This window comes from Sorex araneus, chromosome 1 (genome assembly GCF_027595985.1).
Source record: "Sorex araneus isolate mSorAra2 chromosome 1, mSorAra2.pri, whole genome shotgun sequence".
Lineage (NCBI taxonomy): Eukaryota > Metazoa > Chordata > Mammalia > Eulipotyphla > Soricidae > Sorex > Sorex araneus.
Window position 1 is genome coordinate 34,782,114 of NC_073302.1, and position 135,274 is coordinate 34,917,387.

Here is a 135,274-nt window from a genome sequence, read left to right on the forward strand (position 1 = left end):
TGGTGGGAGGGAACAGCCTGCTCGGTACTCCCAGCCCAAGCACTAACTCCCGCACCCAGGATGAAGTTTTTCCACAGAATGTTCAAAAATAATGCTGTGAGGGGCCCCAGCCCTCAAACCACTCCTGTTCCCCTGGGATCCTCCTGCCCTCACGAAAGTGTTTGGGAGCAGCAGAAAGGCTACCCTGGGGATAGGAACCTTTACCGAGGGGCAGGGGAAAAACAAGGGAAGTCTCTCCCTCATGGTGGAGACTCACTCAGCAGCAACTCCAGCTTTGGATAGCCCAGGCTGGCTCCTGACCCCTGAGTTTCCCAGTTGATTTCCCCCTGTTCGTAAATAAAACAACAAAATGAAAGAAAAAAAAAATACTACAGTTGGACTGGAGCGATAACACAACGGGTAGCGAAATTGCCTTGCACGCAGCCGACCCAGGTTCAATTCCTCTGTCCCTTTCAGAGAGCCCGGCAAGCTACCGAGAGTATCCCGCCCGCACGGCAGAGCCTGGCAAGCTACCTGTGGTGTTTTTGATATGCCAAAAACAGTAACAACGGGGCAATAACACATCGGGTAGGGTGTTTGCCTTGCATGTGGGTGACCCGGGTTCGATTCCCAGCATTCCATATGGTCCCCTGAGAACCACCAGGAGTAATTCCTGAGTGCAGAGCCAGGAGTAACCCTGTGTATCGTCAGGTATGACCCAAAACGCAAGAAAAAAAAAAGAAAACAGTGACAACAAGTCTCACAACAGAAATGTTACTGGTGCCCACTCAAGCAAATCGGGACAGTTGGTACAACAGTTGAACAACTGCTACAGTGCTACAGTTGGGAACATAGAATATGGGTCACTGAAATGAATGGGTCAGGACTCTGCCAGTAGTCATTCTTCTCGTGTGCCATGCATGGTAGAAGCCTGGCAGACGGCTCATTTCATCCCGCTGGAGGAGGTGCAGGCAGCCCACTTTATGCATGAACCCTCGTGCTAGGAGTTTACACATCACAGAGCCCAGAGGGATGGGCACCGTCATTCCAACGCCCAGCGTCTTCACCACTCTCGGAGTCTGCCCCTGTTCTTCCTACAACCCTCCTGAGACATGCTCCTCCCCGGAACTCCCTCTGAGCACTGTTCTTGCTGCAGAGAAAGGCTTTGCGGGCTGTGAAATATCTCAGCAGGGGAGAGCCCAGGTCAAAGGGGCATGACTTTAAGTGACAGCCCTAAGAGGTGACCTCCCAGTGCAGCAAGCTCCTGTACCTGTAAAGGGTGAGGGTGGGGGGTGGGGTGGGGGGCAGGACAGAGCTCAGTGGAATAAAGCATTGGTCTTGGTCTTGAGGTCAAGAGTAGGATCCCCAAGGGCAGTTCTGAGGTCTCTGCTGTCTGGGACCCCAAGGTTGCCACAGAACTTGCAGTGATTTGCAAACCACCCCCCGCACCCCCCCCTGCACACACACACACACACACACACACACACACACACAGAGGCATGCACCAGTACTGGAATCCAGACTCACATAGCACCTCGGAGCTGGGGAAAGGAGCCAAGAGACTGAGATGGAGGACGCGGTCCCAGAAGGTAGCTAGCTGACTGGGCAGAGAGAGCAGGCACCTCTCCAGGATGCAGAACTGGGATCCCTTCAACACTTAGATAGGCCGGCCCTTCTCAAATGCTTACATGAAGATCTAGCTGGTATAAGAGTCTGACAACAAAGATATGCAGTTGTTAACATTTAATGTTCTGATTTATAGAAGTCTGCCTGGCTTGGTAGTTAAGATTCCCAGACCAGACCTGACTTCCTTTTTTGATTACACTTGAAGAATCATATATGCCCATATTTTAATTTTGAATATTTGAGTATTTTTCTACTAAGATGAAAAACCTGGATTTGGGTTTTTTTTTTTCTTTAAATCAAAGAGGATTGGCCTGATATGCTATTGAGGGTGCTTTTACAGTATCTTTAGATCAATTTATAAATATCCTTTCTACTTTCCCTTTTTGTTTCTAATAAAGAAAGTCTTGCTTTCCTTTCTTTTTTATGCTTTTAATATGCATGGATTCTTTTTTGACATCTTTTCCACCTTTGTTACTTGTTACAATTGTTTAGACTAATTTCTATTCACTCATTGAGAACCTATTACCTTCCAGAAGTCCTAATAGGTGATCCTTGTAGTCTCCTTTAAAGTCACCATCTGGTGTGGAGAGAGGAGGGTAGAGTGATGGTACAATAGGTAGGGCACTTACCCTGCATGCAGCCAACCTGGGTTCCATCCCTGGTATCCCATACAGTCCCCTGAGCCCCACCAGGAGTGATCCCTAAGTGATCCCTAAGATTAAGTCCTGACATAGAAAGATTGCACTCATCTGTGGAATATAAAATAACAGAGTAGGAGACTAACACCCAAGAATAGTATAAATAAGGACCAGGAGGTTTGTTCCATGGCTTGGAAGCCGACCTCACATGCTGGGGGAAAAGGCAGCTCAGAGAGAGAAGGGACCACCAAGTAAAGTGTGGTTGGAGGACCCGCTTGGGATGGGAGAGGTGTGCTGAAAGTAGACTATAGACTGAACACTATGGCCACTCAATACCCCTATTGCAAACCACAACACCCAAAAGGAGAGAGAGAACAGAAGAGAATGCCCTGCCACAGAGGCGAGGTGCGGGGATGGGATTGGAGGGTGGGAGAGATACTGGGATCATCAGTGGTGGAGAATGGGCACTGGTGGAGGGATGAGTTATCGAGCATTGTATGACCAAAACACAAGCACGAAAATATGTAAATCTGTAACTGTACCTTCACAGTGATTCACTAATAAAAAAAAATAATTAAATAAAATAAAATATGGTGCTCAAAAAAAAAGAGTAAGTCCTGAGTACCACTAGGTGTGATCCCCAAAATCAAATAACTAAAGCCTCCTCCCTTTCATGTTCAAAGCATCTTTCTAAATACCAGTTTTTCAGAGAGAACATATGTATTGGCATAATTAATGTCCATCATTATCCTCACATCTAACTGGCTTGATTGTATATGAAATTCTTGAATCACAGGCTTCCTCTCAGTGCTGTATAATTGTTGTGTAATCTTGAGAACAGTTTTTCCTATTCCAATTCCAGAGGAAATAAACTGAAAAATTGGCTTCAGGACAAAGGGTTCAGAGGCCTATAGGAAGGAACTGATCCATAACATCAGTAATGCACAAGATCAAGGAGTACAGTAAAGGCTTTAGAAAGGCTGAGGTAGTGAAAATAACTATTGCTGAACCCGGGTGGTCACACGTGTGTGCGGCCCCTCTGCTGCTGACCGACCATGATCCGGAGGCCATCTAGACTACTTTTGGTACCAGCAGCTCCTTGCAGAAATGTCTCTACACTGTGAACTAAGCCATAGCCCCACGCCAGCCGAGGAGGGGAAAGGTCTTTCTCTCTCAGCTTTTTTTCCCTTTTGGGGGAAAGACAGCTTGGCGTCCGCCATCTTATAAGGACCATTAAGGAGGTACGAACTTGGAGGCACAGGAAGGAAAAAAAAAGGTATGAACTTGAAGCAGCAGGACTAGCGGTTGATCTCGGGATGGGAGCAATACCAGCGAGCTCTCCACTGAGATGCAACCCAGGTGGTCGCACGTGTGTGCGGCCACTCTGCGCTGACCGACCATGATCAGGAGGCCAGTTAGGCTACTTTTGGTACCAGCAGCTCCTTGCAGAAATGTCTCTAGACTGTGAACTAAGCCAGAGCCCCATGCTGCCCGAGGAAGGGAAATGATGCAATTTCTGACATAAAACTCCCTGGAATTAGTTACTAAAATACTAAAATACAGAAATCCCAAATGCTATTGCGGCCGCATGACTTCATATCTCTTCATTCTCAGCAATGGAAAACTAATTATCAAATGCTTCCTTTTCAGCAGGGCTGTTTTTGGGGGGAAAGTCCAACAATAATAGTGAGTTTTATGTTGAAATATGGAATGTAATCAAGGTAAAGAGAAAGTGAAGTCAAATTTATCAGCTACGCAGGTGGGGTGGGGGAGTTAGGGGGTGGGAAGTATACTGGGGTTTTTGGTGGTGGAATATGTGCACTGGTGAAGGGATGGGTGTTTGAGCATTGTATAACTGAGACATAAGCCTGAAAGCTTTGTAACTCTCCATATGGTGATTCAATAAAATAAATAAATTTTAAAAAATAAGAAAATAACTACTGCCAGTATATCCAAGTTGTACGATCTCAGTAATATTGAAAATGATGACCCATATCATGAATAGTTAACATTTGTTTTTTTATTTGATTTTTAATTTTTTAAAAAAATTTTTATTAGTGAATCACCATGAGGTAGTTACAGACTTACAACTTTTCATGCTTGTGTTTCAGTCATACAATGCTCGAGTACCCATCCCTCCACCAGTGCCCATTCTTCACCACTGATGATCCCAGTATCCCTCCCACCCCCACATCCCATCCCCCCACCCCACCTCTGTGGCAGGGAATTCCCTTTTGTTCTCTCTCTCCTTTTGGGTGTTGTGGTTTGCAACAGAGGTATTAAGTGGCCATCGTGTTTGATCTATAGTCTACTTTCAGCGTGCATCTCTCATCCCCAGCAGATCCTCAAACCACACTTTACCTGGTGTTTCCTTCTCTATCTGAGCTGCCTTTTCCTCCAGCACTTGAGACCGGCTTCCAAGCCATGGAGCCAATCTCTTGGTACTTATCTCTACTATTTTGGGTGCTAGTCTCCCATTCTGTTACTTTATATTCCACAGGTAAGTGCAATCTTTCTATGTCTGTCTCTCTCTTTTTGACTCAGTTCACTTAACATGATACTTTCCATGTTGATAAACTTATATGCAAAGGTCATGACTTCATCTTTTCTAACAGCTGCATAGTATTCCATTATGTAGATGTACCAGTTTCTTTAACCAGTCATCTGTTCTCGGGCACTCGGGTTTTTTCCAGATTCTGGCTATTGTAAACAGTGCTACAATGAACATTCTAGTGCAGATGTCATTTCAACTATACTTTTTTTTTTGTCTCTCTGGGGTATATTCCCAGGAGTGGTATTGCTGGGTCAAATGGGAGCAATAGTTAACATTTGTAAAGCACTTACCATGAGCCAGCCACAGATCTAGGACTTTATCCAGGTCTCTCAACTGACTAGATCTTCTCAACAGCACACACGGTTGACAGGCTCTTTCAACCCATTGCAATAGATGTGAAAACTGAGGTGCAGATCCTTTTAAAGATCGGTTGGAGAGTTCAAACCCCAGCAGACAGCAAGCTCCATTTTTCTTTAGACAGAAAAGCGCACCCCAAAAAGGCAGCAACCGTCTTTCCCCCAGTCTAAAAAACAAATCCCATCTGCCCCAAAAGGGAAGGAAACTTTCTACCAGTCTCTCTAACAGAATTTGCCATAGAACCTCAGCAGACATGCTTTGCTGGGTAACCTAATTACCCTCTGTGAGTGCTCAACTCTGCAGTTGGCCAGCTGCCAGGACCCATCACTGAATACTCATCACCTCATCAATTCAGCCTCCTCGACTGATGGGCAAAACAACATCCAAATATTCATTGCACATCTGTGCTAGGCAGATTATATATTAGCAATTCAAAGCCGGCCAGTGTACTGGCCCTTCCTGCAAATGCATCTGTTTGGGTGAGATGCCTTGTTGTCTGGGATGGATAATAAGGCAACTCCGTCTAATCTTGAAGAACAATCAACCCATCTTTCGAAGGTGACTGGCTGTTGTGTGTTCTTGCCCTGGCAGCCTTGGAACAATGGCCCCAGAATGCACCCGCCTCAGCTGGCAATGAAGTCCCATCCTGATTAGTAGCTGTGGCTGGTGTCAATCTCTGCCGGGGACACCATTGTCCTCTGGGCCCCAACACGGTTTATTTACAGGAAAACAAAGGCTTTGGGGAGCTATGGTGGCTTCGCAGAGATTGCAAAATAGATTGAGCTGTCAAATATACAAAGTAGATGAAGATTAATGAGTTGCGCGGACAATAAATATGAAGAGATGACCATGAATATGCTAATGGGCATTATCCACATATACCGTAATTGCTACCAAAATTAAAAGGTGGCATGAAGAAGCTGGGTCACAAGGTGACAGGGAGATAATCTTGGATGCTTGAGACGCTCACCCCAGATAAGACCCTCTACAGGTTTCCCTTCCCCACTAAGCCGTCCCAAGGCATCATTGTTTGCAAGCTGTCTGCAAAAGTTACTTTAGAGAAAGGTGTAATTAGAATAAGAAAGGTGCTTATCAAAGGCGAGAAGTGATCAGCTGTCAGGCTCCCGAGCATCCTCAGGGACAGGACTGATGAAGGATGTCGCTTCAAACTTCCGACTTCCAACCTCAGAATCCGAGGGATGATGACAACTTTGAAGATGTTATTTAACTCACCTTTCAGGGAGAAGCAAATGATTTTTTTTCAAGGTCTTCGCAATTTTCTTGAGTAAACAGAGACATTTGAGGAATATAATGTTTAAAAGCAAGTCTTTTCGATGAGGACAGAAGGGTAGAAGAGAGGGCAGGAGATGGAGAGAAAGAAGGGTCCCAGAGTCCATCTAAGGCTCACACTACATGGTCTGAAAATTCTGCCAAAGATGGGAAATTAAGAGTTGTGTCTAAATACAAAACAACCTGGGGCTGGAGCAATAGCACAGTGGGTAGGGCGTTTGCCTTGCACTTGGCCGACCCGGGTTCGATTCCCAGCATCCCATATGGTCCCCTGAGCACCTCCAGGGGTAATTCCTGAGTACAGAGCTTGGAGTGACCCCTGTGCATCATCAGGTGTGATCCAAAAAGCTAAAAAGAAACCATAAATACAAAACAACCTGACTGGGAGGGATTGGAGAGAAAAGGGGGTGCCACAAGTAACTTTGAAAATGATTGATGTTTATCAAAGGGGAAGAAGTGCCCCCCTAGGGCCTGGGTTCGAGTTGACAAAACTGTCTCTCATGGTAGAAAGATGAATGGTGGTGAAAACATTCCAGAAGCCCACTGGAATCCAGCAGTAAAGCACAGGACAGCTGTGTGGGAGCTGGATGGATGGTTACCAGAGTCCAAGTTCACGCACAGTAGGGAAAGGGACAGCAAAAGAGGATCAAGGGGGTGAAGGGTTGGAGTCGGGGAAGTCAGTGGAAAGTCAGACTGAACCCTGTAATGGGCTCTCTGTAAACCCATTTGCAGTTATGTGTACGTACACATGTTAGCACACATACAGATAGCTCCTGGCACTCCCACTTGGGAGGGACCAGAGGTGGCAACAGCACCCCAGTAGTCTCACTTGGAACCCAAATCTGGATTCTGAACACCAGTATGCTTAGAGAAATGGTTGCTCCCAAGAGGACGGTGAAGAGAATAAATATATAAGATGAGCCCAGAGCCTCTTGTGATGCCAGAAAGAAAGTTATATGCTCCAGAAATAAAACATCCAGTCATATTAAGGGGGAGGGGAGCAGGGAAGGTCAATGGGACATAGGCACAATAAAGATTAATCAAGTCCTGCCAGATTATAACCCCAAATACAAATAAAGACCCAGGAGTCCCTTCAATAGAAATAAAAGATGAAACAAGTAGTGAAGCAGAGGAGAATAGAGTAAGCAACTTTCCTCATGCAGAATGCCAAGGAATTTGTGTACATTTCTTAGCCTCAAGGAAGTGGGACCTCATGACTCTCTAGCTGCTGATTTGGGGGCGGTGCTCAGTCACTTCCTCCTGAAGAGTCCAGGTTGGGGAGTGGGGGGAAAAGGCACCAGAGAGAGGAATCTGACAGACATGACCTCGGCCAGCAGGTCCAGAACAACCCCCAGCCATCAGAGCTTTTTTGGCAGGAAGTGCCCATGTGTGATGCCATGAGAACAGCAATTGACCTCAGGGGTCTACCTCCCTCCAGTCCACAGCACCAGCCTGAACCTGAAGGAAATATCCCAAATCTCAATAGAATAACCTGGGCTGTAGTCCTTAAAGTACGAGTCATCAAACACAAGGAAAGTCACAGTCAAGAGGAAGTGAAGGGGGGGCTGAAGCGATAGCACAGCGGGTAGGGCATTTGCCTTGCATGAGGTCAATCCGGGTTCGATTCCCAGCATCCCATATGGACCCCCAAGCACTACCAGGAATAATTCCTGAGTGCACATCCAGGAGTAACCCCTGAGCCTCTCGGGTGTGACCCAGAAAGCAAAAAAAAAAAAAAAAAGAAAAAAGAAAAAGGAAGTGAAGGGGACAAGATGACCTTAGAATCCCCAGCACCACAGATGGTCCATTATCACTGCCAGGAGTCAGAAATAGCCCCTGAGCACTGCAAGCTATTGCCCACCCACCCTGACTCGCCCCTCAAAAACAAACAAAAAAGTAAACAAAACCTTAAAAGATCTGAACACAGTTTGGGCATCAATTTAAAATGAAGCAGTAATAACTAACTGAAAACTGTACTCTACAGATATATTTATAATAAAGGAAACAGGCTGTGCAGTTTATATAAATTCTCTGTTGAGTATATAAGTGTTCTCTATCCTTGCCACTTTTCCATTTGTCTATAATTATCCTAAAATAAAAAATTCATTTAGAAGAGGTATACTGTAATTCTTGGTGGTGGAATATGTGCACTGGTAAAGGGATGGGTGTTCAAGCATTGTATAACTGAGACTTAAACCTGAAAGCTTTGTAACGTTCCACAAAATGGTGATTCAATAAAAAAAATAAATTTTAAAAAATTCATTTGAGAAAAAGGAAGTTTGCAGAAAGTTTTGTGTTCAGTATGTTATGGGTAACTTTTCCTTTTCAGCCATGGATTATACCTTCATGTCCTTTCAGATATAGGGCAGATGTCATCAAGGGCACTTGGCTGTGAGTGGCAGGAACCATCTCCACTGTGTCCCTTATTATCAGGGAAATGCAAATCAAATTAACAATGAGTTATCACCTCCCACCAATGACACTGACACACAACACAAAACACAAAAGCAGTCAACAAGGATGTGGGGGGAAAGGGACCCTCTTTCACTGTTGGTGGGAATGTCATCTGATCCGGCCCTTTTGGAAAACAGTATAGACACTTCCCAGAAAACTAGGAACTGAGCTTTCATATGATCTAGCTACTCCATTTATTGCCATCTACCCCAAAGGCCCAAAATATCTATTCAGAAACGATGTTTGTCCTGCTATGTTCATTCAAGCATCATTCACTATAACCAGGATCTGGAAACAACCTAAATGCCCAAGAACAAATGAGTGGATAAAGAAACTATAGTGCTTACACACAATGAAATACTACTTGGCTATGAGGAAAAAATGAAATCATGCAATTTGCTGCTCCATGGGTGGATCTGGAGAGCATCATGCCAAGGGAAGTTAGGAGAAAGAACAGATATGAATGACCTCTCTCATATGTGGGATAGAAAGAAACATAGTAAAGAGATAACAAGTGGTTATAGGCAATAGGACCTGAGATCTGGCCTACAGAACTGCAGGGGAACTGGATGAAAGGGGACAGGTAGGTGTGTGTATGTGTGTGTGTGTGTGTGTGTGTGTGTGTGTGTGTGTGTGTGTGTGTGCATGTATGGGGGGGGGAATCAACACTCTGGTGTGGCACTGGAATGTTGTCTTCATGAAATCCTACAGAATTATAACCCACAGCACCTCAGACAGAGTTCACAAATGAAAGGAACCCACTCTGCCTCACACACAGCCCAGGCCGCTGGTGCAGGATCCTGTCTACACAGAGAGGAAGAGAGCGGCTATATGCATGTCTGGAAGCCAGATAGCAGGGACAACGTTAGACACCGCACTTCAGAAATGGTCGGGTAGTGACCCAGCTGCCACCTCCGGGGGCCTCATGCCATGTCTACAAGGCCAGACTGTGACACTCACATCAGATGCAGCCACAGAGCTGTCACCTTGGGAAAGCACTTTGCCTCCAGGACTAGGGGTTGTGCTGTGCTGGTTTCTGGAGGCGACAGAGGGAGTTCCCCTTCTCTGCTACAATAGCTTATAGCTCAAGTCAGGGGCAACAAGTCTAGCTGGCTGGGCCCAGGTGATGGTCCTACTCAGTGCAGAGGGAAGCAGTGAGCAACTGGCATTTCCCATCTCTATGGTGGTGCCGAGAGGTGAAGCTTCCAGGAGGAAGTGAGGACAGTGCAGGATTCTTCTCCCCGGGGTAAGAAATAAGCATTTCCTTTCATTGACTTCACCCATAAAGCTAAGTGGGGCGTTCAGGAAACTCAGACAAGGAGCAAGAATAATCTTCAGATGGGGGGGAGGGGGTAAAGGGATAGGGAGTATTGAGCCAGGAATGTAATTCAGCAGTAGAACATTTGTCTTGCATGTGAGAAGCCCTAGATTTGACCCCTGGTATCACTTGTCATCCCGTTGATCTTCGATTTGCCCAACATCTCCATTTGTCCCTGCCGTGTGCTAGTGTATCCCAATGGTATCTGCTCACTCCAGGAACATGAAGAGCCTCAAACCGTTTGTTCAGGGTTTTGACGAGCAAGTCTGACCATCTCATAAGTAGGCTGCCATGCGGTTTTTTGACGTCCCATGGAATCCAGTCAGATCCCTGGTACCACAAAAAATTAATTAATCAATAAATATCTAGAATGTGGGTAGTCCAGATGACCTCCTAACTCTGCTAAGGCCAACTTGGGTGGGAGCAAAGTGTTTGATCTGTTTTCTTACTAAAAATACTTAACAGGAGCTATGGGCTGAATGGCTGAATTTTGTTCCCTCCAAATCCATATGCTGACGCCCTAACCCTCTGTGAGCTAAATTTGTAGATGGTATCTTAAGAGATAGTTAAGGTTAAAGGAGGTTCTCAATTAAATAGGACTGTTTTTTGGATAAAGAGAGAGATGTGGAAGGCCAGAGATCTAGTACAGCGGGTAGGGAGCTTGCCTTGCAAGTGTCAATGCAGGTTCCCTGGCAACCCATCTAGTCCCCTGAGCCCACAAGGAGTGATCTCTGAGTGTAGAACCAAGAGTAAGCCCAAAAGTGAGAGAGAGTGAGAGAGAGTGAGAGAGAGTGAGAGTGAGAGAGAGTGAGAGAGAGTGAGAGAGAGTGAGAGAGTGAGTGAGAGAGTGAGAGAGTGAGTGAGAGAGTGAGTGAGAGAGAGAGTGAAAGAGAGAGTGAGAGAGAGAGTGAGAGAGAGTGAGAGAGAGAGTGAGAGAGAGTGAGAGAGAGAGAGTGAGAGAGAGAAATGGAGACAGAGACAGTACAGGGATTAAGTCACTTACCTTGCATTCAGCTGATCCTGATTCAATCCCCAACATCACATCACATATGATCCCCTGAACACCACCAATAGACACTCCTGAGAACAAAGCCAGGAATAAATAGACTCTGGGTACAACTGAATGTGACCAAAAACACCCCCCTATGCACGCACACACACATACACACAGAGACTAGGCCATTATCATTCTCTGAATCCCTGATATTCATTCCCAGGCGGGAAACCAATGAGCATTCAGACTTGGATAAACTATGTTTGGATAAACTATGTACACAGGAGGATGGTGACTTAAAGCATAAGGATGCCTTGAGTGATCTCAGTCAGTAAGAATGGCTCATTGAAAACCTTTCACAAACCTGAAGTCAGAGATGTGGGTTCCAAAATCCTCCTCAAATCCTGGTGAGCAGGGACTAACCAGGCACTGATGGGTGAGAAAACTAACCATGCTCAGTGTCAGTTTTCTTCTATAGAAGGTACCAAATATGAGGCAGACAATGTCCATTACATGGTGGCCCAAAGGACATGTTCAACTCCCTTCTTACCAGTGCAGAGACCAAGAAAGCAGACTCCCTTTCCCAGGCTGTCTTGAGGAAATGGTACCCACTTAACTCCTTTGAGGCCAGTAGTTCAGAGGGTAAGTTTTCAGGGGAGCTTATGCTTATGCTCCTCTTTGGGAATGAAGACATTCTCAAAGAGGAGCACCAGGAAAGAAGGGCTCTCCTCTTGAACTTGTGTCCTGCCTTTGTATGCAGATGGCAGACCAAAGGTCAGCTTCCAGCCCTGAAGAAATAAGTATGCCCATGGAAGAATGACAGGGTCAAGGCTGAAGTCCTTGAAGTCGCCATCAGGCAGTGAGCTAAGAAATGCCCTCTGACAGACATCCAAGGAAAGCCAAAGCGTGCAGATGCAAACCCCAGTAAGCACTACATCCAGAAAGTACACAAGTGCCACAACTAAAGCACACGTGCAAGTATCACCTTGTAAGAAGAGCAGCCCTCATTACGCCACTTGGCTATGTGTGCAAGCATTAAAATCTGCTGTGCAAAATCCTCTTTGAGCACCACAACCTAAAGCGGGAGCATCATGGTGTGTGAAGTGTGAGAGGCTCCTGCTCACCACAGCAGCAACAGCAAAGGGAAGGGAGTGGGGGAGAAAGCAAGAAGCACCAAGACCCTTGGTCAATCCAGCACGGCAAGGCAGGGAAAGACACTCCCTATTTCTGGGCCAGGGAGGTAGCCCCCAAAGGACCAGAGCACATACAGGTTTTTGTTTTGTTTTGTTTGCTTTTTGGGTCACACCCAGCCATGCACAGGGGTTACTCTTGGCTCTGCACTCAGGAATCACCCCTGGTGGTGCTCAGGGAACCATATGGGGTGCTGGGAATCGAACCAGGGTCAGCCCCGTGCAAGGCAAACACCCTACCTGCTGTACTATCACTCCAGCCCCACGAGTCCCAGGTTTGACTCTGGGCATCACATGCTCCCCTGATTACTGCTACATATGGTTTCAACAATCACTGGGTGTGACCCCCCCAAATATCACTGTATCACTGGTATTCCGTTGCTCAGTGATTTGCTCGAGCGGGCACCAGCAGCATCTGCATTGTGAGACTTGTTGTTAACGGTTTTTGGCATATCAAATACACCAAGGGGAGCTTGCCAGGCTCTGCCATGCGGGCGGGATACTCTCGGTGGCTTGCCAGGCTCTCCCAGAGGGACGGAGGAATTGAACCTGGGTGGGCTGCATGCAAGGAAAACGCCCTACCTGCTGTGCTATCGCTCCAGTCCAAATAAATATTTATATATTCATATATTTATATGTTTGCCTTGCACGCGGCCAAACCAGGTTTGATTTCCTCCGCCCCTCTCAGAGATCCTGGCAAGCTACCGAGAGTATCTTGCCCACACAGCAGAGCCTGGCAAGCCACCCGTGGCGTATTTGATATGCCAAAAACAGTAACAAGTCTCACAATGAAGACGTTATTGGTGCCCGCTCGAGCAAATCGATGAACAACGGGATGACAGTGATACAGTGATTTGTATGTGCATATCACTTTATCACTGTATCACTGTCATCCTGTTGTTCATCGATTTGCTTGAGCGGGCACCAGTAATGTCTCCATTAGTTCCTGTCATGTGCTAGTGTAGCCCAGTGGCATGCTGGGGACTCTTTCAGGGTCAGGGGAATGAGGACCATCATTGTTACTGTTTTTGCATATCAAGTATGCCATGGGTAGCTTGCCAGGCTCTGCCAAATAACACTGTCATCCCATTGCTCATCAATTTGTTCGAGTGGGCACCAGTAACGTCTCTCATTGAGAGACTTATTGTTACTGTTTTTGGCATATCCAATACACATGGGTAGCTTGCCAGGCTCTATCATGCGGGTTCCATACTCTCGGTAGCTTGCCGGGCTCTCCGAGAGGGGCGGAGGAATTGAACATGGGTCGGCTGCATGAAAGGTGAATGCCCAACCACTGTGCTATCACTCCAGCCCAAGGGTTTATATATATATATATATATATATATATATATATATATATAAAGTTTACATATATCTAAACACATACACACACACACACACACACACATATATATATATATATATATATATATATATATATATATATATTCTGGGTACTACAGGTCACAAGGCAAGACATGCTCAAGGGTTCTAGAAAATGAGAAGATGGAGAAAACACCCATGAACTTGATCATCTTCCCATGAGCTCTGAGACTTATTAAGCGATAAGAGAAATATCATGCTGGTTTTGTTTTATCTGTGGTTGGTTTTGTTTGTTCTGTTTTGTTTGGAGTGTATGCTTGTTTGGTTGGCTTTGTTGTTGTTTGGTTTGGGGACTATGTCAAGTGGTGTTCCAGGCTTACTCATGGCTCTTGTGCTATTTAAAAAAAATTTTTTTTTAATCAGTGCTCAGCAAATGGCTCAAAAAGATATAGTGGGCAGATGTCAGGGGCAAAGTGAACACCTGTACCGAGTCTCCAAAGCCCAGTGTGACGGGACAGAGCCGGGGAGAGGGGCCGAGTCAGCTCCCTGAGGTCTGCATAAGGGGCTGCTGGCTTTGTTCTAGAGGCCTTGAGTATCTGCGACAGGTTAACAGGACAAGGCCATGATCACAGGGTGATCATGCAGGGAGGCAAAGTGGGTCCTTCATCCTCCCACGAGGATCCCCCACCCTACTTTCAGTCATGGGAGACTCCAAAAGCCAACCCCACTTTCTCTGCCCCTTCCTGGGTAAATTCCCAGTCTCTGTTGTACTTAATTTTAGGGGGTGGTGAGGAATGTTCAAACAGCACACAAATTTATGATCAGAAAATATTAGCCCCTTAACACTGCATCCCTCCCCCTCTCCACTCCCCTACTTTAGCCCACCCTATCATCCCTTTAAATTCAGATTGTTTTCCCAGCCCATCATTGGCAGCCCAGGTTTCCATCCTGGACAGATTTTTTTACAGGTCAGACCTAGCCAGGGAATTTATTTGTGCCCATAAACAAAACACGGATATTAATCGCCAACTATTTCTGATTCTCTGTTAACATTCTTAAACATCTTGTGTCTCGGGGGACTCTTTGCCCCGTCATATGAAGATGATGTTTCAGGATTTATATTCCCCCAAAGAAGCGAGAAGATCATAAAACCTAATGTATTCCGTGGTTTGGAATGATAATTTCGCCAAGAGGTGGAGGGACTGTTTCACTGCGGTTCCTTACAACATCCCTGTAAGTTGTTAATATCCGACTTCCCTTTGCATATTCATCCTGCTCCTGTTTATGGGACAGCTCCTGTGTCCTGACCGTGGGCTCTGGACATGACGTGGGTTGGGGCTCGGGGACTCTGAGGACAAAGCTGTGGAGGAAGGAGGGTAGAGGCTGGGGGAGGAAGCTGAGTGCACACAGGAACCATCATGAGCCGCATGCGAGAGACCAAGAGGGTCTTTGACAAGGGGAGGGAGGCAACAGGGACCCCTTCATGCCACAAGCATCCCTTGATGCCACAGGGATCACAAGGGACACTTGCCTGGCTGGGCAGAGGCAACAGCCAGTCCCAGTGCAGAGGAGACAAAGAAGAGGGCAGGGAAAAGATGGATGTAATCAGATGAGCGACCAAAGGTCCGGATTCCAGGTAACCAGCCCTGGAGGTCCCTGCCCAAGGGTGCTTCACTACAGGGACAGAGCACAAAGGCACACAGCAGGGCAGTTTGCAAAGAGGACCCTGATGGAAACCTGGAGGTCAGAGGCCACCTGCCATGGTCTCTATCCTCTGAGTTCCACAAGAACCTTATCCAAAGGACAAAGCGTGTGGCTCAGAGAAAGCAGGGTTCAAATCCCAGCATCTCCCCTGCCTCACCTTGGGCCTGAACCCCCTTTCAGTGCCTCAATTCTCTGATCACTCATACAAGCCCATTTGTCTATCTCTAATCACATCACTATCACTGTATCACTCGAGCGGGTGCCAGTAACTTTTCCATTCATCCCTGTCGCATTCAGGGTCAGAGGAATGAGGCCCATTGTTGTTATTGTTTTTGGCATATTGAATACGCCACAGGTAGCTTGCTAGGCTCTGCCATGCCGTAGTCTAATACCATAGCAATTCAAGTGCTTAAATTAAAAAAAAATTGTTTAAAGGCCAGTCTTCCAGTTTGGCTATTAGTCCAAGCGGAGGAAGTGAGGTTGACCTAAAGGCTCTCTCCAAAGATGAAGGAGCCACTTCCTCTTTTAGGCAAGTGGGGGAGGGAATCAGGCTTCATTTAGGAGGGAGGAGGGTTTGGTGGGTGTCCCAGCTATGGGACAGGAAGGCAGGACTGAAGTCTGCTCCAAGCACAGCAGCAGAGGAAGAAGGGCAGCTGCCTGAAACAAAAAAAAAGACGGAGGTGGTCGAAAAGGAGAACTTGGGGGCTGGGAGCTGGGTGTTGTCCTGAGTGATGGAAGGAGTGAAAGTGGCCCGAGCTGCCAGCATTGCAATTTCACAATGTTGCTCTTTGGTGAAATCACTATTTCCCAAGCTGCTCATTTAATAGTGGAAGCATCTATACATGTTTAAGGAAGGATAATCAGAAACGCCTACACTCTCTTGCTTTAGCCCCCCTCACTGGAGTGAGAGATTTGAAATGCAGTTTGGCTATCTGTTAGCTCACCCATCCACCTGTCTACCCATCCTTTATTTTATCTGTCATTCACCCATCCATTCATCAATTGATCCATCCTCTATCCATCCATCTGCCCATCCTCTATTCACCATCTGCCCATCCACCCATCCATACTGTGTTCTCTAGTTCCCTGGCCATCCCAAGCACTAAGCAAATATTTGCCGAACAAGTGGAGAAGTGAGTGAATGCCAAGAAACGTGTTGAAGTTAACAAAATTGTGGCCATGCAATATCAAAGAGGAATCTTATTTTGGTTTACTTTAGCATATAATTTCAGGAATAAGTCCTCACGGTTTTCACTCCTAGTCAAATCCAACCAAGAGGTCATGTGGGTAGGTCGCAGGCTCGGACACCTTATACATAATGGCAGGGAGTTCATGTGCACCATCTACAGATGGTAGGGATGGTGTCTCAGACAGCACAAAAGCACATCCCAGTAACCTGAGGTCATCTGGTCGACCAGTAGGAGAAGACTCTCTGTGTTAAGAGAGGAGGACATCTCCATGGCACCCCGTCCCTAGTCTCATTCCTCAGCAGAAACCACTTTTGGCGCCCTTGTTTCTTGTTCACTGGGACTTATCTTCAAACTATACATCAATCCATCTAGTTTTTGGGTTCAACAATTTTCTGTCAATTGATCGATCTCCTGTTCCAACCTCTGAGAATTTCTTAAGCTTCCAGCACTGTCTCCCTTCTTTGAAGAGAGTCACAGCACATGCTAGTCAGGACGCCATGGGGCAACGCTGCCATAATTAAACAACCACAATATCTGTGGATTCCATCCGGAAACGTGGACTCCTCACTGACGTGACACATCGACGGCAAACTTGGGCAGCAAAGAGAGTCAGAATCTCTAAGTGTCTAATTATTCAAAGACTAGGGGAAATCGTCATCATCACTGCCTCTATCCAGAAGAGTGGTCACACCAGACAGGAAACACTCCCTTAGAAAAGAAAGGGAGTGAAGGGTAATTGAATCCTGATTCAATTACCAGAAGAGTCCCCTGGTCCCATCCAACCTTTAGGGGCCCAGCACCAGGGGAACTGAGAAATACCCCATGAGAAAGCCAGCACAGTTCCCTGTGCAACTCACCAGAGAAGAATTCCATCTCTTGAGCCAGTGAGAGACCACAGGGGCTAAGGCTTTTGCCCTGTATCCTGCAAGCCCCAGCTTGATGTCTGGCACTGCATATGGTCCCCCCACCTCAGCACCACCAAGAGTGTGACCCCTGAGAACAGAGCCAGGAGTCTGCTCTGAGCACTGGACAAAGGGTGAGATTCTCAAAGTGTCATACAGTGTGTGTGTGCGTGTATGTGTGTGTGTGTGTCTGTCTGTCTGTCTATCTGTAGCAGGGTCCTGGGAGCCAGGACCACCCCTCTCCCTGCTACTCACTTCTGCCTCTCCTTTGAGGGCTCAGGTATAGGGGCTCTGCTCTGTACCACCCACCCCACCCCAGAAGGTGCAAACCCAGCTCGGCTCTGTGGCTGGGAGGCGCCTGGCAGCAAACAGCAGAGCTCGGCATGGTCTCCTGTCTTCCAACACCATGCCTGCCTTTTCTCCTACATGTTCTTTGTTCTAATGGAAACCTCACAGCCATTCAGTGAGATAGGGGAAGCTCGCTGGGTCACATTCCAGACGTGAGGCAAAACCCATCACCCCGGAAACAGACCTGATTCCCTGACCAAGTCTGCGGGGAGCTCAGGAGCCACACGGCTGCTCCCTGAGCTTGGATCCGACACTGGAAAGGTTTTGAGGGGCAGGGATGTAATGTGAGGGATACAATTCCGGCCTTGCCTGTGCAAGACCTGGATTTGGTCCCCGCCACCCTCTGCCTCACTCCTCAGCACCGTAGGGAGTTGATCCTCCCCTCTCGATACACCCGAAACAAAGGCCTTCAAAGCTCTGGTGGCTGTGAGCCCCATCATCTTCCCTTAACAGAGGCATCTCAGCATCCCTGAGGCAGAAGCTGGCGGGGCTCCTCCGCCACAGCCCTTGTGCGGGCGACCATCGCCCTCTGCTGGCGGATGCACAAAGTGCTGGTGAGACGGAGCTGCGAGAACAAAGACCCTACCTCCCTGCCTTCCTCACCAACCCAGGCCGTCCTGCCTTACTGTTTTATTCTAGGGACCATGGCCTTCCCCGTGGGGACTCCATTCCTTGATGAGATCCCCATAAGCTCAGGAAGGAGCTGCTTGGGTGAAACTTTCATTTGGTCGTTGGCTTTGACAAGCAACGGTCTGAGAAACCACCCAGCCCCACCGCTGCTCCAGGGCTCCTGGGAGCAGTTCTCTCCCCAGCACACCTGTCCCTGCCACTGAAGTCCAATGTCCTGACCCAATTCTCCGGTGGCAAGGACGGCTGAATGCCCATCTGCCATGGCGTCCACATTTCCGTTTCCACCTCTGACAGGTATCAGTGCGAGCCAGGACTGGAGCTGCTGTCTGTCCCACTTACTGACTTCCGTAGGCAGGGGTGGTCTTGTAAAGCTCCAGTGAGAAGCGGGAATAGCGGGGCAGAAGGGAGAGGGTAAGTGAATGAATGAGTGAGTGCAGGAATGGGTGCGTGAGTGAATGGGCAGGAGAGTGAATGCACAGGTGAGTGGGTAGGTGGGTGAGCAAATGGGCCCATGAGGGGATGGGCAGGTGTGTGGATGGGTGGGTGGGTGGGTGTGTGAATGGGCAGGTGAGTGGGTGGATGAGTGAGTGACTGAGCATGTGAGTGGACAGACGGTGGTTATTAAATAGATAGGTGAGGGAATTGGCAGATGAATGAATGAGTGGGTGAGTGAAACATGTAGGGGAATGAGTAGGTGAGCTAAAGGGTAAATGAGTGGGCGGGTGGGTGAATGGATGGAGGGGTGAGTGGATGGGTAGGTGGGTGGGTGGGTAAGCGGGTGGGTGGGTGGATGGGTGGATAAGCGGATGTGTGAGTGAGTGGATGGGTGGGTGGGTAGGTGGATGAGTGGATAGGTGTGCAACTGGATAAGTGGGTGAGCGGATGTGTGGCCGAGTGTCTGGATGGGTAAGGGAAGGGGTGGGTGAGTGAACATGTAGGTGAGTGAACATGTAGTGAGTGGGTGGATTTGCGGAAGAAGAGAGCAGTTCTGCCATGCCACCCTCATCGCCCAGGCCTGCAGGGAGAGAACAGGAGAATGAAGCAGTTCCAGAAAGGTGGGCTTTCTGCAGATGCTGGACCTGGCAGGGCTTTGCTGCAGCTCTGAGAAGGAACCACTAAAACATTATCTGGGCAGCAAGGGCTGGGCTAAACCTCTGGCCTGCCATGAGCATTTCCTCACTGACTTCACGTCCTTCCTTCACTTCTCGAGTGGTATCAGGGTGGCTTGTTCAGAGAGCAGTGAGTTCACGGGAAGGAAAATTGGCTCGGGGGGCAAGGGGGGGTACTGGGTACCTTGTCTTTCCTACACAAGAGGAGCAAACCTATACATATCTGCACTGTAGACAGGAGGAGTAAAAAAAGATAGACCAAAAGCAGGTTCAGGCATCAAATGAGACAATTCGTAGAGACCCATGAGCCCAGTGGCCAGGCTTTCTAGGGATTTCTGGGTTCTGAGCACTGGGTGGGCCTGTCCTATCCAATGATTTGTTCTGTCACCCCCATAACAATATGGACAAGTGGCCCAGGGTCTGCTCACTAAAGTGGCTGCTCAAGTCTGAATTTTTGCTCTGACATCTCCTAGCTCTGCCACCGTATGCCCGGATCTCATCTCGGAAAGCCTGTCCAGAAGGGGCAGTGACAGTGATGCTGCCCTCTTAGGACTTTCCTGAGCATTACACGCATGAAAGTGGACCCAGAAACAAGAGCTATGATTGGCACTAAGGAAAGACTCGGCGCTGTCATGTATATTGGCTGTGTGATGTTTGTTCAGCCCCGAAGGGTGAATGTCAAAAGATGAAGCAAAGTGGCTCCTTACACAAGAATAGATTTTCTAATGTGACTCTCCCTATGAGGCGCATCTCCCCATGGTCCACCTACGGTAGGATAGGAACCACATAGCATGTCTTAAAGATACAGTAGGGTGCTCTAAAGTTGAATTGGTGAATTAAGAAGTCATTTTTCCTCCACATGAATTTGCTCTGCATGCATAGATTTGTAAACAAGGAAGCAATAACCCTCAACTGACATGCCGCCCAGACGCCCCCGCCTGGGACTGCACCGTGCGGAGGCCTGGGGCAGACACTGTGGCTATGCATCTCTTTCCAGAGACCCCCCGAAGACCTTCATGCCAACCCGGGACCATTTAATATTTTCATTAATGACTTGAAGGATGGAATCGAGTCCCGGCTAATCACATTTCTGGATGATAAGAAGCTGGAAGGGATCTCAGCTACTTTGGAGGACAAGATTAAAATACAATCCAAGCTTGACGAATTGCAGAGAGGGGCCTAAATCAATAAAGAGCACGGCAATAAAGATAAATGCAAGCTGCTTTGAACAGAGCTGAGAAAATTATCCAGGTACCAAATGGGGATGAGAATAATGAGTTTTGAGGGGGGAGGGGTCAGGAGGAGCCACCTGGATGGAAATTCATCAAGGCACAATATCAGTAAAGGGCAGGTTGGGACCTGGCTTGGAGCAGATCCCAAACTCCAGCTCGTGGGGAAAATGCACATTTCCTTTTCCCTGGCTCGAGATTTCCATTGAGTGGGTCCGGGATGGAACGAAGATGATTCTGAAGTTGGTGGTCCCTGGTGGTATTATGAGCCAGCGGCTAAGGAAGCAGCCAGTGGCTGTATTTCCAAAAATTTTATTCTGGAGTATAGGTGCTCCCATGGTACTCAACAGGAAGTGACTTCCTGGAGACCTCAGAAAAGCTCAGTGGCAAAGAACTGTCCTGCAAAAATGTGAACTTCTTCCAACAGCCCCACTTGTGCCAAGGGGGATCTGTGATTTCCCAGCATCACCACGGAGCACACAATTTCCAATGCACCACAACCAAGTGTGAGCAGCGCCCGAGAGTGTGCCACCCCACCCCTCAGTTAAGCATGTGTGCAAGATGGTGTGAGGCCTCTAGTGGGAATTACAGCCAAGTGTGTGAACACGCAATCACGTGTATACAACTTCCGGTCATCACAACAATAAAAGAAGCAAAGAGGAATCATTTTTTTTCCTCCAGTCTTAAATAACTTTCATGGTCAAATAAGCTTGGCGACACTTCCTTTTTCAATGAGGGTGGCAGAGTGGGGTGGCGGTGGAGGAAGTGATAGAACCAATGACTCCAACTGGCCTATGGATGACCCCCAAACTTTCTGCAGTGAAATAAACAGTTGAACTTGGCCTGATCCAGTATTGCCCAAATCTTTTGACCAAAGTACCATTTCTTCAAGTCACAAGCGCAATTTGTGGAACAAACTAGGAGAACAAATTCTCCTAGGTCCGTTCACAGTTTGGTGTGGAAAGCTACTAGGGCTTGAGGGACAGCTCTTAGAATCAGCTCTCTGGGGTAGAGAGAGTTGTTCTGAGAGCTGAAGGGCTGAGCACAGGCTTTGCATGTGGGAGGCCTGGGTTCCATCCCCACTACCACATGGTCCCCAGAGCCCCACCAGGGGCTAATATCAAACAATGAACCAGAAGTAGCCCCTGAGCGCCATGGGATATGACCCAAAAAAATGATCAAAGAGAAGAAAAATATGCCACTTTCCTGGACTTCCCTGGCTCTGGGCCTCCCTCTAGCACTGGGAGAGAGCATGAAAAGTGGCCACTGCCTAACGGTGCGCCCCAGATTGGAAAGGAAAGGGCAGAGATTTTTTTCCTTTGTTCTTGTCTTTCTTTGGCACACACATGCTAAGATAGTTTTGTTTTAAAATCTTGGCTCACTTGGTTCCAGGAAGATGGCACAGATGGTAAGACACTTGACTTGCATGTGGTCGACCCCAGTGAGATCCCAGATCACATATGCTCTCCCGAGCGCCTCAGGAGTAATCCCCAAGCACAGAGCCAGAAGTAAGTCCTGAGCACTGTTGTATGTGTCCCCCCCACCCCTCCAAAAGATATATCATAATCCTCCCCCAAACTTCTGATATTTCTTTTATTCCCTTTTTTTTTGGAGCCACACCCAGTGGTGCTCAGGGCTGACTCCTGGCTCTGTGCTCAGGGGCTCTGTGGTGCTGTGAATGGGATTCTGTTGGCAAAGCAAGCACCTTAACTGCTATACTGGATCCCTGGCTCCTGATATTTTCTAAAATTAAAAAAATATGTATTTCTTGAGAACTTGGAAGTCTTTGCAATACTGGGCCACAACCTGGGGACACGGCCAGGGACTGAGCGGCTGCCTCCTTTGGATTAACCCTGTCTTCACGCCTCCTGACCCAGCCTCTAGGTTTTATGCTGACCCTGGGCTATATAAGAGCAACCCATCCCAACTCTCCCAGGAACAAGGGCATCTGTGACCTTTCAAGTACTTCCTGGGACAGATAGTCTAGAGGATAGGGCACTTACCTTGCATGCAGCTGTGGCTACAAAAATGGTTCCGATCCCAGAGCCCCCCAATGCCCAATAGTCCCTGCTTAAAAATGTACCCTATAGTTCCAGGACCTCCCGTTGATTGATAAAAATGAGTATTTTAAATGAACAAATAATAAATGCGGACTAAACAGTGAGCAAATATCTATGCACCTACACAAACTGTGTTGTGCCCACAATTTCAAGGTAAAAGGGGGTACTCGGGCACAATTTCCCGATGCTCAAAACAAAGAGGGCCCCATTCGTTGCCAGATGTATCTTCCCCTGTTAAATCAGACCATCCCTTTGAAAGACACAAAGACGCCTCGTGAAGTAAAAGAGATAGGTGCCTCTAAAATGTCAAGTCATTTTTTCAATATACTCACCGGGCTGCTTGGGGCTGCCTCGAGCATCACCTTCCCAGTCCTTTGGCCAAATAAACCAGTCAGTGCTCAATCCTCCAATTGACTGCGTGGCTCAGGGAACAAACCCTCAAATCTGATTACAGGAAAATTCATTACTTTAAGTCCTCCCTTTGGGTTCAGAGCTCATAAAAGCAGCCTCCAGAGGGCCCCCGCTCCGGGAAGAGAGGCCCTAGCTCGGCTCAGCTCCACATCAGCAATAATTAACCTGAACTAATTATGGTCCAGCCCCGGGTCAGTCTCCCCAGCCTCCTGACAGCCACATTGTCCAGAGCAAGAACTTCTCCCTCAAACACACAAAAAGGAACACTCCTCAGATTTTAATATACAAGAGCATTTCCCAAGCAGGGTGAATCTCTGCCCTGCGAAAATGAGGCATTGGAGGCTCTGTGAAGGGGAATGAGAGAGACCCACTGGAGCAGGCACACCGAAACACTTCTCAGGTTCTCCGGACCTGCCCACAAGGATGGAAGGACTTTTTTTTTTTTTTTGGCTTTTTGGGTCACACCCAGCGATGCTCAGGGATGACTCCTGGTTCTGCACTCAGGAATCACTCCTGGCGGTGCTTGGGAGACCATATGGAATGCTGGGAATCGAACCCGGGTCGGCCGCATACAAGGCAAACGGGTCGGCTGCATGCAAGGCAAACGCCCTACCCACTATACTATCACTCCAGTCCCAAGGGTGGAAGGACTTTGAAGACAAAAGTCTACACCAGAATCATCATTGACTGACAGACTGCAGTCTAGAAAAGATACACAAGCTTTATTTCATCTATTAAAAGATCACATGGAAAAGAGGGATATGGGGAAGAATGGAAAAGGGAAAACTAGTAAATAACAAACAAGGTGTGAGTTTGCCTCAGAAACATCATTGACACAGCAATGTGGATTTTCACAAGTTCAGGCTCATTTGGCTAAGAAAAATAATAATAATAATAATAAATCGGGATGGCAAGAAATCTTCGGGCCACAGCTGGCAGTTCTCAGAGCTGACTCCTGACTCTGCTTTCAGGAATCACTCCTAGTGGGGTTCGGGGAACCATATGGGATGTGGGGAATTTAACCTAGGTTGGTAGCATGCATGGAAAGCACCCTACCCGCTGTACTATCTCTCTGGTACCCCAAATTAATTTTTTTAATCAAGAAATTAAAAACTATGGGCCAAAGCTGTAGTATAGTGCGTAAGGCTTGCGTGTGGCAAATCTGGGTTTGATCCCCAGCACCCCATATGGTTCCCTGAGCACCACCAAGAGTGATCCCAGAGCAAACAGCCAGGAACAAGCCCTGAGCACTACAAGGTAGGACCTAAAAACCAAAAATAAAGGAAAAGAAAAAACTGAGTTTAATTAGCACCAGTGTCTCCAAGGGCTGAGCAAGATTCAGGCCACATCTATCCAGGGCCTCCCCCGGGCTAGGCAAGGTCTGCACAGTTGCTGGGGAGGGGATCGAGAGAGTTACACAGACCAAAGTGACATAGTACGCAAATATCATCATCATCCCATTGATCGTCAAATTTCTCAAGCGGTCTCAATAACGTCTCCATTCGCCTAGCTCTGAGATTTTAGAAGCCTCTCTCTACTCGTCCTTCCCAATGATGCCACATTGGAGGCACTTTCAGGGCCAGGGGAATGAGACCCAGCTTGTTACTGGCTTTGGCATATGAATACACCATGGGGACTTTGCAAGGCTCTTCCATGTGGGCAGGAAACTCTCGGTAGTTTGCCAGGTTCTCCCAGAGAGAGAAGTGGGCTATAAGATATCCGGGCGCTTGCTTTTAAGTCTCTGGATGCTGGCTGTGGATGGGATTACACAGCGCCAGGGGCAGTCCTTGAGTGTGACCGCCTAGCTACTAGGAAATGAGAAATCTGGCCGGAGGGGGCTCAGTCCCGATCCGAGCAGGCTTAGAGGTCTCAGCCCAGGTCCCACACACCTGGGTTCCTCTTTATGTATGTACACAAACATATCGGGGTGATTTCATGCATAGATTTGGTAAAAGCAGGGCTGGGAGTCAGGCTGAGAGGCGGGGTGAGCAAGAAAGGGAAGACCAGAACCTCCCTTCACAGGAATCAGGCCACCCCTCCTTGGAAAGGGTCCACGCCTCATCAACCAGGTAAGGAATCGGCTTCCCGACTTAAACACTGTCACCTGCCATGCCACCTCATTTTCCCTTGGTGGAAGTTTAAAACCATTTAATGTTACTTGAATTTAACTCTATGTCATTTCTCTTCTAATGGGACTAAGTGGAACCTGGTGCTGTCCTGTCCAACGATGTGATCACATTGATGCCCAGCATCCTGGCCGGGTTCTTTCCCAGCAAAGCCAAGCCCTCAAGGATCTGGACCGAAGAAGCTGTACTCCCGAAGGTCACCGGGGCAGCAGGAACTGCACCAGGGACAGGGTCAGACCCCTCCCCATCAAGTCACATCCGGGACATGAGGCCAGTTGTTGCTTCCTCTCTTGGTGGAAATCAACCAAGGCAACCATTGCTGTGAAATGAAATACAACGAAAGCCCCAAGAAAGGAAATGATTATCACTCGGAGCTATGAAACTCAAATAAAAAACAGAGGGAAGGAGGTGAGTGAGGTGAGTAAGGTTGAGAGATTTCAAACTCCTGGAGAACCAGTAAATTCTGAGAATGAGAGACGCACCCCCCCCCCAACCTGTGCCGTAGAAGTACCTTTACAGTTAAGAGAAAGGTAAGGGGGACTGGGACGAAGCAAGGAAGCTTTCTCATGAGGTGAGTTTTATTGTTGTTGAGGGGAGGGGAGTGGGAACCTGCTCTCCCCCCACAGTACTCAGGACTGACTCCTGGCTTTGAGCTCAGGGGACCACAAGTGGTGATGGAGGCTGAACTCGGGTCAGCTCTGTGCAAGGCAAGAACTTTGTTCGCTGTCCTATATCTCCAGCCCCTTGTGTCATTTTTTTTTTGTTTTGTTTTGTTTGCTTTTTGGGTCACACCCAACGATGCTCAGGGGTTACTCCTGGCTTTGCACTCAGGAATTACTCCTGGCAGTGCTTGGGGGACCATATGGGATGCCGGGGATCGAACCCGGGTCGGCCGCGTGCAAGACAAACGCCCTACCCGCTGTGCTATTGCTCCGGCCCCTTGTATCGTTTTTAAGAAGCTGGCCAAGTGGGCTCAAGGAGAGAGTGCCCACATTTACCTAACGTGCAGGAAGCCCGCTCAGGTCTTGTCCGGGCCACGGAGGAGAAGCATGAATGTGCATGGCAGGAGCCAGCCCTGCTCCCCTCAAAAATAAAAGTGATGACAAATACAACCAGCTCTGTAAGATAGACCGGATCAGGGAAGGCCACCCAAACCAATGTACAACACCTCATACTATTGTTATAATTTTAAAACATTCTTAAATATTTTTAAAAATGTCTTAAGAACTGGGAAGATATAGCAATAGTGAAGCAATCAAACCAGCTTCCTGCCTTCCCATCATCCCCAACGTTAGAGCCAGAAGTTAAATCATTCCACAAATGGCACACATTCTGTGTGATAGGGGAGAGGTTGGCCTTTTGAGGCGGAACAGCCCAGAATCTAGCCCTGAGTCCCTCCTGAAAGCTCTGGAAAGCTCTTTGCTCAAGGGGCAATTGGGGGGCATAGCTCAGTGTTGCTGTGGGGTTTAACCAAAGGAGATGCCAGTAAAGAGGCTCAGCGCTGGGGCTGGAGCAATAGCACAGCGGGTAGGGCGTTTGCCTTGCACGCGGCCAACCCGGGTTCGAATCCCAGCATCCCATATGGTCCCCTGAGCACCGCCAGGGGTAATTCCTGAGTGCAGAGCCAGGAGTAACCCCTGTGCATCGCCGGGTGTGACCCAAAAAGCAAAAAAAAAAAAAAGAGGCTCAGCGTTGGTGCCCAGCCCTCAGAGGTGAATGCTACTCTTCTTAGTACAATGGTATTCGCATTCAAAATGGCAAAAGGCTGCAAAACTTGTAGGAACTTCTCCCAGGGAGGCAGGTGGCGGAGTGTCTCTAGGGAAGTGCTCAGGGCCCTCCTAAAAGAGCACTCGTCTGCAGGACTTGACAAGAATCTCAGGATGATTTGGAATTCCACCAGTGCCAGGAGCCAGAAGACCCCTGCTGACATCTGAGCCCCATTCTGAAGCCCGGGACCCCACCCCCCACCCCCGCCCCGCCCCTATCTGCTGCTCATCAGAGGTGCAAGCAGACGGCATGGCAGGAGCTAATGAAATGTTTACTGAAAAGATTAGCTTGTCAATGGAGCCGACAGACAGCTATTGATGCAGAGGCTCATGGGTCCTCCCAAGCCACGAGCGGCCCCGGGGTGGGTGGGGTGTTCTGGCCAGGAGGAGCACTGGAGCAGTGTGGTACCGCACACAGCCCCAGACGGGTGGTCTTGGTGCCCACAAATGCCCCCACTTCTGCTCCCTGGCATGGTGGTGCTCAGGAACCCTGGAAAGGGCACAGGAAAGGTCCGGCCCTCAGATCTGGCCCTGACTGTTATGTGACAGCTGAGGACTGTCACCGTGAAACAGAGGGATGGCAGCACTGCTAGGTTTGTCACAAAACCGTTTTCAAGGTCTTGCTAAAGGGAGGTTGGTTTGGTTTGGGAGGGAAAGGGTGCCGCCGGGGATGGAACCCGGATGGGCCAGGTCGTGTGCAAGGCAAATGCTTTAACCCCTGTACTAGCTATCCAGCACGCCCCTCCCAGGAAAAGTTGACCCTCTTGATCATCTAGCTGCTGGGGATTCAAAAGGACCCCAAAGCCCCCCACCCACCTGCAGGCAGTCAGCTGCCCTCTGGCCGTGACGCTGGGGTCCCCATCCTTTTCCTCAGCCTCAGTTTCCCCCATCCAGACAACAGTCCAATTGTTTCTGGGGTGTCTCCAAGTCTCAGACTGTTCCCCTGGAGCACTTCACTTAGGATATTTGGGGCGGGAACACAGCCCAGCTCAGCCGCGCAAACAAGCGGTCCAGGGCCGGCCTCTAAACAAGATCTGAACGCGCACGTTCCCGTTAATTAATGGCTTCTTTGGAGGTTATTAAGTTAGACTGGGTAGGTGTGTGGCCTTTCTTTCGACTGCCCTTCCAATTAACAGGCACTTTGCTTGGTAAATGTTAATTTAGAGTAATTGGGCGAGCAGACGAGGGAAGTGCGCCGAGAACAAAGCCCCTCCGCGGGGGGTTAATTGCGGGGAAGTGTTGCTCCCGCCGCCCCGGGTCCCCGATGATTAATGGGCTTGGCGTCCGGGCTGAACCCCTGAAGGTCCGCAGAGGCTGCGACAGGTTTAACCCCTTGGTGGCTGAGTAGAAGGCAGAGAAAGAAAAAAAAAATCCCAGTGGTTCGTGGTGGATTTCAGAGCAAGACGGTAGAGACAAACCTGGGGTTAGGGTTGGGGGTTCTGCTCCCCCTCAACCTGGGTATGTAATGAGAATCAAGTATCCATCAGGATATTGGTGGCAAAAAGAAGCTCTATTGAACTGGTAATCACCCTGAGTCAGTAGCTTCCGGTAAGTTCTGCTGGTTTTGAAAACCTCCAACCCCAGCGCAAAGCACCTATTCTTAGAGTTAAGTCCCCTGCAATGTGCTGGGGCAGGCAGGTAAGTGGCAAGGTCTTTGCTAGTCCCCAAGATGTGATCTAAAAAGGCTTCATGGTCACCCGCCCCAAAGCAGCTCCAGAACTTGAAGGCTAGATGGCTCAGGAGATGGACAAAAGGCCACGACAAGAATGAACGAAGAGGGGCTGGAACAGTAGCACAGCGGGTAGGGCGTTTGACCCGGGTTCAATTCCCAGCATCTCATATGGTCCCCTGAGCACCGCCAGGAGTAATTCCTGAGTGCAGAGCCAGGAGTAACCCCTGTGCATCATCAGGTGTGACCCAAAAAGAAAAAAAAAAGAATGAACGAAGACCACCAGAAGGTCAAAGTCCTTTCCCCGTGCCAGCACCCTAGGCAAAGAACTCAACTACCGAGAGAGCCTCAAGTTGGCAGTTTAGGGAAATCCTTTACAACCAACATTGCAGGAACTGGAGGGACGGGACAGCAGGCGGGACGCTGGCCTTGCACACGGCTGACATGGGTTTGATCCGTGGCATCCTGAACTCACCTGGAATGACCCCTGAGCACAGAGCTGGGAGTAAGACCTGAGCACCACTGGGCGTGGCCTAAAAACAAGAAACAAAAACTAAAATGCATGACAGTAGATCAAGCAATGGAATAAATTCCTTTCTTATGAAAAAGGAAATGTATACATGACTGTTATAGTTTGTTTAAAAATGTCCAGGTCATGAAGAGAAAGAAGGAAAGCAGAGCAATGAAATATTCTCTAAAATCCCGGGCAATTTATGAAAGAAGGGATTCTAAAACGGGTGCCGAACTCCAGAGGGAAGCAGAGTAGAACTTAAACTCTCTCGACTCTTGTCACCACAGACACCCCCGACGGAGAGGCTGTTGTTCTGCCCAAGAGGAAAGCAGAGCAAAGTGCTCTGGTCAATGATTTAAACCCTCTCCTTCCAGGGCCAAGGTGGGCATCTCAGCTGCATACTGGACACAACTCTGCTCACAGTACAACCCAGCCAGGAAGAGCCTAACCAGGAACGACGTCAGACCAGCCTTCACTCCAAAACCTAAGACCAGCTCCTTACTTTGGGGATCCAGACTTACCCGTTACCCAGACAGATGAAAGTGTTGCCTCATTTTCATGAGGGGCTGGACAGCTGTGCTTCACCAAACACTTGAGGAGAGCCAGCAGCACAAAAGAGCAAAATCAAAGTGAATAAACCTGATAAAGGGCGCCATCTTAGAAAAATGGCGTAAGGAATGTTCAAGACGAAAACCTAGCATGTTTGGAGAGATTGGAGAGAAGTTTAAACTGCTTAAAAATAAATAACAAAAGGTAGTTGTGACTGAAAAGGAGAAATTATTTCTGGAAAATTTAAGCGACTGTCAAAATTTAAATTACCAGCAAGCAGAAGAAATAATAAGATGGCCAAGAGTGAAAAGCAGATTGTTTTGTTTTGGGGTTTTAGGTCACACCCAGCAGTGCTCGGGGTTAGTCCTTTCTCTGCACCCAGGAATCACTCGTGGCATTTGGGGGAATGATACAGGATGACAGGGATTGAACCCAGGTTGGAGTTACCTGCTGTACTAACTCCCCGACCCCCAGTAAAAAATAGAGAAGGGAACACCAAGTAGAAGATGTCGGGAGGACCCATTCAGTTTGGTATTTTTTTTTTTTTGCTTTTTGGGTCACACCTGGTAATGCACAGGGGTTACTCCTGGCTTTGCACTCAGGAATTACTCCTGGCGGTGCTTGGGGGACCATATGGGATGCCGGGGATCGAACCCGGGTCGGCCGAGTGCAAGGCAAACGCCCTACCCGCTGTGCTATCGCTCCGGCCCATGACCCATTCAGTTTGGAAGATGCGAGCTGAAAGTAGACTATAGACCGAACACGATGGCCACTCAATACCTCTATTGCAAACTACAACACCCAAAAGGAGAGAAGAAAGGGGAATGCCCTGCCACAGAGGCAGGGTGGGGTGGTGGGGGATGGGGTCGGGGTGGTGAGAGGGATAGTGGGATCATTGGTGGAGGTGAATGGGCACTGGTGGAGGGATGGGTAAACAATCACTGTATGAGTAAAATGCAAACACAAAAGTTCATAAGTTTGTAACTATACATCACAGTGATTCTCTAATAAATTTTTTTTAAAAAAAAAAGTAGATTGGAGGAGCTGGGGAGATGTCTCACAGGACTGGGCGCAGACTTGGCATGCTGGAGCCCCAGGTTCAAGCCCTGGCCCTGAGTACCTCCCAGGGGTGACCCCTGAGCACTGGATCTGGAGTAGCCCCTGAGTCCCACCCGCTGTGACCCCAAACCCAACAACAACAACAACACAAAACTGAGTTGGTGATCATAAAGTCAATGACATCTCCAATAACAAAGGAAAAGCACAAAGCTGCGAAAAATTTAAAAAGTCCAAAGACTGGGGCTGGAGCGATAGCACAGTGAGTAGGGCGTTTGCCTTGCACGCGGCTGACCCGGGTTCGATTCCCAGCATTCCATATGGTCCCCCAAGCACCGCCAGGAGTAATTCCTAAGTGCAGAGCCAGGAGTTAGCCCTGAGCATCGCCGGGTGTGACCCCAAAACAAAACAACAAAAAGTCCAAAGACAGGAGAGATCCAGGAGGGCAACATCTCACTCAAGAGGAGTTGAAGAAAGAAACAATGACAACAACAAAACGGGCTCAGAGAATCAGAGCAGAGTGATAATAGATGATAGAGCAGCCGGGACAAAGAGGAAAATATCTTGCACTAGGACAAAATACAACCCCCCAGAATGAAAGGTTGCAAGAGCAGGATAAATATAAATAAGATCCACACCCAGAAACTTGTAGAAATTTCATATCGCCAGGAATCATGATAAAGTCTTACAGGGCAAGACTCTGTACAAAGGAATGACACTCTAATATGAGATTCCCCATCAGAAGTAATTTTTTTTTTACCAACTCCCCCTCAAAACCAAATACACAACAAAATCAGATAATGTCCTTCACCCTTTCTTCTACCTCCTTCACACTTTTACTCCTACTCTCTCCTCAGGGAAGCTGAGTTCTGTTGTCACCGTTCACTGGTCTATTTTCATCCATTTGATATCTTTATATTTATTGGTGAAGTCATCCAATATTTATCTCTCCCCTTCTGGCTTTTTTTCCACTTTGCATAATCCCTTCCCATTTTGCTACACCCGACAAAATCTTTTTAATACACGAATATTTATTTTTAGTTGAATGTTCCATGTCTTCTTTATCCACCCCATCGATTGACAGGCACAGCCCTCTCGTGTTTTTGCTATCGTAAATAATGCTGCAATGAATATTAGGGCCATGATAACTTTTGAGGTGAACGTTTTCACATTTTTTGGATACGTGTCCAAAAGTGGGATTACTGGATCATTTGCTAGCTCTATCTTTAGCTTCTCCGAGAACACACTCCATATGGTTTTCCAAAATGGCTGCGCCAGCAGCAGAAACACTTTCAAACCATGTATTTGATTCCAGTGAAGAAGTTTCGGAGTTGAGGTGTATGCCTTGCACACAGCTGACCCCAGTTTTTTCCCTATCACCACATAGTCCCATCAGCACTGCTGGGTGAAGCCTTGGGAAGCCTTAAACACTGTCTGGGTCACCCTCAGCTCTCCAGGGTCTATCCTCGGGGTCTTGAACCAAACCCCCATCCCAGAACACTAGAGGGTTCTGAACACTGATGAGAGAGAGAGACAGAGAGAGAGAGAGACAGAGACAGAGAGAGAGAGAGAGAGAGAGAGAGAGAGAGAGAGAGATTGCCATGGCACACAAATTAGGACCTAAATTTACAATTTATGCAAGTTGGGACTTGAGCAAGACAAAATAAATTTAAGGATGAGATTTCAGGTGTGGGGAATCATATCCACATGTAGAGGTGTCCTGCTAACCTCCTGACATTTCCTAGTATTGTAAACTGATTTTTTTTTTTTTAAGAATAAAAATTTCTGGGGCTGGAGTGACAGCACAGCGGGTAGGGCATTTGACCTGCACATGGCCCAGGTTCAACTCCCAGCATCCCATATGGTCCCCTGAGCACTGCCAGGAGTAATTCCTGAGTGCAGAGCCAGGAGTAACCCCTGAGCATCGCCAGGTGTGACCCAAAAAGAAAAAAAAAGGATAAAAATTTCTTTGGAGAGCAGGCTATTGAAATGATTTTTCAAACTCATGGCTGAGCTAAACTGAGGAAATTGAAAACAAAAGGAAAAGAGATTGAAGTTGATGATGACGGTAAGGGTTAGCTAGAGAGCTTGTTGTTTGTTGCTGTCCATCTGATCACATTTTGTTTGGTGCTAGTGAATATGCATATAGTCAACACGGTTAGGCCAGTGTCACAGGGTTGAAGTATTCAGAAGCCCAATCCCTGGAGTTCCAGAACAGAGTGGAACTGTGCCCTGGAGTTGAGCAGGATGAAGAGGTGGGGTGGGGAGGAGGCTCTCTGAAAAGACGCAGTGGAAGGGTTGGGAAAAGGCACTTGTGTGACCCCGTTTGCATAGGTCTGTATGCCAATATATATAGTGGACATGTTACTTTGGTTGGTTTCTCAGCCACACTTGGGCAGTGCTCAGGGGCTGGGATCAACTGCGTGCAAGCCACGTTTCCTTTCTTACCCGCCATACAACCTAATGGTTAGACTGCCTGAAGGACTTTGAGTTTGGCAAAACCCTGAGCAGAAGACTGAGCAAAATAAGCCACTTTTTTGGAGGGGCTGGAGAGATAGCACAGCGGGTAGGGCGTTTGCCTTGCAAATGGCCGACCCGGGTTCGATTCCTCCGTCCCTCTCAGAGAGCCCGGCAAGCTAACAACAGTATCCCACCCACATGGCAGAGCCTGGCAAGCTACCTGTGGCGTATTCTATATGCCAAAAACAGTAACAACAAGTCTCACAATGGAGACATTACTGGTGCCTGCTCGAGCAAATTGATGAGCAATGGGATGACAGTGCTACAGTACTACAGTGCTTTTTTTTTTGCAGAACTTACCATCTAGAGCTAGACATAGATCCCTCTCCCGCTCTATACCTTACAGACAGGAAAACTAAAGGAAGAACAAAACCTCACATAGAACAAAAGCAAAGGGAAGGCCAATACTGCCATCTACTGAGAACATTCTGGACACTACACAGGACTGGGATAGGCTTGTTTGGGGTTTTTTGTTTTGTTATGTTTTGTCTTATTTTTTTGTTTTGGGGGTTTGGGGGGGGAGGGGCTGGAGGGGCACACCCAGAATTACTAAGGGCAGAGCAGGTGCTCCTGCCCATGGAGCACTCTCTCTGCCCTAAGAAGGTTTTTTTGTTTTTAAAGTGCTTTTGAGACATGCCTGGACCCCAAATCTGGTTTTCCTTCCACCAGAAGCATGGAAGGATTGCCCAGAGGCAGGGCCGCAGGTTTAATGAGATCACTGCAGTCAGAGCTCAGGGAACCATATGTGATGCCAGGGGTTGAGCTGGGATCAACCTCTCTGGGAGTAGCCGTGGGACCACAAAAGAGGAGAGCGTGTCGGAGAAGCTTCTCCCTCCCAGTGAGCATCACTCCTCCAGGCAGCGGGATTGTGTGTCCCTGCAGGTCACTGAACATGGGTGGGCAGAATAGAACCTTTGCTCGGGGGGGAGGGGGGGCACAGAAAGAATGCACTTCTTTGTTTTTGCTTGTTTAGGGGTCACACCCACGGATGCTCAGGGGTGCCGCCTGCACTCAGGAATTGCTTCTAGCGGTGCTCAGGCAGACCGTTTGGGATGCTGGGGATCAAACCTAGGTCGACCACATGCAAAGCAAGTGTCCTACCCGCTGAACTATAGCTCTGGCCCCTAAAGAACACTTTTTTTTTTTTTTGAAAAAAGCTCAACCACATGACTGACACATGGCATCGAAGACTGCTTCCTGGACCTTGTACCAGGTCCCAAATGTCCAAAACACGACGAAGGCGCCACAGGGTCCAGATTAATCCAGAGAGTCATCCTGCATCTGCAGAGCCAGCTGGTCTACCTACATGATCCGCTATGTACTGACAGGGTAGGCTCCTGAGCACTAGGCCCAGAGTAACCCTCTCAGCATTGCTGGGTCACTGTCACTGTCATCCCGTTGCTCATCAATTTGTTCGAGCGGGCACCAGTAACGTCTCTCATTGAGAGACTAATTGTTACTGTTTTTGGCATATCCAATACGCACGGGTAGCTTGCCAGGATCTGCCACGCGGGGTCAATACTCTTGGTAGCTTGCTGGGAGGCTTGCTGGGCTCTCTGAGAGGGGGGGAGGAATCGAACTCAGGTCGGCCACGTGAAAGGCGAATGCCCAACCGCTGTGCTATTGCTGGGCATGGCTAACAAAACTGTACAATACAGGTTGAAAATTCCAGTAAAATCCCAACACACACGGGATCTGGAGAGCTAGTATAGCAGGTAAGATACTTATCTTGCATGAGGCTGACCTTCATTCAATCTCCAGTACCCTTTATGGTTCCCTGAGCCCTGCCAGGAATGATCCCTGAGCACTGAGCCAGGAGTAAGACCTGAACATTGTAGGATATGGCCCCTAAACCCAAACTAAACAAAAAGACTGCAACTCATGTCACTTAAGTAGTTTTATAAAGAAACATAAATTAAAACATTTTGTATCAGCATCACAAAGATATTAGCTCTGGAAATACTTCCCAAATAAGTGACTCGAGAAACTCCTAAGCTAGGTAGGTGTCGATGTCCCAAGAGGTAGAGATATAGCAAAAATCCTGGTGGGTTTGGGTTGGATTTTGATTTGGAGGTCACACTTGGCCATGATCTATATATATTCCTAGCACAGCGATCAGGGTCACTCCTGGCAGTGTTACTATTAAAAAAAATAGAAATAAAGTATATAATAAAAGTACAATATGTAAATTTAGGTACAAATAATTTTTATTAGTGGGTTTGGTTTTTATTTGGTTTGGAATCACACCCAACAGTGCTCAGGACTTTCTTCTAGTGGCACACGGGACCAAATGGGGTGTGCCAAAAGGGCCCCCGAGCACCACCAGAAGTGATTCCTGAGCAGTGTGCCAGGTTGGCTGCTTGCATAACAAGAGCTTTATCTGCTGCACACTCACTCTTTCTGTATCTTCTTTTTTTTTTTTTTTCTTTTTTGGGTCACACCTGGCGATGCACAGGGGTTACTCCTGGCTCTGCACTCAGGAATTACCCCTGGCCGTGCTCAGGGGACCATATGGGATGCTGGGATTTGAACCCGGGTCGACCGCGTGCAAGGCAAACGCCCTACCCGCTGTGCTATCTCTCCAGCCCCACACTCACTCTTTCTGACTCCAGTACAAGGTTGTTTTTTTTTTTTAATATTGAGAGTGTAAAATATTTTTTCACTTAAATTTACTAAAGTCAAGAAGTTCCAAAGTTTTGTCTTCCTGAAAATTGCTAGGCTGAAAGGGGAGATCTTGCTCTAAAGAAAACAACTGGTATCTGCTATAAGAAAAATGCAAAGGAGTACAGGGACAAGAAATATGCTTGATGGAATAAGGAAACAGAACAGTTAGAGAAAGGCCAAGGATTAGTGCGGTGGCAGGAAAGCATGAATCAAAGGGTCTTTTCCAAGAAGACATCAGGTGTGGGGCTAGAGTGATAGCACAGCGGGTAGGGCATTTGCCTTGCACACGACCAACCCGGGTTCGATTCCCAGCATCCCATATGGTCCCCCAAGCACCACCAGGAGTAATTCCTGAGTGCAGAGCTCAGGAGTAACCCCTGAGCATCACCGGGTGTGACCCAAAAATCAAACAAAACAAGAAGACATGAGGAGAATGAGTCCTGTGAACGTGGAATTCCTCCCTAGAAGCTTGTGGAGCCTTCATCTGAGGAGCTCGGGGGGGGGGGGGGGGCGAGAACTTTACAACTAGCTGCCTTCTGTGCTCCTCACCAGAAGGCTTCCTCTCACAGGGTGGCTCATTAATTCAGCAGACTTCTGGCGGCTGCTCAGGACCAGCCCTGGGCTAGGAGGAAGGCTGTAGAAGGGAACAGCTCCAAATCCTGTTCTCCTGAGAGTTCGCTGGATGCATGCAGGGGCTCAGAGGGAAGTATCCCAGGACATGGCATCCGACCAGTGTGGTGGGAGCTAGGCAGAGAAGGCACCCCTACGAAGTGGTACAGTCCCACCAACATGGTACCCATGTCCTCAAAATTCTAATCAGTGGCCCTGTAGTGCAGGAGGGAACAGTAGAGGGATGACCTCTGAGCTGACCTGAGGGAGGATTCAGAGAGAGAGGCCGAGGGGAGGAAAGCAGCCCCCAGCAGCACAGGCAAGCAGCAGGGTGGGTGGGGGAAGATGAGAGCATCAGTGATAGGAAGCATGCAGCATGCAGGGTGGAAAGAGGGGCAGAGGGGGGCAAAAAAACAAATGAAAAGGACCAAAGTGATAGGACGTGGCTGACCTGGGTTTAATCCATGGTACCTCCTATGGGCCCCGAACACCACCAGAAGTGATTCCTGAGCACAGAGTCAGGAGTAAGCCCTAAACACGGCTGAGTGTGGCCACAGAAACAAAAACAAATAAAAACCAAGAGGGGCAGAGGGGAGGGAGATTGTCTTTGAACAGACTGAGATATGACCAGTAGATAACCTGCTGCTGGTTCTCTTTCACGAATGAGTGACATTTTATTATTATTTGGGGGCAAAAATGGTACTGTCACACCAGCAGTGCTCCTGGATCTGTGCTCAGGAGTGGCCTCCAGTGGTTCCTGGGGAATCATGAGATGCTGGGGATCAAACAGGATTGACTGATCCCAGGTAAGGCAAGCGCCATGCTGCTACACTATCTCTCTGGCCCTCCATGAATGATTTTCAGTAAACTTAAGAGTTTGTACTCATAACCGAAATCTCGTATTAGAATAAACTCATTATACCCAACATTCATGTCCATCTTTGGTCTCCGTGTTTACTTCATGTAGCAGGGTGGCTTGGGGGCCCCTCCTTGTGGGAGATGGGAGACCAGGAATCATTCCTTTCAGCTGTTGGGGAATAAGTAAGTCACCACATACACTTAACTTTTTCTCCCACCATTAGTTCACTATTCGCAGACAAACACATTTCTCCTGTCTTTGGCTAGAAGAGACAAGGCTGCTAGAACATTTACCTTGAAGTCTTTGGTGTGGGGGGTACATTTTTATTTTCCTTGGATTAGGGATACTGGGTTGATAAATTAATCACTGTCACTGTCATCCCGTTGCTCATCGATTTGTTCGAGTGGGCACCAGTAATGTCTCTCATGGTGAGACTTATTGTTACTGTTTTTGGCATATCAAATACGCCACGGGGAGCTTGCCAGGTTCTGCCGTGTGGACGCGATACCCCCAGTAGCTTGCCGGGCTCTCCGAGAGGGGCGGAGGAATCTAACGGGTCAGCCGCATAAAAGGCAAACGCCCTACCGCTGTGCTATCTATCGCTCCAGCCCCGCTAAATTAATACACAAGATAACTCTTAAATTTGAATTTCAGATAAACATTTCCCCCAATTTTTGAGGCACTGTGGTTTACAATATGAGCACAGCGGTAGGGCGTTCACCTTTCACACAGCCGACCCGTGTTCGATTCCAGTAATTCACAAACCACTCCCACCCCCCTCCCCATCAATACCCAATCCCTACTCAGCTCTGTAGACCAATTCTCAGGTTCTGTTGCCTTTGGTATTTATTATTTCCTTTCTATTGTTTATACCCTATGAGAGATCGTCTATATTTGTCCCTCTCCTGACTTCATTCAGTATAACTTCTTAGTTCCATCCAAGTAGCACCAAATTGCATGATTTCATTCTTTTAGCTGAGTAGCATACCATTATGTGTGTGTGTGTGTGTGTGTGTGTGTGTGCACCTAATGATTCTTTACCCACTCATCTGTTCTTGGGCACTTCGGTTTTTTCCAAATTTTGGCTACTGTGAACAGGGCTGCAATGAACATAGCAACAGTATATTTTGGAAATAACTGTTTTGGGGCTTTGGGGTAGATGCCAAGTGGAACTCTGGGTCTTAGGGGAGTTCAATTCTGAGAAGTCTCCAACTGTTTTGCAAAGGGGCTGGGCCAGTCAACACTCCCACCAATAGTGAGAGTTCCTTTTCCTCCATATCCATGCCAGCACTGTTTCTGCTTTTTCTGGTGTGTGCCAATATCACTAATGTGAATATCTCATTAGTTTGGTTTGCATTTCTCTGATAGTAATGAAAAGCACTTAAAAATATATAGGTACCTGTTAGCTATCTACATGTCTTCTTTGAGGAAGTGTGAGGTGTCTGTTCAGCTCTTCTTCCTGTTTTTGATGAGATTTGTTTAAGTGCTTCATGTGTCTTAGATTATCATCTTTGTCAGAATGGTGGTAAGCAAATATTTTCTGCGTTGGGTCTATTTTGTCATTGTTTCTTTAGCAGTGCAGCTTTTTAATTTGCTGTAACTCCATGTATTTTATGCAATATTATATATATGCTAGTTTTTCTCACCCTAACATGGTATTGTCTTGTTATTATTACAGTTAGTCTGTGTCTGGCAGGGTTTCTTATGGTAATTTTAATTTTGTAATTAAAGCAATTGTGTTTATTTATGTATCTTCTTGTGTAATGATTTACTCTTGACATTTTTAATGGATCATTTGTCTTCTCGGACTGGAGCGATAGCACAGCAGGTAGGGTGTTTGCCTTGCACACGGCCGACCCGAGTTTGATTCCTCTGTCCCTCTCGGAGAGCCGGATAAGCTACTGAGAGTACTCTACCCACACAGCAGAGCCTGGCAAGCTGCCCGTGGCATATTCGATATGCCAAAAACAGTAACAAGAAGTCTCACAATGGAGACTCAACTGGTGCCCGCTCAAGCAAATTGAACAATGTGATGACAGTGCTACAGTGCATTTGTCTTCTCAAATTTTAATACATGAAAAATACAAAATTTTCATGTATTTGGTGGGGGGGGGGTTAGGGAATTACCTGGTGATGCTCAGGGGTCACTCCTGATGGTTCGGGGGACTGAACTGCAGTCAGTAGCATGCAAAGCAAGCACCCTAATCCCTGTATTCTTTCTCTGACACAATGGTCCTTTCTTGGACAGAAAGGACCTGTTTTTACCCTGCTTTGTGTCGTTCTTTATGTACACAACCTCCTTGCCTCACCTCTACCCTCCCCATCTTTAGAGAGGTGATTTTAAAACCAGCTCCAGAAGGCCGAGGTCTTCTGAATGAACACAGGGGTCAGAGGAGGAAGGAGGCATTGGAATAGGGGCTCAGAAGCTTGCCCTCAATGCCCAGGACCCTTCTTGTAAGGTCTAGGCCTCTGTTTCTTCCCCAATACCCTTCACATGCCTCACCTCGGTGTCCACAGCCAAATGACCACCCTCTCAAATACTGAACCTTACAATCCTTAGCTCACCAAGGATGATGCCACCAAAAGGGCCTTCTTTCCATATGTGGAAGAGTAAGGAGGGAGAACAAAACACCAATAAAATATCATCTCCCACCAGTGAGACTGGCACACATCAAAAGGAACAAAGACAACCAGAGTTGGTGTGGATTTGGGAAAAAAGAGACTCTACTCACTTCTAGTGGGAATGTTGACTTGTTTTGGAAAACAGTATGGACACTCCTCAAAAAAAACTAAGAACTGATCTTCCATATGATCCAGCAATTCATTTATTAATATCTATCATTGTATGACTGAAACCCAATCACAGCTTTATAATCTCATGGATAATCAATAAAAAATAAACAAAAAACTATGATAGATCTACACAATTATTTATATACTACTATTCGGTCATAAAAGACAAAACCATGCTATTTTCTGCTATGCAAACTGAACTGGAGGGTAAACACTGAGTGAAGTCAGCCAGGAAAAAAATACAACATGATCTTTCTTATGTGGGATATAAAGCATGGTAAGGGAATAAGGAAGGGTCAAAAACCACAGAATCTGAACTGGTCTATAAAACTGAGTTTACCAATGCAGGGATTCTAACAGGGAAATGGGGGTGGGGGCAGAACTAATGACTGAGGGAAATAAACACTCTGGTGGAGGATGCGGTGTTGGAATGTTGTATGCATAAAATCCTATAATTGCGGGGCTGGAGCAATAGCACAGCGGGTAGGGTGTTTGCCTTGCATGCGGTCAACCCATGTTCAATTCCCAGCAATCCCATATGGTCCCCTGAGCACCGCCAAGGGTGATTCCTGAGTGCACAGCCAAGAATAACCCCTGTGCATCGCCAGGTGTGACACAAAAAGCAAAATAAATAAAGAATGAAGATATTAAAAAAAAATCCTATAATTGATAGTATTGTAAATCACAGTGGCCAACATTAAAGAAAAGTAATAAACACCTAATGTTATCAAGTATGAGTATAAAGCTACACCTTCTTTAAAGATGAAACAATGCCATTCTGTTCAGCACCGGAATATTTTTTGTGCAGGTTGTCAATCCCTTCTTTCTGTGATTCTATCTTTTATAACAGAAATACAGTCTTAAGTTTCTTTTTCCACTTCTCTTTAATTCACACAATAATTATTTCCACGGTATTTTCCCCCTATTTCTTAAAAACAGTTTCAAGAACCATGCATGACTCAGCCCTAGTTTTTCTAATATTAGTTTTCCTACTCATTTGTCCAAATAGTCTCACGGTTTCATATCATCTTTAATTATAGAATTTAAAAAATAGTTTCAGAACAGCAGAATATACCCATTAGGTCACATATGTAAAAATTACTCTTCCAAATCTGGATACATGTAAAAGAGTCCTGTATACAGATAACCCTGCTATTTATGATGTTTAAAAAATAATTTCTTCCCCCCTCCAATACACACCCCAACACACACACTTCCAACAGAAGCTCTACATCTTGGTGACAAGCTTCTTTATTATGAAGGAAGGACAAACTCCTAAATTCAGTCTGATTTAAGATGACTAGTCTTTAATTTGAGAGGAACCCCAGGTTTGGGACCACATCTCGACTTATCAGGCAAGTTCTCATTCCCAGGAGACTGTACAAATCTACTTTTAAAAATTCTATTCCATAAATTATTCCCATCCACACAAATCTTTATGTTAGGGAAAAAGAAGAAACTACATTTTCCAAAAATCACTGAAATACTTTAGGAATAAAAATAGTAATACTGCTCAGAGAGAAAAGAGCTGATCCCTGCATTTCAACAGTTTTCGTCGATTTCACTCTAAAGTATGAGGGAACACTGAAGTAAGTATAAAATGCATTGGCAAGATATAGCACATTTAAGGTATTATAACAAGCATGGACTTATCAGACCTACAGTATAGCCTACTCCCTATGTTTACTCATATTCTCTCCTTTCCAGAAACAACAATATCCTCCATACCCTCCATTGGTCACAGATTAGCCAAATTAAATTAGTAATAAATATTTAATCCATACCATTTGCCCCTTGAACTTCCTTCATTATTTCCACAGGGCATTGTTCTACTGGATAGCAGTTAATATACTGTTTTCCCTACTTGTGTATTCTTGCAAATTAACTCACTTTTATACATAAACCATTGTATTTTTTTCGTTTAGGCATAAAGAGTCCTCAGAAAATTTTTCATGTATATTCTTCTCCAGTGTACATAATAATGGTCATAGACATTAAAAAAAAATAACAAAGCATGGTGAGATTAGGCACAGAGATAACAAAGGATGCTGACAGAGTAAACTCTCAACCTACTGTAGGGGCAAAGCAATGGTGACAGTAAAACACTAAATGAACTCATTTTACAAGTTTGGAAACACATATGAGAGGATAGCTACATAAAGACATGTCACTTTAATATAGAAGACCAACAAACTATTCAACTAGTGACTGTCATTTCTTAGCTAATACAGGAGAAAATAAACAGTGAAGTAAATAGAAAATAGACACAGTCAAGTGAAAATAGGGAAAATAAATTTACTTCATAAACCACATGACTGAAGAATGCATACACTGGTATCTTGAATAGTCTTATTAAGGTATACGTATTCAAATGCTTTAATATGTAAATAATAAACTACAGTTCATTTAATAAAACTTTTTTAGAATTAAAAAAAAAACTGTAATACTGTTTGAGCATAAACTCAGGCAGAGTCATCACTAGAGAGCGCCATAGTATCCACTGGAGGAGAGAGAGCATGTGGAACGGAGCCTGCAGCAAGAGCACTGTGCAGCAGGTGGGGGGCTGAGCGGGACTTTCTCCAGCAGGTGACAATATACTGCTGTGCACTGGACAGTCATCCCAAGGTTCCCATCTAGAGCACAGCTCACGCCAACACACACCCACACACACCCACACAGCCATACTTAATTAGGCCACTAAGACTTGGGAAAAAAAGTGATTTATTTGCATTGCTTCCATCTTTCTACTGTAGTGTTAGGACTTGACGTAAGCATCACTCTTCTACTTTCTATATACACTTCATCCAGAATATTACTACAAATACAATATACATTTAAAAAAATTTATGGGGATCTGCAGTTTTTGTTTTCTTTCTTCTTTACAGATTTCAAAATCATTCAACTAAAATGAAATTCATATGGACATTTCCTGTACACATCTGAAAGGGCAGAGGTTACGCTGAAAAAGCCATAAGAATTCTGCACAAATACAACCAAGTACAGAAAACAGAGAGTCTAGGTGATGTTATCTGGGGTACAAGAACAAACAATACAGTACCATTTGAGTAATTCAGCAACATAATACTCAAACTTTATAGAAGTAAAACTGCAAACTTGCAGAATGTGCTGACAAATATTAAATATTATATATACAATGAGGTAAATGTACCTTGGTCTTTTAAGAGGTAATTTAAGTTTAAAGCAATTGACATTTTGAAGCATCTCCTTGACATATAAAGGAATACCAAACACCCCATTCCAATGGCACAAGTGAAAAAGGGATATCAAACATGGTTCATGATAATTCACAAATCTTGTTAAAAAGTAAAAACAAACAAAACAAAAAACTAAGTTCTTTTGAAGCAACAGATTGAATGCTATTAGCCACCTTTTCTAAAGTATATTACAAATAAGATTGCATAATGAGATTAAATTTTTTTTTAATGTACTGTCAACCCTCAGAATGTTCTAGAGGCGTGCCCAGGTATTCCAGCATTCCAAATTGACATGAAAAGCTGCAGTGCACATCCAGAGCTGTTTTTCAGGACCTCAGGGTTACCCAAGTGGGCATTTCCACAAAGTTGTAGAAGACTAATTATTTGGAATCTCTACCCTTAGGAGCCAGAACACCCACAGTCAAGAAGCCAAAGAAATAGCTGACTCACAATCAGTGTAAGGATAAAAATCAATTGTTGATATGTCAAAAAGGAATACTGATTTTGTCACGCACTTCAGCACTTCACCATCTCATTTTATAAAATTTTCTATGTGACACTTCTCAGATAGAGAAAAAAAAAAAGGTAACTTATGTATGACCTGCAAAATAATATTGTGACCATTTTATTCTTGCAATAACTGAACATTTCAATTCTTAATGACCATGGCACTATACACCAACTCAAGGCACTTCTTGAGCACCGTTGTCACAGCAGAATCATAGGCTCAGCTTTTTGGGTCTTACTGTGTCCTATAAGGGATATAACTGACCACTGCTTCTGGGCTAACTCCCATCATCATAGCTGCTATCTTGTAGCCATCCTACTCCTGGGCCATGGCAGCCAGGAGGGAGCATTAACCACCCAATGCCAAACCTGAACTCCTCCCCCACCCCCCCGCCCCGCCCCCGTGTCCAATGACTTAAGGAACGGGTGTAGTCCCACAATGTCCACTAACCATTTCACTCTTAATATCAAAAGCAATTATCAGTTAAAAGGCCACGAAGGACATGGACAAGGGAAGGTGGTGGGAGGGAGTGGTCTCTGAATCAGGATCAGCAGGAAGGCAGGTGGGAAAGATCTGAATGTGTGAAGAACAAATCAGGTATGTTTGCACCCCTCAAACCTCCCCATAAACATGCCTTCCCCAAGGTACAGACAAAATATCCGTATGGACAAACAATGAGCCTGAAGGCATATTTTAGCCAAATGAATCTTGGAAAGTAAGTATCTGAAGGCAGGCAGTATAAACAAAGCCTTCTGTTTTAAATGACAAAATTAATATTCTTGTCAAATTTTTCTGCAGATATGGTCACAACAGTCATGATGTTTTATCTTTTAGTCACTTTCATTTTCAATATTAGTCACTTGGGGTTTATCAATTATAATTAGTCAAAAAAAAGAATCAGCTGTAATAAATATGTAAACCCAATTAAGAACTATTTTCCAACTTAAAAATATTCCCTGATTAATCAAAAGTATATTTTATCCACGCAGGCAAGAATGGTAAATTGTAACTCAATCTTTGATTTAGTAAATAATATTCAGCAAAAGCTGTTTACCTTTTGTGAAAGTGATAAATCATGTATCACAACTTTAAATCAGACAAGAACTTTTGGTATGTTCTTAAAATTATAAAAAATAAGTTTTAGTGACAAAATGCATTGGTCCCCTGAATTTCATAAAGCAAATCTGGTAGGCTTAGAAATGGCTTAAAAAAAGTACCTGATCAAAGAGCTAGAGATTATTAAACAGGAAATATGACACAATTATAAAAAAAACCCTCAAATGCATTCATATGCTATGATAAAAAATCATGGTAACAGCAAAATATTAACCTCTACCATATTTGCCCATGATGTCTTTAAACACATGAAATTGACATTAAATTCCTATGTAGTATGTCATTCATTCTAAAATTACTTTGGCATTAAGACCAAATAAGAGTTCCCAAACTTATTTACCCATAAGTAATAAGACCTCAGAAAGCAGCTCAGTGTAAATAGCCACTACCTCTACTGACCAAAGTCCTGGATAGGTTAGTATGACCCTTTCAGTGAGAAATTAAAAGCACTATCCAAGCCCATGTCTTGCCTCACAGCTAAGGCAATTGTTGCTGCTGTTATTGTTATTGTTTTACCACATTAAAGATGACACAGGACTTCGAGTACTGGAAGTACAAACCAATCATTCCGAGCTCATTTACACACACTATTGAGAAGACATGACAAGCTTGCTTAAACATTTAATTTGATCAAATCATCTATAAAATAGAGAATCTCTCCTCAGAATATTCCTTAGCTATCTCTCAGATCCCAGGGGTTCAATGAACCCATCACATGCCCACAGAAGTGAAACAAGTGCAGTGTTTGCACACAGGAGACTGAATTAAAATAAAAGCTGCCTTCCTCTTTCCTCCAGAGCAGTGAAACCTTAAAACACTCCAACTCTAGCTTCAGTTACAGACAGAAAACCCACCAAACACAGACTGCCAAGTAATGAATATGAATCTCCTGCATACCCGTCAGCTACTCAAACAATCAATTATCTTTCCAAGGAAAAACCTACTATTTAACATTAACCATATTCAATTTTTAAATGTAATTCACTTCTTAAAAAAAAAAAAAAACACTGTCTCTGATCGGATAGAGAAGAAAATGACTTTCAGATGCCACAGTTTTTCACAAGCATCTACACCAACTTTCCACTTTAGAAAAATTAGTCCATATGCAACAAATTTTAAATTATTAAAAGTAATTCTAAGTGTCTAAGAGTGCCACTTGAATTTTTAAAGTATACTTAAATAACACAACTCAAATTCAAAAGCCTGACGTGAAAATATTCAAATATAACCATATTAGTTTACCAATTAATGCCACTTCATTTCTTTAGTGGTTAAGCACATTTTGGTAGGAGAAAGGCATTTTCAACCATGGAGTACTGAATAACATACCACAAAAACCTTTCCCAAAAAAATGAGACAGAAAAAAATCTGGGTTAACAAGATAAACAAAACTTTTTGAATGAAAACATGATGGACAGGTATTAAGAAATACAGACTTTAAGCAATTCTACTACTTTCCATTAGAAAGACAGAAGTGGCACTTACTGGTATAGTACAATCCCATTTTGAAGGCATGTAATGTTTTGAATGTGTGAAAGAACGATAATAATATACAAAATACAATTGCATAAATTATGTTCCTCACTACTACATGAGGTCATTTTTAGACTCAAGATAAGAGTTTTTAAAGTATTAGTTTTAAGATCCTGAAAATCATAGAACAGTACATTCAAAGTCTGAATCAAGGAAACTCTTTAGTGGTTCAGAATCCTCTGAGAATGTACTAACCAGGAGGAAATCACTTTCTTAAAAAATAAGAAATGTTTTGTGTAACAGCAATCCAGCTCCTTTACCCCTAAAGATGATCTTCAGCACAGCAGAGTTACCTAAAGTTAAGACCAGCAATCATCTTTTAAAAAACAAGTTCTGTGTTAATAAAAAATAAAGGTAGACTACACAACATTTTGTAACTGTCCTGGGAAAGAAGCGTTCATAGTGCACAGGAAGGACCCACACGATGGTTTCCTGGATCCAAAGAAATCCTGGGGAGTTCTCAGTTGGCCTCATCACACCCTTGTGAAAGGAAGCAATATCCTCTGTTCCCTCTCAGTGAGGTAGAACAAGTGACCTTCTGGATTACACCCAGGAGCAGATGTGAAGGGAAAGGCGAGTTCAAGCGAAGGCGCAGCCTTACATCTTAATGCCTTCCTGCTGGCTGAGCTGTGACAGAGTCTTCTTAATCCGCAGGGCTGTAAGCCGAGCGGCGCCATTGGCATACCAGCATTCTCTCATGATTTTAGCCATTACTCTCAAAGCCTACCAGAAAAGAAAAGAAAAATAATTAATGAATGGGCCTTTCCCCTGATGTGGTTGGGAACCTTAGTCTGTAAATGTGTACACAGTTGGAGTTTCACCCATAACTCATCTGTAACATCAAAAAAGTAGACATGATCTTAATTTCCATTAGTAGCGTATAGATTCCAGCAGCTGGAAGCCAGATGGACATGGATGATTTATTTATGACTAAAAAAAAGTGACTCCTGAGCAGGAGCTGTGCAGGACCAAGAATAAATTTGACTTGCACTGAAACTCCCTCCAGAGTCAAGGGCTGAATGACGTGTTTGTAAGCAGAAGGCCAGGGTTCAATCCATGCTACCACATGGTCCCCTGAGCACCAACCAGGGCCAGCCTCTAAGTTCTGCAGGACATGAACATCAAGCCCCCAGAGTTAACTATATGACACTCCATAAAACAGAGGAATTAACTATTTCACACACCAATGGGGTGAAGTTCAGGTTTACAATAAAATATCCTAGGATGAATGCTGTCCGGTTGGCCAAAAGCCACCAGATCAGACAGGGAAAGGTAAACAGTTTCTGAAAAACATTAGTCATTCTATCGGTTTTAGTTTATTGGTATGTTATAACTATTGACAGGAAAAGTTAAAAGTAAAAGGTTCAATTGGTGATAAGTACAAATGAAGCAAAAATGACAGGAATACATTAATTCAACATCATGTGACAGTAACTGTAGTGTGTTCAATGTAAACTGCTGACTTTTTTCTTTTACTTAAAAAGCCAGCCATTTAATAGTAATCTGTTCTGATAACTGAGTGAGTGTGGAGTATTTCAAGTTTGTGTTTTGCAGCATTAAGATCAAATGCTCTGTTTGGGGGCCATACCAAGCAGTGCTTCGAGGATAACATCAGCTCAGTAGTGAGGAGTCATCCCTGGCTGTGCTTAGGGAACTATGCAGTGCCGGGGTAGAACCTGAGTTTTCTATTTGCAAGGCATGTGGCTCTATCCTGCTGAGCACTCTCTGGCACCAGATTAGGTTTTTAAGACAAAGACCTGCCCAATCACATTTGTAAAGCATGCGGATTCACTGAGCACACTGACATATAATTATCTTAACTGGGACACTTTGTTTTGTTGGGGTCCGCAAGCTAAGAAGCCCTCTTCATATCAAAAGTTCTACACTGTCATTAATCTTTTGTTTGGCCATATCCACTGTGCTCAGGACTTACTCCTGGCTCTTCACTCAGGGGTCATTCCTGGCAGGACTCAAGGGACTATAGGGGGTGCTGGGGATGGAACACTATTTGCTATACTATCTCTCCAGCCCCTGTCCTACAATATTCTAAAATGCAAAAGGAACTACCAAATTAGCCAATTTTTACACTTCATAAGTCACAAAATTTTCAATCTGGTGGGAAATGCTCTATCTCACCAATAATAGCAGTTAGCAATTAAAGGTAGGTTACGAACAATTTATCTAATGAATTATTTACAACCACATTACTTTAAAACTTTTTGTGAGGACGGGGATCAAGATGCTCAGACACTGCTGGACATAATTTTCCAGGATTTTCTGGTGAAATTATATGAATACAATGAAATCATCTCATTGTTCTTCCCAATCATTTTATACAACTCTATCATTTTACAAAAAAGGTCCATTAATATTCAAGGCCAGATAAGGAAGTACTTTACCCAAGTCCAATCCTGAAAGGGTCACCGGACTGCTCTGAACCGACGGCCTCCTAGTACCGCCAGCACTATCCTGCTCTAGCTCCTCCTTTATTATTTTATTTTCCTGCTCTCAGGTTTATTTGTACAAACAGCACAGGAGGACCCAGACTGGAGACAGCCCAACGATTGCACCTGTCCTTCCACGCTCACACTGACAGAGTCTCTTAGGGAGCCTTGGCAGGGGCCTGGGCACCTTTGGAAGCTTGAGCTGGTGCTGGAGCTGCAGCTGTCTGGGTCTTACTCTGGGGCTTTATTTGAGCCTTGGCTTTGAACCTTGGCTTTAGCCTTGGTTGGTTTTGGGCCGGCAAAGACTGAGACCTTGGCAATGCGGGCACGAGCATTTTTCCCAAGCCTGGGGTGAGCAATATACGCAAGTCGACTGAGCTTGCGACTGTTCTTCTTTGTGATCCTGGGTCTGGCCTGTTTGGGCTTCACCAGGGCCTTGATGGCCTCAGCACGGGCATTCATGGCCTTAGCAGTGTTGGCCTGCACCTTCTTCAGGCCCTTCTTACTGTGCTTCTTGGCAAAACGCATGTTCCTTAGGAATTTGGGAGTCCTTTAAGAGACTCATATCGCTGTGACTGAGGTTTCTTAATGCCATTTCTGTGCCATTTTTGAGACTGGTTGTGCGTGGTGTGGTTCTTGGACTTGGCCATGTCTGCACCACGACAGCAGCTCCTGGAGCGCTGGAACCTGAAGAGAAAGGGGAGCCGTGGTGCAGCACAGGAAACAGGCCTCCTCCCTTAAACAGCAGATCACTGGCAGATCTCACCCTGCTCTGACTCACTAACAGCGCCCATAGCCCTGTCAATGCCATGACAACTGAACATGCAAATCAAATTACTGTGTTTCTTCTCACTGCCATCAAAGAGGGAATGCCTGTGTGTTTCTCCTAGAGATGAGTAGCAAATCCCCACTTACTAAGCTGAAGTACTTTAGAAAAGGGTATAGCATCCAAAGCAAATACTCACCTCACAGCTCTGCCACCTGTTGGGAATATTTGGCCTTAATTTCTGTTCACAAACTACTTTTTTCATTTCTTCAACGGATGGGTCAGAAGGTACAAGATCATAGTAAGGCAGCTGGTAATCTTCATGAATTCCTAAGTGGAAAAACAAATTCCTGTTTGAAAATCTGTACTCAGATAATGCCAGATCACTTTCAGAGCAGACAAGGAGGAACACCTAGTCTAAGTGGGCTCCCAGACTCAGCTGGGCAGACAGCAAATGGGCCACAGCTGCAACCACATTTATCTCCCTAACCTCGGCTGCCGAGGCCACATCCTGGAACTCAGTATGAGCAAAGGTCACTTCAATTATGGTGATAATGAGCTGTGATAACCAGAACAATCCCTTGCACCAGAACCTAATGTGCAAGTCATGAGTACTTCTACTTCCATGAACACACAGCCTTTCACTTGGTGTAAAGATATACACTAGCACTGAATGAGATTTCTACCAAGTTTGTCTCTGTTTACATCTGTCCTAGGACCAGGGAGATAGCCCAAAGGACTGAGGGCAAGCTGTGCATGATGGAGGTCAGAGTTTATTTCTCAGCACTGCCATGAGTGACCCCTGAGGACCGAGCTGGGAGCGAGGCATGAGCACTGTCAGATACAGCCCCTAAATAAAAACAAACAAAGCAAAACTTTAAGGAGACTGGCCCAAAGGGCTAAAGTGCAAGCTTTGCATAATGAGGCGCTGGGTTCAATCTCTGACACCACAAGGTTCCCCAAGAACCCCCAAACACTAACAGCAACAAAGCAAATAAAAACTGTCTTAGTTGCTACAATGTAGAGCACACATTCTATCTATTCCTGCTTCAAAAACATTAGGTCTGAGTCTTAGCAATTATGGATCCTGAAAGATGAGAGATTCTTAAGAAAAGGTGAACTATTTTAAAAGTACTGTAATAACAGTGTGAAAGTATTCTGCACGTGCAATTTCTAGCTAATAAGCAGAAGAAAATAACCAGAATCCAAAAGGGAAAAAAATCGGTTTGACCCAGATATGTACTAGTAACAGATTACTAGCTGGCCTGTCAAACAGCTGTCATTCTAAGATACTAAGTGGTTTGTTTCTGATGGTTCCCAATATTCAAATGGAAACAGACATGAGACGGTAAAGCTGTGCTTGAGGATAAAGGTGGATGCCAGGATAAAGTAGGTGACTTTCCACACTGCAGGGTTTTCCTTCTGTTTTCTTTGGTACTTCCAGTGAACATAATTTTAGACTATTCATATGTATAATTCCATTCAAACTGGAGTGATAGCACAGCGGGTAGGGGCCTTGCACACAGCTGGCCCAGGTTCAATTCCTACATCCTTCTAGGAGAGCCCGGCAAGCTACCGAGAGTATCCCGCCCGCACAGCAAGCTACCCATGGCATATTCGATATGCCAAAAACAGTAACAACAAGTCTCACAATGGAGGTGTTACTGGTGCCCACTCGAGGAAATCGATGAACAATAGGACGACAGTGCTATAATTCAATGCTATAATTCCATTCAATAAAAAGGCAACTCTTGAGCAACTTCTGTTCATGACAAACTGCTGGAAAAAAGGAAAGAAATTTACCACCAATGGAACATCGTCGAGCTATTTCCCAGAACACTAAGCCCATTGCATAGATGTCAGCACGTTTGAAGGACTCAAAGTGTTTCATATTTATGGAATCATCTAGAACTTCAGGGGCCATGTACCTAAAACAAAAACAAAAAAGCCAGCATTTTACTTTTTTATGGAATGACAGGTATATTATTTTTGGACATCCAACAATGTGCTTTCACTTCTGATGATTAAAAAAAAAATCAATATTAGCTTTTTTTTCAATTTTTTTTTTTTTATTGAATTACCATGAAAAAAGTTACAAAGCTTTCAGGTTTAAGTCTCAGTCATACAATGATCAAACCCCCATCCATTCACCAGTGCACCAGTTTCACCACCAAGAACTCCAGTATACCTCTCACCCCAACCACCCCTCCCACCCATGTGGCTAATGGCCTTAACTTTACTCTCTCTCTACTCTCATTACATTCAATATTTCAACAGAAAACTCACTATTATTATTTGGAATTTCCCCCCAACAATCAAACCTGCTGAAAAGGCATCATTTGATAATTTGTTTTTCATTGCTGAGAATGAAGAGTATATGAGGTCACGCAGCCTCGACAGTGGCCGCGTGGTTTTGGATTTCTGGTATTTTAGTAATTCAGTCCAGAGAAATTTCTGCCAGAAGTTGCGTCACTGCAAGCTCGTACCTCCGGTTACTGGGCTCTATAAAGTGGCTGCCACCACAGAAAGGAAAAGCCAAGAGAGAAAAACCTTTCCCTTCCCAGGGCAGCCTGGGGTCGCAGTCAGTTCACAGTCTAGAGGCATTTATGTAAGAAGCCACTGGGTGCCGAAATTAGTTAGTAGGCCTCAGGGATCATGGTCTTTTAGGAGCAGAGGAGCCGTTCGTGTGTGGCTGCTCTGGGTCTCGTCTAGTAGTAGCTTTAAAAGACTCCCCACTTTCAACATTGTTCTGCTGTTTGTGAAAATGACTCACAGAGATAATTTTCCCATAATATATACAAATATACATACTGAGATCATATTAGACTCAAGAAAAATACATGTCTACAATAATTTATAATGATGCCAATAAAAACCTATGCAAAGCCAAAGGAGCAATTTCATGCTATTTGCATTGTGATCTTAGTTTTCCAAGATAGATTACCTATGTAACAATTCTGTTACAAAACCCTTGAGTACATCACCTATTTTATCATGTACTTTATAGGGTCCATCTATTTGAACATAGAAGCATTCGTACTAAAATGGGATGAAAGGAAGGGCAGGAACATATTTCACAGAACATAGCAACAGATAAAACTGAATGTCACTGCTGGTAGGAATACTGACTGGTCCAGCCTTTTTGGAAAATGACAGATATATTTCTCAAAAAACTAGAAATTGAGCTTCCATATGACCCAGCAATACCGTTCTGGGAATATATCATGCCTGGTCCAAAAATACAAGACAGAAAAGTCATCTGCACTCCTATGTTCACTGCAGCACTATTCACAATAGCCAGAATCTTATAACAACCCACGTGCCTGAGAACAAAGAGGAGTGGATAAATAAACTATGGTGAACTATGGTGCATCTACACAATGGAATACTACGCAGCTGTTAGGAAAAAATGAAGTCATGAAGTTTGCCTATATATGGATGGATATGGAGAGTATCATGCCAAGTGAAATGAGTTAGAGGTAGTGGGACAAAAATGGAATTCTTGCACTCATTTGCAGGACATAAAAAACATAGTATGTCAATAATACGCAAAGATAGTAGAAACTAGGGCCAGAACATCTGGTCCATGGTACAAAGTTTGCCACAAAGGGGGAGGTGGGGTGCAGTTAGGATAGAGAAGGGACCACTGTAGGATAACACTGGGTTTGTCCTTTCAGTCTTGCTGCAGGGAACTTAATTCACCTTAAAGCAATATGCTTTCTGTACGGACACAGGAAGACAGTTAATATTATGCTTTGTAACTTGGGAGCTGGTTGACTCCGAATAATATTTACTCCTGGGCATCTGCTTTCTTGACTTAGTTGCCCTTAGTTCCTAGCACCCCAAAAGCAGGGACAAGGGATGAAATGGACCCAGAGCAAGCTGTGAGCCACCCTGGCATCGAAATGAGCCAGGCCAAAGCGCCACAATACTCAACTATAAGTTGAGAGCATGGTCATAGACAAAAGCTGTCATGATCCAAAAGTAACAATGAGACTAGGACCCTGATGGGGTTAGGAAGACTAACCTGGCCTGAGGACTGTGGTCTGGAATATATAGTGAATGTCCTCAGGAACAACCAAACTTTAAGTTTGATATATCTCTTATTGTACTCATACAGAATGACAAAGCTAGAAATATTAGAAGTAGATTTACTATAAGTAACTAAGTGGATTACTAGCTGAGGAAACAAGAAAGCAACACACCCTGGGTGGGATCCACCCTTAAGCAGATCTCCTAGTAATCGGGAGTAATCTTTTTAGATGAGATTTTATCCTTCAGTTAATCACCTAGAGAAGTGGTCTTACCCCTCTTTGTTGATTTGTTAATGTTCAGCCCACCTTTGTGTCACCACCCTATGTGATTGCTATATAAATTAAGACTATAAGAGAAGTAGGGGGAGAAGACACAGAAGCAAAGCACAAAGCGAAAGAGAATTAGGGAGTCATCAGAGCCAGAAGCAGGGCAAAGAAAGAGCCTGAAGCAGACAGTCAGAAGTGAGAGCGAGAGAGAATCCGGGTCAGAGTCAGAAGTGACAGTGAGAAGGGCTCCAGAGAGAGAAGCAGAAGGGCTCTGGAGAAAGAGATGACAGAGACAGCGAGAGATCGGAAGAGACCAGAGGAGAGACTAAAGAGACAGAGTCAAAGATAGACAGACAGATAGAAGAGAGCACAGCAGCACATACAGAAGCAGAGCACAAAGAAAGAGCAATCCCGATTTGGTTCATACACAGCGGCTCCAGAGCACCAAACGCAAGCGGCAAGAGAGAGAGAGAGAGAATGCTGTCCTAAGAGCGCATCACATCACATCACATCATCCCTTTCGCACACGCGCACGTTTGTATTTTTTATAGACCACTATGCCAATGATAGTCGGAAATGATCACTCTGGACAAAAACTGAGTGTTGAATGATGTACAGTGATGTGCATGATACCCTTTCAGCAACAGAACTGCAAAACACAGTGCCTAAAAGGAAAATGGGGGGTTAGAGTGGAAAGAGAGGAGGGAGAGACCACAGGAAGGTGGTGGAGGAAGGGGGAGGGAGAGGGAGGGAGAGGGAGAGAGAGGGAGAGAGAGGGGGAGAGAGAGAGAGAGAGAGAGAGAGAGAGAGAGAGAGAGAGGTCTATCACAGAGACAGACCAAGTGGTGTGGAGGAGTAGGATGAAAACTAGGCACAATGGTGGCAGGAAATGTGCATTGGTGAAGGGACGGGTGTCCAGATGACGGAAACTCAATCATGAACAACTTTTTAACGGTATATCCCACAATAATATATAATTTTTAAAAAAGGAATGCCAGTCCTCCCGTTGATGCCATATTATGGGGTTCTGAAGTTCCCAAAACCCTTCTAAGACTCCAGATCAGGACCCACAAAGATCTACAATAACCATCATCCTGAAACCTTGGATTGAACTCTGAGAGTCCCTGCTGAATCTGGAATTCATAAACACAACTCAAGACAGGGCTTAGTTCCATTCAATGTCAAAGCAGGAGTTCTAAGATTACTAAGGCAGAATGCTGTGAAACATGGAGCAAGGCTGTTATTCAGAAAGGTCTGGTTCCAATGCCAGCTTTTCGGTGGTGGGTAACATTACTTAACCTCCTCATCTGCGAGCTGAAGGCAGTGACACCTACGTAGTTAGGCTCTTTTTAGGACTCAGGGATTTATCAAATATTTACTGAGGATCTATTACATAATGGGTGCTATTTAGACTGGAATGGGTGCTGAGAACGCAAAGCAATTCCAAGCAGCTTGCAACCCAATGGAATACACAGACAAATAAATACATTACAGGACAATGTAGAGCCTCATTAGTTCAAATTCAATGTGCTAGGAGGGCCCTTGGCAAGGACATTTCAGTGAGAAAAGGTGTCCTATGAGAAACGATGATCGAGTACAAGTTTGGGAAATCGTATTTGCTCCAGGATACATACAGGACATGTGAGATGTCCAAGGAGACAAAGATTTCTGTTCAGAGAAATTCTGAAAATAGTTGGGCTTGATGGCAAAGCCTCTAAGGAGAATATTAAATGATACTACAAATGTGTACATTTTAGACTCATTAAAATGAGGGTTCATAATAGGTTCCCAGTAATCATGAGCTACTCATGCCACTGAGGTCCTGTATCTACTGAAACTATTTTCTGGAGGGCCACTTACATCAGCAGAGAGTTTGGCTTCAGAGCAGGCAAGACCAAGCAATCTGAAGGGGCAACTTGAACTCCACAAAATATATGTAAGAAGGAAAAGGAGTGGTATTTAGACACAATAAATACCACTTATTTACAAGTATACCTTTTTGTTCCCACTCTATGGTTTGGCGCAATATCAATTGTGTCTGTGGCTGAATCGTGTCTTACTGCCAGTCCCAAGTCTGCAATACAACAAGTTCCATTCTTCTTGACCAAGATATTTTTCGATTTCAAATCCCTATGAGCAATGGCTGGTTTTCCTTTAAAAAAACAAAAACAAAAACAATCAACAAAAAACTAAAGACAGTGGTTTAAAAGATCTTCTCAATCATAATTCTCACTATTACATTCAAAAGCCTCTTTCTGTCCCAAGAGCAAAACACTTCAGACTCTCTCACCAGAATACTGGAGCATTGCTAAACAATTTCTAGTGAATAAGCATATCAAAAGTTGTCAATATGCTCCAAAAGATGGTGTTCAAAAAAAAAGTATGTCTAACAACTCAAAGACTGTTGTTTACTAGAGAATCTTTATATACCTCCTAGATTCCTAACTCTCTGAGATTTAACAAAAGATAAAATATTCTTATCTAAAAAGCCACTTGAGGAGCTGGAGAGATAGGATAGCCGGTAGAAACTTGCCTTGCATGCATTTGACCTGGATTCAATCCCAGGCACCCCAAATGATTCCCTGAGCACTGCTAGGAGTAACTCCTAAGCACAGAGCCAGGAGTAACCCCTGAGCATCGACAGGAGTGGCCCAAAAACCAACCAAACAAAAAATTAATGTTAATTAGCTCCAGTTAGGTTGAAATGTTGCCAAAATGTTCTGAAGAGACATTAAATTCATGAGATTCATGAGAACGTAAAGCTAAACTAGCACGATTGCTTGTTACCTTGGGTACCAACGATTTCCATGTGGAGATGAGCAAGTCCACTTGCTGTAGACAGAGCAAGTTTTATCATTCCTTCCACAGTAACTGTGTATCTGTTCAAATAATCAAAAAGAGATCCATGCTCGTGATAATCTGAAACCAACCAGAGCTGAGTCCAGGTACCATTGTCTGCAAAGGAGAGTAACACATTTCAGAAGGGCTGAAGAACACTAATGACTTTTTAAAAAGTTATCAATTTTATCTCAATCATAAATCAAAGGACTGCAATGTCAGTACCATAAGTTCTGGAATATCTATGTATATTTTGAGTGTAATATATTCATATTTTCTTAGATAGCCTTTCTTGACCTTCTACCAAATGTGGCCCCTTCTGACTGGGTTGCCCTCCTGTGGTCTCTGTGTCCCACTGGTTGGCCCCTAGTATCATGCTCTGATCCTCATTTATGCAATTTTCACTGTGTTCCCTCCGTAACAAAAACAATATGGAAAATTTGAAAACTTCACCAGACTATTATAAATGTATAATAGTATATCAGCACCTCAAACACCCAGAGTTACTATATGATCCAATAATTCCATCCCACTGCCTGGTATACATCCAAGAGATGTCAGTCAACATGTAGTATGTCTACACAGTAAAATATTGTTTATACAATGAGCAAAGTTCTACTACTTGTTACCACACAGCTCAATATTGAAAAAGAATAACAGAAGATCATGTATCATACGAAATGTGCAGAAAAGCAAATCTTGAGACAGAAAGTCTTTAGCTAGGGCTAAGGAGTTTGGGAAGTAAATGAGGACTGGTTGCAAAAAGGGTACAAGGGTCCTTGCTCTTTGAGGTGTGACAATGATCTAATTCTAGTGAGTTCTGGTCAACTCAACCCTGTCAATATACTATAACCCATTGGGTCACACTTTAAATGGGTAAATTTTATGATGTGAATTGTAGCTTAATAAAACTATTACAATTGGAAATAATATAATAATGAAGACCGGCTAAGATGTGAAAAGAGCATGTATACAGAAGAATGGAGAAGTCATTAGGTAACACAATCACTAGAGACTTATAGAAATTTTTTTTTTTTTTTGCTTTTGGGTCACACCTGGCTCATGCACTCAGGAATTACTCCTGGTGGTGCTCAGGGGACCATATGGGATGCTGGGAATCAAACCCGGGTTGGTCACATGCAAGGCAAATACACTACCCACTGCGCTATTGCTCCAGCCCCAGAATTTATTATTATTTTTTTTTTTGGCTTACACCCGGCAATGCACAGGGGTTACTCCTGGCTCATTCACTCAGGAATTAACTTCTGGCGGTGGTCAGGGGACCATATGGGATGCTGGGAATTGAACCCGGGTCGGCCACATGTAAGGCAAACGCCCGACCCACTGTGCTATCGCTCCAGTCCCACTTACAGAAAATTATTTATTTTTTTAATTAAATCAACATGAGAAAAGTTACAAAGTTTTCAGGTTTAAGTCTCAGTCATACAATGATCAAACACCCATCACTTCACCAGTGCACATGTTCCATCACCAAGAACCCCAGTACACCTCCCATCCCACACCGCCCCCTGCCCACCGCCTGTGTGGCTGATGATTTTCACTTTAATCTCTCTTTACTTTGATTACATTCAATATCTCAACAGAAAACTCGCTATTATTATTTGGAATTTCCCCCCACAATCAGACCTGCCGAAAAGGCATCATTCTATAGTATGTTTTCCACTGCTGAGAATGAAGAGCATAAGCGGTTGTGCAGCTGCTGTAGCGGCCGTGCAGTTTTGGATTTCAGGTATTTAGTAATTAAGTCCAGAGAAATTTCTGCCAGAAGTTGCATCACTGCAAGCTCGTACCTCTGTTTAGTAGGGTCTAAAAGAAGGCGGTCACCATGCCACTGCCGAAAGGAAAGGTGGAGAGAGAAATACCTTTCCCCTACCAGGGTGGCATGGAAGAAAATTCTTAAGTAACATTGTTTCATTCAATCTTGCTTCACCATAGAAGTGATGAGAAAAAGTAATCCTAGCAAATGTTCAACAAAACTCTGAGGACCTATTTTTACTTGTTTTGCTCAGGGTCAGTTTCCAAGAACTCCTCAAGGATGTTAAGTTCTTAGAAACTTAACCAAGACACCAACCTATCAACCTCCTCCCACCCCGCACCCTAATATCCTTGGGTTCCCTGGAGTGCCATATGGCCTCATGCTGAGAGACTCTGCTTAAATCAGAGGTTAACAACCACGGGTCTGTGGACAGCTGTGCTGAATGCTGCCAGTGTGCATGTGTAAAACAACTGAAAAATCACTGTGTTAGACCCTAGAAGTAGGGCCCTACTCATAAGGCTACTTAAAAGGCAAAAAAAACACTGTTCAAATGAGGTGGTCCTGAATATACACAGATAGTAACAGAGTTGGGACGCTTAAGGAAATTGCCTGACCTAGGTTAGATTGTCAGTAGTTGTTTCTGCACAGAGGGAGGAAAAGGAGGTGCACCTGGGTCTGGTGGATGGCAGCAGAAATGGGACAAAAGTGAACACAAGCACAGATGCAGAGTGTAGCCTTTCTTAAAGGACTGTGCATCAATTTCTCACTATAAGAGAAGAGGAAGCCTGGCAAGATGACTGTACCTCCACAGTTCCTAGTTTTGAAAATCATAAAAACAGTGGCACCACTGACACGTGGGGAAAAGGAGACAGAAAATGAAATATCAGGAGGAGAAAAGATCTGGGCCAGAACCCAGATTTACACAAGGTAACGAACGCCAAACATCAACAACCAAGCATGTGCATTCCAGAAGCTTATTAGCAAACTGATCCATAAATCTGAAATGTGTTTTCCAATGGGAATTGTGGTAAAGGTTTTGGCTAGGCTTTTAGGCTAGGTTAGCTCACAAAAGCCTGTATAACCTGTAAGTATCTGGAAAGCCACCATTTTATAAAATCTCTCTCCTCTCTCTCTCCACCATTTCATAAAATCTCCCCCCCCCCCCGCCCCATCTCACTCACACACACACACACACACACACACACAGGCATGATAATAGTACTAGTATTATTCACTGCCGTACAACCAGTCAGTGAAGAGACTGGGAGTCTGGGAGTCACTGACCAAGGCTGGAATCTAAGGCCTGGCTGTCACTGACCATGTGACCTCAAATATGATTCTTAGTAACCACTCTGTTTTTCCATATAAATAAAAGTACCTTACTTTGCAAGGTTGTTAAGATTTTTTAAAACTGTTTAAATTTATATTCCTCCCATTTGATAAAGGTATGTATCACTAGCTTTTCTACATGCCCTTTTAATCAGAGTTAAATTTGAAATACCCTACAAGTAGAGAAAATAAATAGGAAGAATGGTTAATAGAAGAAAGGCAGATTTCTCTGAAGTAAATGAAAAGGCAGAAGAACGCTATTATGAGGCTGTTCGCATATACGGGGTTTTATGAGGGGGGATTAAATAAATCAAGAGGGTAGATATAAAGAAAGAGTGAACTGGGAAGAAGGCACTAAATTCTGGGCACAATCAAGGTTCCCTGACAAGTAAGGAAGGGCAGCAGGTGTAGGCAAGTAAACAGTAGATGAGCTAGTCCCCAGAACGACCACAAGATGGCAGTGTCGAGCCCGGTGTTGGCTGCTGCTGCTGCTTAAACCAAGATGAATACAGGTCACAAAGCAGCATTTTATGTCAGTGGTTTACAGCTTGAAGTAAGCTTAGAGCACACTGAAACTGAGTAAAATTTGTGCCCTAAAATATAGGCTTGGAAGTCACAAGCAAGGTATTGTTTGAACCATGAATGGTGGGCAGATCCTTTAAGGAAGCAAAGGAGAGCCTTCCCAGGAACCAGGAAGACACAAAATTTCAGAAAACAAGAGCAACTGTTAAGAAATCAATCGACTGAAGAGATTGTTCAAAGAGCTGGAGTCCATACTTTACATCCACCCCAACAACAACAAAAAAAAGATAAAAGAAAGATACAATCACAAAGATCACAGAGTATAAGACTGATGAATTGGGTGAGAGGAAGTGGGGAGAGCACTCAAAGGGCTGGAGGTCTTGGTGTGTAAGTTCCAGGCTGGTTCCCAATTCTGCATGGTACCTGAACACTGCCAGGTGCATCCCCAAGCACCACAGGGTTGGAAAAGCACATCATCAGCCCCAGCACTGAACCATCAGGTACAAACACAGCATTGCTAGGAGAAGCCCCCATATCCCTGGTCACTGCTGGGGAAGCCCCTCCAAAAAGGAATTGAGCTAGAAAGTCAAATGGTGCTATAGACGAAACAGTAAGAAAGTTTGGCAGTACTCACTATAAGAAAAGAAGAAATCTGGCAATTTGCTGTCGCATAAATGGGTATGGAGAATATCATGCTGAGTGAAGGTAGTCAGAAGGAAGAAAACAGACACAAAATGATCTCTCTCTTATGTGGGATATAAAGAAACAGGAGGGAACTAACAAACACCTAAAGGCAACAGCAACTTAAGAACTGGCTTTCAGTCTGAAGCCTATCACTGTTGGGGGGCAGGGGGTGTGAGGGGGCAGGGGAGGAAACACTGAGACAGCACAAGGGTGGGGAGAGAAGCGGATGCTCTGCGCTCTGCAGGAGGGTATGATGTTGGAATGGTCTATGCATGAAGCCCTGCCATTATCAATACTGTAAATCACTCTTAAATAACATTTAAAAAAAAACAACTAAGGGCTCGGTCAGACAAAGATCACTGTTTCTGTTTGTTTTGTTGCTAAATTGTTTCACACTGTATCACTGTCATCCCTGCTCATTTAATTGCTCGAGAGGGCACCAGTAACATCTCCATGTGAAACTTGCTACTGTTTTTTGGCATATCTAATATGCACAGGTAGCTTGCCAGGCTCTGCTGTGCTGCTGGCGAGATACTTTAGGTAGCTTGCTGGGCTCTCTAAGGGGGGCGGAGGAATCAACCCGGTTCGGCTGAGTGCAAGGCAAACGCCCTGCCTGCTGTGCTATGGCTCCCGCCCGTTACTAAATTAGGTAACAGTAAATTGATGTTAGTCACTGATAGTAGTGGCCTACATCCATCACATCTACCAATAATCTCACCACCATAAGAGAATTCATGGAATATGAGAAACATCTTGATGTGACCAAAGATAGCTAAAAGCATGCAACATACAAAAAGTAGTTAATATATTTGGGAAACCAGTGAAATATTCACTGGGTTCCATATCAAAAGAGCTTAACAGGCTGAACACAGACCTTGCATGCTGGAGGCCTGGGACCAATTCCCAGCATCACATGGTCCCCAAGCATTTCTGGAGCAACCCCTTCACACAAAAGAGCTGGGAGAAGCTACTAACACTGCTTGGTATGGTCCAAGAGGAAAAAAAGAGAATTAAAAAAAATCTACCAGTTTTCAATAATACTAAGAGGGAAATTCAGACATAGTAAGAGAATTCAATTAGCAAATCTCAGACTGTGACAAACCCTATAGACAAAGAATCAAGTTTCTCCAATAAATAGTTACCAGAGGGAAAAAAAAGATGAAGAGGGAAAACAGCAATTTTAAGGAACTCATGATGGCTGTCACCCAAATGCAATGGGGAGGGGGGTACAATAAAAAATTTGGTTTTTAATAAGGGCTGCCTTTCCAGGGGTGGGGAAGGGTAGGGGCTAATTCCGGGTATATTCTGCTCAGCTGTAGCCCAGAACACAATGCTACTCTGGTCCAGGGAGTGTCTAGGCCTATACTCAGCAATGCTGGACGAAGAGAGAAAGGTGGTTTGGGTGCTGGAGATCAAAGCCCAGGCCATAAAATAACTCCCCAGCCCAATATAAAATTGCTTAATAAAAAAATGTGGGAGGAAATTGAAATTGAGTAGATATTTGATGATACTGTAAACCCTGATAAATAATGGTAGTGTCATGCTTCATAAAAAATTACATAATATAAAGACATAAACTGTAAATATCTATGGATGAAAAGATGTTAGTGGGGATTGGCTACAACAAATTTAGATGGAGCAGTGTGGGGTGAGATCAGAGATCAAGTATGGCTATAGTGAGAGGATAATTCCTGGGGCTCAGGGATGAGACTCATTCACGACACCACTCTCATTTATTTTGGAAATTTTCTATAAATAAGAGGTAAAGAATAAATGCTTGTGATAAATAAGTATAATACTATATAGAAGAATGAAGAAAAATGACAAGATTACTCATATTATCAATAAGCACTAAACACTATTTTGAAGAAATAAATATCATAGGAGAAAATGAGATGGGAGTGGAGGAAAAAGATGACTACAGTTCTAAATAAGAAAGCAGTATTTTTTAAAATAGTAAAGACAGTAAATAACCCTGGATTCAGGGTATGGATCCAGAAAGTTGAGTTCTCACAGGAATTTCTAATAGAAACCGAAAAGATAGGAACTATGGACACAAGCAAGGAAACTGAGACTGGAAGTACAGCCTGAAGTCACAGCTTGAACTTCTATACACCTGGAAGGCCCCCGGGGCCCCTTTCAGCATCTCATCTAAAGTGGGGCCTCATGACTCTATGCCACAAGCAAGGAAATGTTTATAAAGATAATGGAGTTTATTTTATCTAGTGAGACTTGGGACTTGAAACACGGATGCACTGAGAGTTATTTCACATTTTTCCTATTCCCTAAATGACAGTACGGAAACAAAAGGTAAAAGATATCTAGACCCTATCCTGCCTCAAAATTTGGAGCAGCCCGAGTTGATAATTTTTTCTCTATTTTAACTATGCAATAACTAAGTGTCTAGAACCAAGATAACAAAACCAAAAAAAGAAAAGCACTCTACATTCCATGAAATAATCAAGTTTAGGAGCATGTCTTGAGTCAAGAAAATCTTTAAGATGTTCCTGCTTCTAAAAGCTTCTACTGCATTTGAAATAATGGATCTATGACAAATATCTATTTCTCATCAAATTTTACTGTTTATTATCTTCACAGAAACAAATGTTACTGACCTTTATTGTCGGCTGCTATAAATCCCAAGATGTTTTCATGACGCAACATTACAGTTTGATAAATTTCAGCCTCACGAAACCATGAACGTTCTTCTCTAGAGGAAAATATTTTAACAGCAACTTCTTCTCCTCTCCACTTTCCTCGCCAAACTTCTCCAAATCGACCTTTGCCAATACTTTCTTGTAACACAATAGTTCTTGCAATCGTTCTCTGAACAAGCAATGGCAAACCTTAATAAAAATAAAATAGTATCAGCACAATATTTAATATTTGTGTTTCTAACACAACGCCAGGTATCAAAGAATGACTCAGAAAGTCTCCTTAAGCTCCCCCTTTAAAAAATGTACACTCTCAGGGCTGAAGACATAGCTCAAGGGGTTGGGCACATGATTGGCAATAGCAAATGTTCAAAACCTGTGATCACATGGTCCCCCGAGCACTGCTGGGAGTATCCCCAAGCACAGTGCTAGAAGCCCCTTGGCACTACTAAGTATATGCCCCAACATCCCTCCCTCTCTCCCACTCAAATCAAATAAATTAAAACTTACAATCTGACTGGGCTTTAAAAGTTTGCAAAAACAGTAATTCATTAAAAAAAAGGAAAGAGGATAATATATAAAAGAATTCAGAAATTCTTGCCTCATTGGTAAAGGTAGGCTTTATCAAATAAACTGCAATTAGTTGGCCTGTAAAGGAGAGAAGCGAAAGATAAGAAAGGGAAGTGTTTAGGCAGAATGACAGTGCAAGCAAAGAGTGAAGAAGGAAAAGAATGAAATATATTAGGGAACTAACTGATAGAAAAAAGAAAGAGAATGTGTTGAGCTAGTAGTGAAAAGAAAATTGTCCTAGCTTCACAATGACCAATGAGAATTGTTAGAGACTTCTAAAGGGCCACAATGGGAAAAATATCTTTTTAAATCTTACTTTAAATGAACCTAAGGGGCTGGAGCAATAGTACAGCGGGTAGGGTGTTAACCTTGCACGTGGCCAACCCCGGTTCGATTCCCAGCATCCCATATGATCCCTTGAGCACCACCAGGAGTAATTCCTGAGTACAGATGAGTAATTCCTGAGTGCAGAGTCAAGAGTAACCCCTGAGCATGACCGGGTGTAACCCAAAAAGAAAAAAAAAAGATAACCAAAAATGGTTCTACTAATGGGAGAAGCATAAGTAAATATAAAAAAATATAGAATTCTGACCAAACTTTTAATAAGCAAAAATGATCACAAAAACAATTTCAAGAAAAGAAATTAACTTATTGAAGTGTTTTACTTATTTACTTATTGAAAGCAGACTGCCTTAGTTACACTGGTATCTCTGAAAATAATGCCTAGTAACATACCTCAATAACAAGATAGTTCTTTTTTTTAATCTTCACTAACTGAACTTCCCCTCATTGAAAATACATATTTTAAAATACTGCCACACTTCTAGAAAAGGATTTATTTACTTGACATTTAAACAATACAACATTTGGGACTATTCCAACTCACTTAATATCATATCCTCTGTGGACTCGGGACCTCATTTTAAATTATAGTGACACTAACAATAAAAATACCAGTGTATCATATGTCCTAAACTAGTGTTTTATTTATATAGTCTACTACACTTAAATTTGTGCAACTCATAATCTTTATTTAGGATTGCTATCTACAACAAACTAACCCAAGTAATAAAAGGAGCTATCTATTCTCTTTGGCTCCCTGATGTAAAATTCTTCTAAATTCAAAAGCTGTATTTACTCTGAAGTAATTAAATGTCTTTCTCTTTTTTTCTCTTTTCTCCAAGTTGCCCAAATGGGTCTTTTTCTCTCTTTGCTCTGTCTTCTTCACCTCCTACAGTTAGCAATTATAAATAATTATTTTTATTTACAAGGAGACTACTTAGTTAAATATACATCTGTAAAAAGTCCTTATGCAAATCAAGGAGCTCCTCTGTATTATGTATACTCATTTTCTAATTATGCTGTTTAGTAAAACTAATTTGCCATATTTCCTCAAAATCTTGAGCAGGGCTGGCTATATACCACATTACATTTAAGAGTCAATTTCATTTAAGATATTGAAGAGTTAATTTTAGGAGACTAATCTAGAAGTTAGAAAGGCAGAATAAATAAAGAAGGGGAATACATAAAGGGGAGTAAATAAAGAAGGGAAACTGCAAACTGCTAACAGGAAATATAAAAATGCCTAATGCATTCAGAACTCATATAGAAAGTGTGGCCAAGAAACTAACAGGGCAAGGTCGTTTTTTCTTCTTCATTACTGATGGATTCTAGATATATGGTAAAGTGAAAAGCCAAATCTAGAACTATCGCATCTATCTCTGGTTTCCACAATCTGCAGGAATACATGAGGATTTTTTAAAAAATAATCATCTCCAAATGAGGTTCTCGAACATTGTATGAGGGAAACACAAGCATAAAAATGGGTAAATTTGTAACTGTACCTTCATGGTGACTCACTAATTAAAAAATAAAATAATCAATGCTTTAAAAAAAATAATCTCCTAATGACAAAAATAAACAGGTCTAATTTAGAGCTCTATCTTCTGTTCTACTTTTCAGTACTTTCCTGGAGAGAAAATCTCTAAAGGGAAACAAAGCCCCTGACACCTCACATGCAGGAAACAACACAGGAATGACTCAAACAACATGTGTGCATTACAGAGCTCACAAGCATGAACAAGTTATAAGAATAATTAACCTGGAGTATTCCTTTCCAAAATGGGGCAAAGCACCACCAGGAGAGTGAACAATACAGGGGACAATAGCAGCCACAGGTACAACTTTCTGTTTGCTTAAAAGAAGGAAGATCTGGTGGGGCATACTGAGTAACTTCTTCTGAAAAGGGGGAGGGACAGTAGGTCAAGTAAGACTGAGAATCAGCGGTAAAAATTCACTCTTTCCAAAACTGGTAAACAAGTTCAGAGACACACATTTTGCAATCCAATGACAGCTTGACTAGGGGCAGAGACACAGCTGAGATTCAAATCCAGACACTTGCAATTTGGTTGCTTCACAAGGCCGAAGCTCTCCAGTGTTTTCCTTGCAGTCCCCACAGTCTTTCTTTGAGAGGGCATTCTCTCGGGTATGGTGATGCTAACAAGAAATAAACATAGCTGCTCCAACACAAACTGTTCCACTTTACCTTTTTCTCAGTGAGTGGAAGAATTAGAGATATAGCTTATGGAGAGTTTACTCAAGGGCACAAGTCACATGTAGAAAGTGGCATTTGGGCTCCATAAGAAGACACCAGGGAAATGAGTATTTTCTGCCACCAGTCAACGGGTAAGTGTGTCTGGGTAAGTGTGGAGACCATTCATTGAGCAACACAAAATAAACATTGCAGGCAAAGGTCTTCAACCAAGTTTTCTGTGGTACAGTGTAGCAAATTGATAGAGCGTGTCATATTCCCCCCTAGAATAGCTTTTAAATAAGAATAATACCTATCACTTGGACATAACTATACAATTTGCCAAGTGCTTTCACAAAAACATCTCATCTCATTTGAACCTCACAGCAAAATGATGTACACGATTCAGGATTCATTATTGTCAAAGTAAAGATTAAGTAAGATGTGTCACACCAGCTTCCTGTCAACACAAGAGCCTGCAGATGATGTAGATGATAACTTCCACAGGGCCAGGCAGGAGAGGAGGAGGGGAAGACTCAGATAACAGACTACCCCAACAGCAATAGAAATGTCTATAAAATGGAAAAAAAAAAAAGTAATTCCATTCTGTAATCCACATCCTAAACCTTCAAAGGCAAATAAAGGAGGTGTTCCTCAGAAACGAGCTGCCACCCAGGCAACAATTTCTCTGCGTCCTTTACAGACAGGCTTTTCCCCTGGAGGCCTGGTGCAAACTACTTTGCCAAGTGCATCAAGCCAGCATAATTTCCCATGGGTCTGAGTTTAGCAACAAGAGAATAGTTCCAAGAGACTTGATTCCAAACGATCAGTATCACTCTTGATTCTATGTAATTTTGGCCCTTATTGTAGATTTTTTTATTGTAGGGTGACTTCTAGAATGAGTTTGATCTTCAGGAACTTTTTAGCCTATCCCAGAATCAGAGTCACAAAGGTGCCCTAAGGCACCTCTCCAGTCCCCTACCATGCTTGTTCAAAGACTGATACTTTCAGAATTAAGGTTTTTCTATCTCAATTTTCTATGCTTCCAGTCTCACACCTGTCAAGAGACCCAGGACCCAGGCTTTGACGTAAGCGTATTTTATGTGCCCAAGGTGACATGTACAAAACACCATACTAAACATAGCCACTTTCTATAAAAGATTTCAGGTCATGAAATCAGTTTCTTCAACCTTAAATGAAAAGATCTCCACAGGGGGCCAGAGTGGTAGTACAGCAGGCAGAATGCTTGCCTTGCCTTGCAACTGACCTGAATTTGATCTAGGCACCTCAAATTGTTTTCTGAGCCTCAAGGAGTGCATCTAAAACCAATAATTTTTTTTTTTTTAAAGAAAAGATGTTCACACATAGCAACATATGCTCATTTCCTTAAAATAGACATTTCTCATTATATGGACTTTCTGGATCATCAGATGTGACTCTGTTTCTTAACCCCAGTCACCACTTCTGCTTTACTGTCCCTCTGTTATTGATTATAAAATTAGTGCAGCTTTCATTAAATACATGTATTTTCAATTCTTTGCTTTATTCACAAATCTGGGCCTTATTAAAATTTGATTAAGACGCTTCAGAGGAGGGACTGGTGCAATGGTACAGCAGATGGGGCCCTTTCCTTGCACACTATCAACTCAGGTTTGACCTCTGGCATCCCGTATAGTCCCCCCAAGCCCTCTAGGAGTGGTCCCTGAGCACAGAGCTAGGAATAAGCCCTGAGGACAGACTGCTTTGCTTCTTGCCACCCTGCAAAAAATACATTTCAAAGGATAATGCATCTCATTTAAAGTTTCAAACATTACCCTAAGTTCTTACTATCTTCAGTATCTGTTCCACATTTCTGATAAGGAAACAAGAGCCCTAAAAGGAAACATGGTTTAGTCTATGTTGGAGAGGTTGTCAATCAAGAACAAAGGTTACACTGCTATCTAGATCTGATTCCCAGTCAAGTGTTAAATTGCAATATTGTAGAATATAGAGGTCTTCTCTGCTTAGTATCCTTGCAAAGTACACAAAAGTAAAAAAATTAATCCCCTTCGTTTAAAACATGAAGATTTGCTACACTACAATTTACTTCAGTTAGATACATTCAATCTTACAATTCTCAGAATTGTGCATATTTTTTCTATCTTACAGTAATAAGAGAAATGAGATTACATATTATATAGCATAAATGAGAATGCTCTGAATTATATACAAACTCTGTGGCTGACTTTTTGATGTATTTCAATAATTAAGATTTTAAGTTTTGTATACTAAACCTCTTGGTTTAGTTCTTTGTTCTCCTTCTTGGAGAACCTGACAAGCTACCAAGAGTCTATTGCCCGCATGGGAGAGCCTTGCAAGCTCCCCATGGCGTATTCATATCCCAAATATAGTAACAGATATATACATACCTCTCGGAGAGCCCGGCAAGCTACCGAGAGTATCCCGCCCGCACGGCAGAGCCTGGCAAGCTACCCGTGGTGTATTCAATATGCCAGAAACAGTAACAATAGGTCTCATTCTTCTGACCCTGAAAGTGCCTCCAATAGTTGGGAAAGACGAATAAGGAGAAGCTGCTAAAATCTCAGGGCTGAGTGTAATAGAGATGTTACTGGTGCCCGCTCGAGTAAATTGACGAACAACAGGATGACAGTAATACAGTAATAATACAGTATTTCAAACCAGCTAGTCAGGTCTACAAATCTAGATCTTTGTTAAGCTTAAAGCTAGTGTTCATATTATACCAAGTTTTAACAAACCAAGTCAACTGGTTTAAGTCAAACAATACACTTGTTTTTAAAAGATTTAAGAAGAAAAAAAACCATTTACATTACCTGATCCAGAACCTGATGTTGTCATATCATAAATCAAGTCTTTTAATGTAGTACCCTCTGAAATAAAAGGACGATCCAATGAAGGATCCTCTTCATTTGGCACTCGGTGGTGAATGACAGTTCGGTTGTGGCAGATATAGACCAGCAACATGAGTGAGATGCAGACAAAGCAGACTGGTCCAGCAATGACAGCTGCCAGTTCCACGGGACCAAGGCCAGATGATGGCTTTCCTGGAAAAGGGCCTCAAGTGAAACAACAACAAATATGCTGTAGGTGGCATCCACAATTTCCTACCCCTTCATATCTCCTGCAGTTGGCCATTACTACCATTGGTCACAGAGCCTCGTTACTGCAGCTACTCGGGCTCCAACCCAGAACAAGTGAATCATCTGGTCTTTTCCCACTGCCCCTCCTTTTATGAATAATAAATCAACATCCACTTACTCTTCCTGTTGCCTGCATTATTATCTAAATAACAACATGGGTTACCAATGACATTAAAGGACCTACCTATTAATTACTCTCAGGTCTCTAAAGGAACTAATAATCTGGAAAAACTGCCATCAGTTTCTTTGTACAGTCGCTCCTTCCCACCGCCCTGTTCATGCTCAACTTAAAAGTAATTTTGGCTTATCTTATTTCAAGGTCAGACAAGAAAAAATACATAGCTGCAAATAAATTAAAAATTAAAAATTATTAGGCCAGAAAGATAGTACAGAGGGTAGAGTGTTTGCCTTGAAAGCTGTCAACCCAGGTTTGCTCTCCAGCACCCCATATGGTCCCAAGCCCCGCCAGGAACAATCCCTAAACACAGAGCCAAGAGTAATAAGCCAGTCAAAATAATAAATACAAAATAAACAAAATTAAAAAATAAAAATTAGCAAAAATGATGTATAGCCCCACAACTCACATTTTATTATTTTTCTATCAATTTTTTTCATGCAAAATACAAGCCTTACTCTATTTTAAAATTATAATTGTTTTTTGGGCCACATCCTGTGATGCTCAGAACTTAACTCCTGGCTCTATGCTTAGGGATCACTCCTGGGGGGTCTCAGGGTACCATATAGGATTCTAGGAATTGAACCTGGGTCACCTGAATACAAGGCAAGTGCTATAGCCCCTATACTATCTCTCCAGCCCCAGCTTTATTTTTAAAATAGCATTTGCATGTGTAAGCTTTCTAGTATATTTTAACCACGTGGATTTTTAACTCAAGGATTTTTTTCTTATGAACTCTCTTACTTGACATTTTGTGCTGTTCTGGGAACACATTAATTAGAATTATTTTAGCATTTATCCTGAACTTTACTGATTAAAACTTACCACTATTTCTTTCCTATCACATTTTCCCCATTCTTGAGATCTTTATATGAACTGATTTCTTATGATTAGAACTCAAAATAATTTCAAGAGTTTCTTTATGCATGAAATATTTAATCACTGAATAACAGCTATTGATTTTATATTTTAAAAAACTATTAGCTAGATAATTCTGGGTAACAGATTGAAAAATAAGATGTTTTATCAGCTTCTGGCATGTTAAAAAAAAAGCAGAAAACCTCAACTTTTTCCTTCCTGGAAGTAACCAATGTTCATCTGCACTAAAAGTGAATATATTTTTTCTCTTTATCCCTGAAATTGACACTGTTTTTCAACATATGCATTTGGGAAAATAATTTTCCATTAGTTTTTCAAATTTTTCTTCTGTCAACTCTTGCATATTCTTTCTGGAATTCTTATGTAGCCCATGTGAACCACTGGTGTCTATTCTGTATACTAGTGATGATGATTAAGCTTTTTCCACATGACCTTTTTTTGCCTGAGATATTTTTACATGGTCCCAGGTATATAATATCACTGTATCACTCTCATCCCATTGCTCGATTGCTCGAGCAGGCGCCAGTAACATCTTCATCCCTGTTGCATGCTATTGTAGCCCAATGGCGTCTGCTCGATCCAGGAACATGAAGAGCACATTGTTGTTACTGTTTTTGGCATATTGAATACATCATGGGTAGTTTGCCAGGCTTGACTGTACAGGCGGGATACTCTCGGTAGCTTGCCGGGCTCTCCGAGAGGGACAGAGGCTTTGAGCTTATATAGCTGAGCCAGAGGTGGTTTGTGGGTGTGTCTACCACATACCTAACTTTTGGCTGTTTAATATAATATAGGTATACAAATATTTACTGGTAATACATTATAAAAAAATTTAATTTAAAACAAAGTTTTGAAAGGTTAAATTCTTTTTGTGTGTGTCTGTATAAGAAGCTAAGCTCTCTATTACTTATTTCATCACCAATTGTCTTTTCTCTGAATTAAAATAAAATTCCTCAAAGTTATTTTGCCATAAGCCTGTCACACACTTGACTATGAAATTACAGTATCCTGGGGCTGGAGAGATAGTATGAGGGTAAGGCACTTGACTTGCAACTGGACAATTCTGGTTCAACTTCCAGAGCAGTATATGGTCAGTTCCCCAGAACAACCAGGAGTGAGTCCTAAGAACAGAGTTAGCAGTAAGACCTGGGCACTGGCAGGTGTGGCCCAGAGACCCAAAAAGTAAACAAATAAATTATAGCATCCAGTCTGCTCACTTGCAATACTGTATTTAAAAAATGATTCATCAATCAAGCTTTTCATTTGCATGTCATTTCTAAGCATAAAATGTACTCATTCCTTATAGAACTGAAATAGAGAAAGTTTTGGCCTATTATGTGGTCTGTTTGTCAAATGGTGACTTCTTTTCTGATTTCTTCAGTTCAGATCATTTCTTTTGAGCCACTGAAACTTCCCATTCTGTAATTTTCCTACTGTGTTTATCAGGGACCCAGGTACACTGATTTATATATGTTTGGCATTAAAAATGAAGTGAACACTTCACCAGGTTTTCTGAGTTACCATTCAGATATTTCATGTACATGGCACTAGAGTACAGTGAATAGGGAGCTTGCCTTGTACACAGATGACCTGGAATTGATCCCCAGTACCACACATGGGCCCTGAGCCCTGCCAAGGGTGATCCCTGGGCATAAACCCAGAAGTAGATCCCAAGCACCACTGACTGTGGCAAAAAAAAAAAAAAAAACTAGATATTTCATGCTAAAACAATGGAAATGAGAAATTCTGGAATTATCATTTTCTCTATCCTACTGGAAATGCAGATACCTACATGAAAAATCAGTCTCAGAGATCACTGCCCTGGGGAACTCCCCTGTCACTTGGAGTGTTTCACTTGCTACTTTCATTTGAACAAGGTGGAGACCTGCCTTCTCTATAACCAGTGAGCTAGCCTGACCCCTTGCCCCATGAGCTGCTATAAAGTTGTGCTTCGTACTTTAATTAGGATGGTGCTTGGACCAACTTCTAGAAAAAAACTGAGCATTGTGGTTTGCCTCTCTGAGCACTGAAACCAGGCACTAACTAAAGGGAACTGAAAGTCTGCTCCTATAGTTTGACCTTACTCCCAGTCCTTCAGCATAAGGTCTGGGTATAGAATTTAGAGGTCCTTTCACTTCTTGTCAGTCAATTCTTTACTACTCTGATGTTATAAATGTTATATATGTTATAAATACTGTATTATAAATTACAAAAGTCCTTCACAAATGTTGCAGGTGGCACTCTTCCATTAATTCAGCAAGCATCAATATAAGTTTTTCCCATTTTTCTTTTTCTTTGATCATCACAGTAGGCATATGAGATTTGCAGAAAATACATTTAAATACATGTGCTAAGACTGACATTTAAACCACAACCTTAACTAATCTAATCCTAACAAGTTATGTAGTTTTTTAAATCCTGAATTTGCCAGAATACTTTATAATATAATCTTTTTGTACAGCTTAATAAGTAAGCGAGCTTATTTATAATGAACTAAGCCATGGGAATATAATGCATAGCATGGTGACCTTAGTAAATGCTGCACTGTGTATTTGAAAGTTGCTAGCAGAGTAGATCTTAAAAGTTTTCATCATTGGAAGGTCAGGGGAAAAAGCGCTCATCACATAAAAATTCCTTTTTGTAGCTTGTTAAAGATTAGAGTACCTAAGTGGATTTTTGTGGTGAATATTTTACAATATGTACAAATATCTAATCACTAGGCTGCACACCTGAAACTAATTATTACTTCAATCACTCTTTAATAACTTGTAAGTCAGAAACTTATAAAATATTTTCTGAAAAAGAACAAGACAACAAATGTTGGCAAGAATATGGAGAAAAGGGGAACTTGGTATTATTACTGGAAATGTAAATTGATTGGTATAACCACTACAGAAAACAGGATAAAAGGATCCTCAAAAAATTTAAATGATAGTACATGGTCCAATAATTCCACATTTCGGTGTATATTTAAAAGAAATACCCACATCTATGTTCACAGCAGGCAACACTATTCACAACAGTAAAGATATGGAAACAACCTGAGTATCCATTGATGAATGAATGTAGAAAATGGGTTAGATTTAAGAATGTTAAAGGGACATAATGACCCTAGACTGAATGGTACACTAGCGAGGAAAAACATCAAAAAGACATTAGTAACTCAAAGTAATAAAACTGGATTATAGCAGACTACATAAAATATTGTATCTCTGTAAATTCTGTGAAACCTGATAAGTAATAAATGTATATGATGAGAAAAAGATCAATCACCCCAATTATATATGCATATATATCAACATACATATGCATATAAATAAAAAGATCCTATGGCAAGGTGTAGTTTAAAAATGAGGTATTGGGACTATTTAATGCTGCTGTTAAATCCTGTCCATTATAAATTGCCTTAAAAAGCGGGAGCTATAACAGGAAGAAGAAATTCATTCTGAAGACAAAGTAGCAACACTTTGAGGACATGAGCTTTGTCAGAACTTGCCCTTAAGAGGCAATCATTTTGGCAGGACAGACCTCAGAGAAAGTCTATCTTAGAGCTACGGCATCAAATATACACTTAAGAATCGGAATCTTGGCTACCCTTAGAACTCTGTAACTATGGACAAGTTCCTCCCTGCCTCCAAACTCAACAAGCTGGTGTAGTCTATTTCTAAGACACCTTTGAGTTCTAAAATCATACAGTGTAACTGCTTTTCTTGCAATATCAAAAACAAAACAAAACCCATTCTTATACAACTTACCAACAGTTGGTAGCTCTATTTTATTGCAGTGGTCCTGATTGCAGCAGTATGTTGTAGTAACAGATCCACTTTTTGAGGACGGTGCACATAGAAATGGTCTGTCTCGAGGAATTAGGTCGATTTCAGCTATACACATGCTATTGTGTATAACTCTATCTGTAGTCTCTGTGACAGAGACAAAACAAAGTCCATCTGTGACACAAGTGAAATTGTCCTTGGTACAGAGATGACAGAAACACTGCAATGCTGTGAAAGGAAAAGAAAAAAAACACAAATGAATATTTTTTTTAATCCTTTAGGTTAATAATTTGAAATTATCCCATATCCACTTGGACAATACATCCCTAGGCCACAGATATACTCAGTGATTGAATACATGCTTTGCATATAGGAGGTCCTGGAAATGGATCCCTACCACCACAAAAATAAGTAATAATATGCTCCTAATTCAATTATAATCAGAGTTTCTTTGCATTGTTCAAAAAAAAAAATCACTTTTTTTAAATCGTAGAAGTTTTAAATTCTATTGAAAAGTACAGAGACAAATCTGAACCCATGATCTCTAAAGCTCTTTTGCTTTCAAGTACAGGAAAAACTGTTATATGCAATTTTATCAAGGTAAGCATTTGTCCTCTCCTCAAAATAAGTAATATTCACATTCTTAATGGCTATATGTATTCTTTAGTTTTAAATAATTACTTTTTATGATATAACATGGTTAGATATTCATCTACTTCTAAATATGTGAATAATTTGCAAGAATACTAGTACTTACTATAAACTGGACATGTCGTTTGAGTGGACTTATAATAATAAACAAGGACAGATATGCGTTGAGTCAGATACTCTCTCTTATGTGAATCTTAAGAAAGAACCTATATTCTATCTAGGACTAGGGTACTTTCTAAGCCTATTATACAGTGAACACTCCAAGCATACCTGTAGCTATGATCTTTGTGCCTCAACTCTAGTAAGGAACTCTCTTAGGGAAGTCTTCCCTTAATCATCATTAACAACAGCCCATTCCACCATGTGAAGCACATGCACGCTCGCACACACACACACACACACACAATCCACTGTACTCCCCAAATAGGTAGTGTTTTCCCTGAAACTCACACGATTTATAGAAATTCCTTTTTCTCTCCCCTGCAAAATAAGCTCCAAAAATAAGTTTGGAGACTTATTTCTCCAAATTCATATCTAGTATACGCCTGGTATATAGCAGCATTCAAAAATACTTACCTGGGGCTGGAACATGTGCTTTGCATGCAGGAGCCCAGGCTCCATCCCCAGTACTCATGGTTAACCACACCCCACACACTACGTACTGCCTGGGGCAACTGTCAAGCACCAAGAGCAGATTCAGTACAGTCCAAAATCCAAAACCAAACCCAAACCAAAAACCTTGCTTACTTGTTGTTGTTTTTAAATCAAGCACTAAATAGGAACTTACATTTAAAAATAGGCACTTGCATACATTTCACTTCATCTCATGAAATTACAAAGCACAGATTAAGTCCTTCAGTCCAAATAAACTTTTTCTGATTACACAATGATTGACAAAAGAAGAGGAAGGGACAGTATACATGGGATGGTCAACTATTAGGGACATGGGAGATCTACAAAAACTAGAAGAATGACTGTGCAAGCAATGTGCTACAAAGGAAAAGGTTAAAGTGGGTAGGCCATGACTGCTTGAAACCCACACATCATCAAAAAAGACCAATCCCAAGGACTAGTCCCTGGGAGATGAACATAGACCTTTTAAAAAATTATCTCTGGGAGTGGTGGGAAGGATACTGGGATCATTGATGGTAGAGAATGGACACTGGTAGAAGGATGGGTACTCGATCATTGTATGCCTGAAAAACAGCACGAAAGTTTGTAAGCCGGTAACTGTACTTCAAGGTGATTCATTAATAAAAAATTATTTTTAAAATAACAATTAATATTAATTAATATTTTTAAAAATTATCTCTGATAGGGATACTAAAAACCTTTGTGACTGAATCCCAATAAAAACCCTGGCCACCAAGGCTGAGGGGTGGGAAGGGAAGAAGGAGGGGTTTGCCTGGCTGGCAGCCCTATCCATGTGCTTCCATTCACCACGGCTATACTATGGAGTGTACCTACAATAATGAACAAGGGAAGGAGATCTGGAAACTTACATGGGTCTCTCCTAAACTCTACCCCTTGCTACCACATACACCCCATGCTACCAGATACACCCCATGATTAAAGTCTGAGTCTTTTCACTGTACTAAATCATAACCAAGAGTACAACAAATTTTCTAAGTTTCGTTGAGTCAGAAATTTCTAACAAATCACAGAACCTGAGAATAGTCTTGGGGCTGCAAACTCATTTATTCCACTCAAACTAAAGACGTTCAGATTCTCCTCAAACAACTGCTTATTACTGCTGGCTTAATTAGCACAGCTGTCTATTTTTATAACCAGAAAAGCTTGTTTTATTTTGTTTTCTGCTTTTGTCTGTGGGCCATACCTTGCTGTGCTCAAGGCTTACCCCTGGCTCTGTGCTTAGGAAACTATACACAGTGCTGGGAATCGAGATGAGGGCAGCAGAGGTTAACTTGGGCCTGGAGACTAAGGAACAGGTCACAGACCTGGCGCTGGGAATCGAACCCAGGTCAGCTGGGTGCAAGGCAAGTATTATCTCTCCGGCTCTAGAAAGTTTTGTTGTTTTGTTTAATCAGTAGACATCTTATTCTTTCTTCATGTAGCTCAGTTATTTGAATTAACTCTGCTAGCATAAAGAGATCTCAATAAAAACATGAGTCACAATTACAGTCCATCCTTTAAAGACTGCTAAAGGAGACAGTAGTTATTCATTGTGAGGTTTGGTGGTGATTCTATGCCCTTGGGTATAATTTCCTAAAAAGGGGATTCTGAACCAGAAACCCTCTGACTGGTTTCAGAAGCACACAAGCCCCATTAAAATGTAGTCCAAATGCATGGATTTTCATTTTCAAAGAGAGAGCTTTGAAGATTTCAACAGAAGCACACAAGGGTCTGTCACCCATAAAAGATTGAAATCATCATGATGGGATTGGTAAGATACCACAGAGGGTAAGACAATTTGCTTGCACATGGTCAACTCAGGTTCAATCCTCGCATCACATATGGTCCCCTGAACACTGTCAGGAGTGATCCCTGAGCATAGACTCAGGAGTAAGCCCTCAATATAGCCGGGCATGATGCCCCCAAACAAATTAATAAAGTCACCACCATAAGAGGATGTTATGATTCTCTTCTGAATCATCTCTCTCATGATCACTCAAACAACATTTTCTAAACATCAACCAAATCAGCTACTCCATAGAGAATATACAAAGATCAAAATTCAAGACTGTAGTCCTTCAAGAGCTCCAATGACTAGGAGAACATAAAACAATGTGGTAATAGTTGACTATAAAAAATCCTGTCATAAATACTCTCCCAGGTCAAAGATTTTCAAATCTCCTTTGTTATTTATGAAAAAAAGAACTAAATACTGGATCTAACAACTAAAACATTTACTTGTGAGTTCTAACTTACCATTTTTATTACCAATGCTATCTGGGAGAACCCACTTCTCACCATTTTGACAATCATGTCTTTCATAATTTTGGGTTTTTTTTCTTTTTGGGTCACACCCAGCGATGCTCAGGGGTTACTCCTGGCTTTGCACTCAGGAATTACTCCTGGCGATGCTTGGGGGACCATATGGGATGCCGGGGATCGAACCGGGGTCAGCCGAGTGCAAGGCAGACGGCTTACCTGCTGTGCTATCGCTCCGGCCCCCTCATAATTTTGGTTTTTATAAGTAATATTTTTCTGCCTCGCGTAAACCCATCCTCTCAGTCTATGAGACCATATTCAATCAAGTAACTTCCATGATATACTCTAGACCTTTCCATTACCCTTACGATGACAGGACAGGGAGCCAAAGGGATAACGCAGCTGGTAAAGTTCTTCCCTTACATGCCACTTACCTCAATTTAATCCCCAGAACCCCATTGGGTTCCCCAATCCCCACCAGGAGTGATCCCTGAGCACAGAGCTAGGAGTTAAGTCCTGGGCACTGCCAGGTATGGCCCAAAAAACAAAATAACAGGGCTGATTCCTTACAATATTTTTCCGTATTCCTCTTTGCATTCCCTCAGAATATCACAAACCAAGCTAGTTATTATAGTTTGTTATTAAAGTATCTCTCATTACATTAAGAGCCAAGATTCTTGCATGTTTTATTTTTCCCCATCTCTTAATGATGAACTCATAGGTTTGACAAAGATTTGGGAAATATTTGCTAAAGCAATGTTTCTCAAAAGAAGGTGACACATATATCAAGAGAAGGGAAGTCTAAGAATTGAGTACAAAAATTTTTAAGTATTTTTACTTATAAAATAATCTCAAATAAATGCCAAACATTCTGGATCATGAGTAAGCACCAGCTAAACAAGTATGTCAAAAAACTTTCACTACTGTTTTTATGGGGATGATCTCTTTAAGTCAAAAGTCCTTATATCATTGCACAAGTGATAGCTTTGGACCAATTTTAACTGAAAGAGAGCAAAACACAGGTAACTTGCATCAAAGCATACAGTACTAAGACAGACTATATTTAAAAAAAAATAGCATAAGATCCAGTATTATATATATGCTTACAAAGATTGTCCTATGTTTGTATTGTCCAATTTGCAAAAGTTGACTGGCAGTAAATGCAGTAGTTTGGAATAACATTTTCCCATTCTCACTTCTACTAATAATTGGTTTAGAGAACCATTTAATAAAGATTTCAATAATGCCATGATGTTACCTCATTTACAAGTGAACGTGACAACTGACACCTCATTAAAACTATTTGAGAAATCCATGCTAGCAAATATTTTGGCTGGTTATTAGGTCTGATTAGCCTGAACAGTAAGTAGTACAAAGAAAACTTTGAGGTCATTAGTACCTTTTATATAAGAGTATCTCATGAGATACTTATGAGAATCAGCACTTGCAATTTTTTTTATTATCACTAGGGTAAAAATACAGAAAGATTTAAAATGGAATCAGACCTAAGGCTATTCTTTTTTATTGTGAAATCTAAACATCTGTCACACTGAATGACTATTAATTTGAATTTAGTTGATTTTGTAGCTGACTTTGTACTGAACAGGCAGATATGTTTATAGCGATAAATGAGCCAAAAATATATGGGTTTTATATCTAGTCTTGTGTCTATACAACATAAGATACAAAAAAATCAGTTTTGTAAAGAATTTTTCTTTACAGGAGTCTTTTGGTAAATATAGGTCGGTAGATAAATATAATCATAACACAATTTAGCCAGGTAAAGATTATTTATTGAAGGAATTAAAAACTCTACTACTCTAAAATCAGAATCATGATTGAATTCAAAATTGCTGTTAAATATTTATAATAGTATCATTTACGGAAAAAATAAAACAGGGATTTAGGAGACCAGGAATGAGGCACGAAGGAGAGGAGCTCATAGCTGGCATGGTGGGTCCTGACTTTGGAAATGGCTGTTATTAAAAAATAACACAAACAGGGGGTGTTCCCGGCGCGCCTTCCGCCCAGAGATGAACCGAGAGCTGCGGCACGAGAAGCAGAGCCTCCGCGCCTATTGACTGTGATCCTGAGGTCTCCTAACCCATTTTGGCACCAGAGCGGGTGCTTGAGCCATGCATTTTGACTGTGAACTGAGCTACAACCTCGTGCAGCCCGGGGAGGGATTTTTTTCCCTCTCCACCCCATTTTTCTGAGCGAAAATGGCGGCAGCGGCAGCAGCCACGCGGTGAGAGCCACCCTCTAAGACCCCTCCACCAGGAGGTAGGACTCTCTTTAGTGACGTAGCCTGTAGGTGGTCCTGGGAGGGGGGGGTGTTCCTGGCGTGCCTTCCGCCCAGAGATGAACCGAGAGCTGCGGCACGAGAAGCAGAGCCTCCGCGCCTATTGACTGTGATCCTGAGGTCTCCTAACCCATTTTGGCACCAGAGCGGATTCTTGCAGCCATCCATTTTGACTGTGAACTGAGCTAAAATATTAGAAACCCAAAACCCAAAGTCTTCACTCTTACCAATGAAGAGAAATTATTAGATGATGCCTATTCGGCAGGCCTGATTGTTGGGAAAAATTTCCAATCAATAATAGTGAGTTCTGTATGGAAATATGAAATGTACTTAATATATATAGGGAATATCATTAGCTACTTAGATGGGGGGTGGGGTGGGAGGGGGGTGTATTGGGGTTCTTGGTGGTGGAACGGGTGCACTGGTGAAGGGATGGTGGTTTAATCAGTATTTGACTGTGACTTAAGCCTGAAAGCTTTGTATTTTTTTTCTTGTTTTCACAGTGGTTCAATAAAATATTTCTTTAAAAAAAAAAAAAAGAGAGATCTTTGGGGGACACACATAAGTCTTCCTGCTACAAGTGGCTAGCTTGAGGGGGCCTGAGAAACCATGGAGGTTACTGGTAACAACATTTTGATCAAAATTCATACAGCTATGCCTTAAGAGCTCCACGTACATTCCTCTGTGATTGTTATGTTTCAATAACAAAATGCCTTACTGTCACCTTTGTTTAGAATTTGCACTTGTTTATTTTTTTGATGTATGTTTCTTTAAAATATGAGGGAAAAGCAAATCTATCAGTGTTTCAAAATAAGGCAAAGGAAAACTGTAATTGGATATATCACCATGGGCTTTGATTTCTCCCTTGCATCTGTGATCCAGAAACTATGTAATGAATAAAAGCCACCATATAGTCAAAAAAAAAAAAACTAAATAACACAAACAGTAATCTTTTTTAGTTCCCATGAATTCAGGAACTTTAATTCCTGCCTCCCCCCCTTTAAACTAAAATAAATGTGCAGCCAGAGAGATAGTACAGTAGGGAGCTTGCCTTGCACACTGCTGACCCAGCTTCAATCCTGGAAACCCCACATTGTCCCCTGAGCACAGCCAGGAATAATTCTTGAGTACAGAGCCAAGATAATACCTGAGCATCACAAAGTGTGACACAAAAATAAAAAGAAAACAAAACAAATAGTTTATTCATAAATAAAAATAAATTTTACTAACAGATCCGATCCCTAGCCACTTCTCCTTGATTAAATCAGCCCCCCCTTTTCTTCATTTAAATGCATAAACAAGCAAGATTTCTTTTTTTTTTTGCTTTTTTTGGGTCACACCCAGCGATGCTCAGGGGTTACTCCTGGCTTTGCACTCAGGAATTACTCCTGGCGGTGCTTGGGAGACCATATGGGATGCCGGGGATTGAACCCAGGTCGGCCTCGTGCAAGGCAAATGCCCTACCCGAAGTGCTATAGCTCCAGCCCCAAACAAGCAAGATTTCTATTAAAAGTTATACAATTTTTTCTTTCCATTCAGATCCAGAGCTTCACTCTTTCATCTGCAGCATTATTTAGCACAGCCCACCAACCATGTAGACTCTTCCACTTAAGTGTGTAATTTTTCACCACACATTTCTTTTTTTTTTTTTTTCTTTTTGGGTCACACCTGGCGATGCACAAGGGTTACTCCTGGCTCTGCACTCAGGAATTACCCCTGGCCGTGCTCAGGGGACCATATGGGATGCTGGGATTTGAACCCGGGTCGGCCGCGTGCAAGGCAAACGCCCTACCCGCTGTGCTATCTCTCCAGCCCCTCACCACACATTTCTATAAACTAGATACTACATGGGTTCTAGGTTATAGAGGTGAATAAAACAAGTTATCCAAAGTTAACTAAGGTCAATTAGGGTTAGGCTGGGGGAAGGGGCAGTTGGGATAGAGAAGGAACACTAAGTCAATGATGGTTGGAGGGATGCTCTGGACAGATGTGTGCTGAAAATGGGTAAAGGACCAAACATGATGGCCTTTCAGTATCTGTATTGCAAACCATAATGCCCAAAAGTAGAAAGAGAATAAGAAGAATGTGCCTGCCATAGGAGCAGGGTGAGGGTGGGGGTGGTGGGAGGGACACTGGGAACATTGATGGTAGGAAATGTATACTGTGGAGGGATGGGTGTTGGAACACTGTATAACTGAAAGCTTTGTAACTGTTTATCTCACAATGATTCAGTTAAAAATTTAAAAACAAAAAACAAAGTTAACTAGTGCACTAGGGTGACAGAGCAAGGTATTTAAACAGATCCCTGAGATACAGAATCCAAAGGAGTGTAGGAAATAGAAGAGATACCGAGGAAAGTACCACAGAATATTCAGGTCAGAACCTGGAGAATACATAAATATACTTCACTTCACTGAAGGGGGAAGAGAAAGTTATCTTCAATGAGTTTGTTTTCTTCCCTGGGTGGCAGAATTTCATCCTGGTGGCTAGCATCCTAAGTGTTAATAAAACCATCAAATTTAAATAGCTACTCAAGATGTGAACAATGTTTTTATTTCATTGGCAAAATAATATAAAGCCTTCTTATCTATTTCAACACCTGCATGAAATCATCAAGTGAGATTAATACATCTTGAAATGACTAATATAAATTATGTGAGCACACACAATTAATTATATGTGTGACAATATTCCAAATGTTTTCTATTTGCAGATCAGAAAAGATACCTCTTCCCAAAATTAGTACTCAGTCTTAAAATTCAACTGTAAAAAACCAGGTTGAATGAAATTTTACACCACTCTAAATCATTCTTATCATTTTATTAATAAAGAAATCAAAGTGATTTGTAACAAATCCTATCCTGGATTTCTCACTATATTTCAATATGAATATTAATAAATATAAATTTATGTGTCTCTTCTTTTCTAGCATCCAGTCTCCATTGTCAAGTAACTCAGACCTTTTCAAGATTCCCTAGTGGTTCAAGAGTCTTTAATGGTACAAAAATTTCCTTCAATTGCTGGAGTCTGACTTTTCCTTTTGATTGTGAACACAAAGAACCAAACTTCCTATTTAGTACCTCTACAGTACCACGGCCGTTTAGTTCCACATCCCAATCAATCTCCACCAACAGCCATGCTTCCGCAATTCTAAAATGCAAAGTTCTCCTAATTTCACAATCAAGGTCAAAAAAAATGCCAGTCACCAGACAGGAAGGTAAGACAAGCTGTAGCAGTTGCAACCTAAGTTTAGCTATGCATTGATTAATGCATTCTTCATTTAATCGCCAATGTAATTAATTATTTGCATTTGAAGCTCTCCTGCAACTAAAACTTACCTGAATTTTGATCCCTATTAAAAACAGCCATACAAAAAGTTCACTATCATGTAGCACTGCAGCTAGTAATCTTCACTGAAAACTGTCAGTTTATGCCAGGAAGTTTTAGTAGAAGTTTCAAATTACTGCAAAAATAAATCAGAGAAATTTCAATGTTTGAAGATTTTGGTATGCCATGAAGGACTGTCAGAAACCAAAATCTAGCTGTCAGAGGAAATGACAACAAGAAAAAGAGACAGCAGGGCCCTTGGGGTTATAATCATTTTCCATGAATTATACAGATCGAGGATCAGAGTGATATATTTCAAGTAGAAATTTTGGTCTCAGTCCTATCTAAAGGAAATATTCATGGTTTCAAGGTATCTGGATGTTACACATACTTACACTTCCAACTCCAGAGCTACCAAGGACTGATCCACAAGCCTAGGTAACTGTGTGGGGAAATGGAGAGGCCTGTGAATATTAAGTGCATGACATCGACGTTTCTATTGTTGGTTTATAAAAATTAGTATCAGAATCTTTGTCGTTCAAAGACTAGAAAGACAATATCCATATCTACATCTCTCTCTTTCGATTGCACACTTCCACATTTTCCTTCTTCTCAACCCTCAATATTTGGTCTTGCTATCCTCCCATCACCCATCTTCCTCCATCAAAAACCACTAAAATGCCATGTTGAAATTCAGTAATGAAATCCTTCTGGTTAGATGCAGTGTTCTGTTTTAAACTGTTTTAGTGTATCAGACACATTGACATACCTTTCCTTATTAGTTTGGATGCCACTACACTTTCGTAACTTAATTCCACACTAAGGCCTTTGCTCTATCTCAGATCTGTATCTTTAAATTTGCCAACGTTGTACTTGGGCTCCAAACTATAACTTTTAATAAGAGTCAACATAAAAAAAAAAAAGATTTATCCTTACTCCTCTAATAATGGCATCTATGGTTTAAAAAGAAAAAAAAAAAAACTGCCCAAAAGGACTTGGAAGCACCCTCTTGCCGAGACAAGTCAGTAGTCAAAGAGCAGACGGAATTCCAGTCTTTTCACCACCGAGCTTCACCAGGGAGGAGCCATTTCTCCCTTACTGTGCCCCATTTTAGTACAAAAATGCCTTACTACACAGGGGAAAAATATGTCCAAGTGGTACGAATATGTACCATTTAGCCAAAGTGCCTGAAATGCAGAAGCTATTTATTTTGTAAGCAGTCACTACAGCTAAAAGCAAAAAGGTAAAAGCAAATCACACCAAAGGCAAAAAGCAAAGTTGATTAGGACAAATCCCTTCAGTCCTAATGTGAACTGAACACCTTCACCACCTCCCTCCTCCACCCACTTCGTCCTCTGTCCTTTTGAATGAAACTCCAACCTCTATTTTGTGTTCAGACAACCATACAGCCCTCTCTTCTGTCCTGTCTTCCCTTCCAAGAAAAGAAAGAAAGAAAGAGAGAGAGAGAGAGAGAGAGAGAGAGAGAGGAAAGAGAGAGAGAGAGAGAGGAAAGAGAGAGAGGAAAGAGAGAGAGGAAAGAGAGAGAGAGAGAGGAAAGAGAGAGAGAGATCTATTTTCTTCTTTTTTGTAAACAAAACTAAAAGCCCTGACCTCTACTCCCTCTAGCCTATAGCACTGTTCCTCAGTGCTCAATCATGGTTCTTCTCAACACCAGTCCTTTGAGGTTACCTAATAGGAAAATACTCAAAGTGAGCTTGTCAAAATGCTGAGCACTATACACTGAAAATCCTCTTCCAACACAAATAACTTCCATTGATTTACCCAGACATTTCTCTAGATAAATTCCATTTACTTCTGTAACATTTAAAACATTTTTAAAAGCACAGGGGGCTGAGCACATACTTTGCATGCAGGAGTTCCAGGTTTGGCTCTGGGATCACAGGGTCACCAGAGCTACAGCAACCCTTGGGAGTAGGGAAAAGGACCCAAGTACCACCAGGTGTGGTCCAAAGTAAAATAAGAAACAAGCTTTAAAAGCATTACTTACAATCTAATAGACAACTCATTTGGGAAGAACGGGGCACGTCTACGTTCCCAGTCACTTGTTTATCTCTCCATTTCTTAGTCTCCTAAGCACTAGAAAAACTAGCTTGTCTAATGTTAACTGACACCAGAGAAAAGCAGCTTAAGAATGGGCTTTCTGAATGGCAAGATGTGATTTAATAGAGGGGTATTAATATGAAGACCTCATTTATGTTCAAAATACAATAAACTGCACAGGAACAAGATAAAGATACTTAGCAAATTTGGAGAATCTGCACAACAACAGATTAAAAAGAAGTCAACAGCATTTACTGTTATCTGTAGCGATGGTGACAGTAGAGTCAGAGGGAGAAGTCAGCACCAAATCCCACAAACGTCCAATATAATAACTAATCAGCAAGTGTTACTTGAAGATCAATCTGCCATGTAAATATGTTGGAGAATAAAAAAATTAATTTAAAGATGGTTAAACTGAAGTGGAGCCAACCACTTCATTTTATAAATTTAACAACTAAGCCCATTTATTTATCTTATTCCAATTGAAAAGTCAAACTGTGAAGTCAGGATGTGGTACATTTTGTTTCATAAAAAAAAAAAAAACAACCTCATTTTTCTAACCACAGCTTCTTCCTGTATGGTTACCTGAAAAGATTATGACTTCTGTCATTGAAAACATTTAAAGAGAGACTTAATGACCAACAGTGTAAACAAAAGGTCAGTGTAAAACTTGACAGTCCTTTTAATAGTAAGATTCTAGTACTGATGCAGATAGGTAGAAGTGGCAGGAGGTCTCTGAAAATATTGACAAAGATGCTCAGATTCAGAGTTGGAAAATAGAAAGGCTTATTATTGGAAAGTAGAAGAGAAAACAAAAGAAGTTTCCCAAGTGGAGAGGAAGTTAGTATAGGAATAAGTTAAAAGGAGTTTTATGTGAGCCCTTTTAAATGCTCCTTGTATTCCTTATCGGTTGACAAGGATTTACAAAAGATACCAGCAAATCACAAGGATGTCTAGCTGGTCTAAATCTCTCCGGGCATTTTTGCCCCTTATCTTAAGTCTCCCTGTCAGTCTAGGCTTCAGGACAGAGTTTTATGGTCCTGGAAATCTCTGACCACTAGGGCAGGACTTTGGGAATGAAATGTGTCAATTCAATAAAGGAAAGGTGGCAAGGGGATACTGGCTTCCTCCTTCACTGGCAAGAGGAAACAAATGTTCCAGGCCTAACTGCCATTTATCTCAGTTTCCCCATCAGCCTAGACTCCAGGAGTGATCAGCCGAGATTCCAGGATTGCCCATTATCTTACTTTCCCTGTCAGCCTCGTGCCCAGGGCAGAGTTTTATGTTCCTGGGAAGTCCCAGGAATGCTGAAACAGAACCTTGGGGATGGAATATGTGTCAGGATGATGGGGGAGAGACGGTGACATCTGGAGAGAGATGTTAGCCCTGATGTTAGAGAGGCTTCCTTTCTCACTAGAAAGGGCAAACTGAGGTTTCCTCTTTCAGTACTTTGCCAAGTTACAGCAAACATTAAATAACCACACTTTCATTTCAGGTAAATTCAATGTAACATCCTCATGGGACAATTACAAAAGTATACTTTATTTTATATTGTCTATTTCCATTACACCTTAAAAGACCTCAGGTCAGACAGAGACTTGAGGTCTCTGTTAAGGCTTTCTGCATCTCTACATCCCTAGATCCTAAGGCACAGGACAGTATATGCTTCATAGTCAATGAATGTTTCTTTAGCATGTGGGTAGAGTGCTATAACCAGGGTTGCCATTACAATAGTCAAGCAAGTAAAAGCAAGTAAAAGCACTTTCACATCATCTTCCCTACCTCCATTTTTCAAACTACTGCCCTATCTTTTAGGGCTATCCTTTTGTTTGTTTGTTTGTTTGTTTGTTTCCGGGCCACACTCACTGGTGCTCAGGGTTTATTCTTGGCAGGCTCGAAGACCAAACTGGGTGCCAAGGATGAGTAAGCTCCATACAAGGCCAAGTGCCCTGCCCACTGTACAATCTCTCCAGCCCCAGGAATTCTCCTTTTAACTAAGCAAGATTCCCAAGGAGGGCACCTCCATTGAATCTACTTGATAAAACATATACCACAGTCCAGAATAATCTTCTTCTTCCATAAAAGAGGCAACTCCACAGTTTTAAAACAAAAATGAACATACCTTGAAACCACAAAGGAATTTAACGTATCTTTTATATGAATGTAAATAGCATACCAATCAATAAAACTGGTAAAACGATACCACTGTAAAGTGGAAGGTCATATAGTCCTTGGTTTACTTTTTTTTTTATTTTTGGGTCACACCGGTGATGCTCAGGGGTTACTCCTGGCTCTGCACTCAAGAATTATTCCTGGCGGTGCTCGGGGGACCATATGGGATGCTGGGAATTGAACCCGGGTGGGCCGCATGCAAGGCAAACGCCCTACCTGCTGTGCTATTGCTCCAGCCCCTATAGTCCTTGTTTTAAATGTTGTCTTCTGTGTTAATGTAGACTGATAACAAGATCCAGTAAGCAAAACTCTGCATAGTGCAGACCAGTATATTTTATTTCAAGGATGCAAACTGGGTACCTTAGAGGAGTGGATGGATGTTCTCACCATAGACCCTTCCCTCCACACTTTTTGAATTTTGAAAAACATGACTGCTTTATAACCATTCAAAATTACTTTAAAAATGTAAATGCTTCTCTATGCGCCTCCTTCCCCTACATTGTCAAAACTACAACTTAGGATACTTCTTTATGAACTAAAGTCATTTCATGCCTATTCCAAAACTTTAATTTTTTTTTCTGGAAAATAATTTGCCAAGATATAGGAGGAGTCTTCTAAAAGCTTCTATCTTTTAATCCATTAATCCAGCATCTTAGATTGAGTCTAAGGAAACAATAGGGGTTGTAATGCATGCATACAGATACTCATTACTGCATTTTGGGTAGAAAACTTCTCTGAATGACAATAAGGCAGTGACAATACATTATGATATAATCATAAACAGAATACTAGTAATTAAAGCTGGCATTTTAGTGGCTGGAGCGATAGCACAGTGGGTAGGGCGTTTGCCTTGCATTCGGCCACCCGGGTTTGATTCCCAGCATCCCATATGGTCCCCTGTGCACCACCAGGGGTAGTTTCTGAGTGCAGAGCCAGGAGTAACCCCTATGCATTGCCGGATGTGACCCAAAAAAGCAAAAAAAAAATAAAAATAAAAATAAAAATAAAAATAAAAAAGCTAGCATTTTTAGAAGCATATTCAAGGAAAGGAAACGGTCATAGTATGAACATAAAGGGCAGGAAAAAAAAGCTGTATATAAGCTCCTAGCAAACTCATTTTCATTTCAGTTCAGTGAGTTGACAGAATATATGAATATATAGAGCAGAAGTTTATATTGTCTTACTCTGACACCCAAAAGAAATAGAGAAACATCTATTTCTAATGGTGAGTGCTAACATAAAAACTGAATTATTTTTCCCCTAATTTATATGTGCTTCTAGAAACTCATTCTTCTTAGATTGTATTTTAACTAAAATGGGTTTAACACGAGTTTGGTAGTTTTGTGGAACTCAGAAGTAGAAAGACAAGTTTGAACATTCTTTTGCAAGCCCACAGCTTCTGAGTAACTAAGAAAATGGCTTAATTTATTTGAACCTGTATCCTAAACTTTTAACAGAACCTTAAAAGGATTAGAAGGGTATCTTAGAAGGATTAAATGCATTCATAAATATATTTAGCATAATGCCTGTCACATATAATAACATGCACAAAAATTCATTATGAACTCCTTTAACAAGTGCGGGACCAGAGAGATTGTACAGAAGGTTAAGGCACTTTCCTCGCACATGGCAGACCCTGGTTTGATCCCTGGCACCACATGTGGTCCCCTGAGCACTACTTGGTATGATCCATCCTCCTTCTCCCACCATAAAGAAAAACACTATATAAGCATTTATTTGGCACCTACTATATGCCAGTAACTGTTCTAGATACTGGCTAAAGATTCAGAGCAAGCCTTTTGTACAACAGGTGTTCACACACAGCTGGTGGCTGTATGGCAGGAAACCCATGACAGTGCCAGGGATCACAGACATCTCCCTGTGACAACTGTGCTCGGTGCTAGGGATCAAAGTGATGCTTGCAAGCCATTAGCCATGAGCCATCCCTCAGTTCCCACTAAGACTTTATTTTTTATCATTTATGAATGTACAGAACTTAAGGTGTCAAAAAGTTCTCTGAGATGGCTACAACATGAAGAGCTAACTCTTCATCTCTCCAAAATTCAACCTTCCACGGAAGAAATCACACTTTCTACTTGTAAATGAGTGGTTCTAGGTACTTAGCTCTGTCATTCCCATCCCTCTGGAGAAGGAAAAATAAAAAATCACTGAACTAACCTAAAAGAATATAAAGACTTGTGAGAAACCTTAGACATTCTGAATCACACAGATTATAAACAAACTTTACTTTTCTTGCCTTCGCTGGTATGAAAAAGACAGGTGGCTGAAAATATAAAAAGAGTGGGTAGCGCACTTGCCTAGCATGCAACTGACCTGGATTCAAACCCCAGCATCCCACAAGTGTAAAAAACTAAAGAACGCCGAGGGGCGCGTGCACTCGCGGGCTCTCTAGGCGGCTCTGTCTCACCGCCCGCGTCCGGTGCCCCAGAACCGTTGTGTGTGCCGTCGGTCGAGGGCAGGCGACGGAAGGAAGAAGGAAGAAGGCCAAACTGGTTGCTCGATCCGTTTATTTCATTCTCTCCCTCCGCTTCTCTCCCGCTCTCCTGGGTCTCTCCCCGTGGATCTGCCCCGTGGATCTGGCTCGTGGATCTGGCTCGTGGATCTGGCTCGTGGATCTGGCCCGTGGATCTGGCTCATGGATCTGGCCCCCCAACCCACTCTCACAGCCTAGTTAAATCTCCACAGCATCAGGGGGTTGGGGCCTACACGTAGGTGTGGTCACCATCAATAGGGTAAGGTCCTTTCCCTTAGGGGATGCTTCTCCTAGGACTTAATTCTCTTTCAGCAGGAGGATCCACCCAAGGGCGGAGTCCCATGAATGTGTTTCTCTTCTCCTCAGCCAGCAAACATATAAGAATTCACAATATTAATTATTTTGTATGGACACAATAAGAGATGCATTAAAGCTTATAGAATTGCTCTCCTGGAGCCATCTCAATCTCAGACTACAGTGCTCAGGCCAGATCAGTCTTTCCTATCCCTGGCAGGGTCCCAGTCTCATAATTACTATTGGATCATGACAGCATTTGCCTATGATCAAGCTCTTAACTTATAGTTAAGAATTAGGCACTTTGGCCAGGCCCATCTCGATGCCAGGGTAGCACATAACTCACCGCTTGCCCTGGATCCTTCCTGTCCCACGTCGGGGACCCTACTTTGGGGTGCTAGGAACTGAGGGCAACTGAGGCTTAAGTGGAGAAAGCAGAGGCCTGGGAGGGAATATTCGAGGCCAATTAATTCCCAAGTTATAAAAACGTAATATTGTCTTCTTGTGTCTATACAAAACAGTCATAGCTTTAAAGTAAATTATTCAAAAGGCACAAGAAGAAGAGAAAGGCAATATTAACTTATATAATATAAATTCAGTATCCTAGGAAGGTCTGACCTTGCAAATTAGCAGAGTCAGATTAAGGGAAAGCCTCGGATTAACTCTTTTGGGGAAGAGAGCATGGAGAAGTGATTATAGCTAAACAAAGGGATGGGAGAGATTCGGGAACACCTTGATGGGTGAGACTGGGGTAAGCCTAAACTCTGGGTAAAACCGGGACAAGCTACTTGTGGCAAGGAGGAAAGGACAAAGTAATGTAATCCTACACACAAGGTCCTCTGAGCACTGCCAGGAGTAATTCCTGAGTGTAGCATCATCCCTGAGCATAAATGAGTGTGGCCCAAAAACAAACATAAAAATAGGCAAAGCAAGCCATTCAGTTATGTTTGCAATGCCTGGATGAATATAGTTCAATCAGACCAAGCAAGAGCAGAAAAGTACAACTCAATGAAGCTTTAATAATACTTGATGGTTTTCTTACCCCCTGAAGCTATGAGTCCTCCTTCATGAGAATGCTGCAAGCCTCTCTGCTCAGAGGAACACATCCTTAAAGACAAAACTACACGTATATAAAAACTGACGGTTAGGAGGCACTAGGACCAACCTAATGCATTTTCAAACCTCAACAGAGTGTTGGCCAAAGACTGCATCAGAAATATGTGTTTTAAATTGCTCATAGTATTGTTAGTATCCTCAATATTGATGTAGGCTTCTGGTACAGGGCCAGTTATTAAAATATAAGAATCTAAAATAGAATTATGTAGGGTAACATTGGTTTGTCCCTCCTCCCTTGCCATAGGAAGATTAGGTTTAGACACTCCTGGAGACACTCCCAGAGACACTCCTATTCCTTTGTTTATCTGTAAACTCTTCTCTGCACCCTCCTTCCCAACCAGTGAATCACCTTTTCCCTAATCAGACTCTGTTATCTTGTAAGATCAGATCCTTCTAAGGACTCTAAACTTGTATTTTAAGTTATGTCTTTTGCAGTTTACCTTAGGGCAATGTCCTTTCTGTATGGACACAGGAAGACAGTTAATATTATGTTTTGTAACTTGGGAGTTAGCTCCAATAATATTTATTCCTGGGCATCTGCTTTCTTGACTCAGTTGCCCTTAGTTCCTAGCACCCCAAGAGCAGGGTCCCGACAGGAATGGAATGGACCCAGGGCAAGCTGTGAGCTACCCTGGCATCGAAATGGGCCAGGCCAAAGTGCCACAATGCTCAACTATAAGTTGAGAGCATGGTCATGGACAAATGCTGTCATGATCCAAAGGTAACGATGAGATTAGGACCCTGCTGGGGTTAGGAAGATTAACCTGACCTGAAGTGAGATGTCCTCAGGAAGAACCAAACTTTAAAGTTATATCTCTTACTGTGCTCATACAGAATGACATTGCTAGAAATATTAGAAGTAGATTTACTACAACTATGTAACTGGATTACTAGCTAAGGAAAGAAGAAAGTGATACACCCTTGTTTGGACCCCCACCCTTGAGCGGATCTCCTTAGATGAGATCTCCTTAGATGAGATTTTGTTAATCTCCTTGAGAAATGGTTTTACCCTCCTTTGTTGATTTGTTAATGTTCAACCCACCTTTGTGTCACCACCCCATGTAATTTTCTATATAAACTAAGACTGTGGGGCACTGAGGGGGAGAGGAAGAAGACAGGGGAGACAGAAGAAGACAGGGAGACAGAAGAAGAAGACAGAAGAGACAAGAGAAGGAGACACACGAGAAGACACAGGAGAAGAACAGAGAAGGCCTATATCCATAGATCCAGAGAGAGAGATTCAGAACCGGGAGAGAAGCAGAGAGAAAGAAAATGAAATAAACTGATAGAGCAACCAGTTTGGCCTTCTTCCTTCCATCACCTGCCCTTGACCAACAGCCAAACACAGCGGTTCCAGAGCACCGAACATGGGCCATGGGATTTCTCCTGGCAGTGCTCAGGACAGAGCCGCCCGGAGAGCCCGCCAGTGCACACGCCCTTCGGCGTGCCTTAGTTTTTTACAGAATTACAGTATATAAAATGATGCAACATGTGTATACAGAACACAGATTAGTGACACCTATACTCAAGACAATAATTATTAGGCTCCTGCTTTGGTTTGACTATTTTATATATAGGTAGGCTACTTCATATTTTAAATATTTCAATTTGCTCCATGAGACATTCCCCTGTTCCAGAATCTCTAATCTCTAATATAAAGAAGATGCAATCACCCAATAGCTTGGAACAACTATTTCCTTAGGGCAAACCATCTGTTTGCAACGCACAGTTCTTTTTCAGTCAGTCAGTCCTTATAAAGTCTCTCCTACAGTTTCTTCCCAAGTCCTACACGCAATTTACATTCTTCCCTCCTTCCCGTTTTAAAGAAAGTGCATGCTGAATCTAATAAAGCTTACAAAAAGTGTGGAAAGGCCACAGCTAAGGCTAAAGAGACTTGTGAATAAAAGGATGAAGCTGAAGAAATAATATATGCTCATAAGAGTAGAATGACTGAGCTTATTAAATATTAAAAAGAAAAAAGAAAAGAACAAAAGTAGAATGGACCACATAAGAGAAAAAGCAGAACCACGAAAAGGAAACAAAGAGAGTATCTCATGCTAGAAAAGTGATCTATAGCAGCATTTCTCAACCAGGGACCATAGACTCTCCCTGTGGAATGCAAGGATAGTCTAAGCTGAAAATCCCAAAAATAAGGGGTCATAGGATGAGCCGAGAGGACCAACCAGTAGAATAAGGGGCAACCAACAGATTGGGAGCAAAAGAAAGGAAAGGAGGTCAGAGGGGGCTATGATCAGAAAAAGGCTGAAAAACACTGATCCATAGAGAATTAACTGGCTTGTTCACTGTGGTAAGGAATTTCGCATTGCCAATGTACAACTATCACCTGTAACTTTTCAAAGGTTTGCCTGCCCTTTCAGAGATCAGTAACAGAAAAATATCTAAGATGAGGAGAGACTATAGATTTTAGTCTCCCCCCCAACATTTTCTGCTTTTCTGAATTGTTTTATTTTTTTTGGGGGGGGGGAGGAAGCAGGGGAGGCACACCAGGAGGTGCCAGGGCTTACTCCTGACTCTGCACTCGGGTATCACTCCTAGCAGCAGTCAGGGGACCATATGAGGTGCTGGGATTTAATCTGGGTCGAGGCACGTGCCATTCCTACTGTACTATCTCTCTGCCTATCCCCTTGTCTGCCCAAAATTTTCTGATGAACAAAAAATAAAAAACAAAAAACTAAGCATGTAAATACACAAATGCTACCACCCAAATTCCTCATCGATACCATCTTCCTTTCTGTAAAGGAATAATTTTCTAACAAGTATATGAGATAAATGTGGATAAATCTATAAGGGGTCTGATTTGGTCATATTTTAAAAGATCTTTAAAACTTTAAAAAAAATTTTCTCCATAATAGACTGATTTAAAAAAGGCTGCTTAGGTGGAAGTGGGGGGCAGAAATGGGAGGTATACTGGGGTTTTTGGTGGTGGAATATGGGCACTGGTGAAGGGATGGATGTTTGAGTATTGTATAAATGAGACATAAGCCTGAGAACTTTGTAACTTTCCACACGGTGATTCAATAAAATAAATTTTTAAAAAAAATCAAACATTGTGGGGTGACATTTATAAGCATTCTCTCACATTCTTCTTTTGCAGTATTAAAGTCATTGACTAAAGGTGGATTTAAAAAAAATAAATAAAAGAGGGCTGCTTAGATGACTGGTTAAAGAAACTTTGGTACATCTACACAATGGAATACTATGCACCTGTTAGAAAAGATGAAGTTATGAAATTTGCATATAGGTGGATCAACATGGAAAGTATCAAGTGAAATGAGTCAGAAAGAGAGGGACAGACATAAAAAGATTGCACTCATTTGTGGAATATAAAGTAACAGAATGGCAGACTAACACCTAAGAACAGTAGAGGTAAGTACAAGGAGGATCACTCCATAAGCTTAGAAGCCAACCTCGCATGCTGGGGGAAAAGGCAGATCAGATAGAGAAGGGACCACCAAGTAAAGGGTGCTAGGAGAGCCAATTCAGGATGGGAGATGCAGGCTGAAAGTAGACTATAGACTGAACATAATGGCCACTTAATACCTCTACTGTAAACCACAACACCCCAAAGGAGAGAGAGAGCAAAAGGGAATGCCCTGCCACAGAGGCAGGGTAGGGTGGGGGGAAGGATGCTGGGACCATTGGTGGTGGAAAATGGGCAATGGTGGAGGAATGGGCACTCGACCATTGTATGACTGAAACGCAAGCATGAAGGTTTCTAAGTCTGTAACTGTACCTCACAGTGATTCACTAATAAAAAATTAAAAAAAAAAAAAAAGAGGGCTGCTTAGCCAAAGAAGTTCCATAAGAAGGGAAAGCTAGATTCCTCTGTAGTCATTAGCTGGCTCAGGACCCTGAAACTGGTCTGATTATTCTGAATTACCACATAATGTCTAAGCACCAGTGCCCTCACCTGTAAAATAAAGTTAGACATAATGATAGTCAAGGTCCCTTTGTTATGGTTCTTTCTAGTCTAAAATTTCTATGAGTATATAAAAACAATCTTTGTAATAACCATCATCTTCTCTATGTATTTCATATGCAGAAAGCATACTAAAATTTTACATGCACAAAATCATTTGGTATTCACAGGTTCCTTAAACTTTTTGACATGCTACATTCATGAAAATCAACAACTGTTTTTAGTGGCATACAGCTGCTTTGACCTATTTCCAGATGTACTTCAGCTCTACATATTCAGTATTCTTTACCAGTGTAAATTTTGCATTGCTTTGGTGGAATAGCTGGAACGAGTAATCAGAAATTATCGTTCTTTGTTGAGAAACACGAGTAAACTCTGACCCCTGGTTTGCAATTCTTTTTCCAAATGTGAAATGAAAGAAAACAGCTACAACTAACTTGTTTATTTTGGTAAAATAATCACATACAATTATTGTTGAAGTAATCCTACAATACACAATCTTGATGTTTTTATTTAAATCTGTTGCACACTAAATAACAAAATTAAAATGTCAGCTTTTCAATTGGATAAACTACTCAAATCAACAGCCATGTGCTAAACAAAGAGACTCAATTAGAGCACATTATGGTTTGGGAACGAATACATCAAAGGAGGAGGAAGCCCACACATATATTTTGTGTGTGTGTTCCAACAAATGAAAGCCACGGTGCTGCTATTTTATCTCTAGAGGCCTCTTCAGGTTCCACTACTTCTTCTATGCTCAGTGCTCCCAGTATGTATATTAGTACTTGTTTTTAGTAGAAAAGGCTACTTGTTTTTGCTTTATTCCCGTGGGAGCTCTTTGTATTTCAATGCATATTTAAAGATCTTATATTGTATAAATGTAACAGGATACCTGCACAAGGTGTCCTAACGCTATAAATACACTCTATTATGTAACCAGTGAGGTTCACACCTAGGGCATCTAAATGGAATGGTTTTCCTAAAGCAAGGGAACAAAAATTAAAAATAAGGAGACTCAGCTCTATTGGTTACAATAATAAGGACACACAAACAGACCTAAAATAATTCAATAACTGCAGAGTAATAAAGAAAACTTCATCCATTCGAGTCATGGAAAGGGAAAACCCAAAATTTTCCCTTTATGTCCTAATAGCTCTTATGAAAGGCTTCTAGAACAGATTCTGGTTAGGGAGAAGCAGGGAGAAATTTGTTTTGTTTTCAATAAAATCAGTATCTTTCTAGCCCCAAAATGTCCACTTTTTTAACATGTTCAAGTATCTTTCACATAAACTTTGAGGGTCCTTTATGACCTTTATATATGACCTACATCACTGGGGCAAGTGTGATTCTGTGAGCAAGGTTAATAGCTGCTAAATGAAGTCATCATTCCTAAGCTCCATCTCCCAGAAAGGAGGCAGCTCAATAAACAAGAAACCCAAGAGAAGATGCTCTCCGGAGCTCACTGACTAAAACCTGTCTCAAGAAAAGTAAATGGGGGCCAGAATGATAACACAGCGGGTAGGGCATTTGCCTTGCACACAGCCAACCTGGGTTCAATCCCCGCATCCCATATGGTCCCCCACGCACTGCCAGGAGTAATTCCTGAGTGCAGAGCCAGAAGTAACCCCTGAGCATTGCTGGGTGTGACCCAAAAAGCAGGAAAAAGAAAAAAGAAAAGTAAATAAGTAAATGGCTGAGTTCATTCAAGGGTTGTACTCAGATGCCAACCGGAGCTAGCCAAAACATAAGGATATTTTTTGGGGGGTTTTGTATTTTTGCTTTTTGGGTCACACCCAGCGTTGCACAGGGGTTACTCCTGGATCATGCACTCAGGAATTACTACTGGCAGTGCTTGGGGGACATATGGGATGCTGGGAATGGAGCCCAGATTGGCCGAGTGCAAGGCAAACACCCTACCCAGTGTGCTATTACTCCAGCCCCCTTATTATTAAAGGTGGCTCCCAATGCACATAATTCCAACGCCACAGCCATCACCAGTGTACCCACCTCCCTTTCCCACTCAAGGTTCCCAGTAACTCTCTCCCTTTCAAATCACCATCCACCAAACTCAGAGCAAAACTTTATTTGAGTGTGTCGATCCTTGCATCAGAGCCTTTGAGAAGATAAATGATAAGCAGAAGCACTAAACTGAATCTACCATGTGGCAGAGGAAGCTTAAGAATTAGTAATAATAACAGGGTCTCCATGTTCAGAGTCTCCCTTCCTACTTGGAGTTTCTCTCTGCATGGCAATCTTCGTGTCCAGGCTGGATTTTACTAAGAGGGCGGTAGGGGTAAGGTAGTGGTGGTGGGGTAATAAAATTACAGTCTGTCTCATCAAGAACTGTAAGGTTCCTTCAAGTGCCCTTGCTGCTAACTCACAGCCAACTACTATGCTCATCTGTAATAGCTTTCCTCAGGCAAAAGTGCATGTAAGTGTTCCCTCTCTCTGTTCTCCTTTTACTCACTGGCTCTTGTATTTGTTCTGATCATAAGATATATGGCTTTATTCGCAGCTTACAATACTGTAAGAAAGTTAGAAAAGTGTTTATTTCGAAGCTACAGGGAGTCTGAGAGCCTATATGTGGGCTGAAAACAGTGAAAAAAGGGCTGGGACTATGATCCTTTATGCCTCAAGCTTTCCATGCAGCTCAAGGCCTGAAGTTCCTGTCACCAGACGGTCCTCAAAATGGGGCCGCCCAGGAACAAACGCCTACATCACTGGGGCAAGTGTCAGTGGGTGTGGCACCTAACCCCCAACCAAGTACCCCTGGAGAGCATGCTTCCCACCCACTCACAGGGTTGTATAAATGTTCTCTTTTTTTAAAAAAAAGTAAGGAAGCCTAGAATACATACCTCAAAGTACAAATTTAGAGTACAAATACAGGTTAGAGATAAACATTCCAACCTCTTACCCAAAGCAAAAAAAAAAAAAAAAAACCCTTTTATAGTTTCTCAGGTAGGTAAGCTTCCTAGACTAGTCAGCCTCTGCCTGAATATTTCTAGATATAGTCCTTTATAAATTGATTCTTTAAGACATTTGGTGAAAAGACCTTTCTTATATCAAGTGAAATCTGTTAATCTCTTTCTTAATCAATTTAGTACTTCATGACAGAAACACCTAATTCCTTCCCTCCCCAAAAAAGTAAATGTTTATGTAAGTCCCATTTATTGAATAATCACTGGTATCAACTAAACAGAACTACATACAACCTTCTTGGTCATCCTTTAAATTAAGTGTTACAGCCTCCTAGACAAGTAAGTCCTGAAGAGATATACTGATTATACTTTAATTCTAAAGACATGAAGGCTTTTATATAATATATACTCCTATAAAATATCAAATTTCTGAGAACCAAGTCTTGAATATGACTTGAATATGATTCTTTCAAAACTTGTAAGGAAAATAAAGGTTTGATTCAAAAAAATAATAAAGAGGGTATAGAAATACAGCTGCACAGCATAGGGCTAATGGAGAGAAATGGCAGCACGGAAAATTTCACAAGCCAGCCATCAGGATGATAGGCAGGGGCTTAGTGACAGTGACGATGACACCTATACCATCACAGTCTTGATTGGAAGCCAACGGTGAAAGAGCTGGCCTGAAATAGGAACTTTGTCTCTTCTGTTTCTGCCAGCACCCAGAGCCAAGTCCCAAGACCCAAGAATCCAGTCATATTACTGCAGAGAAAGCAGCCCATCATGAAGGCTAATTTCAATACAAGATCCCACATTCTCTGAATAGATATTTCTTTGGCAACAAGGCCACGGGGATGGAGCATGAACCTACACTCAAGGAGCAAAGGCATATCCCAGTGACTGAGCATATAGCCCCGTTCCCAGGAACCAACAGCTGAACTAAAGATGGCTACTTAACATACTGGAGTCCAAAAGGAAAGAAGAACAGAGGACAGGCCAATGCTATGATTATTTTTTCATCACCTGCAATTATGTTTGATCTTAGGTGACTACTAAACAATTCCACTTGGCTATCCTATCTTCTTCACCTCAAAGTCAACATACCAATCACTGTTTATTTCCTCTAGTTCTTCCTTTAGCCAAATTCCTTACAAGTTAAGAGCATTATACAGTCATAAAAATGTTGAAGTTTAATTTTTTTTGGTTTGTTTGTTTTCACAGAAATTTCTGTACATGGCCTTTTTACAGAGAAGAGCCATTACCATCATTCAACAAACTTACTGAGGACCCAGGTGCACCCCACTTGCCATGTGTTTTAGATGCACAGGTGAAGAAGATGGAATTGTCCTTTTTCATGAACCTTATATTCTAGTAAAAATTATAACAAACCTGGACAAGAAAGCAGCAAAGACTCAATGACAATGGCAAATTTAAGAGGGTGGTCAGAGTAAGCTTGGTTGTGAAAAAGGAGTCACTAAGTTAAGGAGGTGAATAAGGTGTAAGTGGTCAAGCAGACAGGCAAGCACAGGGCTGCAGGCAGGGGATCAGCCATGCACAGGACCCACCACAGACAACTGCAATGTCTGCACTAGGATACTGTTACCGTCCCTGGTGCCGTCAGACTGATTCTGCTGTCCCCACACCCGGTGCCATCAGCCTGAGTCAGCCGTCTCCCTGGGCAGCCACATTCTACCCACAGCCTCTGTGTAGGAGCCAGAGAGTCTCCCTCTACAATAGAAACCAACCACCTGATTTTCAGGCCTACAATTGTGAACCACTCTTAACGTCATAAACTTACACTTCTCTTCTTAAAATTCTTGAAACCAGTATGCTCCTTCTTCACCTTATCTTCTCCCCTTCCTAAGACCATTTTCCCTCTGCCCATAGCAGCATCAGTTCTAAACTCTATTTTGCAAGGCACAGAGACCAAGTCCTACCGTGACATGCAGCAGTTCCTGTGGTGGCTATTATTGAGTTTCTAGAGTTCTTGAAAGCTAGTTTGCCTTTTACTTCTATATGTTCCACTGTTACAATTACTAATTTTATTTAGTGATCATAACATTGCTTTCACTGAAAGGAGCTATTTCTTCTACAAATAGAAGCTCTTTGCTAATTTAATTAACACTTTGACTTTGATAATGTTAAAATAAATTGGATGATTAATGAGGGTTTTGTTATACTTTTGAAATATGCATGAAGTTTTAAAAAAACAAAATGTTATTAATGGGTTGTGAGGGGCTTTTTCTATTCTCTCATATTTTCAGTTATTTTTGGTTCTGTATTTATTTAGCCTTGAAAAGAAAAATTTGCTGCAATACACGTACATCAATATAAGTACCGAATAACCAACAATCATTAGTCTTATCAGAGTTCATATACTGGTTGGTTCATGTACTGCCCAATTATAGGGTACTGCTGTTCACATCTGTTCTATCTACCAGTGTCATCTGTCAATAAATGAACTTCTAAGTAAAACCTGTAATGTAAAATATTAACAACCTGAGGGGGGCAAAATCCATAGTACAGTAGGTAGAATGCTTGCCTTGCACATGCTCAACCCGGATTCAATGCCTGGCATCCCATGAGTCCCCCACCAGGAATGATCCCTGAGCTCAGAGCCAAGAGTAAACCCTGAACATCAACAGCTGTGCCCACACCTGCTCCCCAGAACAAAACTAAACAAAATAAAATACTAACAACTTAGAAAAAAGCTTAAGAGAGCTGAAAAAACTCCTGAAAAAGAACCAATGTTATCAAATTTTACAGTTATCTCTTGAGAACTGACATCTGGAAACTAAGATTTAGAGAATCTTTTGGGGCCTTTGAGATAGCTCAAGGGGCTTGTGTACATGCCTTGAATGCCAGAGGACTAGGTTGGGTGCTCAGCACCAAAGTCTCCTAAGCACTGCCAGGAGCAACCTCCAAGCACCATGCCAGGAGTAGACTGAGTACCACCAAGTGTGATCCAACCACTTCCCCCCCAAAAAAAAGGTATTTTGGAAACTTATTAACATGGAAGAACTAATTGTAGCACTGTTGTCATCGATTTGCTTGAGCAGGCACCAGTAACATCTCCATTGTGAGACTTGTTATTACTGTTTTTGGCATATGGAATATGCCATGGGGAGCTTGCTAGGCTCTGCCGTGCAAGTGGGATACTCTCAGAAGCTAGCTGGGCTCTCCAAGAGGGAAGGAGGAATAGAACCCAGGTTGGCCGAGTGCAAGGCAAACGTCCTACCCGCTGTGCAAGAATTAATTAGCGATAGCACAGCGGTTGGGCTTTCGCCTTTCACGCGGCTGACCTGTGTTCGATTGCTCCGCCCCTCTCGGAAGAGCCCGGCAAGCTACCGAGAGTATCCCGCCCGCACAGCAGAGCCTGGCAAACTACCCGTGCGTATTGAATGTGCCAAAAACAGTAACAATAAGTCTCTCAATGAGAGACGTTACTGGTGCCTGCTCAAACAAATCGATGAGCAACGGGATGACAGTGACAGAATTCAGATAAAAATTAATTAAACTATTCTATAAGTACCAACCAGGTCCGGTATAAAAATAAAATGAAACAAAATGGTAGAATGCCTGGCATATTCTTAGAAGCTGATGCTAGTACACTTAATCGTCTATAAATGCAAAATTAACTTGCATTTATATACTGGAGGTTAATATTTTAGGTATAAAAAATAATCTTTTATAACACATATTGTATTTAGTGCCAAAATAAAGGAATAATCTTCTAAAAACAAGTTCTTAACTATAAACTGGATACATAAAACCAATCAGAGCTGGGCTGGAGAGACAGCACTGGGGTAAAGGTGCTGGCCTTGCATGGAGCTGACCCTGGTTTGATCCGTGGCACCCCCAGTACCACTAAGGGTCACCCCAAGCACAAAGCCAGGAATAGTTCCTGAGCAGCACCAGGTGTGGCCTAAAAATCAAACAACAATGGACAATGGACAAACAAAACCAATCTGTCTTATTTAAGAGTTTGTCTAAGGCAGTGTTTTCCAAAGTGAGGTATACTGCCTGTCCTCTGGGGTCACTATGGTAGGTTGAAACAGCAGTAGTAGGTCAGGTGAAATTGTATGTTTGGGGAGGACAGAGGAGAGAGTTCTGTGTTTCCTTAAAGAAGGTGGATTTGAAGAGGGCATTGAGTAATTTTTTTATTTTCTGAAATGGGAGCAGTAGTACAAGTAAGTTTGGGGACTCTGATGTGGGGGGCAGGGGCAGAAAAAACCTGTGTGAGTCATAAACTTCTACCATAAAAAGTAACCAGAAGAAACTCCTTTGTATTATCTAGGTCAAAGCTGCATGGGTAAATCTGAATCCAATTCAGAACAGCAGCAAGCCTTAATATTTGTGGAGACTGTTTGCATTGATGTTGGGTGAATTTTGTGAAGAAAAATCATTAAATATTGCCCTAAGCATTGATCAAAATAGACCATAAATTCTGAAAAGATTGCAAAAGTTTTCCTGAGCCACTTCTCTGGAGCAAAGCATATAAATCCTTGAGAAACATGCCAACATCTGCCCTCAATTCCAGAAGCAGGAAGTGAAGATGGACCCAACCACATGGTTATCAAATCACAGTCCATCTGTTCAGAGAACATTGATTATGTAATCCATGACCAAGAAAACCCAGTAACAGGCAAAGGGTCTGTCAACATCTGCAGAAGGCTCTGAAGAGACACATTCTCACATCAGTAAAGCCACCCAAAGGATACTGGTGCTTTTTCCTTCACAAGACATGAACATATTTGATGAAGTACTACAAGTATGGTACTAAATTTGGGTATCTATTTTAGCCAGGCCTCCACTCTTTCAACAATGATTGGCCCTCCCCATATCTTCCTATTGATTATTTTAATCACATCAGTTTCCCCATTTAATTTCAACAGGAAAGATCCCATCTGAGTTCTGTTCAATACTGAGAAATCCCCCCTCTTCTCTGAGTCTCTGTTTTGTATCTGTATAAACTAAAGAGGATTAAGGCTTTCACTATTAGAATCCATAGTCCAAATAGGCATGCCAATTAATCTCTCTCCATTTGACTTTAATTACCTGTGTAGTCTCCAGGCACATATATTGTAGCATTTATAGAGTTGGGGAAGGAGAAAGTAGCTAATAATTCAAATTTCACAATATAGAACAAAGAAACCTAACCGTTAAGTACAAATTGCCAGCCAATCGATTAAAGTTTTAGTTCTAGGCTGGAGAGTTAGTAGAGCGGTTAAGGTGCCAACCATGCTCATGGTAGACCCTGCTTCAACAGCTGCACTACAGATGGTCCCCTGAGCACTACCAGGAATGATCTCTGAGCAGAGCCAGGAGTTAACCCTGAACACAGCCAGATGTGGCCCAAAATAAAAAATAAATAGTTTTTAAATAAAGACTTTTAAAAAATCTCGGTCCTTTAGGTCAGTTTAGGTTGGAAGACACAGCTTATAAAGAGAATTTAATCCTCACTGAACCCCAACTATACCCATCAGAATTCTAGCTATTTTTCAAAAACAAATTTAAGTCCTAAAGAATCTTAAAAACCTCCCTTAATCATACTAATTATTTCCCTCTTTGGACACTTAGGCCTCTCTGCAGGGCTGACATTAAAAATATTTAACAACTGGCATTATAATGGTACCAAGGAATCAAAAGGATATCTGACCAATCAAAACACACATGGACCAGTAGGCCTACAACTGAAAAATTCTACCTATTACTAACAACACAAAATAGCAACGTACACTCCAGTGCAATATTCTCATTGATCTCCACAATCTGTAATTTAAGCAAAGTAAGCATCATCCCAATTTTCTGCATAAACAGAGATGAAGTTGAGACTAATAACCAATTCTAATAACCAGCTGCTTCTTTCATCACTTCATGACTTTTCCTGATTATATATACAAAGAATTATCCATTAGTTGTTATATAAAGTATACTATAATATGAAGTAGTATAAATACTTAAAAAAGACCATTAAGCCAAATGAAATTAATTTAATCAGCAGGCATTTAAGTGGAACAAAAAGAGCTAGGAACTCAGAGCAAAAAAAGGGGGGGGGGCAGGCTCCTTGCCCTCTGGGCACTTAAAACATGTTCAAGAGGGCAGCACATTAAACACTGCAAAAAGCATAAAAACAGACAACACAAGCTATGCTATACCATTGTGGGGGAGGGTGTCACGGGGAGTTCACAAACAGTACAGAAAGGCCAGGATGGGAATTCCTCTCCTCACACTGGTTCTCAAAAGGGACAAAATTAAATAAACAGTGAACAAAGTGAACAAGCTGAAGTCTGGAGTCCACGGAAAACCAGGGTGGGACTGAGTGCAATAGGGGCAAGTGAGACCCAGAGTTGAATACTCAAGAGATGTCCCTAATCATAAGCTTCAAGTCTACAAGCTGAATACAAATGGGAAATCTTGTAAACCCTCTCCGGGGAAGGCTGAGGCAGACTGGCCAGGCAGCAGCCTATAGAAAAGCCTCCAAGGGAGAGAGCAGCTCTGAGAAGGGGGTAGATGTGAGAAATAATAGGCAGGATTAAACTGAAGGCTGTCTTCAAAGAGGAGATGCTCATTCTAAAGAGCTGGTTTTTAGGCATGTTTTCAAAGGGAAAAAAAAAAGTTGTGAAATGGCAGAAAGGACACAAACAATAATCTCACATGGGATGCATACACAGAAACCCCGGCACAGAGCTGTGTGTGATGAAGAAGAAACCAATTGCCCTAGAGAAATCAGAGGACTAAGCAACTTACACCCAGACAATAGGAAACAATTGAAAGCTCATAAAGAGGAGGACAATGCTTAAGTATTGAAAAGCTGCTTTAGGACGCACAACAGGATGGACTGAAACCATCAAGTTAAGCAATGCAGGCAAGGCAGACCAAGCATGGACATCTGGACCGCTCCTCCAGGCACGAATGCCAATGCAGGCGGCAAGCACCTCCAGGGCATCCCTGAAGCCCAACACTGTCCCCTGAACGCCTCTCTCTGCCAGGAGAGGCCGGGAAGGGTGGACTAAGCTATCCGAGGAATTAGTGGCCTTTGAGTTGGTGCTATTCCTACTTGCTGCTGAGCCATGCCAGTCCCTGGACCTATTCACACCTGCAGCACACCCCCCTCCTTAAGCCAGTGCTCCTGTGTCAACATCCGATGCGAGTGCAGGGACTCCTGGGGGCAGATGATCAGTGCATCTGACTTACAGATGAGGATAAAAATCTAAAAGTAAACAATACAACTGAACTGTTTATCAAAAAAAAGATGACAAAGAAAAAAGTAGGCTCTGCCAGGAAATCTGCTGTGGAGAAGTTTGAGAAACAGCCCTCAGTGGTGCAAATCCTAATGGCATCTCATAGAACGGGATACAACCCCCCACCCCTCCCGCTTATCTCAGTTTTCTCATCTATACAATGGGTCAACACAACATCTGAAGGCTTCTGAGGTAGAAGCTTTCTACCTCAGGTAGAAGGTAGAAGACAGACTTATAACTCCTATCTTTTTGAGATCGTATCAAGTTCTTAATAAACAGAACTTCTTAGTAATAACGGGCACCCTTCGTCTGGAGTAGGTTTAAAACACACACACACACACACACACACATACACACACACACACACACACACACATCTGCCGTTCAACTTCAGAAACAAATGTCGCGTGTGATGGGCTCTAACGGTTTAAGTCTGGACGCTAACAAAGCTCTTCAGTTCCCCTTCCTAGGAGCCTCCCTCCTCCGCCCACGTAATAAAAAAATATGTTTCGGTAAAACACGCAGTACACGTCCCCCCACCGCCACCCCCCTCTCCCGGGCTGGCAGAAGCCGCTCCACAAAACCACCGATTCAAACTAGTGTCCCTCAGGGGACCGATCACCGCCGGCGCGGAAATAAAAGCTGCCGGGGATCGATGGAACCGCCGAGGTTGCCCGCCCCCAGCCGCCCCATGCAAACAACGCGGACCCCGCGCGGCGAGGAAGGAGAAAAAGAAAAAAGAAAAAAAAAAAAAAAAGAACTGCTAAGTTTTCTACTGGGGGGCGGGTACGCGCCGCAGCCTTCCGGGGCGCGACATCCCGCCCCGCTTCACGCCTCGGGCGCCGACACAAAGCGCTCGCCGCGGCGCTCTCCCCACAGCGGCCCCCCGAGCCCGGGGCCGGCCCCGCGGGGACCCTGAGGGACCCCCGCCCCGCCCCGAGCGCCGAGTCCGGCGGGCTCCGCGCGGCCTCCCCCTCAGACCCGCGCGAGCGAGCGGGCGGCGGCGAGTGCTCACGGGCTCCTCAGGGAGCAGCCCCCGGACTCGGGGCCACTCGGCCCGCCCGCCTCCCGCCCCGCCAGACGCCAGACCCCAGCCCGGCGCGGCCACGCGCGGCCCCCCGCGCCCCGACCCACGCCCTCCCTCTCCCACCCCCCCGTCCACCACCAAGCCCCGCGGACCCCCGGCCCGAATCCCGCTCTCCGCCGCCGAAGGCTCGCGTGGCCCCGGCCCGGCCCGACCCGGCGGTCACCGCCGCCGCCGCCGCCACCTGCGCCCCCGGCCCCGCGCCATGTTTGAGAAAGAGAAGGAACGAGCCAGAGGCCGGGCCCGGCCCGCGCGCCCCACAGCCGCCCGCTCACCCGCGGCTCCCGGGACCAGCGTCGCCGCCGTCGCCAGCACGAGGAGGAGCAGCAGCAGCAGCCCGGGACGCGGAGCCGCGGCCGCCGCCTCCATGGTGCCGCCGCGCCGCGCCGCCGCTGCCGCCGCCGCCGCCGCCGCCGCCACTGCCGCCGCCTGTGGCCCCGGCCCGGCCCGGCCGCCGCCTCGCCTCAGCAAGCCTCGCCTCGCCCCACCTCCCCCGCCGCCGCTGCCGCCGCCGCCGCCGCGGCCTCGCTCCGGCCCTTTGTATCGGCTCCGGGGCCGCGCGTCCATTGGCTGCCGGGCTCCCGCCGGCCCCGCCTCCCGGCCAGTCTGCCCGCGGCCGAGTGGGACCCAGCCCGGAGCCCCGCCCGCGGGTCCGCGGGCCAGCCAATCCCAAGCCGGGGCCGGCGGGCCGCTGGCCACGCCCCCTAAACTCCCGGGAGCCCTGCGCCGCCAAACCGCGACCCTAGCCTAAGAGCAGCGGCTCCAGGCGCTACGTTGACCGGGGCTGGGCGGGGTGCAGACAGTCCCCGTCCCGCGGAGCCGTCTGCCCCGGGGCTGAGCTCTCGGCGGCCCCGCGTGTGAGTAGCTGTCGTCCGAGAGACAGAGGCCCGCTCGGCTCTCTCTTCCTCCGGCGTCCCAGATGGGGCGCTCACTCGAGTGCCACCCTGACAGCCCCGCGACATCCCCCAACAACGCTCCGCGTTCCCCAGATGCGCGCAGACCCGCGATCTTCTTCGGACCTGCTTCAGACCCACCACGCCCCAACTTCTTCCCAGGATCCTTCCTGACTGACCTTCACATTACGACCGGCTCTCCTTCCCGCCTCACTGTCAGCGTTACCCCCGTCCCCCCGACCCGACTTCCCCAATTAGAGCTCCCAGTGGACGGCGGCAGAACGCTTACCTTGAATGTGGTCCTCTCGGGTTCAATCCCCGGCACCCCATAGGGTCCCCTGGAGCCCCGCCAGGAGGGATGCCTGAGTACAGAGCCGAGAGTAACCCCTGAGCATCACCAAGTGTCACCCCAAAGCTGACAACTGTATCACTGTCATCCCGTTGTTCAAAAAAAAAAAAAAAAACATTTAAATCTCTTATTACTTCTAGGTTCACCCGCGTCGTAGTCTCGGATGGAAGCTTCAGCTCCCGGAGCTCAGACACACCCCCCAAATAGCTTCCCACCTCATTCCACACTCTGAGCTTGACCCAGCTCGGGGCTGGTTCCGAACCGCTCAACCTTCCCTCTTGACCGACCCCTGATGCAGATGGGGAAAGGGAAGGTCCCCATCGCAACCCAATAGCAAAGGATCTCCGCCCCTCCCTCCAATTTCCGCAAGCACTACCTCTGGGGCAGAGGGGGAGCAGTTTTAACTTTTGAGTTGCTTCCGACACGCCCACACAGTCATTCCGAGGTGTCACTAGAAACCCAAATAAACTCGGCTGCGTTTTCATTCTGAAACCCTGATTTACTGCGAGACGCTCCACCCACCTTCCCTCTGGGAGGCCAAAATGAGCTCCAGATTTGTAATTCTTCCTGTCAGACTAGTCCTCTCTCAGACACAAACACAGCAAAGGAGGCTGTTGCAGAGCACAGAGAACACTCCCCCACCCCCACCCCCTCCCGAATCTTTTATGTAGGGAATGTCATCTTCTGTGTGATCTGAGCCAGGAAAATTAAAATAAATCTTGGTAGCAGGAGTCAGAACCTGCCCCCAGGATGGTTTGCAAATGACTTTTAGCGCTCCGCCCCTGAGCTTTGCACCTGCCAGTGAAGTCATCCAAGCCTGGGCTGCAAAGCAATGGGTGGGAGGGAAAGATAGTACCGGAGGAAGCGGCGAGACACCGGTTCCCTCCCGCGCACCACAAATGGTACCCCCATGCACCGCCAGGGGTCACTCCCGAGCACAGAACCTCCAGTAGACCCTGAGCTCCCCCTTTGAAGCTTCCTAAAGGGGAGAATGGTGATGGGCTGCTGAACTGGGATCTAAGACCTCTCCTGTTGCTGGCCTGTCTAGGAAAGCAATAGCTATACCGTAGGTGACAGGATGTGATACAGTTTGAGGAACTTCACCCTTAAGGACATCCCAGGCTCTTCTCCAGACTCCACCTGCTCCTCTCCGACAGGTAGGGGCCGGCCACCATACACAGCTCTAACATGGTGCAGCTGCAGCTCTGACCAAGGCCACTGGAGACCACCAGGCCTGGAACAAGTAGACCAAGCCAGGAGAGACCGCTTCCCGGTTCAGACCCAGCCTGCTCGCTCGTTTCCAGTTTCTTCTCTGGACCCAGTGTCACCTTAAGTCCTTGTGCTGTTTTTGTGCCTCTGTTCTCAGTGTCTTGCACGAGGTAAAACATTAGCAAGATATTCATAGTTATCAATTAATAGTTATCAATTAATATATAAATGAGTGATTCACTTCAGATAAGTGATTAAAATGTTTCTTCCATCCTTAGGTTCTTTGTCTCTAAAATTTGATAATACCAACCTGTCCTGTTTATAAAAGGACTTAATCACATGTCTTGGGCCTCTGAAATGATGTAATGTGTCTGAAACAGCATCTGGAACATAGTAAATATTTAGTTAATGTCATTTCCCCTGCCCATCCCTTTCCAGCTCTGTAGGATTCTAATCAGTGTTCATGTTTCGTGTTGCTACGGGCTTTTCCCTTGCAGAGCCTCAGTTATTCCATGTTTGGAATAAGGGGCTGTTCCAGCCCCTTAACATTTTCCATGGAACTGAGCATGTTTCATAGGACGCTGAGGAGCAGGAAGGAGAAGCAACCTATTTTTAATTTTTTTCCTGACATTAGTAAGAAATTTCCATGCACCACAGATCCTAAATAACCTTTTAAACTGTATCACTGTATCACTGTCATATCACTGTCATCCCGTTGTTCATCCATTTGCTTGAGTGGGCACCAGTAACATCTCCATTGTGAGACTTGTTGTTACTGTTTTTGGCATATCGAATATGCCACGGGTAGCTTACCAGGCTCTGCCGTGCGGGCAGGATACTCTCGGTAGCTTGCTGGGCTCTCTGAGAGGGACAGAGGACTCGAACCCGGGTCGGCTGCGTGCTAGGCAAACACCCTACCTGCTGTGCTATTGCTTCAGTCCAACATTTTAAGCCTTTTAAACTAGGAGTTTAAAATCAGTTCTCAAAGTTTAAAGTGTCTCCTAATTTCCTATACGTAGGAGAGCCTCACAAACGCCCCATGGTGTATTACTATGCCAAAGCCAGTAACAATGATGGGTCTCATTCCCCTGACCCAGAAAAAGCCTCCAATGTGGCATTGTTAGGAAGGACGAGTAAAGAGAGGCTTCTAAAGTCTCAGGGCTAGGATGAATGGTGACGTTACTGACACCACTCGAGAAATTCGACGATCAACAGGATGATGATGACGAGTTTTGTAATATAAAAATATATTTTAAATTATTTTTCCTTTTTTATCGTTTTGAAAATTCTCTTTTCTTCTTGGGAACTTAAGGGGGCTTTTTACAATGCAGCTTCCTGTGTTCCATCCTGGAGCATCTGCTTAGGTTAGTGGGAAGACACCTGGGGAATGTGCATTTGTGATGAATACCCCAGGTGTTTTTACTGCAAGTAGCACCAGGTTACTCTTCAATAAAAACACTGGTTTAGAACTCGTGTCTTTAAAATGCAGTAAGTTAAAAAGTATCCACTTATTTCACTTTTTGAGAAAGTGTGGGCAACGGAAAGAAGAGCCTGCAGACCTCGCTTGGGATTCTGCTGCTTGCTGGGTGTGTGGTGAGTGCACACAATGTCTGGTCTCTCTAAGACTCCACATGCATCAGCATTAAATGATGTATTTGTTACAAGGTCTAAAGAGCTACTACACGTGGACCCTTTGGGCCATGGTCATTCCCTCCACAGCCTCCATGGAGTCTCAAGATGGCATACAGATTGCTTTGGGGTGGGAAAGAGAGCAAAGGAGTCAAGGCACTTGCTTTGCACACTGCCAAGCCTGGTGGATCCCCAAACACCTCATATGGTCCCTTGAGCACTGCCAGGGGTCACTCTTGAGAATAGAGCCAGGAATAGCCCCTGAGCTCCACTAGTATGGCCCTAAAACAAGAAGAGAAAAGGAGTAGAAGGAAGAGGCAAACACTGCACACTTGTTTCGTGACAAATCAACTACAGAGGCAGGACTGGGAGACTGTCTCAGGGCCTTGGTCCCTGTAAAATTCCACCTCTCAATCTTTAGGCTGACAGAGACAGAGACAGAGAGAGAGACAGAGACAGAGACAGAGGAGACAGAGACAGAGACAGAGATGACAGAGAGAGAGAGAGACAGAGAGAGAGAGAGAGAGAGAGAGAGAGAGAGAGAGAGAATTCTCACCATCATTAAGCCTGGAATACCATAGCAATGTTTGGATGTGTAGCAGCCATTTTGTGAATGTAAGAATGATTGGTCTTGACTAGAGATAACAGAGAGACAAATGGACAGAAGTGTGGGGTTCTTGAAAAATTCCTTGAGCAACTGGACCAGCTGTAAATTGCTTACTTCTGAACTTCTTGGAAAATGAGAAAAAGAAACCTTTATTTTTATTTTTTTTCAACTTTAGACTACTTTGATTCTAGCTGTATGCCCATCTTATACTGTATTACTTATTTAGTTGTTTATTGGATCTGAGGGCTACACCCAGAGGTGCTTGGGAGTTATTCCTGGTTTTGTACTCAGGTAGACCCTTTGTAACGCTCAGGAGATCTTACACAGTGCCCAAGATCAAGCCAGGGCGGAGATCCTACAAGGTAAGTTCTTTGCCCTCTCTAAGATCTTTTCTACTCCCAATTAGTTTCCTTTTTTTTTTTATCCATGATATTATGCATTTATACCATTATTGGGGCAGAGAGTCTCTTGCCCGCATGCCTGGCTATCTTTCCCAGGGCCCCTCGGAGGGGATGGGCTCCAGCTTCCCTCCCTACCCTGAGCAGAGCTCCCAGCAACCGAAGACCACCAGAACCTAGCTACAGCCATGTTCGAGGCCCCTCTCCACACATTCAGACAGGCCTCATGCATGAAGGTACCAGCAGAGGAACCCAGGTGTGTGTAATCCCATCAGCGGCCAACATCCAGAGACTTAAAAGCGAGCTCCCAGAAGCTCGATATCTTATAGCCTACTTCTCCCTCTGGGAGAAACTGGCAAGCTTCTGAGAGTTTCCTGCCCACATGGGACAGCCTTGCAAGTTTCCCATGGTGTATTCATATGCAAAATTCAGTAACAAACTGTATCTCATTTCCCTGACCCTGAAAGAGCCCCCAGTGCGACATCTTTGGAAAGGCCGAATTGAGATAGACTTCTAAGATCTCAGAGAAAGGAAGAAATGAGAGGTTACTGAGCCCGCTCGGGAAATCAGTGATTAACGGGATTTTGTGATCGTGATCGTGACCATTATTGGATGTTCACACCTACTTCTAACTGAAATTTTAAAAATCACCTCTTAGGGACTGGAGAGATAGTACAACAGGTGGGTGGGGCGCTTGTCTTTGCACGTAGCCAAACCTGGTTCAATCCCCAGTAATTCCTGAGCACAGAGCCAGGAATAACCCCTGAGCATCTCTGGATGTGGCCTCGAAATAAACACACAAATCACCTCATAGATTAATGAGTTAGAATAATCACCATGTAACATTTCGAATGAGACTGTGGATGAGCTGGGCCACTTTCCTGGGCTAGGGCAAGTTAATTTAATCCTATGTGAGTTGGCTGTCAGAGGGCAAGATAACATGGAGCTGAATAGTTCTTTCAGGGTCTAATCAGCATCTTGCTCCAGACAAACCTGTTATCATGACAGTTCAGACCCCCAAAATCATAAGTGAAAGTTTGAAACTGGCAAAACGTATCCTTTGACATGTCCCAGGTCCTGCTCTGAGTCAGACACAGCCTATATTCACAAGTTGGAGAGATGGTTTCCATCCTTTTATTAAAGGAGCGGCAAAATCACAACACAAAGGGAAATACCAAGAGTTGAATAAATGTGGCAATTTTTGCCAACACTCTGAACCAGTAATTTGAAAAGTCTATTTTTTTTTCTTTCTGGGTCACACAGAGTGATGCACAGGGGTTACTCCTGGCTCATGCACTCAGGAATTACTCCTGGCGGTGCTCAGGGGACCATATGGGATGCTGGGAATTGAACCCAGGTGAGCCACATGCAAAGGCAAATGCTCTACTCCCTGTGCTATTGCTCCAGCCCCGAAAGTCTGTATCTCTTTTACCTGTATACTTTCCAACTCATATCACCCTCATTCTACAAGAAGAAAATTCCCAGTGGTGAGAACTGGAAGCATCTTAGGGGCAAGTATCTTAGTTTTGGTTTGACGAAAATAGTTCAGTTTAGTCCTTATTTTTAAAGCATCTTCACTGAAAGTTGAATAAGTTAAGAATTGTTTTCTTTGAACAATTAAAAATTGCATTCCATTGTCTCTGGTTTCCATTGTTGTTTATAGGAGATCAGATATTAATCTTTATCTCCTTGTCCCCATGCCTGGCTGTCTTTCTCAGGGCCCCTCAAGAGGGGGTAGACTTCAGTTTCCCTCCCCACCCTGAGCAGAGCTCCCGTGGCTGAAGACCTCCAGAACCCAGCCACAGCCATGCTCAAGAGCCCTCTCCACATGTTCAGATGAGCCTCATGCATGAAGGAACCGGCAGAGGAACCCAGGTGTTTGTGACCCGGGGCTGAGACCTCCAAGCCTGCTCGGATCAGAACTGGGCCTCTTCCACCCATATTCCCCATTTTCCAGTAGCTAGGCGATGACACACAGGGACTAACCCCGTGCTGTGTAATCCCACCAACGACCAACATCCAGAGACTATAAAACCAAGCTCCCGGAAGACATTTTATAGCCTAGTTCTCCCTCTGGGAGAATCTGGCAAGCTACCGAGAGTTTCCTGCCCACATGGGAGAGGCTCACAAACTCCCCATGGCGTATTCATATGCCAAAAACAGTAACAATGATGGGTCTCATTCCCCTGACCCTGAAAGAGCCTCCAGTGCAGCACCATTGGAAAGGACGAGTAAAGAGAGGCTTCTAAAATCTCAGGGCTAGGACGAATGGAGACGTTACTGAGACCACTCAAGAAATTTGACTATCAATGGGATGATGATGATGAAGATGATGATGATGATGATGATGATGATGATGATGATGATGATGATGATCTCCTTTGCAGGTAATCTGTCTTTGCTTTTTTTTATTCAACAGACTTCATTTTTCAGAAATACCAATATTTATACATAAATAAAATATTATAAATAATTTAAAATTGTTTAGATTCTCTGCAAAACAGTGGAAAATTTTATTTTCTATATATCTCTTCCTCCACTATCATCATTCCTCACAAATATTCCCAACGTGTGTTAATATCCACAAACCTACACCAACACATCATTATCACCAAAGCCCATAGTTTACATCAGAATTCACTCTTGGTGCTGTACCATAGGGGTTCACAAATGTTTAATGATGCATATGTGCCACTAGAGTATCATACTGAATCTTTTCACTGACCCCCCCACCCCATCTCCTCTGATGTTTATCTCCCAAGTTTTGCCTTTGCCAGACATCACATCCTCTTAAAATACCTTTCAGATGGGCTTCTTTTGCTTAGCGATATGTATTTAAATTTTCTTCAAGTCTTTTCATGACTTGATAGCTCACTCCTTGGTTTTGGCTAAAACTCTATTGTGCAGATTTACTGCACTTTATTTATCTATTCACCTACTGAGAAACATATTAATTGTCTCAAAGTTTGGACACTTACATATAACACCACTGTAAACACCCGTATGCAGGTTCTTATGTAGACATAAGTTTTTAACTCATTTGGGTAAATACTGAGGAGCATAACTGCTGTATTATACTGTAAGAGTATGTTTCATTTTATAAGAAACTGCCAAACTATCTTCCAAAGCAGCTGTACTATTTTGCATTGCCACTAGCAGTGAATAAAAGTTCCTCTTGCTCTGCATCTGATTTATTTTTTAATTTTTACTCCCAAAATTTTATTTGGTTTTTTATCCCTTTTCCCCTCCCTTCCTTCCTCCCTCCCTCCCTTCCTCCTTCCCTTCCTTCCTTCCGTCCTCCCTTCCTCCCTTCCTTCCTTCTCTCCTTTCTTCTTCCTTCCTCCCTCCTTCCCTCCATCCTCCCTCCCTCCCTTCCTCCCTCCTTTCCTCCCTTCCTCCCTTCCTTCCTTCTCTCCTTTCTTCTTCCTTCCTCCCTCCTTCCCTCCATCCTCCCTCCCTCCCTTCCTCCCTCCTTTCCTCCCTCCCTCCTTCTTTCCTTTCTTCCTCATTTTTGGGCCTCACCTGGCTTTGCTCAGGGCTTACTTTTGATTTTGTGCTCTTTTGAGTCTTTCCTGTGGTTTTCGGGGACTTATGTGATACCAGGGATCTGACATGCAAGGCAAATACCTTGACCCCTGCCCAATCTCTCCTGCCTTTTGCCATTTTCCTTTGTCTTTTTCATTCTTCTCTTGCAATGCCAGAGATTGACACACAGGTTTCCTGCATGCAAGGCATGAGCTTTACCAATGAACTATATGCTGGCCCCTCATTTCATTTTTAAGTCTTCCATTCCTTCTTCCATTATTCCATACATCTCGAAAAGCCATATGTAAATCAGAGATAATAGCTGTTTTGACGTGTTTATCAGAAAATTCTGTCATATTTGTCATTTCTGAGATTTACAGTTTACTGATATTATGGAATTGCATTTCCTAGCTGCTTTGCATGTCTAGTAATTTTTTTTTAAGGGGAGGATGGTTTGGGTCACTCCTGCCATGGTCATGGGTAACTCCCAGCTTTGTACTCAGTATTTTCTCCTGGCAGTGCTTGGGCGACTGTTTGGGATGCTGGGGATTGAACCCCCGGTCATCCATGTGCAAGACAAAGGCCCTACCCACTGTACTATGGTTCCAGCCCCAAGCTTGATCTTTCTTTATAGATCTTTGTTTCCCCACAAACAGTTTTCAGTTTAGTCACTTTTATCTAATAACTCATCAGTCATAGATATCTCATAGTTGTGTTCATGCGTGGTATTGCCAGTATTTTAATTCTTCTGGGTGTATTTCTGCTGTCTTTTGTTTCTCATTTATAGTACTTCTAAGTGCTGTTCCTTTCTCACTGAAGGCTGTGCATCTTCCTTGAGATTTTTATTTGTGAAGAATCTCTAAGCTCTGAGATAAAAAAAAAAAAATCGATGCCGCTGTTGAGGATTTGCATTTTTCTTGCCACTTGCGCCCGTACCAGTTTCAGATGACTCAAATGTAAATGATTGGCTTGGATTTGGGGAGGGATTTACTTAGAGTGCATAAGTGCTATGAATTTGGTCTTCTTGATGCTTGAAGGGACAACTTGGGTCTCCTGATTCTCAATAATGATGTTCATTGTTCCTTTTTCACATATCAGTTAGATGCTTGGAGGGCCTGCAGCTCATAATTCTTTCTGGCTCACATTTTCACTGGGGGTCTTTGGGGTCTCACCTTTATGTAGGGGGTGTCCAGGAGACTTGCAAGGCTCTCGTCTCTGTGCACTGCAAGGCCAGACTGCAGAAGCTCAAGCACTTCTGATTCAATAAATAAATGCTCCTGAAAATACTGCAGTGTCCCAGAACTGGGCACTTTCTTTTTTTTTTTTTTTAATTTATTTTTAATTAGAGAATCACCATGAGGGTACAGTTACAGATTTATACACTTTTGTGCTTATACTTCCCTCATACAAAGTTTGGGAACCCATCCCTTCACCAGTGCCCATTCTCCACCACCCGTAAACCCAGTGTCCCTCCCACCCTCCCCAATCCCATCTCCCCCCCACCCCACCCTGCCACTGTGGCAAGGCATTCCCTTCTGTTTTCTCTCTCTAATTAGCTGTTGTGGTTTGCAATAAAGGTGTTGAGTGGCCGCTGTGCTCAGTCTCTAGCCCTCATTCAGCCCGCAACTCCCTTCCCCCACATGGCCTTCGACTACAATGTAGTTGGTGATCGCTTCTCTGAGTTGACCTTTCCCCGGAACATGAGGCCAGCCTCGAAGCCATGGAGTCAACCTCCTGGTTCTTATTTCTACAGTTCTTGGGTGTTAGTCTCCCACTCTGTTATTCTATATACCATAGATGAGTGCAATCTTTCTATGTCTGTCTCTCTCTTTCTGACTCATTTCACTCAGCATGAAACTTTTCATGCCCATCCACTTAACTACAAAATTCTTGACCTCCTTTTTTCTAACAGCTGCATAGTATTCCATTGTATAGATGTACCAAAGTTTCCTCAACCAGTCATCCGTTCTGGGGCATTCAGGTTTTTTCCAGATTCTGGCTATTGTAAACAGTGCTGCGATGAACATACATGTGCAGATGTTGTTTCGATTGTACTTTTTTGCCTCTCTGGGATATATTCCCAGCAGTGGTATTGCTGGGTCAAATGGGAATTCAATATCTAATTTTTTGAGAGTCGTCCAAATTGTTTTCCAGAAGGGCTGAACCAGTCGGCATTCCCACCAGCAGTGAAGAAGGGTCCCTTTCTCCCCACATCCTCTCCAACAGCGGTTGCTTTTAGAACTGGGCACTTTCAGCAGGGATGCCCAGTTAGTTACCCAGGGGGTATTTGTTTCTATGCTTAGTATTTTGAACTGAAAATCTTTGACTTTCCTGCTAGTTCATATAAGAAAGACACTTTTCTACAGAACTTGCACATTTGTGGTTTGTTTTGGTTTGGGAGCCACACCAAAAAAACTGGGGGCAATGCTCAGGGTTTACTCCTTGTTCTGTGCTCAGAGATTACTCCTGGCAGGGCTCACGAGACCATATGTGATGGCTCCCAGGTCAGCCACATGCAAGGCAAACAGCCTACCTACTGGTATCATCACTCAGATCCCGCCACCTTGAACTTTTAGTTGTGTTTCCCCAATAATCCCCATCCTAGGAAAGGTCACTGTATCAAGTTTGGGAATGAAACTTCTAACTGCCTAACCCCCTCCATGAGTCAAACATCTTAAAAATATCACAGTCACGTTTCCTGTTACAATAGAACACAGTCATAACTATTAGAAGTATCCAAGGGGACTCGAACAAAAGCTATTTGCCAATCCGGTCAAAGAGAAGACAGCTGCTGGCGCTGTCTCCCCTGCTCCTCTAAAATTCAAAATATGCTCACAGCCTGTCTATCCTCACTGCCACTGTCAAGCTGGTCTCCCCAAATGCTCAGATTACTCTTTAGAAAATGTTTTTATTTTGTGTTTGGTATATTTTCTTTGCGCTTAGACTTTTGTTATGAATGTCTAATTTTAAACATGCTGTGGATAAAGAATGTGTCCTACAGAAAAAAAAAACTTTCTCTGCTTTGGGTAACGTATCTATTCATCTGGGGTTCATTTGATGAACATGCCACAGCTAGGAGAAAAGAAGCGGATTCTTGGGTGTCTGAGAATCGGTGAACAGGAATGTACATGTGTGTGCTTAACCCTGGCTTAATCTTTGCTGCTTTTAGACTGATCTGCATAAGGAGAGAGAAATGCACTATCCACAGCTTTCTGTGTTTCCTGTTCACCAGACAAATCCTTCAGACTCCAGCCCACCATCCTCCTGACCCATATATAGGATCAAAAGTACTGTCTTCGGGGCTGGTGCGATAGCACAGCGGGTAGGGCGCTTGCCTTACACACAGCCGACCTGAGTTCGATTCCCAGCATCCCATATGGTCCCCTGAGCACCGCCAGGAGTGATTCCTGAGCACAGAGCCAGGAGTAACCCCTGTGCATCACCAGGTATGACCCCCCAAAAAAGGAAACAAGAAAGAAAGAAAGAAAGAAAGAAAGAAAGAAAGAAAGAAAGAAAGAAAGAAAGAAAGAAAGAAAGAAAGAAAGAAAGAAAGAAAGAAAGAAAGAAAGAAAGAAAGAAAGGCACTGTTTGCTTCCTTGCCCCTCGAAGTTAGGGCTGAGTAGTTTTTCTCGGTCCTGTTGAAGCCATCCCGTGGCTGCAGTCCGTGGCTCTGGGGACCGCACCAGAGCAGTGCTTGGACAGCTCGTCTTCAACAGCACCAACCTCCCTCTCTGCCGCGCAGCTTCCAACTGATAACTTGCTCATTGACTTGTGCCTAATCTATCGTGTCTCTGTCAGGCCCAGTGCCCTTTGAAAACTGTTTGCTTTATTTCTCTATTTGGGCTGACGGGGGGGGGGGGGGGGTTGGAGGGCCTCTTGGAGCCCTCACTGGTGACTCTCAGCCAACCAGGCCAGGGGTCTGAGGATGTGGTGCTGCTCATTATTCAGGTCCCCTGCTGGTGCTAGAGTGTGTCTCCAGGGCAGTGCTTAGGGTACCATGTGGTGCCAGGCATGTTCCCTAATCTCTGGGCTATCACCTGGCCCTCTCCAGCTCCCTGTTATCCTCTATCCACACTTCAGATAGATAGAAGCATGCTTGCCCCTTGCAGACCAGTAGGGCTAACTTAGTATGGTTGTGTCTGCTTTCCAAGCCCCCTTGCCGCTCTTTCTTTGTCTCCCCAAACAGCTGGCTTCTTGCTAGACTCTTCAGAGCTGACCGCCCGCTTGCCGTGTGTCATTGGTCCCCGAATGGCCGCCTGCCAAATGGACTCAATGTCTAACCAGTGCTCATACCTTTGCCAGGGGGGTGTCTGCCCTACCCCCCCACTGCCTGATCCCAGGGGGAGCCTGGCTTTCTTTCTGGGAGAGCCCAGACAATTCCCTGGCGGCCAAGACAACTCGAGGATTTTCTATTGGCTCCCACTATCCCTTTCCTGTGGCTCAAATTTCCCTCTAATCTTGTGTTCTGAAAAAAGTACAAAGGGAAAGTACAAAAGCAGGGAGCCCATGCGGCCTCTTGCTAGGAGACCCAGCACCTCCCTGCTCCCCACCCTCCACCCTGCCCCAAGCTTCGGTGTGTATGTAGAGCTTAAAAAAAAAAAAACAGGACAACAGTGTCCTTCTCTGCTGAGGAGAGAGCCCAGCAGAGGTGCTGCTGCCCACAGGGAGAGTCTCTGTCCAGCAGATCACATGGCCCAAAATCAAGGACTGACCAAAATGAAATTTACATCCATGATCCCCCCACACTCACACACACAGAGGTGTGCCCACTTCCGGCTTCCAGTCCCTGGGATATTTGCAAGATGGACCATATATTGAGAAACCTGAAAAGCCTCATCCCAAACTGAAGCAGTAGAGAACAATTTCTTGCGTCCCCTATGTTTAAAGTTGAACACTCGTCACAAAGCGAAAAGGAAATACTCAAAACCCTGGAGAACTCATCTATAAAGTAACTCGAGCCCTCAGAAAAGTGTGTGGAGCCTTCAAAGAGAGAGAGCGCCTAGAAGAACATTCACCCAGTCACAGGAGAAGTTGAGATAAAACCTGCCTCTGAGTCTCCTGGGAGTTTACTACCAGTCGCTTTTATTGGGATTCCCTTTCACACCCGCAGCATAAAGACTGGGTCGACTGCAGGGAAAAATGGGCAGCGACTATGTGCTTGGAGATGTCAAGGAGGGATGGGGGGGTTGGGGGGACATTGGAGAGCGGCGGCATGGAAAACAAAGTTACAGAAGATGGGGGGCCCTAGCAGCTCAGAATCAAAGGCAGCACTTAAGGCCAAATGGGTTCCCTGGCACCCCCAGTGTAGCTGCCACTCTGTATCAACCAGACAAGCCCCCAGCCACGTATAAATCCTTCCTTCTTATAGGAGACAGACAAAGGATCTGGTCTTCTTTAGTGTTCTGGCCACCAAGGACCTCTCATAATTTTCTGGCCAGGGCCAGGAACACTTGCCTGGTATGAGGCTGACCCAAGTTTGGTCCCGGGCACCCTTCTGAGTCCTAAGTATAGAGCCAGGGATAGTCCCTAAGTCCCACTGGGTGTGGCCCTCCCTTTCCCCACCCCCCACCCCCGTTCTGGCCAAAGAGGAATGCTAAATGTCTCTTGACAATCTGTAAATGAAGGGGAGAAGGAGAATCATCATTGTCCTCAACCCAGCACAGCTAGGAAGGGAAAGAGAAGGTCTTAGTGGGCTTGAGATCTCGAACCTCTAAGTTGGGTGCCCTGTATTCCCAATTCTAGTTGAATATCATATTTTAAAACCAAGTTAACCAGGACTAGGTAGCCACAGTGACCCCCATAAACTCAGGGAGTACTCTGAACACAGCCTGAATATGTCTCAACTGTCCTGTGGGTGCCCACTGACATATTGAGGACATTCTCTCCTCCCAATGCCAGCCCAAAGAACTCACATATTTTGTTAAACGAAAGTAGACGGCTCTTTCCAAGCAGTGAGGTTGGAGACCCAACTTTAGGATGATCTCTGTTGCCCATCTGCTTTGTGACTCTTCACTGGACTTGTTTTCTGAATTGTAGAAAGTAGAAGATTTAGGAAGAACAGAGGGAGAATTAAAGTTGTTTGCAACCATCTGGGTTTTATTTTGTTTTCTTCTGTTTTTGTTTTCTTGGACCATACCCAGCTTTGCTCAGGCTTGACTCCTGGCTCTGTGCTCAGGAATCATTTCTGGCAGTGCTAGGGGACCATATGCATGATGGGGGATTGAAGCGGGCTTGGCTGTGGGCAAGGAAAGCACCTTAGCCTCTATACTTTCTGGCCCCTGTTTGCAACCATCTGAACCTCTATCAGTGTGCAGTTAAGAGGAACGTTGTCCTGAAAACTTTGGACAGATGGAGAATCTGGGTTGCAAGAGAAAGGAGTCCAAGACTAAAGAAATTAGGAGACAAAAAAAACTGCTATTAAAGAAAAATACAAAGACAGCTGATATGGTTAGGTGTCTTTCAGTCCCCACTGTCTCCTTCTGACTGTTTCTTGCATATTTCATACCTAGCCAAGACTTCTACAATCAATCATTCTTTCAGTTTTTTTGGGGGGAACACATCGATCAGTTCTCAGGGCTTACTCCTGGATCGGCACTCAGATATCACTCCTGGTGAGATGCAGGGAACTCTGTGAGATTCCAAGGATCAAACCCAAGTTGGCTGTGCAAGCACCTTCCCTGCCATACTATTTCTCCATCCCTGAAGACATTCTTAAAGAAGAAGGGATCAGGGTTTCTCCACAGAGAAGCTGTATTGACCTTTAGGGTAGGACAATTCCTTTCCCTGGGACAAAGGCCAGAGAGCCGCTAACTCTCGGCCCCCTCCACATCACAAGTGAGGCCGCGATGTGGCTAAGTAGAGATCATATGCCTTTGTGCCTTGCCTGAATAAGGCCCTCCGTTCCATTCCTGACACTACTAGGTATAGCCTTAGTGGCCCCTGACCAACACCCTAGACCTGAGCATTACTGGAACTGAGCCCTTGAGAATGTCAGAAATGCTCCCTAAACAGTGACCCCTGTATGCTGCCATCTGAACCTCTATCAGTGAACAGGTAAGAACATTGTACTGGAAACTTCGAACAGATGGGGAATCTGGATTGCAAGAGAAAGGAGCCCAAGACAAAAGAAATTAAGAGACAAAAACTGTCTCCCCTCCAAACCTCCTCACATGTAACCGGTTGCTGAAGCCAGGCTTTGAGGCACTGTGATTTGCTAAGCCTCCATGCCCTGCCTCCTGCACTGGAGATCAGAAGGAAGAGGACTCTGTTTGGGAACCTCTCCCTCCCCCACCAGGGCCATCAGGTGCTGGAGGAGTCCCCAGGGCGCCATCACCAGGCCCCATTAGCAGACTGGCTGGTGTGTAAAGACAGACAGCTGTGGCCCCTGCCCCAAGGGTAAAGTAAGAGCTCCCAAGGGAAAAGATTCCACCCTTCCTGCCAAGCAACTGTTCTCCATGCCTCAGTCGCTCAGCACCCCACAACTCAAAGTCCATACCAACCCCAGACCCGGGCATGGAGGCCCTCCTGTGACCTGTTGTTCGAGTTCTTCACATGCTCCTGAGGTTTTAGGGTGCAAGTTCGCTCTCTCCATGTCCCCAGCAGCCCCACTAGCTCAGAAACCTGCAAGATGGAGCAAGAGACAGGAGAGCCTGCAGGCAGCTCCTCACCAGGGCAAGTGCAGCTTCTCATGTGGTGACCGTTAGAGCATGGGCTCAGTAGCGATCCCCGGACAGAGCAGAGAGGCCGGAGCCCCAGCTGACCCCAGGATTCTATGGATGGGCCAGGCGGGGCTCTCTGGCCTGGTTAGTCTTCAGGGCTCCACGGAGCCGGGCTGTGTTGAACTCACAAGGCTGCAGGATCCAGGCCCCGGCAGCAGCTCCAGCGAGTCTCTGAAAGAGCACCTTCTGCCCTTCTGACGGTGAGCAGAGACATTCTGGGTCACAAATGGTCAGTGTCTGTGTACAAGGAGGGTCAGCAGAGGGGAAGTGCCGTAAGCCAAGATCCCGTGTCCCCGTGTCCCCACTCAGGTATATGAAAGGTAAATGACATGCACAAGCAAATGCTCAAATTCTCTCTGTCTCTCTCTGTCTCTGTCTCTGTCTCTGTCTCTGTCTCTGTCTCTCTCTCTCTCTCTCTCTCTCTCTCTCTTTCTCTCTCTCTCTCCTTTCATTTTTGGGACACACCTGGCAGTACTCAGAGCTTACTCAGGAATCACTCATGACTGGGCTTGGGGGACCATATGGGGTGCCAGGGATTGAATCCGTGTAAGGCAAGCACCCTACCTGCTTCATACTATCTTTTGGCCCCACACGGTTTTTTCCCCCGCTTTTCAAAAACATAAGGGAACATTTACATTTGAACAAGGTGGTAAACAGATGTCTAACACTTTACAAGAAAACAGACATATAATAAAAGCAAAATTCACAAGATGGGCCAGGGGAGAGATAGCGAAAGATGGCATACAAAGGGAGCCTTCGAGAGTAATAACATTTTATTTATGATTGTTATATTATTATCATCATCGTTATTGTTATTATCTTGAGGTGTTGGGGACTAAACCCAGGGCCTCACATATGCAAGGTAAGTGCTCCACTTCTGTGCTCCATCCCCAGACCCTTATTTCCTAATCAAGTCGTGTATCCATGGTCAGTCATTTAATTATTCATCAAGGATTAATAATGCACTGTTCTCACTCTGTAGTCACACACCTAACTGTTGGGCTCTATACAGGAATTATATGAAGTGAACCCCCAGGCTCAGTAGGAAACAGATGTATCACAATCAAATGTTACCTGATGAAGTCATAGGAAATATTGAGATCATTCATACTGGCTAGGTGACCTAGGTCAGTCATGTTTCTTCACATACCGCAGTCTTTTCAGATGCACTCAGAGACAGACATGAGACATAGCAGGCCGTACACATGCACACATTTCTAATAGGTTTGTCGTGAGACTCCATTGATATGTAATGCACGAGCGGACATCTGACAAACTGTGAAACGCTGTAAAAAGTGTGAGATCATATGATCACTTCACGCATCTTTGCGACTGTCTATTTCTTCTGTGAAGCTGCTACCCCACAGTTTGGTGTTCAAGTGACAGTCTGAAGGAAGTGGTTGTGAGTGTCTATAAATTATTCCCAATGAAACATATTTTGTGTCTAGCACAGTGAGGGATAGAAATAAAGGAGACTCAGCTACCCCCAAATAGCTTGGGGTGGCCAGAACAGAACAGCGCTTGTGGGGCCCGTGGGATTGTCGAACTGGGGGATATGGAGTGGACTATGGGGGTCAGTTATGAAGGGAGATGCCACTCTCCCTAGGGGCTCTTTCAGCTGGGCCAGCAGAATCCCCTGCTATTGCCATACTGGGACCTTGGCCCAGGTGGGTCCTCTTTCAGACATTGTCCTAAACATGGCCATTTCCCTCCTCCAGTTCTCATCTGTCCATGTGAGAAAGCACAAGATTTTCAACAGCATGGCAGCCCCATGCTTCACAGACATCCCCCATTCCACACCACACCACAGACATCCCCCCACTGCACAGACATCCCACACTCCAAAGACATTCCACACTCCACAGTCATTCCACACCCCACAGACATCCCATACTCTAAAGACAGCCCCACAGCCAACCCCATACCTCACAGACATTCCACACCCCGCAGACATCCCCACACCCCACAGACATCCCCACACCCCACAGACATCCCCACACCCCACAGACATCCCCACTCCACAGACAGCTCCACAGACTGCTCCAACCCCATGGACAGCTTCACACCCCATAGACAGTCCCACATCCCATGCCCCGCAGGCTCCTTGTCATCTCACTCCACAGATGTCACCAACAACCCTAAATGCTCAGGAGTAAGGACTGGTGTGCAGCAAATTTGTCAGGAAGACACAGAGGCCTGGTTCAAGGACCCTGAAGACAAACTGAGTGGAACTAAGGATCTGCTGAGGCTATCCCGCCCTGCCCCTTCCCCCCTAAATTATGTGCTGGAGACAGAGTGGGGGCAGCATGAAATCCCAGTTGGAGTCAGGGAACACTGTCCCAGATCAGCAGGTGATGCACTGAAATAAGAGTTATTTGAGGCAAGGTTTAACCAAGGGATTGTTTTCTAAGCGAAGGCAGGGAGGAGAGAAACCACCAGAGAGCATGCAGAACACTCAGGCACTAATGGACACGGGTGTTGCTGCCAGCCTGGCCCCAAAGGAGTGGGGGAGAAGAGGGAGGGGAAGAGGAGAAGGAAGAAGGTGAGGAGGGAGAGGAGAGAAGAGGAGAGGAGAGGAGAGGAGAGGAGAGGAGAGGAGAGGAGAGGAGAGGAGAGGAGAGGAGAGGAGAGGAGAGGAGAGGAGAGGAGAGGAGAGGAGAGGAGAGCAGAGGAGAGGAGAGGAGAGGAGAGGAGAGGAGAGGAGAGGAGAGGAGGGGAGGGGAGGGGAGGGGAGGGGAGGGGAGGGGAGGGGAGGGGAGGGGAGGGGAGGGGAGGGGAGAGGAGGGGAGGGGAGGGGAGGGGAGGGGAGGGGAGGGGAGAGGAGGGGAGGGGAGGGGAGAGGAGAGGAGGGGAGAGGAGAGGAGAGAGGAGGGAGAGGAGGAATGAGAGGAGAGGAGGAGGATAGAAGAAAGGGTGAGGAAGGAACTCCTGTGCAGGATACAGTTCTGTGAAGGGGTCATCCGATAGCAGCTGAGACATGCAATGAAGAGAAGCAGCAAAATCTCAGGGGTTCTATCGAGGGGGAATGGGGTGAGTAACCCCACCTCTCTTGCCTCCTTCCCTCTAATGTCTGTTGGCCGTTCCTGGCTGAGAGCCAAAGACCAAGGGTCCTCAGCGAGGTGATCTGATGCATCAGGTGGCAGAGTACAGAGTCGGTCTGGAGGAGCTGCTCACCCACACCAGCCTCACCTTGAAGATGGAGTGTGGACTCCGAGAGGCTGGACTTTGGATCGAGTTGAGGCTGCTCGGAAGGTCCCAGAGGTGGCTCGAGCAATGCAATAGTCGTATTTGGATAGCCAGTCTTCAAATTCCAGGAGGCCCCAAGAGGTAAAGGCTTGTCCTTGCTGGCTGCACTCAAGTGTTCTGGGTTTCAAACAAGACTAAGCGACATCGATACAGAGATAGCTCTGGCACACAAGGCTCTAATTCATTTAGCAGCTTCACTTGTAGCAGCAAGTTTAAGTTCCCATTAATTGCTTTCAAGGACACTTCTAAGTGATTCTGAAACAGACTCTTCATTATGAACTTTATGAAGCATCCAGGAGTGACTTAATGGCAAGGCTGCACAATGGACAACGATTCAGAAAGCCCCAATCAGCATGAGATTTCACTCTCCTGCAACCCATTTGGTCCTCTATCACTTCCTTTCCCCCCATTGAACCTTGTTCTTTTCTCCTCTGCAGTATGAGAGAACTGCCTATGAGCTCTAAGATCTCTCCTAATTCCAGTGCGCTCAGACTTAAATAGCAATTATGTGAACAGATCAAGTGATGACATTTGTCTTGGCAATGATTTGGGGGGCATATGAAACTAGAAACTTAGGCAACAAAAACAAAAATAAAGAAGTGGGATGAGAACACACCAAAAAGCTTCTGCCCAGTGAAGGAAACAGTAAACAACATGAAATGACAATCCCTGGAATAGGAGAAAATATTTGCAAACTGTCTGATAAGGGATTCACATCCAACATGCTTAAGAAACTCAGACTCTCAATAATAAAAGAGTAACAACAAACAAATAACCTCATGTTAAAATGAACTGAACAAGCCTATTTCCAAAGAAGATACGCAAATGGCCAACAGGTACCTGAAAAAGTGCTCATCATCTTCACTCATTAGGGAGATGCCCACTGACACGGCAGTGAGCTAAGCCTGTGTGGATGGGTAACAAGAAAAGACCAGTGTTGTTCCAGAGAGATAGCACACGGGGCTAGGTGCTTGCTTTACATGTAGCCGACCTTAAACCTCATAGCAGCCCCTGAGTCCCCCCAGGAGTGATCTCTAAGCATAGATCCAGAAATAAGTCCTGACCACAATTGTTTTTAGTTTTTTAACCTCCCCACCCCGCCTTTTACCCTTCCCCCAAAACAGAAATGGTCAGTGTTGGAGAGGGTGTGAAGCCAGGGAGACCCTTGCAGACTGAGGATGGGAATGTATAGCCGTTAGGAAAGACAGTCTGGATTTTTTTTAGAAAAGTAAAAATAGGACTACCACATGATCCAGCAGTCTCCCTTCTGGAGATATATGCAAAGGGAATGGAGTCAGAACCTTGAAGGAAATCTATGCCCCCGTGTTCATTGCAATGTTACTCAAAAGAGCCAAGATCTGGGGGACAACGTGGTATGTGGGATGAAACCTTGGAAAGGTCTCTTGCAAGGAAACCTCATACCCTCAGCCCGCTGTGCTCTCTCCCAGCCCCAGATCCTGCCATTTGCAACAAGGATGAACAAACCTGGACGATATTACGTGAAGTGGAATGAACCAGGCATGATTCCACTGATATGGAAAAATGAAACTAGTCAAACTCACAGACGCAGATAAGAGTCACATGGTCGTCACGAGGGACAGGGATGTGGGGTCAGACACAGAGCTAAAGTTCTGGAGAATGAGTACTTCTAGCAATCAAATGTACCGTGGTAATAATCTCATGCTGAATGTTGATGTCAGGGGATTATCTCACCATGCTCATGCATGCACACAGAAGGATACACAGAGAGAGAGACACACACACACACACACAATCACGTAGTAACGGAAATATTCATCAATCTGTAGCGAGGATTTCACTATCAGTCTGTATAGAGACACATGTACACCCTAGACAAGTTCAATTGTCCTGAAGAGAAAAACAACCGTGCCACTTTGACAACTTGGCAGTCACTTGGCGATTCCATTGTCACCAGCTTCAAAACTGTTCCTCTGAGATGGCTAGAGCGAGAGTACAGAGGTTAAGATGTTTGCCTTGCACATGGCTGACCCGGGTTCAATCCCTGACATCCCATATGGTTCTCCAAGTACCACCAAGAGTGATTTCTGAGCACAGAACTCAGAGAAATAATCCCTGAGCATTGCCCGGTATGGTCCCCAAACCAAAAACAAACAAACAACAACAACAAAAAAACAAACTAAAACTGTTTCTTTGGAATCTCTCTTTAAAAATGGTTCCATTTCTCTGATGCGGCTAAGAGGCCAAAGAAAATCATTGCCTTCCCGTGGAGTCATGCCTGTGAAAACAAACCCAAGTGCCCCGCTCCTTAAAAGAACCCAGTCTGCTGCACTTCCTCTTTATTTGGCTTTGGAGAACTGGACAGCTCGAGGGAGGGAGGTGGCCACACCACACTGAGTCATCACCCGCTGACACTGCTTCTGCTTCTGCTTCCTGCTCCAAGAACCACGGGGTGGGGGGGGGAAGTATGGGGGCGTGGGTGGGGGGGAAGGCCCCTCTCACCACTTCCCCCATCCAAGGCTGGTCCTCAGAGGAAGAACTTGCACTCACTTCCTGAGGGCAGTTCCAGAAAACTTTGGTTTAAGTCAGAAAACAAAAGCGCAGAGGCGGAGAGATGGCTCAACGGGGCTGAGTGTGTGTTTTACATACAAGGTCCAAGTTCAGTCCCTGGCACCACAGGGACCCTTGAAATAGAGCCTGGGGTAGCTCCAGAGCATTGCTGGCTCTAGCCCCAAAACCAAAAACAGAAAAGAGTACCTGAAAACAAAACCTGTGGGGCTAGAGAGATAGTACAGTGAATAAAGGTGCTTATGTTGCATGCGGTCGACCTGGGTTCGATCTCTGGCACACCATACGGGCCCCAGTGTACCACCAGGAGAGATTCCTGAGTGCAGAGCCAGGAGTCAGCCCTGAGCATCCTGGGTGTGGTCCCAAAACCAAAACAGAAAGGAAGGAAGGAAGGAAGGAAGGAAGGAAGGAAGGAAGGAAGGAAGGAAGGAAGGAAGGAAGGAAGGAAGGAAGGAAGGAAGGAAGGAAGGAAGGATGGAAGGAAGGAAGGAAGGAAGGAAGGAAGGAAGGAAGGAAGGAAGGAAGGAAGGAAGGAAGGAAGGAAGGAAGGAAGGAAGGAAGGAAGGAAGGAAGGAAGGAAGGAAGGAAGGAAGGAAAAGCCAGCCTCAGTGTGCACCCTTTTTCTTTTCTCTAGGACATGGAGTTTGATTTCTCCGGGACTTGGAGTAAGAGACTGGATCTGTTCTGTTGACCTATCCAGCCCTTCATTTTCCAGATATCTGCTCCTCCCTTATTCGTCAGGCTGTGGGCTCTGAGCAGGTGAGGGGAAACAAAGGTGCTTCCAATCATGAGTGCTGACATCTAGTCCCAAAGATGGTGTTGTAACCTAGGCCCAACCAGTCTCTGGCTCCCAGCTCCCCCAGCCTGAGACGGAAGGAGGAAACTAATCAACTGGGCCATCAGCTGGCACTTTGGAGAGCCGTGCAGGGCAGGGAGAGAGAAGCTGGCTCATTGCTGGGCCTCACTGACCTGAGTATGAGCTAGGAACATCTGGGTGCTGGGCTTCCAGTGACCCATCCTTGCCAGGATGAAGCCTGTTCAACCAGAGAAAAATGATGCAGACCACAGAGAAAAGGGAAGATGAGTGATGGTGGGCAAGGATGGACATAGGAAGAAGGACATTGCTTGTATATCTGGACACGGTGATCCCAATGCCAGGCCCACCTTGGAGTTTCTTTTTGGGTGGTGGTGGAGGGAGCTCCTAAGCATTGTTCAGGGGCTTTGGGGACACCACTCCTGGCTAAACTCGGCCAACTTGGCTGGACAGTACAATGGAAAGACCCAACAGTACAGGGAGCCACTCGCTAAGGACCATGCAGTGCTGAAGATGGAATTCAGGACCTTGTGCTATCTCCCCAACCCAAGTCCCACACATTTTTTTACTATTAGAATCAATGATGCTCCATGTTGGTGTTGTTTAATTTCAGATGCCACACCCAGCAGTACTCAGGGTCTGCTCCTGGCTCTGTACTCAGGAGTCGCTCATGGTAGTGCTCAGAGGACCAGATGAGATGCTGGGGATTCAACCAGAGACAGCTGTGTGAAAGACAAGTGTCTTATCACTTGTGCTATCTCTCGGACCCAAACAAAAATACTTTAAGAAACTTACGTTTACGTAAGTTTACGTATCTACCCAGGCTCCCTATCATATATAGATAAATGTGAAATTATGGATTTTCAATCTTTTATATCTAACAATTGTGACAATAAATATGTCACTATTAAAAAGAAGTGTCACTACAATGCATTTGAGCAGTGTGCACACACGTGCACATGTGCCTGCGCGCGCACACATATACACACACACACACACAGGAAAATGTGACTCAGACATAACTATAAACCATCCTGACTCTTCCCATTAGATTTCTGGTGTATTATAATTTCCTCTGCTGTGTGAGACCTTAATTCTAATATGCTTTTTTAATCATCATTCCACGAAGTGAATTTGTCAGAAAGGACCAGGATGCTATACTTTTGATAAATTTATGAAAGTCTCTCTTTTGTCCTCAGTTTTACTTGTAGAATTACATCATAATTCTTAATCTGCTGGATTCACATTATTCAGACATTGCTCTATCGAGAACACTAAAGTCAATCTGAATCTTTCTGTATGGATATTTATAGGATTTGAACATTAACTTTGAAATTCAGAAATTTGCCTCGATATTGGATGGGTGTTTGCAACAATTCTGCCCAGCCCCCAGTGACCCATTTAAGCTGTAGCTTTAAAACATTTTCAGCTCAGGAAATATCTCCCCATTATTTTATCACTTGAGACTTCACCTCAATCCCCCTCTCTCTTTTCTAGGGCACCTGTTGTATATATCAGAACATTCTAGCTCCTCTCCCTTATTATCTATGTCACAAATTTCTCTTTGATCCCTATTCTTCGAGCCTCCTATTTACCTGGAAAGCCCTGAAACCAGTTTTCCAGTGTACAGGCTGCAGCTGTGTTTGATTCAGGGCGCATGCTGCGATGTGTTCTATTCTCGGGGACGGCTTGTGCTCTTGGCATTCCATTTCATGCTTCTCTGACATTTCACTAAAAAGCAAATGTGAATATTCTAAAGGGTGCCGGCGGTTTCTGGAGTCATTCTTGTTAATAAATGTCACTGGTGGTGAGATTGCTGCCGGCTCCCCATCTGAGGCTACCTGCTTCCCTCCTGAGCTGCCTCCAGCTCCGTGGTGGATATTTGCTGATGTTCAGAAGTTGGTGCATCTCTGCTCAGAAGAGTTGGTGCTGAGGGCGGTGTGCCTGACCTGAGTCCCTCTGATGCCCTGCAGATCATCACCTCCCGCGCGTGCCACCACAGAGTTGCCACAGACAGGGCCTGCATTGCTGTGGCCGCAGGAGAACCCAGTCCCACCAGGCTCCTTTCTTCTGAAAGTTGTTAAGGTTTCTGCCTGAGTGCTGTGCTTCCTTTTTAACTGCAGCGTTTTAACACTTTCCCTCCCCTGAAATCATTTCAGTATGATTTGATGAAATTGTTATCACCTCAAATTATTTTTTCCAGCATTTTTTGGGCCCCCCTCAAGTGGCACTTGGGAGGTGGGGGGGGGTCACACTGGTGATTTACAGCATGTCAGGCTGTCAGTTCAGTGCAAGGGCCTAAGAATTTTTTAAAAACTTATTTTTTATTGAGTCACCATCAGATAAACAGTTAATAGTTAATAAGCTGTTTATGATTGGGTTTCAGTCATACAATGTTCCAACATCCATCCCTCCACCAGTGTATATTTCCCACTACCAATGACCCTACTTTCCCTCCTGCTACTCCCCACCCTCAGTCTGCCTCTATGGCAGGCACTTTCTCTCTCTCTCTCTCTCTCTCTCTCTCTCTCTCTCTATCTATCTATCTATCTATCTATCTCTACTCTCTTTCACTCCCTCTCTCTTTCCCCCTCTCTCCTTTTGGGTATTATGGTTTGCAATACAGATACTGAGAGGTTATCGTGCTTGTTCCTTTACCTGCTTTCAGCACACAGTTCTTATGGGTCTAAGGATTCTTTTTTTTTTTGGCTTTTTGGGTCACACCTGGCGATGCACAGGGGTTACTCCTGGCTCTGCACTCAGGAATTACTCCTGGCAGTGCTCAGGGGACCATATGGGATGCTGGGATTTGAACCTGGGTCGGCCGCGTGCAAGGCAAACACCCTACCCGCTGTGCTATCACTCCAGCCCCTTATGGGTCTAAGGTTTCTTAGTCGCTGAGGTGTTGAGGATACCCAGACCACCCTGGCAGTGTCTCCAGGACTGGGACACTGGTGCTTGGGGCACCCTGCCATGCCAAGCATGCAGCCTGGGTCCATGCATGCCTACACATAGCCGCTGTACTGTCTCCTTCCCAGTCGTCCTCAATTCTTACCTTGAAATGAAATTTGCATGGCTTCTGATTAGCCTGAGTTCAAGGAGCAGGTTCGGGATGCCTTGCATCCATTCCCCCAACCTCTTACCTCCCATACCTGCCTCTCTGCCTGAGAGCTTCCTCCAGCAGCCCGAGTCCATCTGCCCGGGCACAGTAGGTCTCACGTGCTGGAGTTCCATCACCTGCACCTCTCAGGGGCTGCTGGGGCACAGAAACACTGCAGCTCCCCTGCGCCTCTGCTAGGAAAGCCTGAAATGCCCAGGGTCTTGCAGAGGAGAGTCTGACATGGTCACCCACAGTGGTGACCGGACACACCCTTTGCAGTTGCCTTTCCTTCTCTGCATCATGTTCCCAGGCCCCTGCCAGTGTGATGTGGGATCACCTCCTACGTGACTTGCTTGCAAATAAATGAATCCTCACAGACTGTGGCAGTCTTTCTAGAAAGTTCTCTCTCTCTCTCTCTCTCTCTCTCTCTCAGAATGAACTGGAAGGGAGAAGCTGAAGCTAGAAGGCAGTAGCAGTGCTACAAAATGTCAGAGGCTCATTTTGTCTCCAAGATCAAAACACGCAGCAAAGCAAAGTGCTCCCCCAAATATTTAATTCATTAGCTTGGGAGCCACATCCAGTGGTGCACAGGGCTTATTCCTTGGCTCTGTGCTCCGGGATCACTCCTGGTGGTACTCAAGGGATCACATGTGGTGCTGGGTATTAAACTGGGGCCAGTTGTATGTAAAGTATGTGCCCTATCCTCCTTGTATTATCTCTCTACTACCCTCCTCCAATGTTCTTAAATACATCAGTGTCTTTTAAAACATCAAAAACATGTTCACAGAAATAGTCAGACTATGCAGAACTTTCTAGCATCTTATTTTTTTAAATACTGTTATTATAGTTACTGCTATACTGTTACCAAGGAAAAACTTGGTCCATAGTTGTTGATGAGGGAATGAATCATGACTCCCAGGTTCCTGGCTGGCTGGGGCTGCCCTTCAGTGCGACAAAGACCAAAGGCAAAGAAGCAGATCTGGACCGGGGGGAAGGGCAAGAGGGATCTTCTCTGGGAACATGACAGCTCACAGGACACTCTGGATCCTGCCTCCACTGGGGCACTGGGCAGGCACAGGCAGGGCAATAACTAGACTCTTTCACAGTCCTTGCGGCACGTGCTCCTGTCAATCAGAAGGAATCCAGTCCCAGTGCCAGAGCTGAATCTGAGTCCTTGCTGGGGGCAGGGCTGGGTGATGACCACATAGTTGTTGGATTATGGGGCATGGGCAGAGAGGCAAGGCAGCCAGAGCACTCGGGGTTGGGACAATGATATTCAGGCATCACCACACTAGTATACACATTGTGCCACACCTACCAGGGCTCGGAGACCAGCGGAGACGTCTCACGTCTGTGAAAACATTGTCCAGCGAGGCTAGAGAAGGGACCCCCAAGGCCAGCTAAGAGGCAGAGGCAAGTCAAGAAAAGCATGCCTCTTGGAGCTTACATAGACTCAGGATGCCAATGACAGTACCCTTGATAGTTTAGTTTCCAACGAGGAGTTTCTAGTACTCTGTGTTACAGGTGCAGAAAGTGAGCTG

The 135,274-nt window shown here is 44.1% G+C and overlaps 1 protein-coding gene and 1 pseudogene across 2 annotated transcripts; both read right to left on the minus strand.

The window, feature by feature from the left end:
- Nucleotides 1-42,707: 42,707 nt before the first annotated feature.
- On the minus strand, nt 42,708-108,127 carry TGFBR1 (transforming growth factor beta receptor 1). Of its 2 annotated transcripts, none has more exons than XM_055146313.1 (9): nt 107,974-108,127; nt 75,183-75,428; nt 70,047-70,277; nt 64,077-64,307; nt 57,099-57,266; nt 56,307-56,463; nt 51,814-51,938; nt 50,210-50,340; nt 42,708-47,523 (listed from the first exon to the last, which is right to left on the minus strand). In XM_055146313.1, exons 1-9 carry the CDS (start codon nt 108,065-108,067, stop codon nt 47,398-47,400), a joined length of 1,509 nt encoding a protein of 502 aa, XP_055002288.1. In that variant the 5' UTR covers nt 108,068-108,127; the 3' UTR covers nt 42,708-47,397. The 2 variants fall into 2 exon arrangements, with proteins under 2 accessions (XP_055002288.1, XP_055002281.1); XM_055146306.1 differs by having other exon boundaries at nt 70,047-70,289.
- Nucleotides 49,403-49,894, minus strand: LOC105943157 (60S ribosomal protein L29-like; annotated as a pseudogene).
- Nucleotides 108,128-135,274: the final 27,147 nt, after the last annotated feature.

What these genes read in the sequence shown, in the direction of transcription:
- TGFBR1 (XM_055146306.1), bottom strand. Translation starts at nt 108,067, where the DNA reads ATGGAGGCGGCGGCCGCGGCTCCGCGTCCCGGGCTGCTGCTGCTGCTC. An exon ending in GCTGGTCCCGGGAGCCGCGG is followed by an intron (nt 75,429 to 107,973) that starts GTGAGCGGGCGG and finishes TTCCTTTCACAG; the next exon opens with CATTGCAGTGTTTCTGTCAT. An exon ending in ACAGGTGGCAGAGCTGTGAG is followed by an intron (nt 47,524 to 50,209) that starts GTGAGTATTTGC and finishes CTTTTCTGGTAG; the next exon opens with GCTTTGAGAGTAATGGCTAA.